The sequence below is a fragment of the Nansenia antarctica genome (assembly GCF_963989245.1).
Source record: "Nansenia antarctica genome assembly, chromosome: 2".
Lineage (NCBI taxonomy): Eukaryota > Metazoa > Chordata > Actinopteri > Argentiniformes > Microstomatidae > Nansenia > Nansenia antarctica.
This window is the reverse complement of record NC_137675.1, coordinates 60,212,464-60,356,642: the sequence shown is the minus strand read 5'-3', so window position 1 is coordinate 60,356,642 and position 144,179 is coordinate 60,212,464. Positions and strand designations below refer to the sequence as shown.

Genomic DNA, 144,179 nt, shown 5'->3' with positions numbered 1-144,179 from the left:
GCTCGATACTCCCAAATGTTCCAAATCAAACAGTTACGATGAGGTTAAAGTGTCAATTCTCAGCTTTTTATTTTGAAGGTATTTGTGTTAGTATTGGTTTCACTGTTTAGTAATGACAACACTTTTTAAAACATAGTCCCTCCATAGCAGGGCTCCAAAAGTATTGGGACAGATTCATATAATGTTCAAATGAAGCAATCACGTTTAGTGTTTCGTCCAAAAGATCCTTCGGATGCAAGAACTGTCCGAAGGCTGTGGCTCATTGACTGGTGATGTTCTACCAGGCCTGGGGGGTATTCCATTAACGTCACTAAAGGAAAATCCAGGCTTTTTTCTTTTCTTTTCGCGAGACTTATCAAAATAAGACTAGATTTTCCTTTAGCGACGTTGATGGAATACCCCCCCCCCCCAGACTACAGTCATATTCAGTTGTTTGTTTTGAGGTCTTTTTTCCCTTAGTCTCATCCTCAGCAACCCGTAGAATCTCCCCCAATGTGCTGCATTCCTCACTGGAGACACACAAACAAGTGCATAGCGCTGTAACACCGACCTGATAATCAGGGCTGCCAAGTTTCACCAAAAGTTTGGAGTGAGATTTTTTGGTGGTGGAGCGACCCAAAACTGTGCACGTTTTGGCGGCAGCGGCCCCTCTCTCCCACCCAATTATTTGTGCTAGTTTCCTGCAATTTTACATGTTGTTCATAATAAACCAGCACAAGAAATGAAAATAATTAACATTTTATAAAACAAGACAAAAATTCAGACAATATATCATATTTATGAAATCTTAATGAACAAATACAGTAGCCTACAGACTCTAAAAGAAAATTGGGCCCCATCAACAGGACTCAGCCCCTTGGTCAGCAGCAGAAAGACCTGTGGTCATCATCTTATATACAGTGCATTGCTCATAGATGTCTATCATGTTATACAGTAGGCTACATACCAGGGTTTTTCCTGGGTCAGAATGAGGCCTTGGTGGTTGATCTTGTGCGCGCGTAGCGCGGCCAACATTTTTTTTAGGGACCCCCAATTGTTGTATTTGTATTGTAAATTGCAATTACTATTTATTATTACTATTGTAGGAGCCAGATATGGTCCTGTGATACGTGTTGTAATTCACTGTGTGGGCATGGGGTGGCGCTGTCACAATACCTGAGGCAGGTGTATATCAGGTAGCACATTTGTTGTTGTTGTCGTCAGGTGTTGACCCCGGAAGGGCAAATAGGTTTGACCGCAAGGGCGCTAAGTTTGTTATTGTTTGTACCAGTGATTAAGCCATTGATGGCACATAGTAACACAATAAATGTTTATTATGCAGCAAACCAACGACTACGGATCTTATATAACCAACAGCAACACATCAAATTTAGGACGCACGGCGCGTCAACCGGACAATCCGTCGGGTTAGCATCTCAGTAGCAAGTAGTAGACTATGCTCCTTTAACAATTATTATTAATGTACCTGGTTATGTTACAGTAGAGAAACAAAAAACAGTTACCAAAACTGAGTATTTACTAGCTAAGATTGGCAAAAGATTGGCGTGGTGCAACCGAAATTAGTAAACAACTAGTTTGAAACTAGCTAGTAACAACTAGGGGTTTAGTAACTACTGCATGTAGTAATGACTTACGCCAAATTGGTGCAACCCAGTCCAGTAGGCTACCAGATACGATGTTGTAATGTATGCACATATTTTGCTACCACGGTTGCCAGATGGAATTGACAATGTCCAGCCCAACCAGTCTAAAAGCTGCCGAATCCACCCGTCCAGTGTGACCAAAAGTAGCCCTGGCAACACTGCTTGCTACGTTCTTGCAGCTCGCGTGAACACAGGTTCTTCCATCAGCGCTCGCCTGCCGCTTCGATTGCAGACTCAAGTTAACGCGCGTGCAGAAAGATGCCACGAAACTCAAGTCCCGTAAAACAAATTGTTATTTCTCGCCGTGAGAAATAGAGATGCGGCGTGAGAGCGTGAGAACTGGTTGAAATGCGTGAGTCTCACGGTGATTGCGTGAGACTTGGCAGCTCTGCTAGCTAATAAGCTAACACTTGTTTGGCTAGTGTAGTAAACACACACACACACACACACACACACACACACACACACAGACACACACAATAACTTGTGAACAACACAACAAACAAAACCACGCTAAGTCAGCTAACAAAAACAAACAAGCTTCTAATAAAGCTAGCTAGTTAACAAGCTAACACCTGTGTGGCCTAGTAAACACTCACTAATACAGTGAGTAAATAACGCATTACAACTCGCTACATATGGCAGACCTTAGTATCATACTATAGTCTATTATATCCTCGGCCACTGGCTGGTTTTGTGGCGCTGTTCCGACTTTCAGTACTTCAGCAAACGAACTAGTCTCCGAAGACTAGAAGAAGTCTGGCAAACGCATTGCTTTCAGACAGTTTTCACCGATCACTGTTTATTTTAATTCTCGAATTGCTATGAGAGAATAATAGTATACTTTTATACTTCAGCTCCTACATGAACTAAAAAGGACACGTAACCTAGATGAACACTAACACTATGCTCTAGTAGTCTACCATCTGAACCACAAAAACGTTGTCAGAAGTGGGGTTTGAACCCACACCTCCAGTCTCAAGGAGTCTCAACTCTTGAGACTGGCGCCTTAGACCTCTCGGCCATCCCGACAATTGTAAATCAATTAAAGAACTGAGCTGAATAAGACATTAAACCTTTACTGTCACACCAGACAGACACGATAATACAACAGAACAGCTGTATACACTTGCTATACGTGTAATTACCTGAATATATCTGGCAAATGATATGTTTTATAATATGACAAGCACACATGCCATTGAGTAGACTATGAACCGAAGGAATGTACAGCTGAATGAGCATATGAATGTGCAATAACACTATGTGCAATATGACAACCCTCGGGTACATAAGGTTCAGAGATAGGAAATGTTAGGATATGTATAGCATAGCATAGAGTACAGCACAGTGTTTTATTTGTATAGTATAGTGGATAGTGTATATAGCCTTTATTTATGTAAACCAGCTCTTTTCCCTTCTTGTTTTTAGTTTTTTTTTCCTAGCACCAGGGGAGCCCCCCCTCCCAAATTTCGTTGTATGGTACCTGTACTATATAAATGACAATAAAGACCATTCATTCATTCATTCATTCATATGGATAGGCTATAGACAGTTCCAGTTGTAATCAAAGTCATGGTGATTAGCATTGTTAGCAGCATGCCCTTCTAACTGAGCTACATCGAGCCACTGACTATGCTGTATGTTCTTGTTAATAATAATAATAAATTATATTTATATAGCGCTTGTTAGAGACCATGCAGTGTTATGGTACCTTGAGGTTGAACTCGATGTTATAATAATGTATCTTACAGAACATTGAATGAGTCAACATTGCTAACACCTGCCATGCTCTACTTAAAATGTGTCAGCAGTGGGGTTCGAACCCACGCCTCCATTCGGAGACCAGAATACTCCTTTATCAGGAAGGACTTTCACCTTGAGTCTGGCGCCTTAGACCGCTCGGCCATACTGACATCGTGCAATGGACCAGAATTGAGCTGAGCAAGACATTAAACCTTTATCCAGTTTACTGTTACACCAGACAGACGCTTGAACACAGAAGAGGAACCATACATAGAGAATGTTGCGTTGTTAATGATAGTAGCCTACATGGTTTTAAAGGAACACGTTGACGCTCTGAGAAGGAGGAATCACACTATCATAACTTATTATTCTATGGAACCCAAATATACAATAAATGTAGGCTATACACACGCAGACTTCTAAGACTTATTGATAATGCTGCCAAACTTGCCCTCACCATAATAGAATGGACTAGTTTTCCGTCGCGCCTCCTAGTTGTGTGATTTGCTCCGATTTTGAATTGATTATTTAGGATACCCAGTAAATTACCAGACTCTATGCACTCGCTATTCAAGCCTGGGCAGGGTGAAGCTAAACAGGTACTAGCTATTCAACAGATACGTAGTAAAAAAGGACTTGGGTGAGGTTACAGAACGGCAAATGCTGCATGCAAGGCAAGCTTTTCAATACGTAGTTTTTGCCCGCGTCACACGATGTCGTGGCTGACGGCTGACTTCACCATGCTGTTGTTGTCTCCTCTGTCTCAGTGCACAGACTCTGACGGCTGTGCTGTGGACAGGGCCAGGTCATTGTGCGAGTTGACTGATACCATCTATCACAGGTTTGTCTTTGATCTCACAACTCTTTACCTATACGCGAACCGACTACAAAACGTTATGGACATTGCAACGAAGCAGTTCTCTGTTGTCTAGTAAGCTCATTCTCCCCCCCGCCCCTCCCTCTTCTGCCTCATGTTGTCAAAATGTCCTTCCACCCTCTCCCCGTCTTTCTCCTCCCTCGAATGTCTCTCTGTCCCCCCATTATCTTCCCTCCCTCCCTCCCTCCGTCTCTCCTGCCCTCGAACCCCCAGGTTGAGCCCCCAGCTCTCACAAGAGGTGATGCTGGACGAGGTGAGGGACTCCGTCCTGGTGGACATGCTGTGGGAGACCCAGATGTACCTGTACGAACAGCGGGAGAGCGTCCAGATACTGGCACAGCAACTACTGACCGGCTGAGGGAGAGAGGAAGGTCGGGGAAAGGTTGGAGGAGAGGGGGAGGGGGTGAGAGGGAGAGAGAAGGGGTGGGGAAAGGTTGTAAGAGAGGGGAGGGATTAAAGGAGAAAGGAGGTCTCAAATACAGAAGGACAAGGTGTGTGTGTGTGTGTGTGTGTGTGAGAAAAGAAAAAAAAGAATAAGAAAAAAGACATGTATTATCTCTTTCATGTGCATTTGACCCAATACTGACCCAATACTGACCCAATACTGTACTATTGTGAGTTTGTGATTGAGTTTTACTATGGAAATGAAAATCCAGATTTGCACAAAGGACTAGGGACTAGGACTGAGAGACTGAATAACTCAGAGAGACATAATTAAAACACATTACCTCATCTTCAACAGCTCATACAGCTATGGTAAAAGTCCTGTGTTTGTGAATGCACTGATTAAAGATGACAATGAAGTCCCCACCCCTTTCATTATGTAGGGCCAAGAGTTTTTCCTAACCACATGAACCTTACCAGAAAAAGGGCCGAAGTTATACCCCATAGAGACCCGTGCTTAGTATCCAAAAAGCTTTGTAACTAAAGTTGTACTTTATTTCTCTCAGAAACCCAGCCACAGTGCAGAGGAAGCAACGATTGTAAAATGTGTGCTGGGAGGTCAGTCCTCTGGCTCTGTTGGGAGAAATAAACTGTCACGTTAGCTAGGAAACTTTTGGGAGACTGGGCACTGAGTTTTTTCCTGGACAGATCACAGGTCACGTAAAACTGAGGGCCCCACTGATGAAGGGCACACTGGAATCTCGAAAGGTCAAACGTGATGACGATTATTATAAACTGTTGCTGCAAGGGATGGGAATGGAGAACCGGTTCCAGTTAAGAAAAGGTCCAAAGCATGGCAAGGAAAAATTACTAACATGGCTATTTGTAACATCTGTAAAATGTTAATGGTGGAAACACCAGCAATATGTTGAAACATCTTTCGACGCAACATGGGCTTAAATGACAGGAAGGCCATGTGTTTGACACTCCACACACTATGCACGAGTGCCACTGCCTCCCAAGTGAGCAACGTGTCCGTCTCTGAGGGTAAATATCCTATGCTAATAACATTAGTGCCACGCAGGCAGGCTTAGCAGATCTTTTCTTTGACGAAGAAACCCTAAATGAAAACGAACGCTGTACAAATATTCTCCCATTTCATCCATTTCTGATGATGACAGACGGTTGCTACAGACCCTCCCAGAGAAAGCAGACATGAGACATTGTTGAGTTTATCAGTTTTATATTTGTTTTCAAAGTTATATCCTTTTGAGAAAAGGACCATTTCATTTATTTTCCATTCTTTTATTTAGTTTTGGATATTTGTACACTGTGTTCAGAGACTCGATAATAAAACCTGTGTAGGCCTACTTTTTTCCACACAGAAAATGGATAGGGAATCAATAGAAGAATCGAACCGATAAGCAGAATCGATAATGGAATCGGTATCAATAACATCTGATCAATTCCCATGCCTAGTGATGACGATTATTATAAGCTGTTGCTGTCTTAGGAGTCCTTTGTAGCAGCTGTCAGTGATTTTGTTACGTCCTAAAAAAATACTCCTAGATTATGATTAATATTACTCCTAAATACATTAATCGCGTTGCACCACAAACAAGGGGTTAAACTCGTTTGCAAACTATGCAGTAAAAATGTGGAACGCCCTTCCTATAATCTTAAAGGAGTGCAAAACACTGCCCACCTTCAAAACCACTCTCAAAAAACATTTACAGGAGGCTGCAATCCGTAACTGGACCCTCTAAATCAAAAATCAGATTAAAAGACCCGAATTACCCACTGTACATACTTTGTGTTTTGTCCCCCGCCCCCACCTGTGGTGTATGTCCCCACCTGTCCTACCCGCTGTACATACCTGATGTTTTGTTGTATTGTTCTTCCCATGATGGATGTATTTTTATCTTGTAGATAGTAATAGTTATTTGTCTGTATTATCTTGTAGATAGTACTAGTTTGTTTTGTCGGTCTTACATGTAACGATGAATTGAGAATCAAGGACCCCAATTGAAATAAGCCAGTGGCTTTCTTGGGTTTTTATCCTGTTAGTTGACCTTGTATGTAATATGTACTGTCATGTACCTACTTCTGCAAATCTTCTAATAAAGTTTTCAATCAATCAATCAATCAATGTAGAACAAGCTTTGTACCTCTTCATAACCAAAGAAGGACCTATTGCTGTATTGTTTGTTTTTGTTTAGAATTTGTAAACACATGATGTGGTATAGCTTCAAATCACGTTTTGAAAAAGTAATGCACAAAAGTTAGGTCATAGAAATCTAAAACTATTTGCAGAAATCACTGATAGCTACTTTAAGACTAATCATATTACATGTATTTAATTAGTTTTTTAGTCATTATCTACAGTATATTAAGATCAGCATTCCTCTATCCTGGGGAGTATTCCATCAACATTGCTAAAGGAAAATCCAATCTCGCAAGACTTATCAAAATAAGCCTGGATTTTCGTTTAGCAGCGTTGTTTTAGCATCCTGTGAGATCCCTGGGGCCTCATTTATAAAGCTTTGCGTAGGATTGGTGTAAAAAGCTTGCATACATAGACAAGCAAGAACGTTAACGCGCACCAATATTCAGATTTGTAAAACGGTGCGCACGCAAGTCCCACGCCTGTTTCCCTTTAGAAATCACAATCGGGTCATTTTTTGTATACGGTGCCTTTTCCGTCCCCAGTACAAATCATGTTGTATTTTGTCTAAATTTGGACAAATACTAATTCCATTAGGTTTTTCATGTATAGTCAATTGTTATTTATTATGAATACAATGATATGGGCTTCTAAGTTGTTGTTTTCTACATTTTAAAAGCTTTGGTTAAAGATGTAAATGGGATTTTGCATGGGATTTGGGATGTCCCCAGTGTTGTTCATTCAACTTCAATCCAAAAAATAACTATTAAAAACATATACATTTCCAAATATGTTATTATTATTTCATTTTCCTGATCAATATCTATTGAAATCAAATATAGTTTTATAGTTGTTGTTTTTTTTACAAAAAATTACGGTTGTATGCTTGTCCCTGCGATCACTGTCCACCCTGTTATGCTGTGTTAATGTCCCTTTTAAAAGAAAACCATATTTCTCAATCACATCACTCTCATGAGGTGACATCACATCAGTGGAGGGGATTTCAAATGTTGTAAGCTGTGTGATCTTTTACCATCTGATTTTTATGTTTTTATCCAGTGAGTTTAATGTGGTTGACCATAACGTGTCCACCCTGTTATGCCTAAATATTGAGGAGATCAATCAAATTGAATAATTTCAAAAAGTATTTAGTGCAAATTAGATTCCTCATCAAGTATTCATGGTCATTCTAGGCATTATGCTAACACAGCACAGGCAGGCTAAAGGCTAACTTAAACTCAAAATGTCCACCCTGTTAGTGTCCACCCTGTTATGTGTCCACTCTGTTCTGGAGACACTCGCCCTATTCAACTACAGAGGTTATTCTAAATAAAATACAATGTAGGTGCCTGAGCTCGACCACTATGTTTTTCAGCAAGCTAGATATGTCCTTTATATAATAGAACATTAAAATATAGATAAATCAACAATTTATTTTTCACAAGTTAGGAAGTCCAAATGGCACCGTATTAAAAAAATGACCCACCCAACTAAAACTTTTGCGCACGTGAACAAGCATCTTGTCCCACCCTTTTAATGCCCATAGTTGCCTATAAATGTTCAGTGAAACGCCCCAAATTAATATTAATCTATACTGACTGCATGAGGACAATGACGGCAAATCCCCATAGAAAAGAAATGTCACCCAGTGAAACAGTTCTGCGCAACGAGCACATCATAACAATATGGAACTGCACTCATATCTCGAAAACAGCATCAGTTTAAACGTCATTTGTCCTACTGTTCTTATTATTTATGAGAATACACTTCATAACATGCAAGTATTGTTTAATAATTACACATCCAATCAAATATGATTCCAGATTAAACTGTACAAATTTGAGGGATTGTTTTACAAAAAACAATATCTCTGTTTGTATTTATTATTCTTAATCATGTTTTTATGTGTGCACTGCAGGGAACTCTTCAATAGATTAGATTAGATTAGATTAAACTTTATTACAGAAGCAACGAAACGCAGTTCGGCATCTAACCAGATGCAAATAGTGCCGTGCAAAAGGCATGAATGTATGGACAGTGCATGGTGTACGCCGCGGTATTACAGTATATATATATATATAATATATATATATATATATATATATATATATATATATATATATTATAGTGTATATATACTAAGATATAGCATAAAGTATAAGTAGGTTAGTATAAAGTCAGTACACGCAGGGCCGCTTGGGAGATATGCGAGGCCCTGTGCGAAGTCAGATTTGCGAGGCCTTTTATAATGATGTAGGCTACTGTTATAAAAAAATAAAAAAAATAAAAAAAATAATAAATACTTACTTATAACCGCGTGACACGCACGCACCGATATATTGCAAGAAATGCGCTCACATGCTGTGCTGATAGACAATAGCATATCTACTTATTTAGATAGTTTACAACCATGTTTGTTTCATTTCAAACCTTTTATACTCGTAAAGGATTAGGATTTAGGATAAAGCAGTCATCATACCCAACATTAAATACGCACAAGCCATTATTGACATGAATAGAGATGTTACTCACCACCATGTAGGCCTATCCTTTATGTTGAAAAGCTTACAGCAAAAGCAAAAAGACATGTCCCGTTTTTGAGAGTACACAAGCCACTTTCTTTCTATTTTTTCCCCATTTGGTAGTTTTCGGAGAAATAAAGTTTCACTAAAGTTCCTGTTCTCATTATTTTTAGGATAACTAAATCCAGGTTTCATCTTTGGGGGACCTCTTCTAATGATCACTTCTGTAACTGTAGAGTCCATATGTACCGGCCAATTTACCAGGATCATCATACATGACATATCTAACACCGTAGGCTCGTCTTGCGTTCCATCACTCTCAGCCCTGCTGCTGCTCTGAGTAGCTCCATCTTCCGCCTCCGTATCCTCTACTTCACCACTCCTTACCATCATCACCTGGGGCTGGGCAGCCCCACTGCTGCCGGTGTAGCAGTTGTCCTCCTCCACCTCAGAGACATCATCTTTGCCTCTCAGGGGGGGCTGTGCCGTGCTACTACTAGCATTGCTAGTGCTAGCAGTAACGTTAGCTTCTTCGGTGCTAACGGGAGCCTCACTTGTTTTTAGAAATGTTTCGAACGAACCTCTAAGCGAGGCCCTGAAGCCTTCCTTTCTTTTATTTGTATTTCTTTTTTCAGCACCCGATTAACATTTTCTTCCTCGGTCTCGTTCCCTCTGCATTTTGTCCTTTGCACTAAGCAGTCACTATGCACAACAAGTGTCAACGCGCGCCCAAAAATTCTTTTCACGTTTCACGTAAGGTGTCATAGGGGGAAATTACTTTTTTCTGTTGCTAAGAATCTCCCTGTCCTACAGGTATGCTAGATTTTAGATGTATGATTGACTGATGATTATCACATGTGTGAACATTTAGAAATGTATTAAAGGCAAAAATAATAATATGGTCCCTTGCCTGGCGCTTTGGAGGGCCTCGCCAGCCAGGGTACCAAAAAAAAAGTTTATTTTTTTATTTTTTTTTACCCTGCCTCACGCGAGGCCCTCCAAAGCGCGAGGCCCTGTGCCACCGCCCCAGCTAGCCCCCCCTTAAAGCGGCCCTGAGTACACGTGCAATGAACATGAATATAAAAAGCGCATTATGAAAAAGAGTGCAAGTTTATTATGGGTGAATATTTCTTGCAATTCTTATTTGACTATAGCCTATATATATTATATAGCCTATATATACTATATACTGTATATATATATATATATATATATATATATATATATATATATATATCTCACAGGATGAATAAGATCTTATATGACTGACCATCTGACCTTTTACCACTTTTATGTTGTTTTGTGTCTGCTTTCTGTCTTCGTAGCCACACAACCATGTGTCGTAACTGTAATACCATGTATATTGAAGTAATGTTCTCATCAAGCACAGGTACTTATCTGCACTATTATGGAAACTGAAGTTGCATATGCAGTAGCATCCTTTCGTTAACAATAGTTTGTTTTGAAGTCATATCCAATGTACCGTTTTATATTGGCTTTATTATGATAATGTGGATGTGAAGATATTAATAAAACGCTGACCTGTGGAAAGATGCATGTCTCTGCGTTGTGTTATCAGACTCGATTAAATGACGTGGTCTTTCCCAAACGTGGATCGGTAAAACATTTAAAAACAATTGGTTGTTTAAATTATTTTGGCAACCCACCGATTCACAAATAACTCTTTTGTTAAATTACTTTTTATTTATTTATTTATTTGACCTTTATTTAACCAGATAAAATCAGTTGAGAACAAATTCGAATTTTCAATGATTATCTGGCCAAGAGGCCCCCGGCAAGAATAAAACTAACATATAAACAGAAATACCCAGGGTCAACATAACATACATACAATACATGAGAACGGCTAAGACAGTGAAGATAAATAAATAAAAACAAAGTCAACAAAGTCATCTGTCTGCTACCAATTGGTACAGATATTGTCTCACTAAAGCAAACAGAAAGGGTGTGATGTTGTCTCAAATACAAGGAGTGAACAGTTCCAATTTACCTCACCTCTCGGTTAGTTGTAACACTGCGTAAGGTGATTGTGATTGTGAAAGAGAATGCAGGTAGCAGACAGCTACAAAACACACAACACCTCTTGGACATATGGGAGCTCAAGCTCTTGGACATATGGGACATATGGGCATATGGGCGTCCGACTAAAACCACAGCTCGAGAAAACATCAAAATGCTGATACATTCAACATGTTCAGTCACAAGTTGCGCGACCTGGGATTTTATTGAACCGGTGTGCAGTGCCATTTAAATATGAAAATGTTTATATTGTATGAAGTGGAGGGCCGGTCATTACTAATATCTCACTAGCCAATGTCCCTGTGATGTTGGTTCTTGTTTGATTCTAACTGTATTATATCTGTGACATGCCAACTTCAAACATGTGTGATGCATGTAATGAGATAGGTTAGATAGGAAAAGGTTACAAATAGAATTTGATAAAATAAAAAAAGGTTCTATAAATTACTTTGTTGCACCTCAATGTAGCCTTAAAGTATTCTGAAGAACCTTTTATGGCCTTGTGTGAACTCGCAAACTTTGCTCAATGCAACAATGCCTGCCAGCACTTAGCGTGCCACAGAGAGATATACTGCAACACTGATTATCGTTGTTGTGTTGTTTATTTCAGCCCACTCGATTAAAAATGTTTTTCTCTGTTTGTTCTAGGGTGCCGCGGATGCTAAACATGCAACAAATTGGACGCCATTACTACGACCCAAATGAACCACTCAATATCCCACAGCACAGGTCTGTGCCTTACCTGTCTCGGCAGTGGTTTTACCCATAAAGACAAAAGAGACAGAATAAAGATGTTGTTGTGTCCTTCATTGTGTGGCATGTTGTATGCATGTGCTCTTCAGACTGACCATCTGGCCTGGCTTCACCACCACCATCCTGCAGTATGAGTCGAGCATCATGCTGAGTATGGATGTGAGCCACAAGGTGCTGCGCAGTGAAACAGTGCTCACTTTCATGGGCAATCTCAAGCAGCAGTGTGGGGACCAGCGCTTCATGGAGGCCTGCACCAAGGAGCTGGTGGGCCAAATTGTCCTCACCAAGTAAGACCCACCACTAGATGAACGCAGAGATACAACTGTTGTTTCTCTACGGTAACGCTTTACAGTAATGCAGAGTAGGTACTAAGCACTAAGCTCTACTTTGATTTGTGCATATTCATATTTATTTTAAAAAATTATAACCAAATGTTTATTCAACCTTATAATAACCACTTTTACATTGTTGCAAAGAAACATTCACATTTATAACAACCAACTGTCTATGGGAATTTTTTCTCTCAGGTACAATAACAAGACCTAAAGGATTGATGATATCGCATGGGACCACACTCCTACTAACACATTCAAGAGAGGGAACTCTGACATCTCCTTCAAAGAATACTACAAAACTGTAGGTGTTGTCTCATAAACTTAAACTATCAGACCATATCACTGACCATGTGTCACAGCAACCACTGAACTCATTATGATTTAACACTTTCATTCAGCAATATAGTCTGGACATCACCGACAACCGGCAGGCCCTTCTGGTAAGCCATGTGAAGAAGATGGGCCCTTCTGGGGGGCCGCCCACTGGCCCAGCCATGCTCATCCCAGAGTTCTGCTACCTTACAGGTACCACTGACTTGACACTAGAGAAACCTCACAAACACTACTTATGGACAGTATTTATTTTAGTATTATATACACTGCTACTTTTTTTTTTTTTTAATAGGCCTGACGGACAAGATGCGCAGTGACTTCAACATCATGAAGGACCTGGCCACCCACACCAGACTGAACCCAGAGCAGAGGGAGCAGCGTCTCAATCGCTTTGTCAATAACATCCACAAGTACGTCACACTCTATATGGTTTGACTATGAGCAGCCTTGCACTGATGTAATGTTGACTCTACACCCCAGCTTTAAGTGGTTACAATATTGATATCACAACGTTGATTGCAAAACTGACCACCTTGCAGGAACCCTGAGGCTGAGGCTGAAATTAATACCTGGGGGCTCAACTTTGACAACAAACTCCTGAACCTCACAGGCAGAGTCCTCCCTGCTGAGAGGATTATCCAAGGATCCAGATCGGTATTGAATACATCAGAAATGATGTCCCCAGTGTGGCTTATTACAGTACTTGTTACCTGCAGTTTGAAGCTCTTGCTAAACATTTCTGTTTTACTGCAACATGTACTGATCTAGCTCCAAACAAGAATGTTTGCTGGTCATGTATTTGCATGTATATGTCAATGTCATAATCTGTGATTGCAACAAACTTTTTGTCTCCCAGTACGAGTACAACGCTTGGGCAGCAGACTGGTCCAAAGAAATGGGGGGGATCCCCCTGATCAGCAGCCGGCCACTGGACAACTGGATCATGTTCCTTACCCACCGCAACGCTGACGTAGCCCACGCCCTCCTGGACGGCTTAAACAAGGTGTCCCCACCCATGGGCATCCGCATGCAGAGGCCTGTTATGTGAGTTCTCACTCTGGGTTGGAGGAGACTGTGGAAGAAGGCACAAACCCACCCACACACACACACACACAGTACTAAGGCACCACCTAGTGGCAGGGAGCAACATATGATACCTAAGTTAATTACAACGGTGAGTCCAGCTGTGAATGGGCACAGCTAGAATTAAGGTTCCAAGCTTGAGTACTTTAAGCTGCAGTATTGTACCACAGGTGTTTTACAAAGCCTTGAGTATTCTTTGCCAATCATACTTGGGTGTTATCTCAAAATGAACATGGTATCATCAGTGGAAGTCCCATTGGTTAGATGTCCCAGTGCTTTGACAGTTTTGGTCTGTGTACAGGGTGGAGTACGAGGACCGCCAGGAGTCTCTGCTCAGGGCTCTGCAGCACAACATTACAGAGACCACCCAGATGGTTAGTCTCTGAGCATAACATGTCTAGCAATCGTCTTAATCTGTGTCCAGGTAACCACCTCTTGGTGTTGAATGAGGACTAAAGCATGTGTGTTACCTCCTCAGGTGGTGGTGATCCTCCCCAGCAACAGGAAGGATAAGTATGACAGTGTGAAAAAGTACCTGTGTGTGGACTGTCCCACCCCCAGCCAGTGTGTGTTGGCTCGCACCCTTTCCCGCCAACAGGTCGTCATGACTGTGGCCACCAAGATTGCCCTGCAGATGAACTGCAAGATGGGAGGAGAGCTCTGGAGTGTGGAGATCCCAGTAAGTCGCACAGTGAATTGAAATAAACCCAAAGTCACAAATGTTGTTGGGGCCCAATATATTAAAAAACGGCTGTGCACATACAGACCAAAGCTCATGATAAGTTTAAAGTGGAATTTTATTATTTGTTGTTTTCATTATTCAATAGACACATTTAAAAAAGATGAAGATATATATATAAATGGTCAAGATATCTCGCTTTGAATGCCGTCATCAGTCCTGATGTTCCAAATTGCCCAAGATTCCCTATTCCAGATTATATTAACTCTGGGGCTTTTTTAGGAAGTAAACATAGACTTTGAGTTTTGATAGCTATGATACGTTTTGAAATTATGATAGTTTGAGATGGTATGCATTATGGATTGACCAGAAATACACATGAACATGAATTTTGGGTAAACTTCCCCTTTTTAATGTGGATAACATTTATCTGACTGACTACCTCACACGGGTGCAGGTACAATTTCTACAGCGTGTTCTATTTCTACAACCACACATTTCACACCTATGTGATCTCCATCCACAATCTTATGTTCCACCCCATGTATCTCAATAGAAGCATGTGCTAAACCAAACTTTGTAAGGTGTAACTTCACCTGCCTCTGTTTCACAGCTCCAGCAGCTGATGATCGTGGGCATTGACTGCTACCACGACATAGCTGCAGGGAAGAGGTCCATTTGGCCAGTCTCAATAAGGGCATGTCCAGGTATGTGGATGAGCATGGAGAAGTATGGCCTTGGGTTATGAATGTGCTCTTTACCACCAATGTTGGTAGCCAGTACCAACTGATTCCTCTTGTTTTCCAGGTGGTTCTCCAAGTGTGTGGTTCAGAGCCGTGGTCAGGAGATCATGGATGGCTTGAAAGTGGCTCTGCAAGGCAAGTTCAGTGAAACAACAAAGCATTTCAAATAAGATACCATATCAAATTTGACCACTGACTGCCACATTGTAACAATCTCTTCCAAGTCTTCTTTTCAACATAATCCCTCAGAGAAGCATGAGAATGATCCCTAGTATCCTAAGTGCAGGCTCTCTTTCCCAGGTGCACTGAAGGCCTGGCTGAAGCACAACCAGTGCCTGCCCTCACGCATCATTATCTACAGAGACGGAGTGGGGGACGGGATGCTGCAGAGTGTGGTCAACTACGAAGTGCCACAGATCATGGACTCAATCAGCACCATGAGAAAGGACTACACGTAAGAGGACCTTAAGGACCTACACCTTAATTGAGGATTTCTAACATAATAATTGTTCATGTCTTTCTACCAACATATTTTAGTACGAGATGGCAATTAGAGCGTATTAAGGCCTACATGTCTTCAGTGTTTCCTCTAGGATGTTTCACATTAGTGGCGGAGTGGTAAAAACATTTTAATTGCACGCGCATGAAACGCGCACTGGCGCTCAAAACAAAGACGTAATTTCACCAAAAACTAAAGGGTGGCAAAATAAAATTTAAAAAAATGTGGATAAGCCATTAAAGCCGAACCGGTGATTTTTATATAGAAGGTGATCAAATACCAAGATATCCTACAGCTGCAGCAGAACATGCGGAACGCGCATACAGCACTGAACATATACATGTGACTGACAGATACGCCCAAGACACACACACACACACAGAAAGATCATCAGCTCATTGAATATGAAGTACACAGGGAACCGGGAGCGCGCATACAGCACTGAAAAACATCCGTAGAAGATAAACTTGCGACTGACAGTCACAATGAAAGATCATCAGCTCATCAATACAAAGTATTGCAAGCCTACATGAGAGTACACACACAAAACCGTCTAACGTTACTCATTAATTGTTTACACAAGTAAAATCACAGTGTGACAATCAGATGGAGCATTCGGTAAACAACCAACAGCAAGGTAATGCTATCAGCTGAGTTAAAGAAAACCAACTTTTACCTTTGATGACACCGATATGAGCCCTGCTTACCCGTACCTCTGCCGTTCTGTTCGTGGTGATTTTAGAGGCTATAGATAATTTTTGCCCCGCGCATATTGCCCTGTAATTAGACCATGCGACCACACCTTGTGTCTCTTATTGTCCAAATGTTCCCTGAATTTTAGCTGCATGTTTTTCCAGCATCCCCTGCCAATACTGTGTCGTTTATGACATTTACCAACGTTTATGCTATGAATAGTTCGAAGCTAGCGTTAGGTGCGAGGCTGCTGGGTTAACCCATTTGCGGGAACATTATTTGTTTCACAAAATAGCCTGATTTAGTTGACCATGAACATCAGAGACTACATTACGAATGTTCATTTAACAACCTGCTGCTGAACCAGTCAAAGACCCAGGAAATCATCGTGGACTTCAGGAGGAAAAAATCTGAGGTCCAGCCCCTGCTCATCGACGGAGGGAGCGTGGAGAGAGTCTCAACCCTCCGATTCCTGGGGGTGCACATACAGGATGACCTGTCCTGGAAGAACAACACAGCAGCCATCATCAAGAAGGCACAACAGCGGCTCTTCTTCCTGAGAGTCCTCAGGAAGGACCACACCAGACAGGAGATACTGGTGGCCTTCTACCGCTGCGCAGTGGAGAGCATCCTCACCTACTGCATCTGCAACTGGTTCTCCAGCTGCACAGCCGCAGAGAGGAATGCGCTACAGAGAGTCGTGAGAACGGCCCAGAAGATCATCGGCGCCCCCCTCCCCTCTCTGGAAGAGCTGTACAACACACGCTGCCTCAGGAAGGCCTCCAAGATCTCCAGAGACCCATCCCACCCTGGGTACGAACACTTTGCTCGGCTGCCCTCGAACAGGCGGTACAGGACCATGTTCGCAAGGACAAACAGACTGAAGCTCAGCTTCTACCCCAGGGCCATCCAGGCCCTGAACACAGCAAAGACCTAGGTTCTGGGCCCTGGACAGTCTGGACGGATTGATGGCAGCTGCTGGATTGAAAAATCAGGTGTAGTGCTGAGGCACAAATGTGTACATTTCAAGCCTGCAAACTGCGACACTTTAAATGAATGTGCAATAACACTATGTGCAATATGACAACCCTAGGGTACATAAGGTTGCAGAGAAATAGGAAATGTTAGAATAGGTATAGCATAGCATAGAGTACAGCACAGTGTTTTATCTGTACAGTATAGTATAGTGGATAGTGTACATAGCCTTTATTTATGTAAACCAGCTCCTTTCCCTTCTTGTCTTTTTAGTTTTTTTTTCTTTCCTAGCACCAGGGGAGCCACCCCTCCCAAATTTCGTTGTTTGGTACCTGTACTATAGCAATGACAATAAAGACCATTCATTCATTCATTCATTCATTCACCATAACGTTATGCTCTGTATATATATATATATATATATATATATATGGGTATAGTACACTTACACACAGGACAAAGTGGCCTGGAACCCACAGTGGAAGGATAAGGGCATCCTTCTGATCAGCATGTTCCTGTTCAAAACCATATACTGCATGTATCATTGTTATCCAACACTTAACTGGGGTGTGCATGATTGTGAATTACATGATTACATAAATTTGATGAAGTCCTTTCTCATACATGTAGTGTTTTTTTGGGCTTAGTGTTAGGAAACCATTTAATTTACCTTGATGAAATCAAGTAAAAAAAAAAAGAAGGTATTTAGGACCAACACAGCTAATGTGCTGATGTCCCATGAAGGGCATGCCATGTATAATGCTTGATTGATTGAAAACTTTATTAGAAGATTTGCAGAAGTAGGTACATGAAAGTACATATTACATACAAGGTCAACTAACAGGATAAAAACCCAAGAAAGCCACTGGCTTATTTCAATTGGGGTCCTTGATTCTCAATTCATCGTTACATGTAAGACAGACAAAAAAACTAGTACTATCTACAAGATAATACAGACAAATAACTATTACTATCTACAAGATAAACATACATCCATCATGGGAAGAACAATACAACAAAACATAAGGTATGTACAGCGGGTAGGACAGGTGGGGACATACACCACAGGTGGGGGCGGGGGACAAAACACAAAGTATGTAAGTATGCTGGATACAATGTTGTCTACATAGCTGTTTATCTTATTCAAATACCGGCTCAATCATTTGACTTACTGGGAAATGGCTCATGGGATCACAGTTGTGGGGCTGGACCCACGTTGCGGTTACATGAAGGTCAGCAATGAAAACCTCCTTTCCCTGTAGAATTCAAGTGCATCTAAAATTAGTCAATGCTAGAAAATGGTACGTAAAACATATGGCTGAGTTCCAGCTATCTATTAAAATCACAACAAGGCATATAAGCCACAACATTACCTTTTCATCCAGTCACTTCAACAATCAACTATCCTTAGTATAAACATTTCTTGCATTAATGATTTGAAAAAAACATACCGTCGTAAGGCGATGACGTAGTCTATGCGAATATGCAGGTGCAATATGCAAATATGCAGGCGCGGTATGATGACGCGCTCCAACCATTCCAACCAAATATGGTCCATCAAGCTTCCGGGTGATAGGCGTGATGTCCGCAGCTGGATATACTTGGAGAGTGTTTGTAAGGCTGGCGGCCATCTTAGGTGAGTCTGGTTGTGTTGTAAGGCTGGCGGCCATCTTAGGTGAGTCTGGGTGTGTTGTAAGGCTGGCGGCCATCTTAGGTGAGTCTGGTTGTGTTGTTAGGCTGGTGGCCATCTTAGGTGAGTCTGGTTGTGTTGTAAGGCTGGCGACCATCTTAGGTGAGTCTGGGTGTGTTGTAGGCTGGCGGCCATCTTAGGTGAGTCTGGTTGTGTTGTAAGGCTGGCGGCCATCTTAGGTGAGTCTGGTTGTGTTGGTAGGCTGGCGGCCATCTTGGGTGAATCTGCAGGGCTGCCAAGTTTCACCAAAAGTTTGGAGTGAGATTTTTTGGCGGTGGAGCGACCCAAAACTGTTTCAGTATGACTTTTATTAAACTGCGGTTCCTCCCGCGCACGCCCACATACAACATCCGGGTCTTAATAATTACGGGTCTTACATGCAACATTATGAATGAATGAATGAATGAATGAATGAATGGTCTTTATTGTCATTGCTATAGTACAGGTACCAAACAACGAAATTTAGGAGGGGTGGCTAGGTGTCCCTGTAACACAGGCTACATGCCTATATGTAACATCTCCTTTCCTTTAGCTGTTTGCAAATGACATGCTTGCATCTCCGTCTGCAATTCCATTGACAATAACAATCCCAAACATTAACAATAGCATTACAACATTGCATTATTTCCTTTTTTTTTTTTTTTTTTTTCTGAACAAAAAACAACAGTCCAGTACAGCCGTCTGAGGCAAAGTCAAAACAGTCCGAGAAGAGCTGTCCCTTTACTCACCCCTTCCTTTTTTTTTCATTTTTTTTTTCAAAGTCATAAGTCCAGTCGTTGTGGCGGCCGTGACAGGCGACCACTCCGTGAGTAGACACCCTGGCCTGCCGTGGCAGGACCCCCCGGCATCGCCGGTGCCCTTGGTGTACGAGGATGTACCTCGCCGCCTGTCTCCCCCCGACTTGAGACAATCCGTGTCTCGGCTGAGGCAGTCTCCCCAGCGACCTGGGTCTGGTCAGGACTGCTCCGCTCAGGCCGTAGAATGTCTGTCTGTTGCGCTTGAGCTGAGCGCTCTGCAACACGCAGACCCACTCGGTTGCGTCTGTACAGTGTGCCGTCCACATCCACCACGAACGAGCGGGGAGCGACTCTCTGGAGGCACTGGCCTCGTCGCCACCGCCCTGTGCGATCACCTGGCAGAGGCCTCATCCTAATGTGATCTCCAACATCCAGCTCTGGAAGGTCTCTGGCAGACGTGTCATAGAATGACTTGGCGACCCGCCGTTTCCACCGCAGCTTCTCTGCCACTCCGTCCAACACACGTGGTAGAAGCAGGCTGTCCGCGACGGGCAGTGAAGTTTTGAGCCTGCGTGCCATTAAGCGCTGGGCCGGGCTGCTGTCCAACCCCTCTGTGGGTGTGTTGCGCCAGTGAAGGATGGCCATCCACGCATCCGTGCCATCCAATTTCGCCCGCTTGCAGAGTGACTTGACAATCTTAACGGCCGACTCAGCCTTGCCGTTGGATCGAGGATGTCGGGGTGAGGATGTGACATGGGCAAAACCCCAGCTCGCTGCAAACTTCCTGAACCGTTCGCATGCAAACTGTGGGCCGTTGTCCGAGACCACCCTCTCTGACTGCCCATAACGTGCAAACTGAGCTTTGCAGCGCGTGATGAGCGTGTCAGCAGACAGATCTGGCAGCTGGTCGATTTCCCAGAAATCCGAATACTGGTCCACAATGACGAGAAAGTCCTTGCCCGCATATGAGTAGACGTCCATACTCACTGCCTGCCACGGGCGCACCGGTATGTCATGCGACATCATCGGTTCCTTCTGCTGGACCCGTGCGTACTCATTGCATGCGGAGCAGTTCGCCACAAAGTCCTTTATCTCCGCTCTCATGTTCGGCCAGAAGAGCGTATCCCTGGCCCGTCTGTAACACGCCTCCCCACCAATGTGGCTAGCGTGTATGCGTTTGAGCAGCTCAGATCTCATGGCTTTTGGTATGACGACACACTGTCCCCTGTACAACGCTCCGTCTTGAACATTCAGCTTGTCTCTGAAGGGCCAGTATTCCCGCACTGCCAGCGGAGTGTCCTCTTTAAAGTCTGGCCAGCCACTGAGGATCACAGATGCCAGCTCCTGAAGCACATCATCCGTCTCTGTGTGCTGCACAATCTGGTGGAATCTGAAAGCCGTAACGTCCAGGTGCTGCGCCTGGTCCAGCTGTGAATACCCGGCCTGGGTGCTGTTCACGGCGCACACAGCATGCTGCACGTACGGGGTGTCAGACCCACGGCACGGGGGCGTGGCCCTGCTCAGAGTGTCGCTGACATACATCTCGGGGCCCGGCTTGTACACAACATCCAGATTGTAGCTTTGCAGCTGCAGCAACATGCCTTGGAGACGTTTCGGTGCGCTCAGGAGGGGCTTCTTGAATATTGTGATAAGCGGCTTGTGGTCTGTTTCTGCAGTGATAGCCTCCCTGCCATACAGATACTGGTGGAATCTCTGGCAGGCAAAGACTATGCTCAAACACTCCTTCTCAATCTGAGCGTAGTTTTGCTCTGTCTGCGTTAGTGCCCTCGATGCAAAAGCCACCGGCTGTCCCCCTTGTAACAAACAGCCCCCCAGCCCGGTCATGCTGGCGTCGCTCTGGACCGTGACAGGCTTTGTGATATCATAGTACTTGAGGACGGGCGTGCAGGTGACCATACGCTTCACTCCGCACACTGCATCTTCGTGTTTGGGCAACCAGTGCCACATGACGTCCTTATCCAAGAGCCTGCGGAGCGGCTCACAGACCTCCAAGAGCTTTGGCAGAAACTTTGCAAGGTACGTCACGAACCCAATAAAGCGCTGCACTGCTTTCACGCCGGTGGGTGTCGGCATTTCCAGCACGGCCCGTGTCTTCTCTGGGTCGATTTTCAGTCCCTCCGAGGACAGAATGTGGCCGTGGAAGTGTACGGCTTTGAGCTTGAACTGTAGCTTGCGTTCACTCAGCCTGAGTCCCACTGCTCTGCATCGTTCCATGAGAGCACTCAAGTTTCTGTCATGGTCCAGTTCGGCCTCGGCATCCGTATCGCCACACCCGACCACCAGGATGTCATCCGCGATCGGTTCGATGCCGGCCAGGCCCGATAGCAGCTCGTGTTGCTTGCGCTGGTAGATCTCAGGCGCTACTGAGACTCCGAAAGGGAGCTTGAGCCATCTCATCCGACCCCACGGTGTCCAGAAGGTCGTCAGACGGCTGCTCGCGTCGTCAAGCTTGCACTGTAAAAAGGCAACACGAGCGTCTGCCAACGTGAAGAGGCGAGCCTTGGGCAACTTGTACAACACATCTTCCAGCGTAGGCATATGGTAGTGAGACCTCAGCAGCGCTCGGTTGAGAGGCTTTGGATCGATACAGATTCTTATTTTCTCTGGCTTTGCGACAGTCACCATGTTACTTATCCATGCTGTCGGCTCAGTCACCGGCGCAATGTTGCCGACCTTGACATGTCTGTCAAGTTCCTCCTTGACTCTCGCCTTCAGAGCCACTGGAACATTCCTCGGCGCGCACTGCACCGGCGTCACATCAGGATCCAGCTCGAAGTGTATCTCGCCCGGGACTGACTCGATTGGGTCATTGAAGACGTCATGATAGTCTCTCAGCAGCTGATCTTTGGTGAGGGGCACAGATTGGCTTGCATCAACTGTGTGGAGTTCATCTGGAACGGTGAAGGATACGAGGCCCAGACGTTCGCATGTGCCCCCCCCCCGAGAAGAGGCTTTTGCTCTGTGTCGACTATTTCAAATGTGAGGTTGTGCTTTTCTCCCCGGATGACACATTCAGTGTGGAATTTCCCCAGTGATGGCATGATTTCCCCAGAGTATAACTTTAACTTGGCTGCGCTCGGGCCTAGCGCCGCTCTGGGTGACAGCTTCTCTTTAATCTTGCGGCCCATGACATTGCAGGTGGAGCCTGTATCCAGCTGACACTGTTGCCTTTTCTCATTCAGGCATAGATTCACAAACCACTTGCGCCCCTGCTGGGCCTTTGCAGTATTGACACATTCAGTTACTAGAAACAGTCTATCATCAGTATCTGAGTCATCTTCTCTTTGCTCATCATTTTCAAGCACATTCACTTTTTTTATTTTGTCAGCCTTGCTGCCAGCCTGGCATACCTTGGCAAAGTGATTTGCTATGCCACATATCCGGCATGTCTTACCGTAGGCTGGGCACTGCTCCCTGCCCCGTTTGTGGCTGCCTCCACAGTATTTGCAGCTCCACTGTGGCTCTCTCTCCGCTCGCGCTGTTTTCCTTTGATGTGCGCGCCTCTCACTCTGCCTGTCCGCGGCATTCACATTGTCCGTCTGTGCTAGCGGGGCCATCACTCTCATGTGTCTCTCGGTTAGCTCAGCGAGCCTACAGATTTCAGTTGCTGTGTGTAACGTCAACTCACGTTCGCGTAGCAGACGCCTCCTGGTGCCCTCACTCGCAACACCCAGCACGAGCCTGTCACGAACCAGCTCGTCCTTCAGCGCACGGTATTCGCATGACGATGCTCTCTCCTTAAGCTTTGTCAGGAAACTGTCTATTGGCTCATCAGCCTCTTGTTTGCAGCTTCCAAACATGTACCTCTCATAAATGACGTTTCTCGCCGGTTTGAAGTAAACCCCCAAAGCGTCCATAATCGCTTTTGGGTCCTTCTGTTCATCCTCCGTCAACGTGAGGCTATGTGTGTACACATGACGGCACTCACTTCCCATCAGCCGTCTCAGCGTGGCTGCCTTGATCAGCTTCGACTTCTCGCTCGGTAGCGAGCAAAAAGTCCTCAAACTCTGCACGGAAAACTTCCCAGTTTTTCGCCAGATCACCAGTCATGCGCATACCATCGGGCGCGGGGATGCTGTTGCTTGCCATGGCGTTTCATTTCTTTAAGCGTCTTTATTTAATTTTTATTTTTACTTAGATCCCGCTTCTGACTCCATGTTCCAGTATGACTTTTATTAAACTGCGGTTCCTCCCGCGCACGCCCACATACAACATCCGGGTCTTACATGCAACATTATCAGGTCACCCCTAGGTGTCCCTGTAACACAGGCTACTAACATATGCCTATATGTACCAAAAACTGTGCACGTTTTGGCAGCGGCGGCCCCTCTCTCCCACCCAATTATTTGTGCTAGTTTCCTGCAATTTTACATGTTGTTCATAATAAACCAGCACAAGAAATGAAAATAATAAATAATAAATAATAACATTTTATAAAACAAGAAAAAAATTCAGACAATATATCATATTTATGAAATCTTAATAAACAAATACAGTAGCCTACAGACTCTAAAAGAAAAATGGGCCCCATCAACAGGACTCAGCCCCTTGGTCAGCAGCAGGAAGACCCGTGGTCATCATCTTATATACAGTGTATTGCTCATAGATGGCTATCATGTTATAGTACAGTACATACCAGGGTTTTTCCTGGGTCTGAATGAGGGCTTGGTGGGTGATTTTGTGCGCGCACAGCGCGCCCATATTTTTTTTGAGGGACCCCCAATTGTTGTATTTGTATTGTAAATTGTAATTATTAATTATTATTATTATTATTAATGTACCTGTTTATGTTACAGTAGAGAAACAAAAAACAGTTACCAAAACTGAGTAGCTAAGATTGGCAAAAGATTGGCGTGGTGCAACCGAAATTAGTAAACAACTAGTTTGAAACTAACTAGTAACAACTAGGGGTTTAGTAACTACTAAATGCCTGCATTTAGTAATGACTTAGGCCATATTGGTGCAACCCAGTCCAGTAGGCTACCAGATACGATGTTGTAATGTATGCACATATTTTGCTACCACGGTTGCCAGACGGAATTGACAATGTCCAGCCCAACCGGTCTAAAAGCTGCTGAATCCACCCGTCCAGTGTGACCAAAAGTAGCCCAATCTGGTGTGGCGGGTGGCGCCAATAGGAAAAGGGGAGGTGCCCAAAGGAAAGCACTTAGGGCTCACCTTAGGGGGAACGCCAGAGCGCAGCCGTGTGATCAGGTCGGAGGTAAGGTAGTTGCACACCTTACTCCATGCTGACAGGCAGAGATCAAGAGGTAGGCCGCAGCCTATGGCTATTTTCTGTGCGTAGCGTTTTATATTATTTCTTTGATTGTATGTAATATTGATGGTGTGATGTATTACAGGTCACCTACTTCCCTGCTGGGTTGAAGGCGGCTGGTAGTCGCTGGTAGGACGCTGCCATCGACGTACCAGGTATTTTAATGTATTCGTCATGTAAATTGAATCATTATGTATTTTAATATGTCGGTAATAGTGTTTTAAGATTGTTCATTTGTGTTTCCTCCAGAGCATCAGTGCGGCCAGCTGCTCTTGCCGTGAGACGTTTTGTTTGGTTAAAGTTTATGTTCTTATCTAGTCCGCCTGGGCAAGTGTGCCGGTAGCGGGGCGGACTAGTTTTTCTTTTTGTTTGTTTGTTTGTTTGTTTGTTTATTTGTTATTTAAATCCGCTTTTCCCCCACCATAGACACTTCACCGGGTTAATCCCAGTTCGACCATCAGGGCAGGTTTGAGTGTGCTATATTTATAGATGATTGCAGTGAACAACCCTTTTCTACAGTGTGTAGCCTATGGTGTGCAGTGAACAACTCTTTTCTACAGTGTGTAGCCTATGGTGTGCAGTGAATATAACACCTGCCCTGGTAACAATAACTGAGGTTCTTTGGAGAGAGGTCAATGTGGGCCTGGATTGTGAACTAATGTAATAAAACTATTTTCTATTTAAAGTACATTCTCAACTGTCATTCTTATGCTAGGGACCTATATGGTGGGTGTAACACTGGCAACACTGCTTGCTACGTTCTTGCAGCTCGCGTGAACACAGGTTCTTCCATCAGCGCTCGCCTGCCGCTTCGATTGCAGACTCAAGTTAACGCGCGTGCAGAAAGATGCCACGAAACTCATGTCCGGTAGCTTTCTTTCAAGGAATTTCAAAAATAAAAGTCCCATAAAACAATTGTTATTTCTCGCCGTGAGAAATAGAGATGTGGCGTGAGAGCGTGAGAACTGGTTGAAATGCGTGAGTCTCACGCCGATTGCGTGAGACTTGGCAGCTCTGTGTTTGTTATCGCATAACCAGTCGTTCAGAATGCTCTCAGTATTTCCCCTACAGTTGCCTTGGGGTGGGCGGGCCAGACCTCCACACACAGCTTCGTGCCGCGCTGGAGAATGGTTTTGGTTTTGTTTTGACCGAGAGAGTTTTTGCAGGGTGAAAGCTCTGCAGAAGAAAGTAAGCAAGTTGAAACGTTAGCAAATATAATTACTGTGTTCTGACAGAGAAAGTTGGTTCAAATTAGTCGTTATTATTGTGACTAGAAAGTGTCTGATTATAGTTTCATGATGTGAATAATAGTGTCAAAGAACTAGCAAGCTAGCTAGCGTGCTCAGAGGTGATTAGATGAGCTAGTCTGCTGCACACATGCCAGCTAAAGAGCTAACTGGATGCACTTTATTATTTTACTTAAAGTAGATATACAATCTTTCTTATTCTGCTAGAATTGGGCTTCATGGTAATACCATAATGGTATATTTACAGTACATGGACAGTGGATTGAAGCATTGGAACAAACCCTCACTCATTGGAAATGTCTGTTTTTTGTAGTTGGACATACGATTTTCTTACAGGTGAGAGAGTAAGTAAAGACAGTATCTGACTGCCTTGCCCACAGCAACCCAATATTCAATTAGAATGATGTTATGATTTGATATGAATTCAATGTATACCTCTTATTAAATTATAAATACTCTGGTTGTTATATTTGCCTTTTGGTTGACAGCAAAAGAGGTAGAGAGGAGGATAGAGAGGGAGAGAATGAGAGAGAGCAGGATGGTGTCGGCACACCAGAGAGACAGCAAGAACCAGGTGAGAAAGTGGACATGTAGTCAAGACCACATAAGTAGCCTTGAGAACCGATGGTTCTCGAGCCTAACGGCCCTTAAGGGGCAGGAGCCTATCTCCTGTTTCTGTAGCGTGAGGCAGCTTGATGTACAAGTACAGTCCATGCCACCCCCCCCCCCCCCCCCCCCCCAAGGCAGCAAACACCGTTGTAGATGCATACTGTATGCATAAGTGAGTGTGGTGGTGCTTATGGGGTGTCGCTACGGGACAGGTGTCGCTCTGACTGGGAGGGCAAAATCACAGTTTACCCACTAGAAAAAACTAGACTACACCACTGTGTATCATTCATAACTGTACATAGGCTACACATATCATAATATCTTATCACTATTGCATGGAACTTGGGTAAACCCGCTGTGAAAAAAAATAACTCAGCTCCAACAAATCTGAAGGGATTGGGAGACATACTGTACAGTTGATCATTTTCATAACTGTCTGTACATATACATATCTTATGTATCACTATTGCTATATATAGCCTATATATAAACACATTATGTTACAAATATCAGTCTTATCCACTGTATCTAATTCAGCACTGAAGCCTGAAGGTTGAGCACAGTGTGTGCCCCCTTGCTACCTCTGCTGATATAAAAGAGAATTGCAGCCTTGGAGAAAAAGATGGCAGCCGAATCCCAAGGCAAATACACAGGCACACACAGAAATACTGCAAAATCGCTTTATACTAACTCGATTTTGAAAATGTAAAGATTCTGGGTGGTAGAACGCACATATCTAGGAAAAGTCATGAAAGGAGGGTCCTGACCAGTGGCGTGCAGTCAGGTGAGGCAGGGTAGGCAGTGCCTCACCCAGGCATTTAAGAAAGAAAAAGAATATCAGTCTTTTTAAAATAGTTTTTTATAATTTTTTTATCTAAAAAAAAATTATATTTTTTATTTATTTTACTAATTATTCTTAACTTTAATGTGTTAAAATGTTGTTAAAATAAAAATAAATGATGTAAAATGTGTTGTTTTAAAAATATAATGCATGCCCTGGCACCAGGAGAGTTTGCTCCCAAGGCTAGCTGATTGCTGATTGCTGGCGAGAGGCACCTGTGTGTGCGAGAGGCAGACTGTGCTTGTGCTTCTGTGCTATGCGAAGTGATAGACCAACGGTTTCGTAGGTTTGCGCATGCGTAGTCTGTTCTCACATTGTCTTCATTGATGGACGTTGAGGCACCGTGCCACGCTGCTTCTGACAGCATGATTGACAGTTTGCGTTTGGCTTGTTTGGCTTGCCGTAGCGGCATTCCTCTGCTGTTTGCGCCACGGTTCTAGTCTACATTTCCCCAGCTAACTTGCGATCTCGGCATCATGGATATCCAACAGCTAAAAAGATTTTCAACCTTCAGTTTTGAGCAAAAAACGAAATGTGATTGAAAATGGGACGGCAACACCTGACCTATCTCAATTAACCCAAAGGAAGGGACAGAAGATTGTACGAACATTTCAAACGGAATGGTACAAAAAAAGGACTGGCTGTGTGGATCCTGTGTCCTGTGTTGTTGATGCAGGTGAATTTATATTGTCATTGAGCTGTTTTGCGTGCTGCTGTAAATCCTGTTGAGATGCAGGTGAATGTAGGCAATGCCATACAGGCTGTTGCGCTACGCTATGTGTAGTTATGAGATAACAATACATGACATTTTTGACCAGCTATTTGATAGTATAGTATATATGGGCTATGTGATTGACTTTATGGTATAGTATATTAGCCTACATTACATTACAGTCATTTAGCCGACGCTTTTATTCAAAGCGACTTACAATAATTGCATTTAATGTAGGAGTGTACTGCTTTTTTAAGGCAAAATGAAGAATAGCAAACTAAAAATACAGTATAGCAATATAGCAATAGCAATAGCATAGAGAAGAATAGCAAACTAACAATACAATAGGTGCTTAACAGGGAGGTAATTATGCGTTAATCGCATGATTTTTTTTAAAATAGCTCACTGCCTACCCAGCCAATGACCTCACTGCACGTTACTGGTCCTGACATTTGATCAAGTGCAAAGGTAGACTTTTTTTTGTACTCACTGGTGCCCGATGACACCTCACGGCTTTCCTAGTGTTAAAGTGTTGCACACTGCTGGCAGTGTTCAGCTTTCCTGCCCGCAGGACAAAGCAGCTCCCTGTTTTATTGGCCTTCTAACAGGATCAGCTGAATCCAGGCCCTTTATTGTGTAGTCTGGCGTTAGCGAGAGAGGGGAAGAAAAGCCCTGGTGCGACTGCACAACTTGACTTCCTAAATTCCACACTAGGGTCCTTTAGAGGGGAAGGGAAGCATGAAGAAGGCCCTCTTTTGGATGCATGCACGGAGCACTCCTCTCTTTCGGATCCCGTCCCAACAGTTCAACTGCGGCCTCTCCTCAGGAGGCTGTAGAGGTGTATCAATATAACATGACTGCCTGGGGCTTATTTATTTTAGATACAAGAGGAGTCAGAGGGCAGTGTTGTGTGATTGTGTGTATCTGACATGAAATATATTATGGTGAACCAAGAAAATATTTGCTAAACTGTTCTCACGTAAATTACTTTTTCCTTGTAAAGGAAATATATGTATTGTGTTGTTCAATGAAAAGTCTAAGCAATAAACTTTATTTCACACAATTTAAAGACCGCTCTTATCAGTTTGAATAGTTTTATATTTAAGTTGTGAAATGTCATGGGCTGCAAACTACCTGCCGTTCAGGACATTTACTCGAGGTGCAAGAGGAAGGTGGTAAGATCATCAGAGACCCCAGCCACTCCCTGTTCTCTGTTGCCTTCTGGCGAAAGGTACCGGAGCATCCAGACCCGGTCCAACAGGCTCCGGAACAGTTTCTATGCGCAGGCCATTAGAAATCGCAACTGATTCACCTCAACCGCCACTACCTCAACAATTATCTTTCCTGGCAGCGTCTTGCAAAACAAGATATGCTCATTTATGTCCGACTCTTCTACGAGTGTTTGGAAGAGGCCATGGACAGTCAGAATGTAAAAAGGCAGAGTAGATGGAGAAACCCTCTAATTCCACGGTTGGACCACGGATGACGCCTCAATTGGACGCCCACTTTTCTGCTTGGGAATACTCTGGGATTGACAATTCTTCAGCAACTATTCTCTGGTATTATCAAGATATGTAAATATACTGTACAACTCATCACTCCAACTAATTTCAAGTTATAAGATGGATAGTCATTGTTTCAAGGGGGATGTTGCCAGTGATGTAGATCCTCAAGTGCCTACCGGTAAATTCAAAATACACAAACAAATACAAACTTTAATGGAATAGGGCAGCTAGGTCCAATTGATAAATAAAGCAGTGCAAACACAAGATCTGCAGTATGTGCTCTTGGAGAGAGATTTTTATTGGTTCTGACAGGTACTTCATACTTTCTCTCCCAACAACGTCCTCCCTGACAGCATTTCACTGGAACTCCGCGGGCGGTATGCAGGATTCTTCTTACGCAGTGCCTTGTATATCATGTACACTCATTCCTTTTCATATTTTTGGGTTTCTTCTTATGATCATCTGCAACATTATATATAATGGAGTGGCTGTATATTTTATAAACCTTTGCCTTCTTTTTCACAGAACTATGACCACCAGCATACAGTATATTTACAAAATAACCGTGGTTATTTTTGTTTCAAAGCTCACAGTGAATGTAACATCACAGATATACTGTACAAAACTAGCCTTGATGTACTGTATTTTTTCATTTGTATTAGCTGTGTAATGTATTAAAATGATGTTTCTAACAATAAATACATGTATACATATTTAATCAAGAGTCTGTGTGAGTTATTTACAGCAGGAAATCCTTCCTTATTAACCCTGGCAATGAATGACCATTCCAAGTTTGTTAGAAAAATAGTTGTGATCTGTTCACCCTTTTAGTGAGAGAGAAAACAAATATTTGAATAAAAAGTATCTTGGGTTCATTGTGTCAGAAGAATTTGAACTTTTTTATCGATTTTTTAATTGTGTATTTTGCCATGTATCTTTGACAACGTTCCAGAGATTCGGCCAAATGGTCAATCAGTTCTTTACAATAGTAATTGGAATGTATAAATGGTTTTGCACCGCTATCTCCGGATCCAGCTGAATACCTGTGGAAAACACTGTTTATGAATAGAATACTATTGTTGTTATTAACTTGCTAGAACAACCCCATTGCCCTTTGATGCATTGTGATTTGGGCAATTAGAATCATCATAATTAGGAGAGATACTTTCGACACTGTGGTATTCTGTAGTAAGAAAGTAGTTAGGAAAGAATGAGACCGGGAGACACGCAGCTGCTGTTCACTTCCACGTTTATTCAACTCTTCTTCACATCCGTAAGTGCATACATCACTTCCGTCACTGCATACATCACTAGCATACTAGCGCCCACTGGCGGTATAAACAGGACACAACATTTCCCCCTTTCTTAAAGGAATTACAGTACTCAAAGAATGCAATATTCTGTAGACTGGTGTCAGTACAATTGAAATAAAATGAAAACTAAGGAAATGAAAATGAATGAATCAGCAGAATGAATAACAACAATAAACAGTTTATGACAGTGAAACATGAAATGAACATTCACTTTTGTCATTGCATTGTAGGACCTTTTTGTACTAAGTTAGAACCGTGTTCTATCCTACCCTTTTAGTACGTTCTCTACGGCACAAAGTCTACCAGCCACCTAGGTGGGTTTCTGACTCTAAGGTTCCTTCTTGGACCTGGTTCATTAAACACATTCTCTGTCTCGGGCACCATGAACTCCTCTAGCTCAATCTCCTTTTCACCACTGGTGCCAGACAGAGCATCCTTGGGGAAGCGTGTAAGCTTGGATGCATTCCATTTTCGACCATCACTGAGCAGGTATGTATTCTGTCCTGCTTTACTAACTACTGTCAGCGGTTCTGTGAATCTTGATGATCCCTTTTTTACATGCTCCGGTCTGCGGACACGTACGGTGTCATTCACTTGGAACATGGGCACTTTCGCTCCCCTCATTCTGTCTGTGTACTCCTTACTCTCCTGTTGCTTGCGTCTCACTGTCTCCTGCACTTTCTCATGTGACTTAATTTGTTGTGAGACAGGGAGGACATTTAGTTTTGTACGCATCTTTCTGTTCCTCAGCAACTCAAAGGGAGTAGCTCCTGTAGTAGCATGCGGCGTAGCTACTGTAAGAACTCTGTTACTGCATGTTTCCATGGCTTGTGCATTCTCTCAGCCGTCTGAATACACTCTTTGAGAACTCGATTAAATCTCTCAATAGCCCCGTTGGCTCTTGGATAATAAACACTGGAACGCAGGTGCTTTATCTCTCTCTCTCCCAGAAAGCTTGCAAAAGCATGGGAAGTAAACTGACATCCGTTGTCAGAGACCAGGAAGGAAGGGTTACCTTCACGACTAAACACTGTAGTCAAGAAGCTAATAACCGCCTCTGTAGTTACAGTAGAGACAAACGCCACCTCTGGCCACTTACTGTAATAGTCTGTGAGTGTAATAGCATAACGGCAGTCCCATGTCGCACAGTCAAAGGGACCAACAATGTCAATGGCCACCTTCTCCCATGGTCCACCTGGCAGTTCCACTGGGGTAAGTGGTGCAGGCGCAGTTTTGGCTGATTTGTCATTGTATTGACAGGGTACACATGAGCCTACTAATGTCTGGACACATCTGTCCATTTGCGGCCACCAATATAGCTCTCGTAGTCTCTGTTTAGTACGCACTATTCCCTGATGCGCTTCATGAGCTAAATTTACAACTTTAGACCGTAGTGTAGTAGGAACCACCACACGGTCGGGGCCTCTCATGACAAGTAGTTCATCCACAGCCAGTTCATCTCTCACTCTAAAATATGGAGCAAGTTCCTTTATCACATTCTTACTGCATTTTGGCCAACCTTTCTGTATCTGCTGTCTCAGTTGAGTCAGTTCAGGACAGGCCTCACAGGCAGCAGTGAACTCGGTCACAGATATGGCATGTGAGGAACCTGTGAACACAGTAGCCACCATGTCTGGCTCCTCCTCCACCTCTCCTGTCGAAGGCAGAGGGAGTCTGGACAAGCAGTCAGCAGTCACATTACGTTTCCCTGGATGGTAAGTGACATCATAAGTAAAGCATAGTAGACCTGCAGACCATCTCGCTATTCTCAGACCTGCGCGACCCGTACCCCTGGAAGTGAGTAGGGTTGTCAACGCTTGGTGGTCTGTGCGTAGGACAAAACGATGTCCCCACAGGTAGGTTCTCCACCTTTCCACCGCCCAAACGCATGCCAGCGCCTCACGCTCGACGGTAGAGTACTTTCTCTCTGCAGGAGAAAGTGTCCTGGACGCAAAAGCTATGGTTCTCTCTGTATTGTCTGGGTGAATCTGGCTCATTACAGCCCCCAATCCATAGTTAGAAGCATCGGTAGTGACATAAGTAGGTAACTCAGGATCATATAATGCTAAGGTAGGACTCTCAGTAATCAGTCTCTTAACCTCAGTAAAACTGGACTCTGCATCCGCTGTCCATTCAAACTTAGTGTCAGTAGATTCCCTGAGTGTAGCACGTAGCGGTTCCACCACAGTAGAGAAGTCAGGTATGAATTTACTATACCACGATGCAAGTCCTAGGAAGGACCGCAGGGAGGATGTGTCGTGCGGGGCAGGCGCGTTCGCCACAGCACTGACCCCGTCTTGGTCAGGATGAAGACCATCTTTGGACACATAATCTTAAAGGAGTGCAAAACACTGCCCACCTTCAAAACCACTCTCAAAAAACATTTACAGGAGGCTGCAATCCGTAACTGGACCCTCTAAATCAAAAATCAGATTAAAAGACCCGAACTACCCACTGTACATACTTTGTGTTTTGTCCCCCGCCCCCACCTGTGGTGTATGTCCCCACCTGTCCTACCCGCTGTACATACCTTATGTTTTGTTGTATTGTTCTTCCCATGATGAATGTGTGTTTATCTTGTAGATAGTAATAGTTATTTGTCTGTATTATCTTGTAGATAGTACTAGCTTTTTTGTCTGTCTTACATGTAACGATGAATTGAGAATCAAGGACCCCAATTGAAATAAGCCAGTGGCTTTCTTGGGTTTTTATCCTGTTAGTTGACCTTGTATGTAATATGTACTTTCATGTACCTACTTCTGCAAATCTTCTAATAAAGTTTTCAATCAATCAAAAACACAGTGTGGCCCAGGAAGCGCAGAGCTTTCTGGTTGAACTTACACTTGTGCATGTTCAGTTTAAGTCCCACTTCATTTAGAGCATGTAGCACTCTCCGTAGGCTGACATCGTGATCCTGCTGTGTGATGCCGTAGCAAATCACATCATCCAGGTAGGCCTGTACGCCTGGCAGGCCTGTCAGTACAGTCGACATCATTTTCTGAAAAGCTGAAGGAGCAGAAGCGAGGCCAAATGGCACTCGGCAGAAACGAAAGAGACCCTCATGCGTGATAAACGCAGTTAAATCACGGCTATCTGGATGCAATGGCAACTGGTGATAAGCAGAGGCTAAGTCTATAGTAGAAAAGACTGTGGCTCCACGGAGCTCAGCGAACAGTTCATCCATGTGCGGTAAGGGATGACAGTCACTGATGATTGCCTTATTAGGTTCTCTGAGGTCAACACACAGGCGAGGCTTTCCTCCCCCCTTTCTCTGGGTCACAACTATAGGGGAAACCCATGGAGATGCGTCTATACGTTCTATAACGCCTTTTTCCTGTAGCTCTGCGAGCTCATCGGTCACAGCCTGCCTCACTGAGAACGGAAGCCTCCTCAGTTTCTGCTGTACTGGCACAGCATCTGGTTTAACCTGTATTTTGTGCATAAAACCTTTTGCACACCCTAACTCCTGTACTAGAACCTCTGGTTCGGTCTGTGGAGTGGTACTCTGTACAGTAGGTGCTCGGAGCACAGTAGGAGAGCTAGCAGAGCTAACAGTAATAATTTTGTTACCCTCAATGCACATCTGCAATGCTACAAATAAATCTAGTCCCAGCAATGCATTTCCTGATTCAACCACTATCAATGAACCTGTAACTGAATGTCCATTATGAACAACTGTAGCATGCATGCAACCTTTAACAGGAATTTTCTCTCTGGAGTATGTAAGCAGATTCACTGTAGGCTCAGCAAGGACACATGTATGGAAAAGTGTCTGGTAAGTACTCTCTGGAATAATAGAAACAGATGAGCCTGTATCCACTATCAGCTCAACATCATGGGAATGATAATTTGCATCAACTCGTACAGTACACATAATTTTATCATTCACGACGGCCCCCTGCATGTAAAGCACAGTAACGTCATTCACCACTACCTCACGCACCTCTTTTTGAGCCGATCTACACACCTTGGAAAAATGTCCAACTTTTCCGCATGTATTGCAAGTCACCTTAACCGCCGGGCATGTAGGCTTGTTAGCTAAGTGTCCTGTGGATCCGCATCGGAAGCAGGCGCGCTGATTCCCAGTTGTAGCTGGCTGGCTGTAGACCGTGGCAGGTGCAGTCGTCGTCTGAGCTTTCTTCTTGCCCTTGTCGAACCTCCTCCTCGTCGGCTGTTTCTCGATGGCTCTCACCGAAGCTGTAGCTCCAGAGAGAACGTTGGAGTTCCGTAGTCCAGCCTCGATTTGTAAGGCCATTGAAGTAGCTTTGTCCAGAGACAAGTCCGATTCAAGCAAAAGTCTGTCTCGTATGCGTGTATTAGCAACACGCTCAATCAGTTGATCACGAATCATTTGTTCCTCCGTGGCACCAAATTCACAAGCTGCAGCTAGCTCGCGTAATGAAGCAAGGAACTGATTAACCGTCTCGTCAGGACCCTGAGCTCTCTGTCGAAATTTGTGACGTTCAGCAATCACATTCACCTTAGGAACAAAGTACTTTTTCAGTCCATCCACGGCAGAAGTGTAGGTAACACCCGTATCCTTTAGAGTGTAGAACAGTCTTTGTCCTTCGGTCCCAAGTGCATGGAGAAGAACCGCGCGCTTTCTTTCCTCCGGCCATTTTTCTCCGGTAGCATCAATTACGAGCATGTAATTTTCAAACATTCTCAACCAAGTAGGAAAAGAAATAGCAGGTTCGCCTGGCACAGGCATGAACGGTGTAGGTAAGGGTACGGAAATAGCCATCCTCGTCGCCAAAAATGTGGTATTCTGTAGTAAGAAAGTAGTTAGGAAAGAATGAGACCGGGAGACACGCAGCTGCTGTTCACTTCCACGTTTATTCAACTCTTCTTCACATCCGTAAGTGCATACATCACTTCCGTCACTGCATACATCACTAGCATACTAGCGCCCACTGGCGGTATAAACAGGACACAACAGACACATAAGTCATCTGAAAAAACAAGGACATCCCATGATATATTGTTATTTTTTAAGAAATAAGAAATATGGACATATCAATGCACAGCCTGTTTCAAATCACCCCATGGAATCTCAATAGGATTAAGATCCGGGTTTTGACTGGGCCATTCCAGAATTCTAAATATTTTCTTTTTGAGTCATTCCTTCGTGGATTTACTGTAATGTTTATTTCGCGATCCATTTTTCTGCAACGTTTTTGTATCGCGATATATCGCCATTCGCCATACGATATTTCGTCCCATCCCTATCGTTTATTCTATTGGCGTCAGATCAAACTTGTTCACTGACTATTCTACATTCCCTTGGTTCTAATATCTTATATATTTGAGACCTCTCACTTCATATATTACTCAGAGAATGACATCAAACAAACCTCCCAATACAAACAACATTTTATGCATTAGATACATACATTGTACATTCCACAGAAATACCATTGGTGGGTCATACAGCATCCTGTTGGGGGGGAAAAGGAAAGAAGTCACATTCAAGTCATCTTCATACGCTTCACAATGTCACACATGTAATTTAATTGCCATGAGTCATTAAGGCACCCAGTATCAGGAACCAATAAAACAGGATCAAAACCATGCATGGGCAAAGCCCCTCCCAGAGCCCTGCCACAAGACCTGATTGAAGCTCATCACGCTGGAGAGAGGGGGGGTAAACACCTTCATCAGTCACACAGACGTTGCGTGGACGACTACCTCTCCTGAGCCGCTGTTCTGGCTGAGGCTGTCTCGGGTGGCCAGATAGGGGGGACAGCAGATGGACAAGGGGCGGAAGCAGAGACAGGACCAGGGCTGGAGGGATCCCTGTTGGGTGGGAAGTAAGGGGCCCGCAGCTGCCTTGTCATAGTTCTGGACTTCCCAGTGGAGGTTAACGGCCCGCCAACGCATGAAGACATTGTGCACCGCTGGCACTTCATGGACAACCAGGCCTGTGAGCAGAACAACTAGTTTAGGTTTGGGGAAAAAATGCCTCTCTTCTTAAACTAACACTTCACCTTTGCAATCATTTTACATTTCCTTGGGCCTGATCTTTTTTCTTTTTTTTTTGCATATCATATACACTTTATAGCCTTTATTTGCTACCAGACAATCACAAGTATGTGTGTTTATCCATAGTTCTATACCACAAGGACCGAATGCAATGGAGAGAGCTCGTTGAAGCCTTATGTCCCATAGGGGGAAGAAGAGGAGTAAGTGAGTAAGTCTGTACTACTTTACAGGCAATGGAACGGTGCAATACTGATTGATCATTTTGGTAACCTGATGTGACCCGATACATTTGGGCCCTAGACAGGACCGTAAGAGAGATGTGGCTGCTACAAGAACCTCACCCCAGTGCAGTAAGGCCCCAGTCTCACCTATACAGACAAGGATCATGAAGCCGTACATGGCGTAGCAGACCTGGAACAGGAGTTGAGTTCCAGGTCTGCTGAGGCCCGACCACAGGAGGCCCGACCACCGGAGGCCCGACCACAGGAGCCAAGAGATGCTGGCCACCAGGAAGAGAGAGCCCAGGAACACAGCGATGATCTGGTCCTTCTCCACCAGAGTAACGGTGATGGCCTGCCACTGTGGTAAATAGGATTTGAAACGTCATGGCCAGTCATGGTAATATACAGATGCAAAATACATAATAAATACTTTTTATACTTAGTCTCCCTATTTCAGGGCACCAAAGTAATGGGAGAGATTCATATAAAGTCCAAATTAAGCACTGATGATTATTAGTATTTGGTCGACAATCCTTTGCATGCAATAACAATATCTGCGACCCAGTAACCCCCCCAGGTATCTTCTCTGGTGAAGTTCTGTCAGGCCTGTACTGCAGACATCTTCAGTTGTTGATTGTTTTTAAGGTTGTTTTCCCTAAAATCTTGTCAGGAAATGCCTTGGCCAGTCAAGAACCTTCAACTTTTTTGACTTGAAAAACTACTGCTATGGCAGTATGTTTTGAGCCATTGTCTTGCTGTGTAATGAAGCACCATCCAATGAATTTGGAGGCATTTGCTCCCTGTACTCGAGCAGACACTTCAGAATACATTCTGCTGCTGCCGTCCAAAGTGCAAAAGCAGATATTTGATGTGTGGAGAATAATGGAATTACAGTGATTGTACTAATTTGGTGCATGGTGCATGGTGTCATCAGTGCATCCAATGAGAACAGCAAACACCATAAAAGGTGAAGCGGTTTAATCTAAATAAATTCCCATACATTTCGCCCCATCTGGATTTCTTTGGTAATAATAATAAACCCAAATTTGCAGACACTCCATTCCAATTTCTATCCCTCTCTGAAGACTGTTTGCATTATTTTTAAGTATGGGTTAGGTGTTGTTTCTGGACAAAGAAGCCTTAGATTCAGCATAACAAAAGCCCTTAAGGCCCACTCCTTACCTGCCCGGGTCTCTTGTGAATGGACATGACGTGGAAGCGGTAGCGGCACAGCTCACAGGTCCAGGAGCCCCTCTCGCTGACCCACTTGAGCAAGCAGTGCTGGTGCACGTGGCGGACTGAGCCAAGCAGTGCTGGTGCACGTGGCGGACTGAGCCGTCACATCGGCACGGGTTCAGCAGGTTGCCCTATGGGAGAGCAAAATAAGTTGAAAGTTCAAAATTCAAAATTGATACAGATCCATGCCAGTAGTGCAACAATAGAGTAGTCAACCCTGGTGCTTGCCTACAGGGCATTCAAGGGAACAGTCCCTCCCTATCTGCAAGCAATGGTCAGCCCCCACACCCCACCATAGATTTCCCATTGTCTGTTGCCGAGTTTTTTTTTGTACGTTGAGTTTGCCTTTGATAATGGCAGTCAATAATATAATGTTTCATTTCAGTTCATTATGAATTGTTCTGGGTTCAGTCTCTGCTGTCATCCATCCTTAACGAGCGATTAGAAAAGTCAAACGGTTATAACCAGATCGCGCCACAGACAGGGAGACACAGAGAGAAGCAAAGAGAAAGGGTGTGTGTGTGTGTGTGTGTGTGTGTGTGTGTGTGTGTGTGTGTGTGTGTGTGTGTGTGTGTGTGTGTGTGTGTGTGTGTGTGTGTGAGCGAGAGAACGAGAGAAAGAGTAGTAGACAAATCATTCGGAGCATGAGCATTTCCACGGGAATGTTATTGGTTTTAATATTTCGCAATTGTGCCAACGTCAATGCAGGGCTCGACATTAATAAGTGCCATAGCTCTATAGTGTCATATGCCAGGGGGAGAAATGCAACATGAAACAGGTAAAAATATGTTAGTAACATGTACAAATCAGCCTAATGTTAGATAGATAACTTTACATTAAATATGTCTAACATCCGCTGTCAAACGCCACATCGTGAGCTTAGAATTATAAGGTTCTATCTCCGTTTAGGGCAGTTCAGAGATATTGAGCGTCAAAGTTTTTACATTCCATTATGTTCTGTGAGATGGAACCTTTGTATTTTATGAATTACTAACTCAAAAATGTCAACATTTAAAAAATAACACCACACAGGCATTAATAAACACCTAATGGATCAGATTATGTAAAAAAACTCAATTTTGACAAAAATGGAGATAGAACCTTATCATTCTAACGTCACGAACTGTCAAAAAGCCTTGCGAACATACATAACAGCTCTATGCTGTCGGCGAGGGGGGTGTAGTGTGTTTCTCTGATCGCACTTGTCTTATTCAGGTCTCCACTATCTGTGTGTGCAGCCAGCGGAACATTAGCCTTACCTGCTTAGCACCTTGGAAACAAATCCGACAGCTGGGAGTGTGGATGCAGCTCTCCTCGCTGCTGAAGGTCCAATAACTTTCCCCGATCGTCCCGTCTTCACTTGACATGCAACACGCCTCACCATTATTATTATCCACATTGCATTCACTGCTTGCTGCTCCGAACTGTTCTGTAACCAAAGGCCACAGGTGGTGGTGAGGCTGGTCGTGGTGTCCTCCTCTCTCTCCACAGCAGCTGGTCTCCTCCGCCCCTGGGTGGTGCTGAGGCTGCTGTCCTTCCTCCAGTGGGTCTGGATGCTGATGTGGTTGGTCATCTTCATCCCAGGTGTGGGGGGGTATGGTTATGGTAGCGCCTCCCAGTGGCTCCGCTTCTGTCTCTGTCTCACCCCCGCAAACTACTAGACCCCCCGCCCCTCCCTCCTCTGGCTCTGCGCTCATCATAATAAAATAATGAAAGAAAAGTCCAACAAAATTGGTATTGATTGATCACGAACCAAAAAAGAGAGGCATCTCCACCACCACCGTATGAATCATTTCCAAAAAACAACAATCGAATCGAGTGAATGCAGCTTAGCAACCGAATCCCCAACGGTAAGATATTAGTTTGATGAAGTTGTTGGATATAACGGACGTGATGCTGCGTTCGGAAAGGTTCGGAAAGGTTCGTATCCAAACAGACTCTGAGAATCTACTGTGTCCCCGCACCTATGTCGCGTTTCCTAGGAAACGTATTTAATTTCATCCAAGAAGACACCGTGAGTTTAGAATGATATGGTTCTATCTCCGTTTAGAATGATAAGGTTCTATCTCCGCTTAGAATGATAAGGTTCTATCTCCGTTTAGAATGATAAGGTTCTATCTCCGTTTAGAATGATAAGGTTCTATCTCCGTTTAGAATGATAAGGTTCTATCTCCGTTTAGAATGATACGGTTCTATCTCCGTTTAGAATGATAATTCTATCTCCGTTTAGGGCAGTTCAGAGATATTGAGCGTCAAAGTTTTTACATTCCATTATGTTCTGTGAGATGGAACCTTTGTATTTTATTAATTACTAACTCAAAAATGTCAACATTTTTAAAATAACACCACACAGGCATTAATAAACACCTAATGGATCAGATTATGTAAAAAGAAACTCAATTTTGACCAAAAATGGAGATAGAACCTTATAATTCTAACGTCACGATACACTTTCCAGAACCATGTTACCGAGCCTCTGGTGAAACCTTGGGGGGCTATTAGAAGAAGGGTGGCACTCACACTGGTGTAGGGTAATAATGTGGGGGTTTTGCAAGTGCTCTGTGTGCGTGCAAGTGGGAATATTGATGAGAAATTACACCGATGTGTCATTTTCCTGCTGTATAGCAGGCCACTGGTTAATATGACAGAGGTTATTAACTCAATAAATCGTTCATTTTTTATATGTAATAAAGTGTAACCAAGTGTAACCACGAGGTGATGGGTCTATGTGTGTCTGTGTCAGCAAATATGTTCAAGTCAAGACTAAAAACCCATCTTTTTAATATTGCCTTTAAATGACTAAATAATTAAATTAAGATTATAAAAACCCATCCTTTTAATATTGCATTTAAGTTACAAAATAATTAAATTAAGATAATATAATATAATGATTAAAGCACTTTGAGCTGCAACGTTTGCAGGAAAAGCGCTATACAAATAAAGTTATTATTATTATTATATTATCATTTAACCACTCAGCAAGGCGACAGTGGCCTTCCAAGCGCTGTAACGGTTTATCGAACTTGTGGCAACTTTTCTCATGTTTTTATCATTTGCATCAGCTAAATAAAGAGGCAATTTTCCATTCTCGCTAAATTCTCCATTCTCCTGCTTGCTTCATTTTATCCACCACTTGTCCGACAATATTTATGGATGATCAATCCGACGGGAGACGGTATTGTTTGATAATGGTACCAACTTGAGCGCGTCAGCTGCTTTCTTGTCCAGCATAGTTTTAGCCAAAATCATAGCGGCAGGCAAAATCAGATCTTCGGCGATTGAATGTTTTTTTTTTTACTTAGTCACCAGTAATGAAACAGCATAGGACGCCTCCAGTGCTTTGCTTGACACACTTGCCGCTTCCTTCAGTGTAGCCTGACTTGACTTGAACTCTGACAGTTTTCGCTTGAAAAAGTCGTCAGTTTGACCAACAGTTGCTAGGTGTTTGGTGCTCTGGTGTCGCTGTAAATGGGCTGGCTTCATTGAATTATTAGCCAGGACTTCGCCACAGAAAAAGCACTGTGGCTGTGGTGGATCAGCTGATGTACATGTAAATCCCCACAAAACATATGTTTCCAAATAATAGCGGGGTCCTTTTTTTTTTCTTTCTCTCTGATCTGACCTTCTGATGTGCCTCTGATCTGACCGTTACTGTAGCTGGTCGTTTTAGCCATCTGTCCATCTTTGCGGTATACTGACAGGCCTAGCTGACTTGCGGGCGAAAATGATCATGAAAGTGATTTAAATGTGACGTGACTACCACTTGTGTTACAGTCATCACCTGTCGGGGAGGAACTTAAGTTGCAGCGTACCATTTTAACAACAGGTTTATGAAACAACTATATGTAATTATTTTTTTGGAAAGGGAAATAAATTATAATTCAAAATCTTTCCACGTACCCCCTGCAATCCCCTCACGTACCCCCAGGGGTCCGCGTACCCCCGGTTGGGAACCACTGGACTCTTGGTGATACGCAGGACTATGCCGTATAGTATACCCACTAGGAAAGGCCAAGGATTTCCGTATACCCACTTAAAAATGTGTGAGGATACGTAACGGCGTTTTGTGACAGAACTTTCACTTTCATTCATAACATTCACCCCGTCTGTGTTACGAAGCGCTTGACTTTTGGACCATTGGGACTGACTAAAGCGTCATATACCATCAACGGGCGGAAACATGAAATATGTCAAAATGCAGCACTATCATGCGCAGATCAGCCTTATAACATGTAATGTATATATATATATAACAGCACAGATATATTTTTATGGCGTTACGAAATCCGATGTAACAGGAACACTGGAGAAACAGCCGCTGTCCACTGCATTAGTTAATAAAGGTTAAAAAAAACAGTTTAGTTTTTTCCCCCCTATGAAAGCATTTATAGACATGCTTTTATGTCATGTATGCGTTATTATGCTTTGGACCTCCGCGTTAGCGAGGAGAGGCGCGTGCAGCGGCCGGGGAGAGTGCACTCTTTCCGGATAGACATGTATGCATGCTCTCGGGGTTCGAAACATAACTTCCCGGGTTTGCCAGCGGGGTGGTTGACGGCTTAAAATGACCGTATAGCGATGGTGAAGTTAGCAAAGCAGTATTTTGTTTTTACCACCTTCCTAGCGGTGTTATTAATGGACAAAGACGGTGCCCGGGGCACACTCTTTGCGGGTTAATAACGTCGCTTTACCGGGGCTTACGGTGAAAATTCAAATGTGTCCGGACAGGGGAGAGGACAGGGAATCTGAAACCATTTGAATGGTGTCGATACGACATTCCTATCACAATCGACACAGCTAGGAGCAACTGCCCTCCATCAAAAATGGCACATATACTAGTACATAATAACAACTGCTCGGATAGGATTGCGGGTTGTTTTGGTTTAATACGTGCCATAGCTGTAAATAAAACATGGACATAGGTCATGCGCGTCTATCATGCACACATCAGCCTAACGTTAGATAGATAACTTAACATTAAATATGTCTATCATCATCTGCTGTCAAACGCCACAGGTAATCTTTTATTTCTAAACAGGAATGTACATCTCGATGTGAATCGCGCTCCTTATGGGATGGCTGTGCTTGACACTTCCATGGGGCGCTGCATAGGCACAATATCGGCATAATAGCGATCTTTCTTTGTTATGCTTGTTGTAAAGAAAAGGTCTATAATCAGGGGTGCACATAACTGGTGCGCCAGTGCGCATGCGTCGCCAAAATGCATCCTGCGCGGCAGATCAGCCGCATGAACGCGCTCTTGCGCACCAACAGCTGGAAGCGCTGGGAGAGGAATTTACTTCCTCAAAATCCAACTGCTGACTGCTGCATCACTAAGTAACTATTTGCCGTCCCCGACGAGTAATCCATCGCAACAGTCGACCGACGACGACCACGGCGACTCCCCTCACGAAAACATTCGGAAAGTATCGTAAATCGTACTTTCATTCCGCGTATCGCGTATCGTGTATCGCACGGTTATCTCGCCGCCACGTGAAAATTCAGTCCCGAACGACTCGGCGCTAAAAGGAAAAACAACACCAAGGGACTTCACGTTTCTTTTCTCTGAAGCTTTCAAACGTTCAGACGTTTGTTTTACAGCTTCATTATCGCACCTAGACCCCTGACCCAGGGAATATGGTTGGGAATTCTATTAGGAAAAAAAAATAAAAAAACTTCGTTGCACAATCAAAATAATGAGCTATTTAAAGTGATAGCCTAACATCCTCTACCATGGTTGAAATTGAGGACAGTGATAACAGCAGTCAAGAGAGCAGTGATGATGATGATTAAGCTTGTAGCATAAATAAATGCTTAGGCTGTAACTTTTTGTTGAAAAGTTGATTTCAGTGTTTACAGAACAGAGCAGTGCTTAAAGAGATGTCAGTTGATTTCATTGTGTTTAAAGAACAGACATTCAGTTAGTGCTTAAAGAGATGTCAGTTGATTTCATTGTGTTTAAAGGAGTCTGACAGACTTTCATGCTTAAAGAGCAGTCATTTGATTTTGCATTTGTTTATTTTGTTTTGCACACAATCATTTGTTCGTTCATCTTTATTTATGAATAAATGTCGTTTTGCTACTATAAGTTATCCATGTATCCCTTTTTTATCCATCCTGTGGGACGGGTCGTGACTCGCGAGCTCGGGGAGCACCAAGCAGCATCCCTAGGTGCTCCTCTGAGCACTGGCCCCAAAAAGTTATGTGCACCCCTGTCTATAATGCATTGAAATGACATTAGTACATCAGACATTTGACATCAGACATGGAAATATGTCAATGCGCGGCTGTCATGCACAAATCAGCTTGTAACGTTAGACACACAGCACATCGGCTGATATAAGGAGATCTTTCTTGGTCACGTGGCCGGAAATTATATATTGATGACTCAGAGAGAAGGTTGAATCGTAATCATTGTATTAGGCAGATCTGGGTTGCATTCCCATGTACAGATGTTTCCAAGGCAGCATGCTCTGTTAAGTCCAAGCTTCAAGCATGGCTACGACATGGCTGGTGCCGAGCCTGGCTGTGGCATAAAGAGATGCCAAGCAAAGTACTGATGTTTGTTACAGCTTATATACAGTTCTCAGAGAGGGAATAGCTTTACCTCGTAAATTACAATACTGACATTAGTTCCCATACATGGCTATACTGTGTTCATGCTGTTCTGTCTCTGCAGCTGACCACTGGGCTAAGGCTCCTATGTCCTTAGAGTTAAACTGGTCTCACTGTTACTTGATATGGTATGTGCCTGCTCCTAAATATGTTGTTTACTACTGAGAGTGGGCACATATAACATATGTTTAAGGTTAAACAATGAGTATTGCAATATTTGATAGGCACACAACATTTGCATATAGTCACACAAAAACGCATCATATCAGCTCACTCTTTTTTTTCCCCATGATGTAAGATTAATTTGACTGGTAAATTATTTCTATTGAAAAACATGTGGAGTTCTTAACAAAGTCAATGAATGACCACATCAGAAATAAATTAGGCATCGGTTCCATCATACAAAGTACATTATATGTCAATATAACAATGTCTGGAAGTAGATCTTCAATTAAAGGAACGGCCTTGTGTTTCTGGTAACAAGGAGTGCTATTTGATTCTTTGATGGTCATCAGTCTTGCACGTGTTCTTGCCTCTGTTCACAGCGTTAATAGGTTTTATTAACTTAAGACAATTTAAGCATTATCATTACACTACACCCCTCCTTTTCTTGACTCAAGTCTATAAAATCTTAGGCTCTCCATCAATGGATTGTGGAATTAACCTGCTCAGAAACAGTTGGAAACAAAAATACAGATGTTAAGCATAAGTTTGTTAATTGGGTTATCTGGACTGTTGTTCCCGTCCCTTAGAATTCCTAGAAGAAAGTTTGTAAGTTCGTGCCATGAGTAGTGTGTGCATGGTATTGCAAACTTGCAAGTGTTTGTTCTCTCTTAAGAGTATACCAATTTTGTATGTTGAATTCAGCTGTTTACTGCTGATGACACTGTTAGTTGCGTGCGTCAGTACAATTGAACAATTACGACTACATAAAAGTATGTGTAAGTCTCTCTTGTCATCATCATGTCTCTGTCTTAAATCATAAGAATTAACATTTCCATTGTTTGTCACATTGAAATGTCATTAGTTTGTCTCATTTCTCTTGTTTCATCCGGCAATAGCTTCCTTCAGCATCTGCAACATTCTCTCCCCACTTCTGCAATGGTTAACTTAGACCAGATCTTAACAGCATCTCGGTCTCTGAGTCCTTCGCTCAATGTCTCTTGATTTCCTTGATTCTGTCAGGAAATAGAATTGACAGGCATTGTCAGAATACATTCCAGGTCTTTCTTGCTGAATTGTGTTTTCTCCATCAGAAATGTCCTCCTTTGATGTTTCACAGTCTTAGAGTCTTAATGTGTATTTCTCTGTTCACTAAATCAATCAAAATGTTATAATCTGCTGAATCAACACAGATTTGCATGATAATTTCAATATGAGACAAATTTGTCTATTTGTTGTATGTTGTAGCTCGATGTGTGTGTGTGTGTGTGTGTGTGTGTGTGTGTGTGTGTGTGTGTGTGTGTGTGTGTTTGGTTACAGGAGCAGTCTCCGTTCTATTAATAGCCTAGGGTCAGAGTTTTAACACTCTCGCCCTGTTGTGAAGCTTGGTTCAGAAATATGGTTGTTATTCATTTCATTCTTAATGATAACATTCTGCATGCCATTCATACTAGTTTGCTTCCCATGATGTTAATAGACATGCGGTTTTAGTAATCAATTATGTTGATTGAAACTTCTCTTATAATCTTTTAAATATTATGGCCAAATCTTTTCAAACTTAGTTTTCCTCAAAGTGCTGTGCTTTCAATCACGTATTTAAGGTCTTGTCCCTAACTTAATACACAATAAATATATTTCTGTACCTTACAGATAAACATGATAGACTTCTGCTTTGTTCCTTACAAAGTTCAGAATCTCAATAAATCCTAACTCTCAGTGTTTTGACCACCGTCTTTGACTATACAGCGCCTTCTATTCAAACTATAATTATTTTAATTTAGTACTTTCCAATATCAATACATCTCCTTTTTGAAAAAAAAATAGATTCGTTCTAGAACAGCAATTCAGGTTAAAGCAAATAATCACATTGTGTTATAATGCCTTACCTGTTTCGCTGAATCTAGCATCCTGTTCGTTAGAAGCCATTTGATATAAGGAGATCTTTCTTGGTCACGTGGCCGGAAATTATATATTGATGACTCAGAGAGAAGGTTGAATCGTAATCATTGTATTAGGCAGATCTGGGTTGCATTCCCATGTACAGATGTTTCCAAGGCAGCATGCTCTGTTAAGTCCAAGCTTCAAGCATGGCTACGACATGGCTGGTGCCGAGCCTGGCTGTGGCATAAAGAGATGCCAAGCAAAGTACTGATGTTTGTTACAGCTTATATACAGTTCTCAGAGAGGGAATAGCTTTACCTCGTAAATTACAATACTGACATTAGTTCCCATACATGGCTATACTGTGTTCATGCTGTTCTGTCTCTGCAGCTGACCACTGGGCTAAGGCTCCTATGTCCTTAGAGTTAAACTGGTCTCACTGTTACTTGATATGGTATGTGCCTGCTCCTAAATATGTTGTTTACTACTGAGAGTGGGCACATATAAAATATGTTTAAGGTTAAACAATGAGTATTGCAATATTTGATAGGCACACAACATTTGCATATAGTCACACAAAAACGCATCATATCATCGGCATAATAACGTTTTGTTTTTGTTGTGCTTGTTATAAAGAAAAGGTCTATAATGCATTTAAATGAATTCTGATACAACCCATTAATAACATTACCTAATAACAACTGCTCGGATTAGATTGCGGGTGGAAATAGGTCAAAATGCGCATCATGTACAAGTCAGACGAACGTTTGATAGATAACTTTACATACTGTATGTGTACCATCATCCGCTGTCAAACGGCACAGGTAATAATTGATTTATGATTGTACATCTCTGAAATGCTCGACTGTCATGCAGCGTTGCGTTACTGTAATGTTAGACACAGCACCGACATAAAAGCGATATTTTGGTTATGCTTGTTATAAATAAAAGGTCTATAATGCATTGTAATGACATTGAACTAAGATAATATGATGGTTATCATAATTTTTCAAGTCTTTAATTACAAGTAATTCCAGAAAAAGTAAATGACATTTCAGGCTCGCTTCCGTATTACGAGAGCGAAAAGAACATTTCTGTAGATGTTTCGCAATGCATGCCGGAAGGGAGTCTCATGGCTCCGAATCGAACGAGGGTCAAGATTTTCTCCGAATGAATGAATGAATGAATGAATGAATGAATGAATGAATGAATGAATGAATGGACTTTATTGTCATTGCTACAGTACAGGTACCAAACAACGAAATTTAGGAGGGGTGGCTCCCCTGGTGTTAGGAAAAAAAAAAAAAACTTTTAGAAAAAAAAATCACAAGAAGGCAAGGAGCTGGTTTACATAAATAAAGGCTATGTACACAATCCACTGTACTATACTGTACAGATAGTCAACTAGGGTTGTCATATTGCACAATAGTATTTTTTCACGTTATTTAAAGTGTCACAGTTTGCAGGCTTGAAATGTACATGTTTGTGCCTCAGCACTACACCTGATTTTTTCAGTCCAGCAGCTGCCATACAATCCGTCCAGACTGTCCAGGGCCCAGAACTTAGGTCTTTGCTGTGTTCAGGGCCTGGACGGCCCTGTGGTAGAAGCAGTTCTTCAGTCTGTTTGTCTTAGCGGCCAGGGTCCTGAACCTCCTTTTCGAGGGCAGCCTGGTAAAGTGTACGTGCCCAGGGTGGGTCGGGTCCCTGGAGATCTTTGAGGCCTTCCTGAGACAGCGTGTGTTGTACAGCTCTTCCAGAGAGGGGAGGGGGGCGCCGGTGATCTTCTGTGCTGTTCTCACTACTCTCTGTAGCGCATTTCTCTCCGCTGTTGTGCAGCTGGAGAACCAGTTGCAGATGCCGTAGGTGAGGATGCTCTCCACTGCGCCGCGGTAGAAGGCCACCAGTATCTCCTGCTTGTTGTGTTCCTTCCTGAGGCATCTCAGGGTGTATAGCCGCTGTTGTGCCCTCATGATGGTGCCTTTTGTGTTGTCCTTCCAGGTCAGGTCATCCCGCATGTGATGTCCCAGGAATCGGAGGGTTGAGACTCTCTCCACGCTCTCTCCGTCGATGAGCAGGGGCTGGATCTCGGACTTTTTCCTCCTGAAGTCTACGATGAATGGAGCCAACCCTAACCCTAACCCTAACCCTAAATGAGTAATGAATTGGGACGCCACTACGGCTACACGTGAACGCGCAAAACAGAGATTAGGGGTGAAAACGGAGCCAGAGTGGTGAATTGGGATTCACCCATAGTCTCTGATAACATTGTCTCTGCTGCCCGCCTGTGGACGTTAGATGATGTACTTTAAGGGCTCAAAAACAAAAGTGTCGGTTGTTGATACTGAAATCATGTTTGTAGTCTTTAGTCAGATACAACACTATCATGTCATGAACAAAGAAAAAATAGGGATGAAATCACATTTTGCCATACACTGTACAATGTGTGTGCTACAAATATTATATCACCAACTTCAATGATCCTTCTTTGCAAGTGTGATTTAGACCTGGGCTTTATCTGTGTCAGTGTGACATGTATGATGTTTGAAATTAGCAGTTATGGCTCTGTGATAACCCTGCTCTGTGATAACCTTGGCCTGTGATAACCCTGGCCCTGTGATAACCCTGCCCTGTGGCAGGGTTTCCGTTAGAAAAAATTTGTGCCGGTCAACGTGTCCGGGAAGATTTCAATGTACCGGACAAACGTGAGAAATTCCGGTCATCATATTAAAATATAATATAGCTGTTTGTCGCGGTGATTACTGTTGTGTAGCCTATACAGTATATGCCGTTTAATGTCTATTTCTCATCCGATACGATTAGATGCGAGCTATATAATATAGGCTTTCATGATTTGCATGCGCTATGCCATAATATTATGTCCAGCGCTGAACGCGCCACACTGGGAACTGAACAGACTGCATCGATCAATGAACGGACTCCACATTACGTTAACTGAAGTCTGTTAAATTGTTTGGGATTAATGTGAGTTTTCTATTTTCTCTTTCCAGTTTTACCCTTTTTTATCAATAAAACAACGTCATTTCTATATCTTAATCGGACTCGCGAGTATGACAATGAGGAGAACATAACTGTTTATTGAGAAACGATTGATAGGCAGGCTGGGATACGTATATAAAGAAATACCACAATGTCTAGATTTATAACATTTTATTGAAAAGTGCAAGAAGTTACATGTAGGCTTCTGGCGTGACACATAGGCTAGCCTAATTTCCGTTCATATGCCTTTTATCAGATAAAATAAAATAGAATAAAACTCTTTGAAAATAAATAGGCTTTAAATGAACTTAACTGCTTTCAGTAGCTCAGTCAGTCCCACATACTGATGACATGCGATGCCATTTTTTGCCATGTGAAATGCAACTTGTAGCTGAGAGTGCAGCTTATTGTTAGTGTAAGGTGATCAACTTCTCCAGAATTGATTTAATTGAGTCGTCACTTACAAGCGAGTCCGTTTAATCTCAACGAGACGTCCTTGATATAACTTCTAAGATAAAATGATCCAATCAAATATTCGGCACCACTACTGAACTGTTCTTTAAGAGAATATTTATTCGAGCACATCGGCAAACAATAATATCAGCATACAATAGCATTTCATTCCATGGAAAGGGGTCTTATCTAGCTTCACCTCCGCAGACCAGGATCAGCTGGTTAACTGCAGAAGTTTCACCGGACAAGAGCCCCCCTTCGCCTGGGACCACAGTCTTTATCTATTTTTCTTAACATTTTGGGATGGGCTGTCCCTCTCTGGTAGGTTTTATGGTAAACGTCTGTTTTATATCGGAATGTGGCTTTCGACTCCTTTCAGTGTCCGTGCGAGTGTGTTATCTTCTTCTTCTGACCCCCCGGTCGTTTGTCATGGTGGGAGTGTTTGGACACTCTGTCTGCAACGGTATCCTGAACAGCCTAGCACGACGTTAGACACACACACATTCAGGTCTGTAAGTTCTATGTCCTTATCAGGATCGCTTGTGTAAACATCACTGTTGCCAGGCCCACAGACTCCCATGACTTGGGATTCGATTAACAAGTTTAAAATACAATATTGAAGAATAGACTTATCATTAATCATTAGTTATGATAGTATAAAATGAGTATAGGAAAATAGAATATCATAACAGCAGGTACAAAATGGTTGTTAGTACATAGGTAAAAATAAGCAATCTACAGGCTGTTTGAACCACAACACTTTCTCCCAGTCAGGAGCCCCTTCCCCCCCACGTCGCTCAAAAGCAGAACCTCTCTTTTATGGTTCTGTGAGCCTTCAACTGATCTCAGTCACATATTATTTAAATGAACACACAGTATTTAATACAAATCCCTAACATTAGCCGTTTCATTAGCCTGCTCACAGTGGCCTTGCATAGCGGTTTGCTGTTGCCTCAAACTGACCGCCGATATGTGGTCACTGCACCGACTGTGATCAGTGAGACATTCTCATATTCGTTGCTCCTCTCGTGAATCCGTTATTCCTCCCCGATGTTTTGCACGGTGAGCAGAACATTTTTCCTTCCCCATCTAAACGCAGCCAGGGGAAATGTTCTTTCCATTCAACTCGGAACCCTCCAGTTGGCTGGAGGAGCCACTACCTCCATCTCTTTAGAGCCAGACTTCTCCTCAGACTCATTGTAGCTTGGTTTCATGAAGTCATTGTTAAGCTTACTTTGTCTTGCCATGTTTACCTCTCGCTCGCTATGTGCACTTTGAGCTGCAACGTTTGCAGGTTAAAAGCAGGGTTGCCAGATGGGCCGGGTTATCGCCGAATGGGCTACTGGGTTTAGCGGTAATAGACTGGTTAGGCTGTAAACTTCATCTGGCAACCCTGCCACCGCTGTTTCGCGGAGTCACCTTCATGCCGGCGTCAAATCATATAATAATAAAATAAATATAGCCTATATATTTGTCTTTTTTAATATAGAAGGAATCAGAATGTGACAATTCAACTTTAGCGAATTGTATTCAAATTGTGGTTAGAGGGAATTATTTTCACCGGACATTATGACCGAAGAGATTTCAATTTGTCGGACTTCAATAGATTTTACCGGACAAAGACCGGTAATTACCGGTTAACGGAAACCCTGCCCTGTGATAACCCTGCTCTGTCTCTATGATAACCCTGCCCTGTGATAACCCTGCTCTGTCTCTGTGATAACCCTGCCCTGTGATAACCCTGCTCTGTGGTAACCCTGGCCCTGTGATAACCCTGCTCTGTGGTAACCCTGCTCTGTCTCTGTGATAACCCTGCTCTGTCTCTGTGATAACCCTGCTCTGTCTCTGTGATAACCCTGCTCTGTCTCTGTGGTAACCCTGGCCCTGTGATAACCCTGCTCTGTGATAACCCTGCCCTGTGAAACCAAAACAATAATGTTTTGACCCTCTAATATACTATACAAGTAACATAGTCTCTGATAACATTGTCTCTGCTGCCCCCCTGTGGACGTTAGATGATGTACTTTAAGGGCTCAAAAACAAAAGTGTAGGTTGTCGATACTGAAATCATGTTTGTAGTCTTTAGTCAGATACAACACTATCATGCTTATAATGATGAAAAATGCGTATGGATCTTCCACCTGCTACTGAGGCTCCTGACGGTGTATTAAATGAATAAAGTGTCAAATTGACCATATATCTTGTTTGTTCCTTGTACTGAGAGAGAGTTCAATCATCCAATCCACCAAACAACTCAAAACAAGAGTCAATACCAACAGGAGAATACACTGTTTAGCATTGGCAGAGGATTTTGGCCATCCCACAAATGCATGATCCTTACAAGTTGGACATCATTGTAAAGGTAAATAAACAGGCTTTCCAACGTTATAAAATACAATGCCAATTAGCATTGTAACAACAGAGAATTTAGTTTATCTTGGTATTCTAATAAGGTAAGACCCTTTAAGCTAAAGATATGCAGACCAAAGCATTAGAACGTAACACAATTTCCCTTATTTAGAAATCCCAATGTTGACAGGTATGGTACAGTAACAATGGGCATTGTTCTACTTCTCTCAATAGTGCAGAGCACCCATGTCTCTCTCTCTCTCGCTGGCTGGCTACCTCTTTTCCCTTCTCTGTCTGAGTTACTATTCCTCCATCCTCTCTCTCTCTCTCTCTCTCTCTCTCGTCTGTCAGATGCTAGCCCTGGCAGTACTGGACAGGATCCAGTCATCCTTGACTCCACCCTCTCCTTCCCATCTCACATCAAGTCCATCACCAGATCCGCCTTCTTCCACCTAAGAAACATTGCCTCTGACCATCACTCTGGACTCACCTCCCGCCTGGACTACATTAGAGGGTCCATGCACATTCATCCTACTGAAGTGTACATTGTTTGACCTGTATACGTTTACCCGACTCGGCTGTCTCCTCTTCATGTCTTCTTCTACGGTGCGTTTTGAGGAGTAGATTGCGAGAGAGGTTGCAAGGAATTGAAGAAAAAACAAGAGGCATATGAGCCCAAATCTAAAGTCTTTCCTTGACTCCTTGTCTATCTATCCTGAAATTCTCCTCCAATACATTCTGAGGTCAGGAGAGAGTACATGAGTTATCAAGGAAAGACAGACATTCGGACTAGTTACACATAGAAGGGTAACAGTTAAATTCCTGAGTTCACAGCCTGGTATATACCTTTTAGTGAGAACATGCTGGTGCAATGCACTAATACTTTCATATTGTTAATTATAGAACAAGATGGGCATATACCAGTGGCGGCTGGCCGATAGAGAACGCTGGGGCGCCGCCCACACCTTCACTTCCTAGTTGCGATTTGTAAACGTTTTTTTTTTAAATAAACATTGTTTATTCACAAAATGCGGCTGATATTCTGTCGGCGCCTATCAGCATTCATTAAAAATCCTCCAATACAATAAACATTTTATCTGTGTGTGTGTAAAATTCACTGTTAAAATACATAGGGGGAGGAGTCGGGGCGCCGGCCGAATGCAAGTCTATGTGAGCTGTAGCAGCGCTCCAATTGGCTGTCTCCTATTTCTCGGCCGGGGCGCAAAAATTGCGCCCCTGAATATCCGGTTGTTAAGTCTGACGTCAAACGTGACGTTTTGCAATTTCCGGCTCCAAACCAGAAATACAACATTGTGCGCGCGACGCGAGAGAGTTTTTGCCGGGTGAGATGTCTTCAGATAGAAAGTAAGCAAGTTGAAACGTTAGCAAATATAATTGCTGAGTGTTCTGACAGAGCAAGTTGGTTAACATTGGTCGTTATTATTGTGACTAGAAAGTGTCTGACTGACACTTGACAATGACTATAATTCCATTGTAAATAGTGTCAAAGAACTATCAAGCTAGCTAGCTCAGAGGTGATTAGATGAGCTAGTTTGCTGCACACATGCCAGCTAAAGAGCTAACTGGAGGCACTTTATTATTTTACTTAAGTTAAATTAGATATACAATCTTTCTTTTTCTGCTAGAATTGGGCTTCATAAGTAATACCATAATGGCATATTTACAGTACATGGACAGTGGATTGAAGCATTTGAAATGTCTGTTTTGTATAGTATAGTTGGACATGTTTTTTTTTCCAGGTGAGAGAGTAATGTCAAAATGACATTATCTGACTGCATTGCCCACAGCAATCCAAAATTCAATTATAATTATGTTATAAATTGATATGGATCAATTTATACCTCTTATTAGATTATAAATACTCTGGTTGTTATATTTGCCTTTTGGTTGACAGCAAAAGGGAGAGAGGAGGATAGAGAGTTAAATCCCACCCTGCCTGAAAACCTCAACTATCATCCCAGTCCCGAAGAAAAGCACGGTGAGCTGCCTAAACGACTACCGCCCGGTGGCACTCACACCAATCATCATGAAGTGCTTCGAGAAACTAGTCCGGGCCCACATACTCACACGCCTCCCGCCCAACCTGGATCCATACCAGTTCGCCTACAGAGCCCACAGGTCCACAGAGGACGCCATCGCGACGACTCTCCACGCCACTCTATCCCACCTGGAGAGGGGAAACAGCTACGCGAGACTGCTCTTCGTGGACTTCAGCTCCGCCTTCAACACCATCCTTCCAGACAGGCTAGTGACCAAACTACTAGACCTGGGTCTATCACACTCTATATGTGCGTGGATCAAGGACTTCCTGACCGACCGCCCCCAGAGGGTGCGGGTGGGCCCCCACAGCTCCACAGCCCCACAGCCCTCAGACTCAGCACTGGGTCCCCCCAGGGCTGCGTGCTAAGCCCCATCCTCTACAACCTCTACACCTACGACTTCACCCCCGTCCACCCCAGCAACTCCATCGTAAAGTTTGCAGACGACACCACCGTGGTGGGATGCATCTCGGGGGGGGACGAGGCGGCGTACAGGGATGAGGTAGAGCAACTGAGCAAGCTGTGCAAGGTTAACAACCTGCTGCTGAACAAGTCAAAGACCCAGGAAATCATCGTAGACTTCAGGAGGAAAAAGTCAGAGATCCAGCCCCTGCTCATCGACGTAGAGAGCGTGGAGAGAGTCTCAACCCTCCGATTCCTGGGGATGCACATGCGGGATGACCTGACCTGGAAGGACAACACAAAAGGCACCATCAAGAGGGCACAACAGCGGCTATACACCCTGAGAGTCCTCAGGAAGGAACACAGCAAGCAGGAGATACTGGTGACCTTCTACCGCGGCGCAGTGGAGAGCATCCTCACCTACGGCATCTGCAACTGGTTCTCCAGCTGCACAACAGCGGAGAAAAATGCGCTACAGAGAGTCGTGAGAACAGCACAGAAGATCACCGGCGCCCCCCTCCCCTCTCTGGAAGAGCTGTACAACACACGCTGTCTCAGGAAGGCCTCCAAGATCTCCAGGGACCCGACCCACCCTGGGTACGAACACTTTACCAGGCTGCCCTCGAAAAGGCGGTTCAGGACCCTGGCCGCAAGGACAAACAGACTGAAGAACAGCTTCTACCACAGGGCCGTCCAGGCCCTGAACACAGCAAAGACCTAAGTTCTGGGCCCTGGACAGTCTGGACGGATTGATGGCAGCTGCTGGACTGAAAAAATCAGGTGTAGTGCTGAGGCACAAACATGTACATTTCAAGCCTGCAAACTGTGACACTTTAAATAAATGTGAAATAATACTATTGTGCAATATGACAACCCTAGTCGTCTATCTGTACAGTATAGTACAGTGGATAGTGTACATAGCCTTTATTTATGTAAACCAGCTCCTTCCCTTCTTGTGATTTTTTATAAAAGTTTTTTTTTTCTCCCTTTCCTAACACCAGGGGAGCCACCCCTCCTTAATTTCGTTGTTTGGTACCTGTACTGTAGCAATGACAATAAAGTCCATTCATTCATTCATTCATAAATGTTTAGCACCAGCCGCCACTGGCATATACAGTTAAAGCTGTATGTCAGTGAAAAGCTTTACCCAAGGCTAGACTAGGGCATGTTCAATTGTCTTCCACTGCCTTCTGCTGAAAAGTCTGAGATTGGCATTCCTTTTCCATGCATGTTGAAAATGTATTCAGAACCTGGCCCAGTTAAATTGAGCAACTCCTTGGTGGGGTTCAGAGGGACTGAATATGATACAGATTTCTATAGACAATTACAAACAGTAAACAAGTGCAGTGTTTCCTCCAGGAATTTTTACAATGGTGGCGGGTAGCGTTGCGCACGCGCGCTCAAAACAACGACGTAATTTCAGCCAAAACTCGAGGATGGCCAAAAAAAATAAAATGTTCTCCCGTGTGTCTCTTATTGTCTGTGTCTGCATGTTTTTCCAGCATGTAATTCCGTTGTCAATAAAAAATTCGTCTCCCCTTCTTTTCATTATCATTATGGAGGCTTTATGGTTGTTGTAACTATTATGGGAAGCGGTTGACACAGTAGCCGCTTTTCGTGTACGCTGCAGTGGATCCCTTCACAACGCAGAAGAAAGAGGAGAGAGAAAACATTGTCAATGTGCAGGGAAGAATCATGTATCAGCAGGGTTCAACAGTAACGCTTGCCTGGGGCAAGTAAAAAAATTCGCCGGGTTTGTTTGCGCGAGCCCGAAGACGCTGCTGGATCCTGGATCTGTTTACCTGTGTGCAGGAAGAAAAACAGACGGAGCAGGCGCCAGACCAGACTAGATGATTGTGGAGTGAAGAGATTATTAAAGCGTACGCGATGCGACGGGTGATCGACAAGCACGTACACTTTCATAATATCTTCACTCCACGATCATCTAGTCTGGTCTGGCGCCTGCTCTGTGTTCTTCCTGCACACCGATGCACAGATCCAGGATCCAGCACCGTCGTCGCGCATATTGTAACATTTGAAGTAGTTTGTAGACTACACGCAGCCTAGATGTATTCGACCAATCACAAAACAGTTTTGCAAGCGCGTCGCTTCGCGCTTGTGGGTGTGTCTAGCGCTGTGAAGGTCTGAAAAGCGGCCTAAATTTTTTTTTTTTTTTTTTTGAGAAATCTGAATGGTGGCGGAGGAAATTCCATCGTGGCGGTCCGCCACGATGAAATGCATGTAGAGGAAACACTGAAGTGTAAATTAAGAAACTTTAATTTACCCTTCAAACCAAGCAGCACAATAAAAAAAAAAAAAAAAAAAACTGCTTATACAGTAGAGTAACCTCATCAAAAGTTAATACAGAAATCTGGAGGAAGATAATTGAACTGAGAACAAAAACTGATACATCTCTAAATGTATTATTTAATAATAATATATATATATTTTAAATAATTATTATAATTATTCCAACCAGCATTAAAGGGTAATTTTACTTTGTATTTTACATTTTTTAAAAAGTGGTTTCGCTTTGTCATTCTGGGGTATTGTGTGTGGATTGATGGCAAATTATTTTAATTCAATCCATTTTAAATTGAGGCTATAACACAACAAAATGTGGAAAAGGTGAAGGGGTCTGAATACTTTCCAAATGCACTGTACATTATATTACATTCACAATATTATATTCACAATGAACACTTTATTAGGAACACTATACTAATAGCCTCAATTCTTCATGGCATTGATTCCACAAGATGGAATTTCAATTGGATCTAACTCTGATGATTGACATGGCCAGTCATTTCTCACAGGATTCTGCAAAGCACCTTTCTCAGGACAATCACCTTGAACATGGCGTTTTAGTTGCATGGGCAAGTCGGTCGCCTCTCAGGAACACTCATGGATTTGTTGTGTGTGTGCACGCGTGGGGGAATTAATTCTCGTTGGCTGGGTCTTAACCAATTCAAATGCTTAAGTCTTAAAAATGTGTCTGTATTCCTCTCTCTTTATGATATGTGAGGAGAAGAAGAGTGTTTTAACATTCTGAAAATGTCCAGTTAGTCTTTTACTGTATATCTGAACCAGACTTAAACTATTTAGGATCTCTTGCGTCCTTGGCCTCCAAGGCTAAAGGAGTTTGGCAAGCTGAACAGTAAAGAGAGAGCTGGATAAAGGTTGGGGGAAACACAAAGTCCTCTGACGGTTCCAAGGCGATATTTCAGGGCAGACTGATGGGGGTTCTGGTTGAAGTACTCAGTCGCTCTCACTGAGCCAGTCAAGTGCCAGTACTCTTGTGGGCCAGGGTCTCCTCGGCAGCCTGCATCCTGTCCTCCAGAGTCACCTCAGAGCCCTCCGGCCTAACATGACACACACACACACACACACACACACACACACACACACACACACACACACTATTAATGGGGAGCCAGTGAAGTGCTCTCAGCAACTATTGGGGAACTAGGTTGAGACAAATCTCTCTATCATATAGAAACGAAATGCCACGGGTCCCCTGACGTGTTAGGAGGTCATTAGGATGTCTGGTGTGTGTGGTGCTGGAAGCCTCATCGCTCACCCCAGGCTGTGAGTGACCTCCCCAGCGCCGGCGGGCACAGCCCCCCGGCAGAGCTCCTTCAGCAGGTCTAGGTGGTGCAGGTTGCTGGTGCCCATCCCTGTGTTCAGGATCTCGGCGTGGACGTTGTACTCGTTTATGGATATCTTCAGGCCTGGCAGACGGGTGGTTCTCACCTACAGACATGCCACACAAGGGTTAGGCTAGGAGTTCAGTTGACTTTGAAATGAAGTAGAGATAACTCTGGGTTATCAAGTTGCTATAGTGCTAAGTGTAATGTAAAGCCTACCATGGGATCAACAAAGACGGTGTTTCCCAGACACAGAACGACCTTGGCTTGGTGATGCAGGCCTTTGATCTTCTGACTGATGGCTCTCGTGACCTGCTCAGAGGAGAGATGGTGAGCCCAGAGCGGGTAAGTTACACCCTTGGAATGTCATTGTATGATGTTCTTCTACAGCAGGGGTAGACAACACGGTGCCCGCGGGCACCTGGTCGCCCACAAGGCCAACGCTGGAGAATATAACGATTTTTGCGCGACTGTGCAGGCGCAATGCGAGAGAGTTTTTGCAGGGTGAGATGTCTGCAGATGAAAGTAAGCAAGTTGAAAGGTTAGCAAATATAATTGCTGAGTGTTCTGACAGAGAACGTTGGTTCAAATTGGTCGTTATTATTGTGACTAGAAAGTGTCTGATTATAGTTCCATGGTGTGAATAGTGTCAAAAAACTAGCAAGCTAGCTAGCTGGTCTGCTCATCTCCTTTGCTCATCTCTGTCTCTTTTGTACATAGATTTGCGAATCGTGATACTCGAGTCCTGTGACTGTACTGACCTTGGGGTTCCAGTCCACCTCAGCGTCGACGGGCTTGGCCCGGCACACAACCATCTCCACGGCCTGGGGAGGCAGGCTGTGGAACTGAGCAGGCAGCTGCAGCAGCTGGTGGGCCTTCGTCTCCTGCTCGCGCCCCTCGTCCAGGAACGCCACCGTCACGCTGGAGAACAGACGCCCGGCCGCCTCTGGCACCGAGGTCACCCGCACTCTGACAGAGACGAACGTCAGAGCGGGGAGACGGTTAAGTCTCTCAGAGGAGCCCAGTGTTTCCTCTACATGCATTTCATCGTGGCGGACCGCCACGATGGAATTTCCTCCGCCACCATTCAGATTTCTCAACCCCAAAAAAATAAAAAATTTAGGCCGCTTTTCAGACCTTCACAGCGCTAGACACACCCACAAGCGCTGAAACTGGACCAGTCCGTGTGTGTCGCGAGTATTGAACTTGAGGCTGCGTTCGTAAATTCGCTCTGAGAGCCCCGGAGCGCACACTGGGTTCAACGTCATAAAGGGACCAAGTCATTTGATTGGACAAGAGGCATTCCGTGAGTGCTGATCAGATTTCCAGAGCGTATTTACGAACGCGCCCTGGCTGTCACCCGAACACCGCGAGCTAGCGTAGTGTAGTGTAGTATAGGATGCGTAGTGTAGTGTAGTGTAGGATGGAGAGAGAGAGGAGAAGCCTCTCTATGTGTTACCTATGTCCAGTGTACTAGAACCACTCTAACAGGAGTGTTTGTCCGTGAATAACACCGGCTATGCCCGGGGTAGAAACACAAGACTATAGCTGGATAAGGTCTACAGGTCTACACGGTCATTTTAAGCCGTCGACCAGCCCTCTACGACCACGGGAAGTCATGTTAAAAGTGAAGATACTTCTGTTAAACTAAGCTAAGCTAAACATCGCTAATCGCTAACTCCCTCCTGGGCTTAAAGTGACAAGTAATAACGTTGTGAAAAAAAACGTCAGATCAGTGTTTTTGTTTTTATTGACAACGGAATTACATGCTGGAAAAACATGCAGACACAGACAATAAGAGACACACGGGAGAAGTACAGGAAAACATTTTATTTTTTTGGGCCATCCTCGAGTTTTGGCTGAAATTACGTCGTTGTTTTGAGCGCGCGTGCGCGTTTCATGCGCGTGCACGCGAAAAAAACAAAAATCGCGAGCGCGCTGCGCGCGCGCGGTCAGCACTACCCGCCACCATTGTAAAAAATCCTGGAGGAAACACTGGGAGCCGCCTCTTTGTTGTCTAAGCACAGAAACACACTCAAACGGGACTTCTCTCTGAGTCACCCGATTGTTGACATTGAGAACATCGTTTCATAGCTGAAATTTGTTCATTTGTATTCATGTTGTGTTTGGTGGGGGGGGGGGGGGGGGGGTTCTGACCTATGATAGGCTTCTTCTTCTTGTACTCCATAGAGGCCTCCCTCTAGCACCTCCCTGACATACAGCTTCTCCTTGGCATAGTGAGAGACCATCTCTGCAGCCAGGCTCTCATAACAGTCGTCTTTGTTGCTCACAATGCGGCCATAATAGAGGGAAGCGGTCTTGATGTGCAAGGGCAAAACCTTGGATGACAAATAGGTAAAAAAGGGAAATATTGTGAGTGTACATACACAGATAAGCATGTTACAGTTAGAGGTTCATCTCATTGTGGAAGATAGACAAGCACCCACTACCACCCATATAATATACTCTGAATGACATTTGGACCATAGTCAAAAATGTGGTGAATCATAAACTATGATTCACCACTATAGTTCCTGAGTCTTGATGAAGTGGGCGGTCCTGTTTGGGGCTGATGCTGTGTCGATAAGGACAAACACTACTGTCCCTGCAACAGAAAGAAAGTCATTAAGCATTACAGAATTCAGTTCCACTTCACCTTTCTTCAGACGCATACCTACGAGCAAAATAGCCAAATCCAGGGTTCAGCTAATTACTGTTGCATGTTAGCAGATTATTAATGTCAAATCAAGTACATTTTAGGTCAATCCATCCATATTCTAAACACTGACTTGCAGAAGCCGAAGCTCTTAAGGTAGCTGCAGAAGGGCCTGTTAGTCTTCTGCTCCTCCTTGGCCTGCAGGACCCCCTGGGCGAAGTGGAGCAGCTCGGGGGGCAGCGATGCCTCGGTGCGCTTCAGGTAGCGCAGGACCCCGATGACGTGACAGGCGTTCCTCTCAGACAGCAGCAGGACTGACTTCAGGGGGTGGGATGCACCCTTCTTGTCCTGTTGAAGAAAAGCCTTTGGTGAGTCCAGACAGCAATCTTGAGGTTGAGAAAGCATACCCAATACAATCATGGTGCTGGGAAATGGGGCACATTTCTCAGACGTTTGCAAAGCAACAGGTATAATACGCAAATTAAAAGACCTGTGAACTGGGGGGGCGCTAGTGAGTAGTGGATGGAGTAGACGTGCTTTCGAGAGCTCCTCTCCGTTCTGCCCTTATCTATGATGGGCCGTATCAACACGATCAAGATGGTATCGCCCCCTAGATTTTTTTCTATTTATTTCAGAATCTCCCAATCTTCCTCACTTCAGCATTTTTTAAGAAGTTGGACTCCATTATCTTTCCATTTGTTTGGGGATATAAAGCTCATCGCATATCGAAAGCACATCTGCAAAAGTCCAAAACTGAGGGAGGATTAGGCCTTCCTGTATTTCGTAACTATTTCTGGGCAGCCAACGCTAGGGCTTTGTCTTACTGGCAATGGGGTTTCCCAGGTGAGGCCCATCTGTATCCACTCACTGACCATCTGAGGGAAGCCTGGTCCTTAATATCGAGGTGACTGACGACAAACAAGGTTTAGCTAGAATCCAATCTTGATCAATTAATGTCAGGTACAAATTGATCCAATTCAATGTCATCCATAGACTCCACTATTCAAAGACATTACACCGAATTTATCCATCGGTTTCTCCACTGTGTGACAGATGCAAAAATGCAGATGGGTCTCTAGCGCATCTTTTCTGTCTCGGTCCTCATTTGCAAAAATTCTGGTGGTTTTCCAGGGTCTATGGAAGGGACATTCCCCCTGATCCTGAACTGGCACTCTTTGGATGTTCAGAGACTGCTTCCAACTATACGCCTGAGGAACGGTCGGAATGAATGACTGGTATTGTTGCTGCTAAGAAAATTATTCTATTGGATTGGAAATCACCTCCACCTCCCTGCTTCCAGAAATGGCTCTACGGATTAATCAGTATCATGCAGATGGAGAGAATACGCTTCTACAACTCTAAAGTTCCCAATAGATATTTGAACATATGGGGTCCAATTATTGCAGTGTTTCCTCTATATGCATTTATTGGTGGCGGGCCGCCACGAATGAATTTCCTCCGCCACTAATTGATTCAGTCCACTAAGTGCACGATTTCTCCCAAAATAATAATAATTTTAAAAAAATCCACCTCTGAACATTTTAGCTGATTAAAATATATCTGATCCTAGATCAGCGCTATAATGGATGTTGACTAGAAGTGCACCTAAATCCACGCCCATCTCTCTCTAACCGCTGATCCAAAATCAGATTAATGACATTAAACATTCAGTTGACGACGTGACACAAGGGCTACTCCTGATTGGTCTAAATGTGAACCATCTAAAAGATACAAAAAGCTCATCTAGCTAGCTAGGTGCACAAATAAGATATCACGTTAAATAACTTAAAATAAATTAAACGAAAACAGCGACAGATGGATGGATTTTTCAAGAAAAAAGATGTCCCAGACACTTCAAACATTGCTGAAGCTAGCAGTGGCTATGAGCGATCCGAAACTGAGTTACCGAACGGCGGAGGTACGGGTAAACACGGCTCATGTTGGTGTCCTCAAAGGTAAAAGTTGGTTTCATCATTGATAGCATTACCTTGCTGTTGTTGTTTACCGAATGCTCCATCTGACTGTCACACTGTGATTTTACTTGTGTAAACAGTTAATGAGTAACGTTAGCCGGTTTTGTGCGTGTACTCTCATGTCGGCCTACTTCGTATTGATCTTTCTGTGTGTGTGTGTAATGCGCGTTCCGCATGTTCCGCTGCAGCTGTAGGATATGTTGGTATTTGATCACCTTCTATATAAAATCACCTGCTTGGCTTTAATGACTTAACCGATATTTAAGAAATTATAATTGTTGCCACCCTCTAGTCAGTGGTGTAGTCTAGTGTTTTCTAGTGGGTATACTGTGATTCTTCCCTCCCAGCCTCATATCGTTCATTTCGGAACCCCATAAAAATAAATCTGCGCTCCTTTCTATATATATCTAAATTACATGTTATAAGGCTGATCTGGGCATGATAGTGCTGCATTTTGACATATTTCATGTCACATCTCCCCCTTTGATGGTATATGACGCTATAGTCAGTCCCAATGGTCCAAAAGTCAAGTGCTTCGTAACACAGACGGGGTGAATTTTATGAATGAAAGTGAAAGTTCTGTCACAAAACGCCGTTACGTATCCTCACACATTTTTAAGTGGGTGTATGGAAATCCTTGGCCTTTCCTAGTGGGTATACGGCGTAGTCCTGCGTATCACCTAGACTACACCACTGCCTCTAGTTTTTGGTGAAACTACGTCTTTGTTTTGAGCGCCAGTGCGCGTTTTATGCGCGTGCACACGGGAAAAAAATCCTGGAGGAAACACTGTATTGACTATCTCAAAGTGTATTCAAATGTTTGATTATATCCTGTAGTGATGCAAGCCTGTACACTTTTTTTTTTTTACTTTTTTTTTTTTAATTTTACTCTTTACTTGTACCCTTGTAATACCTGACGATGTTGCATTTTGGGAATTGCTTTGAACCAAATCATACTAGACATGTATGCCTGGCAGTTTGTTGTTTGTTAGTTCGTTTGTTTGTTTGTCTTGTGTATAAAAGAATAAAATAAAATAAAAAAAAGACCTGTGAAGTTCTCAGTATGCTTGTGAAAGGAGTGGAGGGTAGCTGGTCTGTCCTACCTTGTCAGAGATGTTCTGGAAGTTGTCAGACATGCAGAACAGACGGCTGCCAAACAGTTTAGGGGAGCTTGGGAAGCCGTAATGCACGACACACGTAGCATCCCTGATGCCCAGGGCCTTCAGACACTCATTGGTGGTGACTGGAATACAGGGGAAATACAGGGAGACATTTGTTGAAAGTTATCAATAATATGAAATTGACAAGATTTAAATGTCAAATAATTAATTGATTTAATTTACCCAGAATGACATGAGTGCCAAGTCCAATGTCCTTCCTCCACTGCTCAATCACAAAGTCAAACTGGTATGTTAAACCCTCATGAGCTTTCAGGGAGAATGCAGATGTGCTGGTCACACCCTGAATGACAGATACAAGGAGGGAAGATCAAATAGATGTAGTTAAAAACATGTATTAATGTTTGGTGACAGTGTTATGTAGGAGAAATTGTCCAATAGAGTTATTCTGTGATATTGTTATCAATACAGTTGTATGAGTCGAGAAATGTGTTGACCAAATGTGACAATATGAAAAATCCAATAAAATACAGATTATATATATTATTATTTTTTTAAAACATGTATTAATTAATGACCAATAGGGTTGGGTATCGTTTGGGTTTTATCCGGTACCGGTACCTAACCGATACTTTAAAAACGGTACCGGTACCGAAACGGTACTTAATTCGGTACTTTTGATTTTTAAAAATGACATATATACTGTATATATATATATATGGGTTGCATATATGGGTTGCATATATATATATAATAATAACACGGTCGACAATATTAAACAGCTTTTCACTTTTTTATTGCTGAGGCACAATATATATTGTTAAATATACACTCAAATTAAAATAAATGAAAATAAAACTCCTGCTGACTGAGGCACAATATACATATATATAATATTACAGTTAAATATACACTCAAATAAAAATAAATAAAAATAAAACTCCTACCTCAGCAATTCTTTTGCAAAAAGATCAGCATATTTGCCTTCTCTGGCAAAATACGACACCTCTCTTGACTAATTGCATGACCTGCACATGAGAAAACCCTCTCAGATGGTGTGGATGAGGCTTGTAATATACATGTATTTATCTGAAAGCTTAGACAGTATGGGGAGGCTGTCCCGCTTACCCCACCACCAGGCTACAGGGTCTTGACCTGATGGGATTGAAGACAAACTTGTGTACAGTTACATTTCTTTCTGGACCACTTCAGTGATGGGGAGGGCACTATTACTGGTCCCTGTTTCCTGAAGAAGCTCTAGGTCCTCATCCTCAAACAGCTCCTCTAGGGCTGACTTTTTGGCACGCGTCTTGTGCTGAAAAATACATAAAAGTAGTGTTTAGACAAACATACTTTAAAAATTGCATTCGTTCATTTGAGGTATTCCATGATTATTTATGAACTTACATGTTCCTCTGCCTTGTCCTCATCTGAATCTTCTTCCCCTGGCCCTGTGCCCGCCATTGGAAGCTGTAGGCACAATTTTGCACATAAATAGCAATACTTCATCATAGAAACGGTATTATAGGACACATAGTAAACAAGGATGAGGATAAAATACCTGTTCTGTTGCACTGGCACTGGCAACTGCTGCTTTCTTCAACCTCTCCCAGGCATCAGCATATTTAAATCTGCTTTTGAAGCGAGGGTCCATCGAAGTGGCCTCCTGGAGAAAGTTCTGAATATCTGGATTCTGTAAATGAACATGACAAACTGTTTAGTGTCTAACAGTGAAATTATGTGGTTTGCCCTCTTGTAAGCATAGGCTATGCTTGGAAATGGAAAATACCTGGTATCGCTTTTTCAGATCTCCCCAGACCGCCTCTTTCACAGCACGGGTGAACTGAGTGTCGTCTCCTTCAATCACCCTGAAATGCTTCTCCAGCTTGATCAGGATGGGGAGAATTTCGCCACATGTGGGGGACCTCTCACTGGATACGCAGAGGGTTGAGGTGTACAGCAACTTCATGACGTTCACAAACTCCTCTGCTTTCTGGAAGTCATTGTCTGTGAGCCTTTCCAGCCTGGGTGAAAAAATAAGATAAAATAAAGAATAAAGAATATCAACAAAGTTGTTTAACAACTGATCTTTTCAAGGTCCACTTCTCCATACTCCATCACACAGGTATAATGTGCAGTGAAATGTTATTGCTAGCTCATAAAGTGTGCTTAAGTAAAATACACCCATCTTGTCCATCCCCTGTCTTTCTCCATTGGCTTTCTGAGTCGCTGGTCCAGTGAAGCTGCCTGGATGGCTGGGTACTGCTCCAGAAACCGCTCTACCATCAGGAACAGGGAGTTCCACCGTGTTCTGACATCCAGAATCATGTTGTGTTCTGGCAGGTCTGAAACACATTTTGAATTACAATCTACATTGCTGAAGATGTTTGAAACAAACATAACCTTTTGAGATTTATAGGCGCTACTTACTCAGAAGTCGCTGCTTCTCCCGCAGGACATGTTTGGACAGGGTGGACCGCTTCAGCCACACCACAACTGTGCGCAGTCTGGCACACCACCGTGTAACTGCACTGATGGAGTAAACCTTCTGGGCTGCAAGGTTTAGGGTATGGGCGAAGCACCCCACTTTTAATAAGGGCAGATTTTTCAATGCAACATCCATGTTGCTGGCATTGTCTACTGTGGCGGCTACAGCTTTTTTGTTTAACTTAAATTCATCCAGAATGCCATGTATTTCTTCTGCCACCACCAGGCCTGTCTGTGACTCATACACAGCTTTGGTGTTAAGCACCTTCTGCTTAATGTGGCCATGAATCGAGTAGTGCACAGTAACCGTTAAATAGTGGTCCTGTGCCACACTCGTCCACCCATCACAGGTAATAGCAACCACATTTATGTGTGCTAATTCCTTAATGAGGTTTTCTTTTTCTACGGAGTACCATGCAGGAATAAGGGTATTGGACAGAGCATCCCTGGATGGCGGTTTGTAGCGAGGATTGAGGGCGGTGGTCATCTCTCTGTAAACATATTTTAGGATATTTATTATTAGTCATTTTGACTTTTGTTTTGTTTTGACATAATTGTCTAATGGCACAGATTTATAAACATAAAGTAAACAAATATTGTTTTCACGTCACTTTACCTGAAACAGGGAGATTCCACAGTGGAAAAGGAATGCAGTCCCTTGACCACAAACCTGGTAACAGCCCTGTGAATTTCCTCCACCTTGTCATTGGTCAAAGTTCCCTTCTTTGCCAAGGTGAATGGAGTCTCTGATGCTGTAGCTGGAGAGCCAACAATATAAACATAGGTTAAATAATGTTACTGTAGCTAAATATTTGCTGCTGCCTGTCTTGGATAGGACCCTCTTGAATGCTGTACCACATAACGACACCTGGGGTCGCTTGGGTGCGGATCAGACGGTCTGCCTGCCTGACCTCCACACACCCCTCACCCTACTCCCCCAGTCCAGCTAACACCATCCATCCTGGGCCTACCTACCTGCATGTTTAATCTCTCAATCCCCCCCCCCCTTTCCTGGTTAAATAAAACAAAACAAGAAATCATTTAATAGAGGGCGAATGTCAGGTCATTTGGTCAGTTGATTTGAAAATTGATTTCACAGAAAAAGAATGGGACAAAATATGTGAGAACATTAAGAGAGTATCGAGAGACATTAAAATTAGATTGATCCAGTTCAAGGTTCTTAACCGGTTCTACTGGACCCCCTCCAGGATGTTCAGGCTGAAGCTCAAGGACAATGCTGATTGCTGGAAATGTTGCAGGCCGGAAGGGACCCTGGTTCACTTACTTTGGGAATGTCCTATGATTCAAAATTACTGGCGAAAGATCCACGAATGGGTGCAAAACATTACCCAGGACAACTTTGAGTTTTGTCCGAGACTGTATGTTCTCAGTGATCCACAAATGACATCTCTATGTGGAGCTGCAGAATTTATTCAGACCAGTATAATGGTTGGAAAACAAATCATTATGAGACACTGGAGGAACGCAGGGGAGCCGTCTTTCCAGGAATGGCTTATGGAGTTGGCAAAGGTGGCAGCATACGAACAAATGTCCTTCAGGACTATGGACAGAAATGAACAATACACAGCAAAATGGGGAGGCTACTTGAGATATATTGCTAGTCGGTTGTAAGACTTAAGTTGAAAAATTGGATGAGTGATGAATGTAATCTAGGGGTGCTTTTTTATTTATTTTTATTTTTATTTTATATTTTGTTTTTTTCTCTGTATTATTTCTGTTTGATGACAGCAAGACTTATTCTGTGATATTGATACCATTTTATACAAAAGTTGTATAAGTCAAGAAATGTGTTAATTGAAAAATTCAATAAAATACTGATTACAAAAATAGAGGGCGAATGTCCACTGTCCCCCTCTTTAAATAAATAAACGGAAACATTACTAACCTGAGGAAATGCTGCTGTCATCATCATCCTCAATGGGAATGGCGGTCTCCCCCTCCCCCTCTCCGGAGGTGCTTGCTGCTGCTGAGGTGCTTGCCGCCGAAGGGCGGGTGAACTTGCGCAAGCTGTCAAACACGGTGCAGCCTTCTACCCTTAAATGTATCCCGTGCGTTGCCAGGTGTTTCATCAAGTTCAATGTGTTGCCTGCTTTACACGCGAATGATTTTAAACATTTTGAGCACTTCGCGTTGTTTTCATCGAGTCGGGTGAAATGCAGCCACACTTTAGAACGCTTCATTGCGGCCTTCGGCATTCTCGGTGACCTCGTAGCTAGGCTACATAGTGAAATTCGATAATATGATTATGATTATGATTAAGTGTAACGTTAGCCGGTTTTGTGCGTGTACTCTCATGTCGGCCTACTTCGTATTGATCTTTCTGTGTGTGTGTGTAATGCGCGTTCCGCATGTTCCGCTGCAGCTGTAGGATATGTTGGTATTTGATCACCTTCTATATAAAATCACCTGCTTGGCTTTAATGACTTAACCGATATTTAAGAAATTATAATTGTTGCCACCCTCTAGTCAGTGGTGTAGTCTAGTGTTTTCTAGTGGGTATACTGTGATTCTTCCCTCCCAGCCTCATATCGTTCATTTCGGAACCCCATAAAAATAAATCTGCGCTCCTTTCTATATATATCTAAATTACATGTTATAAGGCTGATCTGGGCATGATAGTGCTGCATTTTGACATATTTCATGTCACATCTCCCCCTTTGATGGTATATGACGCTATAGTCAGTCCCAATGGTCCAAAAGTCAAGTGCTTCGTAACACAGACGGGGTGAATTTTATGAATGAAAGTGAAAGTTCTGTCACAAAACGCCGTTACGTATCCTCACACATTTTTAAGTGGGTGTATGGAAATCCTTGGCCTTTCCTAGTGGGTATACGGCGTAGTCCTGCGTATCACCTAGACTACACCACTGCCTCTAGTTTTTGGTGAAACTACGTCTTTGTTTTGAGCGCCAGTGCGCGTTTTATGCGCGTGCACACGGGAAAAAAATCCTGGAGGAAACACTGTATTGACTATCTCAAAGTGTATTCAAATGTTTGATTATATCCTGTAGTGATGCAAGCCTGTACACTTTTTTTTTTTTACTTTTTTTTTTTTAATTTTACTCTTTACTTGTACCCTTGTAATACCTGACGATGTTGCATTTTGGGAATTGCTTTGAACCAAATCATACTAGACATGTATGCCTGGCAGTTTGTTGTTTGTTAGTTCGTTTGTTTGTTTGTCTTGTGTATAAAAGAATAAAATAAAATAAAAAAAAGACCTGTGAAGTTCTCAGTATGCTTGTGAAAGGAGTGGAGGGTAGCTGGTCTGTCCTACCTTGTCAGAGAGGTTCTGGAAGTTGTCAGACATGCAGAACAGACGGCTGCCAAACAGTTTAGGGGAGCTTGGGAAGCCGTAATGCACGACACACGTAGCATCCCTGATGCCCAGGGCCTTCAGACACTCATTGGTGGTGACTGGAATACAGGGGAAATACAGGGAGACATTTGTTGAAAGTTATCAATAATATGAAATTGACAAGATTTAAATGTCAAATAATTAATTGATTTAATTTACCCAGAATGACATGAGTGCCAAGTCCAATGTCCTTCCTCCACTGCTCAATCACAAAGTCAAACTGGTATGTTAAACCCTCATGAGCTTTCAGGGAGAATGCAGATGTGCTGGTCACACCCTGAATGACAGATACAAGGAGGGAAGATCAAATAGATGTAGTTAAAAACATGTATTAATGTTTGGTGACAGTGTTATGTAGGAGAAATTGTCCAATAGAGTTATTCTGTGATATTGTTATCAATACAGTTGTATGAGTCGAGAAATGTGTTGACCAAATGTGACAATATGAAAAATCCAATAAAATACAGATTATATATATTATTATTTTTTTAAAACATGTATTAATTAATGACCAATAGGGTTGGGTATCGTTTGGGTTTTATCCGGTACCGGTACCTAACCGATACTTTAAAAACGGTACCGGTACCGAAACGGTACTTAATTCGGTACTTTTGATTTTAAAAAATGACATATATACTGTATATATATATATATATGGGTTGCATATATGGGTTGCATATATATATATATAATAATAACACGGTCGACAATATTAAACAGCTTTTCACTTTTTTATTGCTGAGGCACAATATATATTGTTAAATATACACTCAAATTAAAATAAATGAAAATAAAACTCCTGCTGACTGAGGCACAATATACATATATATAATATTACAGTTAAATATACACTCAAATAAAAATAAATAAAAATAAAACTCCTACCTCAGCAATTCTTTTGCAAAAAGATCAGCATATTTGCCTTCTCTGGCAAAATACGACACCTCTCTTGACTAATTGCATGACCTGCACATGAGAAAACCCTCTCAGATGGTGTGGATGAGGCTTGTAATATACATGTATTTATCTGAAAGCTTAGACAGTATGGGGAGGCTGTCCCGCTTACCCCACCACCAGGCTACAGGGTCTTGACCTGATGGGATTGAAGACAAACTTGTGTACAGTTACATTTCTTTCTGGACCACTTCAGTGATGGGGAGGGCACTATTACTGGTCCCTGTTTCCTGAAGAAGCTCTAGGTCCTCATCCTCAAACAGCTCCTCTAGGGCTGACTTTTTGGCACGCGTCTTGTGCTGAAAAATACATAAAAGTAGTGTTTAGACAAACATACTTTAAAAATTGCATTCGTTCATTTGAGGTATTCCATGATTATTTATGAACTTACATGTTCCACTGCCTTGTCCTCATCTGAATCTTCTTCCCCTGGCCCTGTGCCCGCCATTGGAAGCTGTAGGCACAATTTTGCACATAAATAGCAATACTTCATCATAGAAACGGTATTATAGGACACATAGTAAACAAGGATGAGGATAAAATACCTGTTCTGTTGCACTGGCACTGGCAACTGCTGCTTTCTTCAACCTCTCCCAGGCATCAGCATATTTAAATCTGCTTTTGAAGCGAGGGTCCATCGAAGTGGCCTCCTGGAGAAAGTTCTGAATATCTGGATTCTGTAAATGAACATGACAAACTGTTTAGTGTCTAACAGTGAAATTATGTGGTTTGCCCTCTTGTAAGCATAGGCTATGCTTGGAAATGGAAAATACCTGGTATCGCTTTTTCAGATCTCCCCAGACCGCCTCTTTCACAGCACGGGTGAACTGAGTGTCGTCTCCTTCAATCACCCTGAAATGCTTCTCCAGCTTGATCAGGATGGGGAGAATTTCGCCACATGTGGGGGACCTCTCACTGGATACGCAGAGGGTTGAGGTGTACAGCAACTTCATGACGTTCACAAACTCCTCTGCTTTCTGGAAGTCATTGTCTGTGAGCCTTTCCAGCCTGGGTGAAAAAAGAAGATAAAATAAAGAATAAAAAATATCAACAAAGTTGTTTAACAACTGATCTTTTCAAGGTCCACTTCTCCATACTCCATCACACAGGTATAATGTGCAGTGAAATGTTATTGCTAGCTCATAAAGTGTGCTAAAATACAACCATCTTGTCCATCACCTGTCTTTCTCCATTGGCTTTCTGAGTCGCTGGTCCAGTGAAGCTGCCTGGATGGCTGGGTACTGCTCCAGAAACCGCTCTACCATCAGGAACAGGGAGTTCCACCGTGTTCTGACATCCAGAATCATGTTGTGTTCTGGCAGGTCTGAAACACATTTTGAATTACAATCTACATTGCTGAAGATGTTTGAAACAAACATAACCTTTTGAGATTTATAGGCGCTACTTACTCAGAAGTCGCTGCTTCTCCCGCAGGACATGTTTGGACAGGGTGGACCGCTTCAGCCACACCACAACTGTGCGCAGTCTGGCACACCACCGTGTAACTGCACTGATGGAGTAAACCTTCTGGGCTGCAAGGTTTAGGGCAGGGTTCGAGTTATGTGGGAGCCAATGGGAGCTGAGCTCCCATAGAGATGGTCTGAGGCTCTCTGAGCTCCCATGAAGGCAGTAAAATCAAAAATCTGTGGGGGTCGCTAATAATACATTACCACAACTATTATTTGATCAAAATGTCAATGTAATGAATATTATTTAATTTATATTATAAATATTGTAAAATAAACACGTTTTTCAAAAGAACTACGCGCACCATTAATCTCCTGTGAATGACAGTATGCCTTTGACTGCCTGCACTTCACCACCAAGACACCATGGGGCGCAGTAGAATATTGTGCAACAGCAAAAGGTTGATTAATCAGCTGTGCGGTAAACCGTTGGAACACACAGTGCACAGCTGATTAATCAATTAAACCAATAGAGTGAGACACCAGTTGCCTTTCAGGAAGTAGTGAGATCGTGCACCTAGCCTATTATTGAGAAGCAAACATTCATTAATTAGCTATACAGGAGTATATACATACAGTAGCTACCATGCCGCCCAAAAAAAGGCCACTGCTGCCGACCGGGTCATCAAGCCTAGAAAATGTCGGGTTTTTATCAAAGAAACCTGCTATGACACCTAACGTTAGCCCTGCTGCTACTACTGTTACTACTACTGCTGCTACTACTGAGGACTCTGCTACCTACTGAAAACAGACCACTCAGCCTACTGAAAACAGACCACTCAGCCTACTGAAAACAGACCACTCAGCCTACTGAAAACAGACCACTCAGCCTACTGAAAACAGACCACTCAGCCTACTGAAAACAGACCACTTTGGGCTATCTTGTCTCCGTAAAGGTAAGGTGGCTTTTACTTTTTACTAACCTAGTGTACTAACCTAATGTATTTTTCGCTCCTTCTGTATAGCAAAAATAACAAAATTATTGGCCGAGATACATGTGTGACTATCGCTTTTATAGCTGTTGTTTCATGTGGGGCTGTTGATGTGGTGAAATTAGTAGCCTGCAGCTGTAGCGTCAGGATATGTTGGGATTTGAGGATGAGGATGATGTTTCTGTACCGGTACCGTTTTTAAAGTATCGATTTGTCACCGGTATCGAATAAAACCCAAACTGTACCCAACCCTAACTATATGTTTACATGCCAACTAATTAGCTAATTCATTTCTTTCATTTAGAGCTGAGGGGAGCAACAGAGAGACGGACAACAGGACAGCAACAGAGAGACAGACAACAGGACAGCAACAGAGAGACAGACAACAGGACAGTAACAGAGAGACAACGGGAGAGGAGAGCAATAGAGACAGAACTGAATGCACTGAACCTTTTTTTTATTCTTTGCATTATTAACACTGTTGTGTTATTGTGTTATTAAAGTGTTTAAGTGTTTTATGGTAAAGCATTATGAGTGGTGTGTGTGTGCAGGGTGCTCGTGAGTTGTATATTTTGGGGAGGGGGGAGGCTTGTGTATGGGGGCGGGGGGTCCTCACACAAAGGAGTAGCCTAGGGCCACTGACCACCTTAATCCGCTACTGCCTATAGCTAATTAAAACTTGTAAGTCCCATCGCTGTGTGGGCATGATTCGCGCGTGCATGAGAACATTTCGCACTGTTATTTTGGAGACCCCCACAGAGTTCAGCTTATAACTCGAACCCTGGTTTAGGGTATGGGCGAAGCACCCCACTTTTAATAAGGGCAGATTTTTCAATGCAACATCCATGTTGCTGGCATTGTCTACTGTGGCGGCTACAGCTTTTTTGTTTAACTTAAATTCATCCAGAATGCCATGTATTTCTTCTGCCACCACCAGGCCTGTCTGTGACTCATACACAGCTTTGGTGTTAAGCACCTTCTGCTTAATGTGGCCATGAATCGAGTAGTGCACAGTAACCGTTAAATAGTGGTCCTGTGCCACACTCGTCCACCCATCACAGGTAATAGCAACCACATTTATGTGTGCTAATTCCTTAATGAGGTTTTCTTTTTCTACGGAGTACCATGCAGGAATAAGGGTATTGGACAGAGCATCCCTGGATGGCGGTTTGTAGCGAGGATTGAGGGCGGTGGTCATCTCTCTGTAAACATATTTTAGGATATTTATTATTAGTCATTTTGACTTTTGTTTTGTTTTGACATAATTGTCTAATGGCACAGATTTATAAACATAAAGTAAACAAATATTGTTTTCACGTCACTTTACCTGAAACAGGGAGATTCCACAGTGGAAAAGGAATGCAGTCCCTTGACCACAAACCTGGTAACAGCCCTGTGAATTTCCTCCACCTTGTCATTGGTCAAAGTTCCCTTCTTTGCCAAGGTGAATGGAGTCTCTGATGCTGTAGCTGGAGAGCCAACAATATAAACATAGGTTAAATAATGTTACTGTAGCTAAATATTTGCTGCTGCCTGTCTTGGATAGGACCCTCTTGAATGCTGTACCACATAACGACACCTGGGGTCGCTTGGGTGCGGATCAGACGGTCTGCCTGCCTGACCTCCACACACCCCTCACCCTACTCCCCCAGTCCAGCTAACACCATCCATCCTGGGCCTACCTACCTGCATGTTTAATCTCTCAATCCCCCCCCCCTTTCCTGGTTAAATAAAACAAAACAAGAAATCATTTAATAGAGGGCGAATGTCAGGTCATTTGGTCAGTTGATTTGAAAATTGATTTCACAGAAAAAGAATGGGACAAAATATGTGAGAACATTAAGAGAGTATCGAGAGACATTAAAATTAGATTGATCCAGTTCAAGGTTCTTAACCGGTTCTACTGGACCCCCTCCAGGATGTTCAGGCTGAAGCTCAAGGACAATGCTGATTGCTGGAAATGTTGCAGGCCGGAAGGGACCCTGGTTCACTTACTTTGGGAATGTCCTATGATTCAAAATTACTGGCGAAAGATCCACGAATGGGTGCAAAACATTACCCAGGACAACTTTGAGTTTTGTCCGAGACTGTATGTTCTCAGTGATCCACAAATGACATCTCTATGTGGAGCTGCAGAATTTATTCAGACCAGTATAATGGTTGGAAAACAAATCATTATGAGACACTGGAGGAACGCAGGGGAGCCGTCTTTCCAGGAATGGCTTATGGAGTTGGCAAAGGTGGCAGCATACGAACAAATGTCCTTCAGGACTATGGACAGAAATGAACAATACACAGCAAAATGGGGAGGCTACTTGAGATATATTGCTAGTCGGTTGTAAGACTTAAGTTGAAAAATTGGATGAGTGATGAATGTAATCTAGGGGTGCTTTTTTATTTATTTTTATTTTTATTTTATATTTTGTTTTTTTCTCTGTATTATTTCTGTTTGATGACAGCAAGACTTATTCTGTGATATTGATACCATTTTATACAAAAGTTGTATAAGTCAAGAAATGTGTTAATTGAAAAATTCAATAAAATACTGATTACAAAAATAGAGGGCGAATGTCCACTGTCCCCCTCTTTAAATAAATAAACGGAAACATTACTAACCTGAGGAAATGCTGCTGTCATCATCATCCTCAATGGGAATGGCGGTCTCCCCCTCCCCCTCTCCGGAGGTGCTTGCTGCTGCTGAGGTGCTTGCCGCCGAAGGGCGGGTGAACTTGCGCAAGCTGTCAAACACGGTGCAGCCTTCTACCCTTAAATGTATCCCGTGCGTTGCCAGGTGTTTCATCAAGTTCGATGTGTTGCCTGCTTTACACGCGAATGATTTTAAACATTTTGAGCACTTCGCGTTGTTTTCATCGAGTCGGGTGAAATGCAGCCACACTTTAGAACGCTTCATTGCGGCCTTCGGCATTCTCGGTGACCTCGTAGCTAGGCTACATAGCGAAATTCGATAATATGATTATGATTATGATGATAATAATAATAATAATAATAGTAATAATACAATAATACAATCACTAACTATATTACTACACTTACTATAAACTCACTCTTCTTAAGTTCTCGTAACACAACTGCTCAGCTCACTACCATGACACGCACTGATTGGAAATTTAACAGGCGATGTCACGTCACGACTCAGTCACGTGTGGTTGACTGTTGCATGACACCGGACACCAGGGGAAAAAAAAAAAGAAAGTAGAAAAGTACCGAAATGAGGTACCGAAATCTCCTTTGCGATTCGGTACGGTAAATACCGAATGTAAAGTAACCGGTACCGATTTTCGGTACCCAACCCTAATGACCAATTATTATTTATTTATTTATTATACTTCTACAGTACTTTTTCTCCAAGATAGTGATTTATATTTTGCATGACAAGATACACGTTTACAAAGGTAAATGCTAAACTAAAATGGCACAAACTAATTGTTACAATATTCAGGAGACGTGTAGACATCGGCACAGTGAGCAGACATACGAAATGGCATAACAATCACTGGTCAAATGGCTGAAAAAAATGCCTTTTCAATGGTAGGCATAACAAAGCCATAACTAGGCAACTGGTGATACATCAATAACAACAATGGTCTTTTGGTTCTTCCACTACCCCTGCAATAGACAGTCTCCCAATATAAGGTTGCAAAAATGAAAAAAACCCTCTTCACACAGGAGAGTGTTGTACCTTAAAGACATGCTCGACCTCCTCTGCAGAGTTAGCGATAATGAGGGTCTTCTGGACCACCTCAGGGTTGAAGTCTAACGAACCAAGCAGCACTGAGATCTTTGTGCATTCCAGACACAACAGGATCATCTGTGGGGAGAAAGATGAGAGGGAAACATAATCTCAAGTGATTGAAGACTGTAAGATTTAACCAGGAATAGCAGATGTTGGGGGGGATCTGTACACCAATTGATTATGCCAAATAAAGTCTGTTTATGACAACACTAGGACACATGGGGTTTGATAGTTGTACCCAACTGTCTTGTGGAGACCCTCCACCCCCATAACCCTTTGATACCAGGACCCAGTTTGCCTTGCATGAAATGAAACTGTGATTAGGACTTCCCAAGGGATAACATGTCTGTCTTTTTTGTACAGATATAGGCAGTTAATACCCACATGTGTTTTAATTCAGCCTTTGAGCCACAAAAATATTATTTTACATGAAAGCCTAAGCATAAATGTGTGATTTATAGTCCTTAACACCCGATGTTGCGCATAGGCAACATTAGCATTTCAAGTGGTTATACCTTTGACAAAACATTTAAATAATAAAAAATGTATACGGGCATGAGCATTTTGCATCCATTGAATTTCAGAAACGCACTCTTTTGTGTTTACAGACTTGCGATGTCCACAATTTTTCAGAGAAAACTTGATGTAATCATAACAATCGGCCACAAAAAGGTGGTAGAACATTTTATTAGGATCTCTTGCTCAAGAAAATAATTTACTTTTGTGAATTGATCATGTACAGACATGTCATCAAGTGTTTAAAGTAGGGCTGTCAATGTTAACGTGTTAACACTCCCGATTATCCGTAAACTTTAGAAAAATGTAACGCAAATTAATCATACTTCATATTACCAAATTCTACTAAGATGCGTAGCATCGATCCCGCTACCTCGCGCATGCTAAGCGAGCGCTCTGACTACCATTCCTCTCACAAGGGGGCCAAAGTGATCTCAAGAGCAAAAGGTATACTTTAACCTGTGTCCTTCTTAGTTTATGTAGGCGCTATAAAAGTATACTGTATTCTGTGATAGCAATTCGAGAATGAAAATAACAGTGATGGGTTTGAAGAAAAAAACTGTCTGAAAGCAAGACATTTGTCAGACTTCTTCTAGTCTTCGGAGACTACTTCTCCGCTTGCTGAAGTACTAAAAGTCGGAACAGCGCCACAAAACGAACTAGTGGTCGAAGACATAAGAGTTTCAGAGTAACTCTTCCCGACTCCGGAGGTCCCTGGTTCGAGACCGGGCGGGAAAAACGTTTTTTCCTTTCACCTTTGAGGCGGAGCAGTTACTTACGATAGGGCTTGAGTCAACCGACTAGAATTCAGGCGAGAACAGACGGGTGCAGTCTGAGGTTTGGCAGTTAAGTGCAATTCTGACTGCATAGCTTGAGACTCTTTTACTCTGCAAATTTAAGAGATTCTAATCTTATTTAGAAATCATCAAAACTAAGAAATTTTATAATAAAGTAAAACAAATAACAGATTCCTCTAACCAGTATGCCATGCAGTTGTTTTTGTTTTATGCTTGATCTCCCCCCCAAAATACAAGTAAATACTAGTATTTTAAACATGTGATTAGTCACAGCCTATTATTGTGATTAACTTGATTAAAATGTTTAATCGATTGACAGCATTAGTTTAAAGACATGGTTGCCTAGTATATGCAACCTCAAAGGTTAAGCTGACCTGGTGCACGTTGCCGTAAAGTGCTGCCTCCTTGGTCACTGTGATGATGATGCAGGGGTTGATCATGTGGTCTGCCAGGAGCCCCACCATCTGGCTGCTCCAGCGTTTGCCCACGGCGATGATCTGCCTGGGGCAGGAAGCCCGCTCGCTTCTGTCGGTCACCTTCTGGAAGTGCTGCAGAATGGTGGCCATCTGAGAAGGAACAATGCAGTCAAAGAACACTCATGGGGAGATGGTGTTGGCAAGGCTAGTTTACTTGTACAGCACATTTCAACAGGGGCAATTCAAAGAACTTTTCATATAGCATAAAAAAATACAGAACAAGGAGGAAAATAAATAGATACACATTTAACAATGAATAAAAAGATATAGATAAAAGTGTTATTACTGCAACTGTAATCAAGCACTGCTTTTTGGTTATCTGGTATTGCCTTCAGACATTTTGAACCTGCTGGTTATTTTAGGCTTCAGTCATAAGCATAAAATGCCCTTCAAAAGGTACATAGAACATAATTTAATTAATTATTATGTTAATTGGAGTTATTGATCAATAGGAAAAATATATCATATATAATGATAACGTTTTTTGGGCATATCGCCCAGCCCTAGTTGACAGACAGTCCTCCACTGCATCAGGCGGTTGTTCCTCTTTAACTTAGTGAACTCCATTCTAAACATCATAAAATCATGTCTCTCTCTCTCTCTCTCTCTCTCTCTCTGACCTCGTCTGGGGCCTGTGAGTAGAGCAGATCCACCTCGTCCAGCACCAAGTGACACAGCCGCAGGAACATAAAGCAGTTGAAGGCCATCAGACGCACCAGGCTGAAGGGAGTGGTCACAACCATCTGGCCTGGAGACAGAAGGGTTAGGGAATGAGGGAATGACATATTCAAATATCCAACAATATACTATACAGTCAATTGTTGGAATTAGGTATTTTTGCTCTAGACCCAGGGTGCCCAATCTTTTTTGAACCAAGATCTACTTTTCAAGTAGCCACACACACATACACACACACACACACACACACACACACGCACACACACACACACACACACACACACACACACACACACACACACACACTTCCCAGCCTGCATAGTAAACGCACAGGGGTTAATTGCCTTGCCACATGCAAGCGCCCTCCTGACCTTCCTATTGCAAGCCGGCCTCTCTAACCTCTAGGCTACCTCTCTAACCTCTAGGCTACCGGCCTCTCTAACCTCTAGGCTACAGTCACCCCCACCGCCGCCCCCCCAAATGTTGTAATTCAACCCCCCCCCAAAACAATTTCTTTGACTTCAACTAGAGCAAGTCTAATAGAGCTCCCGAGACAGTAGGCTTACAGTTCTTCTGGATCTTGATCGTCTTGGCTTCGTCCTTCCCTAGTCCCACCAGTGCAATCATGGGGTGAAGGGACTGGGCAGTCTGGCATTCCTCCAGCCGGTCAAACACAGTCTGGGCCTTCTCCCACCCCGGGCACAGGATCACTGCTATGGGCTGGGGGGGGGGGGGGACACCAGACGACAACAACAACAACAACACATGGGTATCTTCACTCAACACTTGATCGTTTTACTATGGATTTGTAGTAGTCCAGAAAACCACATCTAAAAATCAGCCTTCTGATAGCATGGAAAGTACTGGAGTTGGAACAATATTGTTCTATTGTACATAGCTAGTTTTAGGCTAGTCTGTTAACACAGACACTCCTACATTGACACTATGGAGACAGGCTTGAGCTTCCATCCTCCAGTCTGGTGTGTGTGTGTGTGTGTGTGTGCGTGTGTGTGTGCTGGGCTCACCCCGGTGTGTGAGGAGAGGGTGCTGTAGCCTGAGGACAGCTGCATGTGAGCCAGTAACGGGGGGAGGTAGGTGAGGGGCTCGTCTGCGCTGCGGGAGATGAGGACCGTGTCACAGCCCCGGGCGACTGCTGGCCAGCAATAGCTTTCAGCCACCGGCGGCCTAGTGAACTTCTGTCTCACTAGGATCTGGAGAGAACACATATGACACATTCTAATGCTTTGGTCCTCATGTCGGGATCCAATGTAATGATCAGACTTTTCTTTCGAAAAATGTGAATACATTTCCGCGTTGTTGAAAATCAATGACACACACGTCGCTAGTCAACTAACACAGCTTGTTTTGTGAGCCTGCTAACAATGTAAAGTAGTGTTATAGTTAACTAGATAGCAGTGGAAATTACTCACCGGCAATCCATTGCCTTGCAGTATTTTGGCTTGACTAGCGAGTTTGTGTTGTGATTCTCAACAACGTTGAAACGTAGTGTTTCAAAAGAAAAGTCCGAACACTTTGATTGGTTGCCGACATGCGGACCAAATGATCAGACTGTGCAGGGCTTGACATTAAGCTTTTTCAGGTACTTGTCCTTCGGACAAGTGAACTTATCTTTTACTTGTCCTAGAGCTCAAGTTACTTGTCCAAATCCAAAGATTTTGAAAAAGCAATATAAATAATTACAAAATATTGTTTAATGAATACATTTGAAAATTAAGGATACATCATTATCAAATCAATAGTAGTCAAATGTGTTATTTGCATACACATACACTCACTGGCCACTTCATTAGGGGTTGGACCCCCTCTTTTGCCTTCAGAACTGCCTTAATTCTTCGTGGCATACCTAATGAAGTGGCCGGTGAGAGTATAATATATTATTATTCGAGATGGAATTAAGAATAGAAACAGGTCGGTAGTTGCCTGGGTCTAATTTGCTTCCTTTTTTATACAGTGGGGTTACCCTTGCTATTTTAAAGTCAAGGGGGACGTGTCCCTGTTTGATGGAGAGGTTTATTATGTGGGTGATGATTGGGGTAATGGAGGCAGCTGAGTCTTTTAGAAATCTGGCTGGAATATTTTCATGGCCCGTGGCCTTTTCTGAGTGTAGAGCGCCTAGCTTTTTAAACACCTCATCGTTTGACACCATGGAGAGTTTAAAATCATCATTGCGTACACCCAGTTTGTTGTAGAACGCACGGATGTGCTCTACACCATAACGCCCTGAGTGGGGTGGTAGATTGTTAACTAATTTAGTGGCTATGGTTGTAAAGAAAGTGTTTAAGCACTTAGCCACATCCAGCTTGTCTGTAAGGAGAGAATCACCAGATTTTATGCTGATGTTTGTAGACCTGGTTTTGAGTTTTTGACTGCAACCTAGTTGGCTATTAAGTAGCTTCCAAAGGTCACGTGGTTTGTTTAAGTTTTCTTCGATTTTGTTATCGAGGTATTCTTTCTTAGCAGATTTGGTCATGGTAATTACCTGATTGCATAGTTTTTTTTTTTTTTTTTTAATTCTTAATTAAATTTCTTAATTCCATCTCGAAACTTATGGAAAAAATAGTTTATGAACAGGTCGATAGGTACCTTACCGAAAAAAAGCTGATGTATGAATTTTGTGAGCTGGATGCAATCCTACTTAGAGGGGAGGGAACAGGTGGTTAGTGTGAACGGAACACTGTCCCCCCCCCTCCCAGTGACCTGCGGCGTTCCACAAGGAAGCATATTGGGACCTTTACTGTTCCTAATATATGTGAATGACATGTCATCAGCATGTAATTGCAATTTGTTCCTGTTCGCGGATGACTCGGCTCTGCTGGTCTCTGACAGGGACATATTGCAGGTGGAAGCACTGAACTAAGTAGAATCTGCATCTGGCTAGCTGACAATAAACTATCAATACACCTAGGTAAAACTGAAACCATCCTATACGGATCCCCATCTAAACTCAGAAAGGCTGAAAATTTTAAAATAAAAGTGGGTAACATTAATATCACAAGAAAAGAGGATATTACCAGGGGTGCACATAACTGGTGCGCCAGTGCGCATGCGTCGCCAAAATGCGTGCTGCGCGGCAGATCAGCCGCATGAAGGCGCTTTTGCGCACCAACAGCTGGGTCCAAGAAGCAAGCCCCACCAAGTAAGTAACTATTTGCCGTCCCCTCAGCCGAAGGCCCGACGAGTATCCATCACGACGACCACGGAGACTCCCCTCACGAAAACATTCGGAAAGTATCGTAACTCGTACTTTCATTCCGCGTATCGCGTATCGCACGGTTATCACGGTTATCACGCCGACACGTGAAAATTCAGTCCCGAACGACTCGTCGCTAAAAGGAAAAACAACACCAAGGGACTTCACGTTTCTTTTCTCTGAAGCTTTCAAACGTTCAGACGTTTGTTTTACAGCTTCATTATCGCACCTAGACCCCTGACCCAGGGAATATGGTTGGGAATTCTATTAGAAAAAAAAAAAAAAAAAAGACTTTGTTGCACAATCAAAATAACGAGCTATTTCAAGTGATGGCCTGCCCTACAACATCCTCTACCATGGTTGAAATTGAGGACAGTGATAACTTACAGCAGTCAAGAGAGCAGTGATGATGATTAAGCATAAGTAAATGCTTAGGCTGTAACTTTTTGTTGAAAAGTTGATTTCAGTGTTTACAGAACAGAGCAGTGCTTAAAGAGATGTCAGTTGATTTCATTGTGTTTAAAGAACAGACATTCAGTTAGTGCTTAAAGAGATGTCAGTTGATTTCATTATGTTTAAAGAACAGACATTCAGTTAGTGCTTAAAGAGATGTCAGTTGATTTCAGTGTGTTTAAAGGAGTCTGACATACTTTCATGCTTAAAGAGCAGTCATTTGATTTTGCATTTGTTTATTTTGTTTTGCACACAATCATTTGTTCGTTCATCTTTATTTATGAATAAATGTCGTTTTGCTAATATAAGTTATCCATGTATCCCTTTTTCATCCATCCTGTGGGACGGGTCGTGACTCGCGAGCTCGGGGAGCACCAAGCAGCATCCCTAGGTGCTCCTCTGAGCACTGGCCCCAAAAAGTTATGTGCACCCCTGGATATTACATACCTGGGCTCCATCTTAGAGGCAAATCTTTCCGGAGATAAAATGGCAGCAAAAGTAATAAAAAAAGTGAACCATAAAACTAGATTCTTGTACAGGATATCCTCACTTGTCAGTAAAAACACACTGAGGACCCTATCAGGAGCTCTCATTCAATGTCACTTCGACTATGCCGTAACATCATGGTACTATAGAACCACAAAGGCCCATAAAACAAGACTCCAGACAGCCCAAAATAAACTGGTTAGGCTTCTGCTAGGCCTCAACCCTAGGACACATCTAACCGCTGCTCATTTTTTGAGCCTTGATTGGCTACGAGTAGTTGACAGAGTGCAGCAGCTTGCACTGGGCCTAGTCTTCAAGATACGCTACACCACAAAGACACCCAAGTACCTGTCAACATACTTCCAAAAAGTGAACAACGTCCACACCTACAACACCAGAGGAAGCTCCACGAACCACGTTCAACCGCGTTGCACCACAAACAAGGGTTTAAACTCGTTTGCAAACTATGCAGTAAAGATGTGGAACGCCCTTCCTATAATCTTAAAGGAGTGCAAAACACTGCCCACCTTCAAAACCACTCTCAAAAAACATTTACAGGAGGCTGCAATCCGTAACTGGACCCTCTAAAACAAAAATCAGATTAAAAGACCTGAACTACCCACTGTACATACTTTGTGTTTTGTCCCCCGCCCCCACCTGTGGTGTATGTCCCCACCTGTCCTACCCGCTGTACATACCTTATGTTTTGTTGTATTGTTCTTCCCATGATGGATGTACGTTTATCTTGTAGATAGTAATAGTTATTTGTCTGTATTATCATGTAGATAGTACTAGTTCTTTTCTTATGTCTGTCTTACATGTAACGATGAATTGAAAATCAAGGACCCCAATTGAAATAAGCCAGTGGCTTTCTTGGGTTTTTATCCTCTTAGTTTGACCTTGTATGTAATATGTACTTTCATGTACCTACTTCTGCAAACATTCTAATAAAGTTTTCAATCAATCAATCAAAACATAAAATGTACTTGTCCCGGACAAGCGGACAAGCCTTAATGTCGAGCCCTGCTGGGGGGCGAAAAAGGTAAGAGAGATATTTTCAAGGTTATAACAGGCACATAGACAAAATGGAAAGTTACAAATTGGATGTTGAAATTGAGTGGGGAGGGGATAGCCAAAGTTGGGCTTGAACCAGCAAATCATCAACACTGAATACCTCCTTTTCCATAAAGACCTGTAGTGGAGGCTAACCCCAAGTAACCTCAGTTTAGCCAACTTGTTTATTTTGGTGAATAGGGTTGCATTAGGGATTACCCGCCTATTCAATCCATTGTGTTCAGGGTTTAGCCAGCACGCCTACATCTCTGAGTAAAACGGGAAGCTCCCATTAATTAAATTTGTATTTGTCCACTCAATCCAGCAATTTAAAAGAAGACCCCACTCATCCACTACACTGACAGAAACGTCAAAACATTTTCTTCTTTTAACCACAAGATGGCGCTGTAATAAATACTCCTTACGCGCCTACTTCCTCCTACTTCCTCTCTCTGCACCTGCGCACTTCGTGTTAAGGAAGTAGTGCGTGGTTTGTCTTCTGTTGTCGAAATGGCTGAAGGAGATATCCAAGAGTTCATTGAACAGAACAGGCATTTAGCCGATATTGTAGATGCATATCGGGGCGTTTCGGAGAGTGAGAAACACTGGACGGCCAGGAGGGAGTTCCTGTTCCGGAACATAAACGACTATGAGGACCCGCACATAGACAAACTCCTGGCCTTATCCATGGTGTGGGCCAACAACGTGTTCATGGGCTGCCGGTGAGGAAACAATAACACACGTGTTGACTGTCTGTGACTCACTCAACTGTTTACATGGCTTGACGTTTAGGAGGCTAGTTCGTATGGAATGAAAATAATGGTCTCTCCCTCTTCTTTCTCTACCTTTCTCCCCCTCCCCTCTCTCTCTCTCTCTCTCCCTCTCTCTCTCTCTCCCCCCCTCTCTCTCCCCCCCCCCTCTCTCTCTCTCCCCCCCCCTCTCTCTCTCTCCCCCCCCCTCTCTCTCTCTCCCCCCCCCTCTCTCTCTCTCCCCCCCTCTCTCTCTCTCCCCCCCCTCTCTCTCTCTCCCCCCCCCTCTCTCTCTCTCTCTCTCTCCCCCCTCTCTCTCTCTCTCTCCCTCCCCATCTCTCTCCCTCCCTCCCCATCTCTCTCTCCCCCCCTCCCCATCTCTCTCTCCCCCCCTCCCCATCTCTCTCTCCCCCCCCCTCCCCATCTCTCTCTCCCCCCCCTCTCTCTCTCCCTCCCTCCCCATCTCTCTCTCCCTCCCTCCCCATCTCTCTCCCTCCCTCCCTCCCCATCTCTCTCCCTCCCTCCCTCCCCATCTCTCTCTCCCTCCCTCCCCATCTCTCTCTCTCCTTCCCTCCCTCCCCATCTCTCTCTCTCCCTCCCCATCTCTCTCTCCCTCCCTCCCCATCTCTCTCTCCCTCCCTCCCCATCTCTCTCTCTCCCTCCCTCCCCATCTCTCCCTCCCTCCCCATCTCTCTCTCCCTCCCCATCTCTCTCCCTCCCTCCCTCCCCATCTCTCCCTCCCCATCTCTCTCTCCCTCCCTCCCCATCTCTCTCTCTCCCTCCCTCCCCATCTCTCTCTCTCTCCCTCTCTTTCTCTCTCCCTCTCTTTCTCCATCCCCCTCTTTCTCCCTCCCCCTCTTTCTCCCTCCCCCTCTTTCTCCCTCCCCATCTTTCTCCCTCCCCATCTCTCCCTCCCCCTCTTTCTCCCTCCCCATCTCTCTCTCCCCCTCCTTCCCTCAGATACAAGGAAGACCTCCTAGAGAGAGTGAGGGAGATGGCTGATGGAATAGTGGTGGAGGATGCCCCCATTTTTAAAACCAGGGGTGAGATCATGAAAAAACAGAAGGTACGTTTTTTACTCTCTACAACTTTTAAAGCAATGGATGTACCAGTAGCTACGATTTTCAAAATATGTTGTCCTCTTCATCCCTTTCCATTTCACTAACCTCCGTAGTTTCTGAGGAAAGGAGGCTAGTGAACAGAATGAACAGAGACATTGCCCTCACTTTGCGTTTTTCTCTTTCCTTTCCTCCACAGCGTTGATCGTCTCTCCCTCCTTCCCTCCCTCCCTCCCTCCTTCCTTCCCTGACAGCTTTGGGATGCCAAGCCAGTTCACAGCATGGAAGATTGGAGCTGTCATGTTATGCCCCAGCCCCCATCCTCTGACTGTCTGACTGATTATTTTAAGTTGATGATTCATTTAGCTGTTATGTCTGTGGCTTGTTTAGACGTGATGTATTTTTAACCCATGTAACATAAGTTGGAACTTTTGTAATATTTTATACATTAAAATATTTGGACTTCTATTGATTGATGTCTTCCATGTCTAAACAATGAATTGGGGGTGTCAACATTTAGAAGGAATGCACGTACAAATGGTTTTGGGCTAACTACTGTTGTTGTCTTGGGTTAACAGCAAATTATTGCCTCACATTTAGACAATAAAAAATAAATGGTTGGGGGTGTCATCAGTGGTGAACACTAAGTGAAGTCATACATGGGTCGGGCAGAATGTTGCTGTGGTCTGGTCTTCTTCCACCCTATCGTGTATATACGCCATTTAGCTGACGCTTTTATCCAAAGTGACTTGCAGTGAGTGCATATGTTTGTCAGTATATATGGTCCCCACGGGGGTCGAGGCCACAACCGAAGCATTGTTAGAATAGCACCGTGCTCTAACAACTGACCCACAGGAGCTCTGCTGCTGTAGTCACTGATGTTACGTCTCAGTCGTTAAGCAGATGCTCTTATCCAGAGAGACACACAGTACAATTACAGTACAGAATGTACAAGACGCACTTCCACCTACAGGAAGTGAAACAATTATTCATCACAATCAGAGCAAGTATGACTTAATAATAATAATAATAACAACTTTTTATTTATATAGCGCTTTTCCTGCAAAGGTTGCAGCTCAAAGTGCTCCAATCATTATATAATCATAATTTAATTATTTTTTCATTTAAAGGCAATATTAAAAAGATGGGTTTTTAGTCTTGACTTGCTGTGTACATACATCTACTGATGCCTCTGGACACATCTTCAGTGATGTTCCTGGAATCATCGGGCGTTTCGGGTCTTTCAACATCATACACCCTCCTCCAGGTGACCCAGCCGGGGCTGATCAGACCCCAGCTTGTGTCCAGATGGCTAACTAGCTACCATGACTCCATGGCTCTCCTCTTTTGAGCCACAGCCATCTAGAGGCTCTCTCTGCCGCATTGGTGGTACTGCGGATGGCTCTCCTCTTTCTCTCTCCCTCGATGCCCAAACTGCTGACGGCTCTGGCCAAGGAACGGGCTACAAATCCTCTGCAACCAACCTCTACTGGGAAACACCTCGCTCTCCAACCAGCCTGCTGGCAGTCACTGACCAGTCCCGCGTACTTGGAGAGCTTCCTCTCAAAGGCTTCTTCCAAGCGGTCTTCCCACGGGACTGTCAGTTCCAGGAGCACTGCTTGCCTGGTGGACTCAGACAAGAGAACAATGTCTGGTCGCAGGGTGGTGACTACAATGTGGCTGGGGAACTTCAGCTGATGTTCAAGGTCAACCAACAGCTGCCAGTCTCTTGCAGAGGTCAAGATGCCTGCAGATGTTTTCCTGGCTTGACATATTTGCTGAGGTTGCATCCCTAATGTAAACTGGCAGTGCATTCCACAATCTGGGTGCATAAAATGAGAATGCAGCCTCACCAAATCTCTTCTTTTGTACATGTGGTACACAGAGCTCTATTGGGCTGATATGCTAGCAAAAGCTCTTTCAGATATTCTGGTGCTGTGCCAGTGAGAGCTTTATAAACAAGCAGAAGGATTTTGAAATCTATTCTGAACTGAACAGGAAGCCAGTGTAGAGTCTCTAATGGCCACAAGCAAGTCACAGTGCTAGAGAAAGAGAAGAAAACAATTATTCTGGGTTTTGTGTGTGTGTGTGTGCGCAAAACTTCAGGGTCAGCACAAGTGTGTATGTTGGCAAGTGCTAAGACGGGGAGAGGTCAGAGGAGGAGCCCAGGTGTATTCTGGTCTGGCTGAAACCCTGAAGAAGGCAGCTTGCTGCTGAAACCTTAAATACATAATTGGCCAGTTTCACAGACAAGTCTAGCCTAAACCTAGAGTAAAAGGCGTCTTCGATGGAGGTTTTAGATTGAAGGTGTGATTTAGTCCAGGACTAGGCTAAAGCCTTGTCTGTGAAACCGGCCCATTAAGCATTAGCCGGCAAGAGTGTGCCGCTCTCTTTCTCTTCTCTTTGTAGTCTGTTCCTCTCCCATCTCACCCTCTCATGTCAGCTCACTCACTCATCCATGGACTCACACTGCTGCTCGTGTCAGACCGCAGAGAGATGCTTTAACAGACTCCTGCTGCCCCGTCACACTGGAGGTCCATGTCTGTCTGTCTGCACGTCTGGCTGCACTCTGCTGGTACCACAGAGAGGGGCGTGTGTGTGAGTGTGTGAGTGTGTGTGTGTGTGTATGTATGTGTGTGTGTGTGTCTGTGTGTGTGTGTGTCTGTCTGTCTCTCTGCTGTGTGTGTGTGTCTGTCTCTCTCTCTCTGCTGTGAGTGTGTGTGTGAGTGTGTGTGTTTGTATGTGTGTGTCTGTCTCTCTCTCTGCCGTGTGTGTGTGTGTGTGCGTGTGTGTGTCTGTCTCTCTCTCTGCTGTGTGTGTGTGTGTGCGTGACTCTGCTGTGTGTGTGTGTTTGTGTGTGTGTGTGTGTCTGTCTCTCTCAGCTGTGTGAGTGTGTGTGTGCCTCTGTCTACTGTAGGAGGTGACACGTACTGGGCAGGGTAGTGAGCTGCTGCCCCCTGCCTGCAGGGGTTGGTGAGTACAGACCCCCTCTGCTGCGTTATCCCTGCCTGACTGCCCTAGACTGTCCCCTTCTTGTCCCTGTGAGAGTAGGACTGTTGCTGTCTGCGATGATCCCAGCCACACCTCTCTCTGATGTGTCACCCTCCACCACCTCTGCTGGCCCGACTGGCCCCACCACCTCTGCTGACCGACTGGCCCCACCACCTCTGCTGGCCGACTGGCCCCACCACCTCTGCTGGCCGACTGGCCCCACCACCTCTGCTGGCCGACTGGCCCCACCACCTCTGCTGGCCGACTGGCCCCACCACCTCAGCTGGCCCGACTGGCCCCACCACCTCTGCTGGCCGACTGGCCCCACCACCTCTGCTGGCTGACTGGCCCCACCACGCCGATGTGGCAGTCACACTGGCTCCTCGCTGGTGGAACGAGCTTCCAACGGCTGTCAGAAGTGCAGAATCACTCCCCATCTTCCGCCGGAGACTGAAGACCCATCTCTTTAGGCTACACCTTAACTGTCCCTCCTGAGACATCTACTACCCCCTGTACTGTCCCTCCTGAGACATCTACTACCCCCCTGTACTGTCCCTCCAGAGACATCTACTACCCCCCTGTACTGTCCCTCCTGAGACATCTACTACCCCCCTGTACTGTTTCACCTGAGACATCTACTACCCCCCTGTACTGTTTCTCCTGAGACATGTACTACATGAACTTGTATGTAGAGTTACATATGTGACACGGTCTAGTGTTTTGGTCCGCATGTCGGCAACCAATCAAAATGTTCAGACCTTTATTTTTGAAACATGGAAATAATTTCGAAGTTGTTGAAAATCACAACACAAACTCACTAGTCAAGCCAAAATACAGCAATGCAATGGATTCGGTGAGTAATCCCCACTGCTACCTAGTTAACTATAACACTACTTTACATTGTTAGCAGGCACACAAAACAAGCTGTGTTAGTTGACTAGCGAGTGTGTCATTGATTTTCAACAACGCTGAAATGTATTCTTCGAAAGAAAAGTCTGAACATTAAAACATGAATGCCGACTTGCGGATCAATTGAGACAATTGTCACAGACTGTGTCACATATGTACACTCATGTACACAGTACGTACTGGTATTGTCAATGTAGGGGCAAGTGACCTGAGATCCCTGTATCTACACTATTCCTCTGCCTACTGCTTTGTTAGGTGACTCACTAGTCACTAGGTTCATCCCGACACATGACTGCCATCTAAGGGGCTTCACACACTGCGGGGCCGAGCCAAACCATACTGTGCTGGCTCAGATACTTTCCTTTCACATTGTTCTTTCTAGCACTCTCAGCAACTAGGGTGGAGGCAGAACCAGGCCAGCCCAGTACAGCTCAGCTTGCTTCGGCCCTGTAGTGTGAATCAGGGTTATACAGTAGGTATGTCAGACTATCAGACAATGCTGAGGTTGCAATGACTCATGAGTACATGTCTATTGGCCCTTGTTAGGGTTAGGGTTAATAGGGTCAGTTAGGGTATATATATATAGTTAGGGTTAATAGGGTTAGTTAGGGTATATATATATATAGATAGGGTTAGGGTTAATAGGGTTAGAAATACTACTGGACTAGCAAGAAGTAATAACTTGCACCGCAGTTGTACCACCTTCACATTAAATGGGAAATTAGCTGAAATAAAGTTCATCTCAAAGTCTGAAAAATGTTTTATTATGTTTATACAGCATATAAGTATACATTGTTGGTTTTTTTGAGTAAATTCACAGAACTTCATAACATATCTCTTCTCCATAGTGAAATAAACCACTAGCCACAATATGACCCTTACTGTCTTTTCAGCCCCCAAAAAAAAAAAAAAAGGATTTCATGAAAAATGACTCCCATAATAATTTTGTATATATGGACAGTGTACTTGTTATTATACTCATCTCAAGTTACCGTTAATTGGGGTGCCACACATACACATAGGAAACAAATTCAGGCATGAAACAAACTGGGTTTCGAGGGGAAACAGATATGTTGTCCAATACGGTTCGGAGTAGCCACATAGTGTGGTACTGCTGGAGTCACTTCTTCACTGGGCTCTTCTCTCAGCCTCCCACTGCTCCTTGTGTAGTTGCAGTCGGACTGGGCTGTTCCTTCCACCTCCCACTGCTCCTCTTCATCCCAAGACAAGCCAACTTCCTTTTACCAAAGTGCCACTTTTCACTTTTACTTGATCCTTGACCCTTCCCACTTTACTTCATTGTTATTGTGATCAATAGAGCTGACTCGCTTTAATTACAAAGTGTACTCTGGTCTTATTTGGGTGTCGTGTTGTGTTGTTTGTCACAGGGGTCTCTACTTAACGGCTTATCTCAGATGATTTCATCAAGTCTTCTCTGTGCTGTGTCACATATATTATACACATTCGTCACCACAACATCTGACTTAGACAACTGACAATCAATGAATGTGATTTCACATCTTCCAGATCACATGTAGAAACCCTCATTCAATATTTTTATTAATATCAAATTGTTACAGCCGTAGTGTGTTGTGTGTTTTCTGTGTTTCTCCCAGGTGATTGCCCTTCCTCCCTGCCTATCGCCATGGTGACGGCCTGAGTGAGCCGAGTTTTGTGTGTGTGTGTGTGTGTGTGTGTGTGTGTGTGTGTGTGTGTGTGTGTTTAAAGTGTTAGCTACATCTATTGTGTGCTGCTACAGGTTGTAGTGTGTACCGGTGTGGGTAACTTTGACTTTGAGAGTGCGTGTTAGTTTTGTGTTTGGCCATACTTTAAGTTACTTTCTACATTTAACCATGTCTTTTCTACAGTTAACTGCTAACTATATAATTTACTTGTTACATTGCTTATAAATATTCATTTGCTTTCTCCTTTTTTAATAGAATGTAGTTTTTAGTTAGGAGTTTCACGGAAACCTGTTTATTTGACAAATTATACAATAAATCTTGGTTTATTTGTATTCTCCTGTCCGCCTCTTGGTCTCGTCTCCCGGTTCTATTCTATTGTTACTCCCCTCATCCCCTGGATACTATTTGGGGACATAACAAAATGTAATATACATTTAACTGACTTCATCTGTATTCCAGGTGCAATTGAGTAATATAATGTTATTTGAACAGTAGATTCAGTCAGGACTATCAGTGCCTGACAGAGAGCAGAACGTACCCTGCGGAAGGTGTCAGTGATGGGAGCGTTGGCCAGACTGGTGAACGGGTCCAGACTGAAGGCAGAGTGCACCACAACGGCGCTCCTGCTGGGATCACTATGGATGACCTGACACGGACAACACGGTCAGTCAATGACGCTTAGACGTAATGGTGCCAAGAAGATGTATTAGGTTATTGCTACCCACACAGCCAGTTGCATGCATTCACACATTCCTAAGATGCTGATCCAAAGTGCTTACGGTGACATCTGATGAATCGACGTCTGGGTTCAGAGGGTCCGGGTTCAGAGGGTCCGGGTTCAGCAACTGCAACAACCTGCAGAGACACAGCGGCAGCTCGGGTCACTGGTATGATTCTCAACGCACTGAAACTCCCACCATAGCCCAATGCCACGGTTATGAATTGTCAGCACATGTGTATTTCAATTTCTAGTGAGCGCAGCATTAAAAGACTCCAAAGAGAGCAGCACAGGGCAGGATGACCATACCGTGCACAGGCTAGCTCGTCCTCAATGGTTGGCTGCTCAGCAAAAGCCTCCTGTGTAAGAGCTCCAGGTGGGTCACTGGGAGTACTGTCATTAGAGAGGCACAACACAGTATAGGAGCCTTTACACAGGTACAACACAGTATAGGAGCCTTTCAAACCAATGACCAACTGAACGACATTGTTAACCTCACAGAGAATGTACAAATCACTTTCCTTGGCGTTTGATATGATAAAGTACGATCAAATGTTTAAAATTGTATTTTTTCAAACAGTAACATGGACTTCACGGTGAAGACAGACATGAAGTAGAACATCAGACAGAGAAGGACTGGCACACCTTGGTTCAGTGCCCTGCTGTTCAATAGGATCATCAGTTTCACATCCACCGTTACTGCAAGAACATAGAGATCTGGACTATTACAACAGGTCATGATCACGTCAATAGAATACAGTGTCATTTTAAAATTATTATTAAGTATTGGAAAGAGGAAGTATTTTGTCTTCTTTTAGCTCTATACTTCTAGCTATATACTCCAACAATTTGGAATTTAAAATCTAACAATTACTTAGGGGTGGTAGTAGTAGCAGTTGTGTAACGTGCATTCATACCATCCTGCTGTTTCATCTACGGTCTGCTGGGTTGCACCAACCAGCTCCTCTTCATCTTTAGCCCCAGAGATCCCATGAACATCATCTTCTTCATTCTCTTCCTCAAGATCAGTCTAAACATCAAAACATCCACAGTACTTAAAGGGACGGTTCGGCCTATTTTCATGCTCAGGTGAAATATCATCTTGTTGTCCTCAAAAGCCAGTAGTGAAAGATTCTACTTTGCTACCGCAGCACAGGCTAACAGTTACACTAGGGCCACACTGGCTACCTCTACCTCAGCAGGGCTACCTCTACCTCAGCAGCTCTACCTCTACCTCAGCAGCGCTACCTCTACCTCAGCAGCGCTACCTCTACCTCAGCAGGGCTACCTCTACCTCAGCAGGGCTACCTCTACCTCAGCAGGGCTACCTCTACCTCAGCAGGACTACCTCTACCTCAGCAGGACTACCTCTACCTCAGCAGGGCTACCTCTACCTCAGCAGGGCTACCTCTACCTCAGCAGGGCTACCTCTACCTCTACCTCAGCAGCGCTACCTTACCTCAGCAGGGCTACCTCTACCTCAGCAGGACTACCTCTACCTCAGCAGGACTACCTCTACCTCTACCTCAGCAGGGCTACCTCTACCTCAGCAGGGCTACCTCTACCTCAGCAGGGCTACCTCTACCTCAGCAGGACTACCTCTACCTCTACCTCAGCAGGGCTACCTCTACCTCAGCAGCGCTACCTCTACCTCAGCAGGGCTACCTCTACCTCAGCAGGACTACCTCTACCTCAGCAGGGCTACCTCTACCTCAGCAGGGCTACCTCTACCTCAGCAGGGCTACCTCTACCTCAGCAGGGCTACCTCTACCTCAGCAGGGCTACCTCTACCTCAGCAGCGCTACCTCTACCTCAGCAGGGCTACCTCTACCTCAGCAGTGCTACCTCTACCTCAGCAGGACTACCTCTACCTCAGCAGGACTACCTCTACCTCTACCTCAGCAGGGCTACCTCTACCTCAGCAGCGCTACCTCTACCTCAGCAGGACTACCTCTACCTCTACCTCAGCAGGGCTACCTCTACCTCAGCAGGGCTACCTCTACCTCAGCAGGGCTACCTCTACCTCAGCAGGGCTACCTCTACCTCAGCAGGGCTACCTCTACCTCAGCAGGGCTACCTCTACCTCAGCAGCGCTACCTCTACCTCAGCAGGACTACCTCTACCTCTACCTCAGCAGGACTACCTCTACCTCAGCAGGACTACCTCTACCTCTACCTCAGCAGGGCTACCTCTACCTCAGCAGCGCTACCTCTACCTCAGCAGCGCTACCTCTACCTCAGCAGGGCTACCTCTACCTCAGCAGGGCTACCTCTACCTCTACCTCAGCAGGGCTACTTCTACCTCAGCAGGGCTACCTCTACCTCAGCAGGGCTACCTCTACCTCTACCTCTACCTCAGCAGGGCTAACTCTACCTCAGCAGGGCTACCTGTACCTCAGCAGGGCTACCTCTACCTCAGCAGGGCTACCTCTACCTCAGCAGGGCTACCTGTACCTCAGCAGGGCTACCTCTACCTCAGCAGGGCTACCTCTACCTCAGCAGGGCTACCTGTACCTCAGCAGGGCTACCTCTACCTCAGCAGGGCTACCTCTACCTCAGCAGGGCTACCTCTACCTCAGCAGGGCTACCTCTACCTCAGCAGGGCTACCTGTACCTCAGCAGGGCTACCTCTACCTCAGCAGGGCTACCTTTACCTCAGCAGGGCTACCTGTACCTCAGCAGGGCTACCTCTACCTCAGCAGGGCTACCTCTACCTCTACCTCAGCAGGGCTACCTCTACCTCAGCAGCGCGTGTGTCACGGAGCTGCTGCGGCTCTCACTCGTGCGGTATCTTTCTACATTGAGTTTGCCTTTCTGAAAAGTGAAGACAGTCATCTATGAGCAATATCTGCCGATACTAGGGATGCACCGAAGGTTCGGCCACCGAATGTATTCGGCCGAATAATAGCAATAACAATGCTTCATTATCAGACCATGACAGAATAACGGTGCTCTAACCTGTATGCAACCTGTGCTCGTACCCTGCCAGTCTGCACTGATATAGGACAACAGTGCAACAACTTCGCGGCTGAACTTCTTGTTGTGACATTTTTGTTTATCCCGCCCCTTTGTCACTTTGGTTTCTTGGAAACAAAACATGCCCCCCACCCCCAAACCCTACTGTTAGCAGATAGAAAAACAAGCTCACTTTGCTGACAAATTAAGCGTATTTAGTGATCGTAAAACAGTTGCTTGTTATATCGCGTGGGTACTTCAAGTTGCGTATTATGAAAAACTAAAATCACATTTTGTTCAAAAGAAAGCTATGTTTAGGATTCACAAGGTTTCACAGTTGACAACTGGTTGCACCTTTCATCAGCTGCCATCACATATGGACCTAACTGTATACTTCCTGGATTTGGATGATGAATCACCAATATGTAGGAATGAGACATTAGGGGATGTGAAATATACTGCAAGTTTAGAAAACTAAAAACAGCCACACTCACATTAGGAACCGGCCTTTGAGCACTCGAAGCAGGATTCAGAAACGTCAGGAATCTGTTAAGAAAAAGTAGGAATTAACTTGACTCTCTTTGGAGCTATTACAAAACTAAAAGTCAATATCTTACCTGACCCGATTCAGATTTTTTAACAAGTCTGCCACCAGAGACATTTCTGTGTCCTGTGTGTCCTCTCTCAACCCATGGTGCCTAAACCCACACATGTTTAAACAATTCAGATCTAATTACATCATGCTGCATATAATGCAGCCATTATGTCTGAGTTTATTCTCAAAACGATGTAAAAACATTTGTACCCCTCGTCACTGTCAAGCTCTGGATGGTGCGCCTCCTTTTGGTTAATTCCGCCTCCCTCAGAGAGCGTTCTGACCTTTCCTTGGCCCTTAAATAAAACCACAAAGAACATTTAAATTAATTGGGGAAATTCAATTGCAAATCACAGTAATCTCTCCTAGACGTTGATATGGGCAGTGACACTGACCTGTGATGCTCCATTGGAAGTCTGCAATGCCACTTGCCCTGATGTTATTACCGGTCTCTGATTGGTCACTGAAGAAATCAATATAGAGGGCTTTTTTTATAAGTGGTACCATCAAAATCTACCCCTTTCAAAATACATGCATTAGCATTGTGGAAAAGGGGAAAATAATAATAATAATAATAATAATAATAATAATAATAATAATAATAATAATAATAGTGCATTCACCTTTCGTGACAGCAGGGTGCCTGGGTGAGACCAGGGGTGACAGTGATCGTATGGTGCAGCCATTTGTGACCAGGAAACTCTCCGTGTCAGAGTAGATGTCACAAGTCAGGATGGCAGGGGATCGATCCACAACACCATTCTGTGCAGGGGAATGACTCTTCCCGCTTGGGAAACATGCAAACCTCTTGGTGACTAGATCGTCATTTACACAGATCTGGGAGAGAGAGTGGGAGAATTAGCTTCTATGACTAACGTTAAACAAATGTACGTTAGAAATTCTGCACACTTCACTACTTTTTTCTTTTTGCAAATCCACATTTCCGCACCATCGCACCTTCATGTTTCTTATGGTCAGGTAGAGCTCAATGAAAGTGGAATCAGCTTGTGTTTCACGCAACACTGCCTCCATCTGGTTGGATGCTTCAGGTAAACAATTGAACAGACAATATAGTTATTTTTATGAGTGGGGCAGTCCCACTCATAGTTTTCATTTTATTGGACAGATATGAAGACAGACAGAAAAGTAGGAGAAGAAGGGTGAGAGGGCATGTCAGCAGGGCATGGGCCGGATTCGAACCCATGCCGACATGGGCATATTGTGCACTGTAGACCGTGGTGCTAGACCACTGGACCACCCCAGGCCACACAGACAATATAGTTAGTGCTGATTTGGGGCTGATATAAGAATCTCAACACTGAAGTTGTACAAGACTATCTATCAACAAAGATGTTAAAATCACACTTCTCATCTTACAATGACACAGAATTATCTTTACAATGCTACAGAATTATCTTGCAATGGACACAACATTAGTTTACCTTGTAAGAGGTTGTGCAGATAGCGAGTAGCAGAGCTGTCCCATTGACGGTCTAGAATGAAAACGTAAGCTCTCAAGGATCCGTAATAACCACACAATTCAAATCTAATAGCACAATTGCAATTACAGTGATTTAAGACCAATATCAACCCTTACACTAGTCCAGTAGTTAGTCAAACCTTACACTAGTTCAGTAGTTAGTCAAACCTTACACTAGTTCAGTAGTTAGTCAACCCTTACACTAGTTCAGTAGTTAGTCAACTCTTACACTAGTTCAGTAGTTAGTCAACTCTTACACTAGTTCAGTAGTTAGTCAACCCTTACACTAGTTCAGTAGTTAGTCAAACCTTACACTAGTTCAGTAGTTAGTCAAACCTTACACTAGTTCAGTAGTTAGTCAGCCCTTACACTAGTTCAGTAGTTAGTCAAACCTTACACTAGTTCAGTAGTTAGTCAAACCTTACACTAGTTCAGTAGTTAGTCAACTCTTACACTAGTTCAGTAGTTAGTCAACCCTTACACTAGTTCAGTAGTTAGTCAACCCTTACACTAGTTCAGTAGTTAGTCAACCCTTACACTAGTTCAGTAGTTAGTCAACCCTTACACTAGTTCAGTAGTTAGTCAACCCATACACTAGTTCAGTAGTTAGTCAACCCTTACACTAGTTCAGTAGTTAGTCAACCCTTACACTAGTTCAGTAGTTAGTCAACCCATACACTAGTTCAGTAGTTAGTCAACCCTTACACTAGTTCAGTAGTTAGTCAACCCTTACACTAGTTCAGTAGTTAGTCAACCCATACACTAGTTCAGTAGTTAGTCAACCCTTACACTAGTTCAGTAGTTAGTCAACCCTTACACTAGTTCAGTAGTTAGTCAACTCTTACACTAGTTCAGTAGTTAGTCAACTCTTACACAAGTTCAGTAGTTAGTCAACCCTTACACTAGTTCAGTAGTTAGTCAACCCTTACACTAGTTCAGTAGTTAGTCAACCATTACACTAGTTCAGTAGTTAGTCAACCCTTACACCAGTTCAGTAGTTAGTCAACCCATACACTAGTTCAGCAGTTAGTCACCCTTACACTAGTTCAGTAGTTAGTCAACCCTTACACTAGTTCAGTAGTTAGTCAGCCCTTACACTAGTTTAATAGTTAGTCAACCCATACACTAGTTCAGTAGTTAGTCAACCCATACACTAGTTCAGTAGTTAGTCAAACCTTACACTAGTTTAATAGTTAGTCAAACCTTACACTAGTTCAGTAGTTAGTCAACCCTTACACTAGTTCAGTAGTTAGTCAACTCTTACACTAGTTCAGTAGTTAGTCAAACCTTACACTAGTTCAGTAGTTAGTCAACCCTTACACTAGTTCAGTAGTTAGTCAACCCATACACTAGTTCAGTAGTTAGTCAAGCCTTACACTAGTTCAGTAGTTAGTCAACCCTTACACTAGTTCAGTAGTTAGTCAAACCTTACACTAGTTCAGTAGTTAGTCAAACCTTACACTAGTTCAGTAGTTAGTCAACTCTTACACTAGTTCAGTAGTTAGTCAAATATTACACTAGTTCAGTAGTTAGTCAACCCTTACACTAGTTCAGTAGTTAGTCAGCCCTTACACTAGTTCAGTAGTTAGTCAAACCTTACACTAGTTCAGTAGTTAGTCAACCCTTACACTAGTTCAGTAGTTAGTCAACCCTTACACTAGTTCAGTAGTTAGTCAACCCATACACTAGTTCAGTAGTTAGTCAAACCTTACACTAGTTCAGTAGTCAGTCAACCCTTACACTAGTTCAGTAGTTAGTCAACCCTTACACTAGTTCAGTAGTTAGTCAACCCTTACACTAGTTCAGTAGTTAGTCAACCCTTACACTAGTTCAGTAGTTAGTCAACCCATACACTAGTTCAGTAGTTAGTCAACTCTTACACTAGTTCAGTAGTTAGTCAACCCTTACACTAGTTCAGTAGTTAGTCAACCCTTACACTAGTTCAGTAGTTAGTCAACCCTTACACTAGTTCAGTAGTTAGTCAACCCTTACACTAGTTCAGTATTTAGTCAACCCATACACTAGTTCAGCAGTTAGTCACCCTTGCACTAGTTCAGTAGTCAGTCAACCCTTACACTAGTTCAGTAGTTAGTCAACCCATACACTAGTTCAGCAGTTAGTCAACCCTTACACTAGTTCAGTAGTTAGTCAACCCTTACACTAGTTCAGTAGTTAGTCAACCCTTACACTAGTTCAGTAGTCAGTCAACCCTTACACTAGTTCAGTAGTTAGTCAACCCTTACACTAGTTCAGTAGTTAGTCAACCCTTACACTAGTTCAGTAGTTAGTCAACTCTTACACAAGTTCAGTAGTTAGTCAACCCTTACACTTGTTCAGTAGTTAGTCAACCCTTACACTAGTTCAGTAGTTAGTCAACTCTTACACTAGTTCAGTAGTTAGTCAACCCTTACACTAGTTCAGTAGTTAGTCAACCCTTACACTAGTTCAGTAGTTAGTCAAACCTTACACTAGTTCAGTAGTTAGTCAACTCTTACACTAGTTCAGTAGTTAGTCAACCCTTACACTAGTTCAGTAGTTAGTCAACCCTTACACTAGTTCAGTAGTTAGTCACCCTTACACTAGTTCAGTAGTTAGTCAACCCTTACACTAGTTCAGTAGTTAGTCAACCCTTACACTAGTTCAGTAGTTAGTCACCCTTACACTAGTTCAGTAGTTAGTCAACCCTTACACTAGTTCAGTAGTTAGTCAGCCCTTACACTAGTTCAGTAGTTAGTCAACCCTTACACTAGTTCAGTAGTTAGTCAACCCTTACACTAGTTCAGTAGTTAGTCAACCCTTACACTAGTTCAGTAGTTAGTCAACCCTTACACTAGTTCAGTAGTTAGTCAACCCTTACACTAGTTCAGTAGTTAGTCAAACCTTACACTAGTTCAGTAGTTAGTCAACCCATACACTAGTTCAGCAGTTAGTCACCCTTACACTAGTTCAGTAGTCAGTCAACCCTTACACTAGTTCAGTAGTTAGTCAAGCCTTACACTAGTTCAGTAGTTAGTCAATCCTTACACTAGTGTAGTAGTTAGTCAACCCTTACACTAGTTCAGCTTTCTCTTCGTAGATGGACACCTGGAGCCTCACAGGTTGGATACCAGCCAGCTGGAACTTCCTGACCCAGAAGGGCAGCTGCAGAAACTTCTCCAACGGGGCTCGGACCCTGGAGAAAGAAATAGAAGGGTTCTTTGGAGACAATTATAATGTCATAATCATTATATATTTAGGGATGTACTGATTAATTGGGCAGCAATCGGTATTGGCCGATAATGGTTAGGAAATTGATCAGCCGAATGCTTTGAAATGGCTGATTGTTCAAACCGATATTGCGATATCTAACCTGGCATGATAATTTGATTAGGAATATTTTCTTAATGTCTGTATGTGATCAATTCACCGAAGGAAAATACTGTCTTGGACAATAGATCCTAATAAACACTGGTGGCTGATTGTTGTAACTAAAAACCAGCGTGAATTCTCTCTGAAAGGTCCGTAAACCCAGACATTCTGCTCCTCTGAATTAGGGAGGTCGACCGTAGATCAAGTCACCCTTATGACTCAAGACATCGAGGATTGCTTTTCGGCAAAAAAGAAGGCCGGGGCCGTCTTTATAGACCTGACGGCTGCCTACGATACCGTATGGCATTGCGGCCTCTCCTGCAAGCTGCTCCGCCTGCTGCCGGACAGGCACATGGTCAGAATGATCATGGAGCTCATCCGTAACCGCAGCTTTACCCTCACCACCGGTCGCGGACAGCTAAGCAGGCTTCGACGCCTTAAGAACGGCGTCCCTCAGGGATCGGTCCTGGCCCCCCTCCTCTATAATATCTATACCTATGACCTGCCCAACACACTCTCGCGGAAGTACGCCTACGCAGACGACCTCGCAGTGGTGTACTCTGCTGGAAATTGGCAGTCTGTGGAGGGGATTCTGAGCCAGGACATGCAGACACTAGTGGCATACTTCCGGAAATGGAGATTGAAGCTTAGCGAGGCAAAGACGGTGTCGGCTGCCTTCCACCTTAACAACAGGGAGGCTAAACGTGAGCTTAGAGTACACCTAGATGGAACTCCCCTGCCATGTTCCGCTGAGCCAATCTATCTCGGCGTGACATTGGACAGGACGCTCACGTTTCGCCGACACCTCGAGTCACTGCGCAAGAAGTTAACAGCTCGTGTGGCGTTGATGAGGCGACTGGTTGGCTCGGGCTGGGGCGCCGGCGCAAGGACCTTGCGCACGGCAGCCCTAGCCCTCGTTTATTCAACTAGTGAATACTGCGCCCCAGTATGGTGTCGCAGTGCCCACACCCGCCTCATCGACTCGCCTATAAACGAAGCCTTGCGCATTGTGACAGGATGCCTGCGTCCTACCCCCGTGGACAACCTTCCCATCCTAGCAGGCATCCAGCCCGCAGGCCTCCGCCGCATGGGAGCCACAGCACGTCTCGCCTGCCGGGCCGCGGAGCTTAATAACCATCTGCTCCATGATAGGCTCACTATAACAGCGGAGCCCTCCCGGCGTCTCAAGTCGAGACACCCATTTGTGCCTGCCGCACAGGATCTCAGGCAGCAATGCAGAGATCTCAACATCAGTGCGGCAGGATGGGCGGATTATATGTGGCGCGCGGAGTGGGAGGCTAACACCTCCAAACTCCGCGACCACATCCCAGTCGCCGGCGCTGAGCCCCTCGGGATGGACTTGCCAAGGCTATCCTGGGTGAGGCTCAATCGTCTCCGGACCGGCGTCGGGCGTTTCCGCTCATCAATGCACAGATGGGGCTTGGCCCCAAATGCGTCGTGCGAGTGTGGCGCAGAGGACCAAACCGCAGACCATATTATCCTGGATTGCCCGGTGTACCACCCACCCAACGGGATGCATGGTCTGTCGGTATTAGATGACGAGACGATGACGTGGCTTCTGGAGGGGTGTCCAGAAATATAGCCCGGGTGAGCCCCTCAACCAGGTCTCGGGGTGGTAAAAGGGTAGCCCCTCGGCCCCGAGCCTGGTGGAGTGGAGAGGAAAAACAACTACCCATACGCCGAAGAAGAAGAATGGAGGACCAAGTCTGCCAAAATTCACAATAAATATATAGACACATAAATGAATGTATGAACAAATACACATACAAATACACACAGTATACCGCAATACATTTCTATATGTATTTATTCTTTTCCACATTTATTCTTTCTTTTCCACATTCATTCTTTCTTTTCCACATTGTTTTCCACATTCATTCTTTCTTTTCCACATTGTTTTCCACATTCATTCTTTCTTTTCAACATTGTTTTCCACATTCATTCTTTCTTTTCCACATTCATGCTTTCATTCTTTCCCCGATTATCAGTAATGTATGCAAATATAGGGGCGTGTCTTGCATGTTGTCCTCGCCCCACGCATTTTCATTGGTTGATGCCCCACGCATTTTCATTGGTTGATACCGCGCGTGACGTGGTAAAAGCGACAAAGTTTACATTTTTTCATTGTTAACATACTGTGTTCAAAACGGTGAAGAACACGTTCAAAACAAAATGATTTGGTGCATTTTTGCAGTAATCATATTCCTATCATATATGACAGAAAGCTCACAATAAAAAGTTTTTTTGCACAGTGTTTGAGTGACTGTTATTTTGCACTCTATTGACACTCTTCAGTTCCAGCACCTCAGCAAAGTCTGATAATGGATGAGCGGTGGTATTTTCACTATTTGCAGTAATCATATTGACATGTCTAGAAAATATTAGCAGAATATATACAATGAAATGAAATAGACTAGATGCATTGCCAGGGAAGACATTAGATGTGACCATTTCTTAATGTTCTTGCTCTGTACAGAAAGTATGCAGCAACTTCAAAAAGTACATTTGAGGTACACACACTGTCACATTCTGTGCTTCATGTGTTGTGTAGACAGGCATAACCATGCACACACAATTGTAGCCAGTGTTATTTCAGAATTATTTGAGATTTTTCAGACATAATACTGTATTTCGACAGTGACAGTGAACACAAATAGTGTACATTCCGTCCGTGTTTTGTGATTCAGCATTTGCAGACATTTTTAAGAGATGTATTTCATAGCTATTGGCGAAAACAATCTTAGTTTGGTTCTTTCATTTCTATTATTGTTCATCACCTGTATTTTCTTTACAGCTTTGATTATACAGTTTTTCTCAATTGCTAAAACACATTTCACAAAACTTCCCTCCATTTTCCCAAAACTCTAAACACAACACACTTTTCTAAAGCTACATAAGCAAAACCACACCTTCTGTCTTCAAAACTCAAACTTTCACACCAAAACAGCTGCTCAAAGCCTGCAAAAATGTAAACCCTACCCCTAATCCTAACCCTAACCTTAACCCTAGCACCCTAGCACCTAACCCTAACCCTAGTTTTCCCACATGTACTGTATTCCCACATGTACCGTAACATGTACACTACTGTACTGTATCACAACTCAATGCAAACACTACAGAGGATCCATTACACACAACAATACTCACTGAAAACAATGTTCAGGGTGTGATGTTTTTTTTATTTATTTATGGAACTATACCACCCACACACACACACACACACACACACACACACACACACACACACACACACACACACACACACACACACACACCAATCATTTGCAACAAGTGTCTTACATTTTGAGTCGTTATGTTTAATGAATGAAGCTAGGTGTGTTCATTGTGTTCAAATTTTGCTGACTGTGGCAAGCATTTTGCATCACATGAGCTTTAATTTGAGAATTTGAGCAGAGTTTTTTGCAACTTGTGTTTTAGCAAGACAAAATGTGTTTAGACTTATGAGAAAAGGAGGGTTGTGTTTTGTGAATTGTGTCTTCATGTGAAATGTGTTTATGGTTTTGGCAAATGGGAGCTAGTTTTATTAAATGTGTTTAGAGAACTGGTCATTTGGTTTAGAGAATTGGCTTTTGTGTTTTAGCAATTGGGAAAAACTGTAATTAGATCAATGTGAAAGTCAATTGAGAATATAAGTTCAAAATAAATGTAATAAGGATGCTTAGTAACTAGCTAGATAAACATTACCACTAACTCTAAACTAGCTTTCTAGCTAAAGTTACCTGAGGTAACTTACCTCTAAATATGGATCTGACTGGGGCTAAGTTAATTTATTTGAGGGGGTAAACACACACTTTATTTGTTTTTTTGCTTTGAACAAATTACTTACCAACAAGGCATCTGCCTATGGTCCTAGCGGTCACCAGCAACTAGACACACTCACTGAACATGTAACTACAGAGATGTGTGAAACCTGGACATAAACAAAACCTTCCAAAAGGGTTTAGGCAAGGCAAGTTTATTTGTATAGCACATTTCATACGACAAGGGCAATTCAAAGTGCATTATATGCACACATTATTTAAAGACAATAGCCTACAGTAAGAGGAGTAAGTAAGATTTGTATGTATTGTATGTGTTATTATCCATATTCTAAAGGCTTGCTTAGATTAGTTTTAGATTAGTTTTTACTGATTAGATTTTTATTCTGGAAAAGTCTGTATATTTTACAGATTACAATACAAATTATATATATAATGTATAATTTGTATATTTAAACATAAAAATTCTGAAAACAATAAATGTACCCCATCCATGGGTTTGACCTTTCATCTGCCTCGGCCTCAGTGTCCTGCATTCAGGTCCACAAAAAAAAGATGAAAGGTCAAACCCATGGATGGGTACATTTATTGTTTTCAGAATTTTTAAGTTTAAATATACAAATTATACATTATCTACTTAAAATAGGCATTTTCCCAGACTTTTCTAGGGATGTATAGGAATAAAAAAATCACATCTAGAATTTGCCCACCCAGATGGTAATGAAATGTTCAGGTACTCTTTTGAAACACACTTCTCCCTTCATCCAGGACACCTTGTGCATATTCTACCCACAAATAGAGTGCTTTATCCCGCATATTTAATAAAGTTACATCAACAAGAATGCTCCAGGCTGGGTCTTATGGATGCTTTGCTGTGCTGGGCTGTCACTACCATTTTCACCCACAAGAGTGCAGCGTCTACCCATTTATGGAGGCCTCCATCGAATGAGAGCAGTTCCAATTCACTTTTTACCCCCATATAGAGTGCCATATGCCCCCAATAAAGTTAGAATTCATTGAAACACACTTCTCCCTTCATCCAGGACACCTTGTGCATATTCTACCCACAAATAGAGTGCTTTATCCCGCATATTTAATAAAGTTACATCAACAACAATGCTCCAGGCTGGGTCTTATGGATGCTTTGGGTCATGGTACTGTTGCTCACGGCCATACTAGCCTGAATACGCCCGATCTCGTCCGACCTCGGAAGCTAAGCAGGGTTGGGCCGTGTTGGTACCTGGATCTTGGCTGAGTGCTTTACCACGTCACGCGCAGTATCAACCAATGAAAATGCGTAGAGTGCGTCCAAGATACGCCCCTATATTGGCATACACATCTGACAATGACAAAGACAAACTATTCTATGTGAATAGCTAGGTGAAAACAACATTGTCTTTCGCTTTATCAGTAATGTATGCTTTATCAGTAATGTATGCTTTATCAGTAATGTATGCAGCATGTTGTCCACGCCCCTGCGCATTTTCATTGGTTGATATTGGGCGAGACGTGATGAAGCCCTCAGCCGAGAGCAGACACTCTAATTTCCAATCATAGCATGTTTTTAAAATTAAAAAAAGGGTTAGGGCATATGAATCATAGTGGAGGTATGATATATCGCATATATATGGCATATATTATTTTTTTTGGGTGGAAAGCCATTTTTAGTCACCACAAGTCTGTTCAAACCCAGGCAGCGAGACCAGCAGGAAAACACAACTAGATCTTCTATAATTCTAACTGGATAGTACTTCGTTTCCAGTCATAGTAGCTAGATAACTTACTTAGCTAGCTTACTTTTACTTATCAAATTTACATTTTGTGATATAAACGCAGTGGAGACACTCTCAGCTGTCTTGCATCGCGCATAGCCCAGAGCGTATATGTCTAATTGAGTCAACTGGTATTGTGGTTATCACCAAGTTCTCCCATACAGTGCTGATGGACTAGTATAGACCATTGCCGACATGTGTGAAAGGGGACAACACGGGAATAGCTTGGGATGTCATAGACATAGTTTGGGATTCCATGGAAATTATAGGGAGAAAGAGGCTGTGGTAATAACAGCGTCGCTGCTTTCATACGTCACGCGCGGTATCAACCAATGAAAATGCGTAGGGGCGTGGACAACATGCAAGATACGCCCCCAGATATTTGCATACATTACTGATAACGTGGAAAAGAAAGAATAAATGTGGAAAAGAAAGAATGAATGTGGAAAAGAAAGAATGAAAGAATGAATGTGGAAAAGAAAGAATGAATGTGGAAAAGAAAGAATGAATGTGGAAAACAATGTGGAAAAGAAAGAATGAATGTGGAAAACAATGTGGAAAAGAAAGAATGAATGTGGAAAAGAAAGAATAAATGTGGAAAAGAATAAATACATATAGAAATGTATTGCGTTATACTGTGTGTATTTGTATGTGTATTTGTTCATACATTCATTTATGTGTCTATATATTTATTGTTAATTTTGGCAGACTTGGTCCTCCATACTGAATGAGCCTTGTACGTGGTCAAAAGGGTGAGTTTCTGAAATTCAATGGATGCAAAATGCTCATAGGTCCAGAGATGCCAGACACACACACACACACACACACACACACACACACACACACACACACACACTACTGAAAGGCAGTAATCTGCTCCTGCTCATTAACAAACCTATTTGTCAGATCATTTGATCCGTTTTAATCTCATGTTTGTTTTTTGAGTGAGAAAGTGATTATAACAGCCAGCTGGGATGGATTGGGCAAAGCATGCTGTAAACTGAGATTATGTTAAGATTAAGACAGTGAAGGCCTATCTGAAGCCTCTCTCTCCGGAGGTCTTTCCAACTCTGATGGCCTGTCAGACCAATTTACCCATAATGACCTAAGATCAGTTTTGCCCTTTCCTACATAATGATTACGCTATGGTAAACTGACTCTAGATCAGAGCCCCGTTTCACCACCTGAACCCGAAGCGTTGCAGAGTGCAGTGTCACTTGTCTTAGGTCAATGTCAGGCGCCGGCTAAAAGCCAACAATGTAAATGTAACAAATAATCTGTATGGGTATTGGCCGATTGTGTTATGAATAATCGGTAAGGGCCCTGAATTTTCATACTAGTGCATCCCTACTTGCAGCCCACCACAGCATAGTTTGAGACAGATCTAGATGAGAATTTATATACCGTAATAGGAATGACCATGAACGGTTTTCAAATCTAACTAATTAACCGTAGCAACTAGTATGGTTGTTTTATTCCCTTCTACATGTTACCTATATTTTTTTTTTTGGGGGGGGGGGGAGAGAGAGAGAGAGAGAGAGAGAGAGAGAGAGAGAGAGAGAGAGAGAGAGAGAGAGAGGAATTCAAGCACTTTCAATGACCCATCTCAATTTTCAAATACTTTTAAGGCCTTGATTTTTTCCCCCTCAAATTCACAAACTTTCAAGGATTTCAAGGACCCGTGGGAACCCTGATTACAGCAACGCATTGTTCTTCTAGTCCTGTATTGTTTCAGTAGCAGAGTCGAGACATACTCATCTGAGCAGACGACGGTGTGTTCTCCGTGGTCGACCAGGAAGCACATGGCCTGACTGCCGACGGTACCCAGGAAGAGGGACTCCACTATGGCTCTGCACCAGTTCTTCAGGCCAGAGACGTACACCACACACACCTGGGGGAGCAACACAGTAGACCCAAGTCAGGGTATATACAGGAATCTTGAGGTTAATTTCAATACCTTTCTAAGACTTTTTAAAGACCTTGTCAATATTTTTCCAGACCTCACCGCCACTTCGAGCTGTAACCGTTTACATCAGTAACACCTTTAACTTAACTGTTTTAGTTTGAAATAGACTAGACCACTATCATACAACAGAATGTCCGGTTCATCTTCGTTTTTTAATAAAACGAATAAATTCACGAACTTTTACTTAAGGTTTTTAGGACTCAAACTCTTTGGACATAGTCTAATTCAGAAAAATACCTACAAAATTCAAGACCTCATAAAATCGTGATAAGACTTTGTAATACTTATTAAGGGTCTTAATTTTCCCAAAATTGATTTATCAACTTTTAATACTTTTCAAGACACCGCGGATACCCTGCAAGTTCTCCATCTCATGTAGGAAGAAGAGCTGTGGTCATTCATAGGGATGGGAATCGAGAACTGGAATCTGTTCTTTTGTTTTATCGACGCCGGCATATTTTTTCTGACAGTTGCGCGTTGCAAAAACCCATGCGTCAAACTCTGTGGTGTAGTATCCGGCGTAGATATAGAAACGTAGATACCTCATTGGACACGGCTGTATGTAGCCGCGATGCGTCTGACTGTCTATCGTCGTGCACGAGGCATCTACTGTGTGTAATATCTATGGTATCCGAAGTGTAACGTTTTATTTAGTCGCAAAAAAGACAGTATTCAAGCAGGGGCGGATTTAGGATCGCAGGAGATCCGGGGCTTAGCCCAGAGGGAGAATATAATGTGCGCGCGGAGCGCGCCGGAAAATTTTGCCTTCAACCTTCAACTTACCACCACCTTAAAGCGGACAAAAGGCACTGGAGAACACATATACATTCACACCCTTTAATGAAGCAAACTAATTGTGGTGGTTCTGGGCACAGAGGGAGGTCAGCACACGTAGCTCCCCCTGTCAGTCACCATCATTTATATTTGTATAGAATTACATAATTGATGGGCTGAGGCTAGTTATGTTACAGTATGTATATCAGGGCAGACTCTGTGCTCACCACTTATATTGTATTGATTGTCTTGTCCTGTGTTATATGACGATATATTACATGTATTGTTGGCCTGTGTATAGTACTGTGAAATCAAATCCCCCCTGGGACATTAAACAAACTTAGTTAGTTAGCGTTACATCTTAGGATAGATTTGAGTCATGTTCTGTATACATACATACTACCATAAGGGCATACTTAATGTGGTTTACTAGCTGTAACATTAACGTTACATCATTCTTTTTCACTTGTTACTCAGTCAACCAGAGTGCAGATATCAAAGACTATCAGCCTGTTATTCACTTTATTTGTATAAGTATTATCCTTTGTTTGATTTCTTACCATGTACCGTAACAGTACCTTGCTATGTTTCATTTTCATTATAACATAACGTTATGTTATGATAGCCAGCTAGCATTAGCAAACCGGAAAAGTAGTGTCAGTGAGTCAGTCACCTTTCTAATAAGATTCACAAACCTGAAACATCATCTATGTCATCACTGCTGGTGATGTTATTGTTGTCAGCTGCTGATACTGCTGCTGCAACAGTTCTTGGCGCTTGTTTTGTTGAAAACAACTTTGGGATATCCATCCTTACAATTTTGCAAGTCAGGCACTGAATGAGATCACTTCTTCTTCAGGGCAGGGCAGGCTACGCAGTACGCAGGCTAATGTCGCGCAGCTGCTGCCTCTCTGTTGGACTCCGGTACTGCACGTTACTCACGAGATTTTTTTTTTACATTTTTTTTTTTAAGTAAAACATTCGGGGCTTTTCAGAAAACATCCGGGGCTTGAGCCCAAGTAGCCACCCCCTAGCGCCGCCCCTGTATTCAAGCGCTCAGGCTATGCCACAATTCATTTCAATTCAACTTTATTCGCCATGTGCAGTGCACACGGTATTCTCCAAGTGGAAAAAGCTACAGTACATAAAACAACAAGCCGACAACACAACAATACTCAAGACACACAATATATACGAGTGAATAAATAACAACTTAGTGCAAAAACATGTTAAGTGCAAGGTGCAATGATCAGGAGTTTTGAGGAGGGTTATTATGGCTTTGGGGAAGAAACTGTTCAAGTGGCGTGATGTTTTTGACCTGATGGCCCTGTACCGCTGTCCAGAAGGGAGTAATTCAAACAAGCTGTGAGCTGGATGTGAGGGGTCAGCCACAATCTTGCGTGCTCTCTTCAATGATCTGGAGCTATGGAGGTCTGTGATGGGAGGCAGAGGGCAGCCGATGAGCCGCTCAGCTGTCCTTACGACTCTTTGTAGCTTGGCCTTGGCTCGGGCAGACGCAGTGTCGTACCAGACAGTGATGGAAGATGTTAGGATGCCTTCTATGACGGCCCTGTAGAACTGGACCAGGATGTGACGACTGATGTGAAGTCTCTTCAGCTGACGCCTGACGGAGGAAGAACAAACGCTGCTGGCCTTTTTTCACTAAATGGGTGATGTTGTTATCCCATTTTAGTTTGTTGGAGATGGTAGTGCCCAGAAACTTGAATTCATCCACTATCGTGACAGGGGAGTTATTGATGACCAGTGGAGAGTGAGTTGGAGCCTTTTTCCAGAAGTCCATAATCTCCTCCACTGTCTTGGTCCTCTACGAGGACACTGAATAATAATGCACCCATTGATACTTTGCACTCTGTGCCAGATAGTGCTACTAATGTGTTAATGTTTCTTTGTCTGGGACAAAATATCGATACAGCAATTATTGTGTCACGGCCTCTTGTGATACAATTATCAGTTCACGTCGCCAAATATCGATGTTTGAAAAAAGAAATTGAGGGGAGAAACAAGCTGCGGGCTACGACTATTCTATCGCTGGGTTTATCATGCAAGGACCTTCGCCCGTGCAGTGTAGTTGAAAATAAAGGTTTCCGCAGAATGACGCAAAATAAAATGCATAGTTTAATATTATCAGTATGTATTTGTGTGATGTGACTTAGTTTGCTTTTGAATTATATCTTTTATGCAGCAGTGGTGTGCAGCTTGCTACCTTTTGCCTATTTTTGCTGTTTATTTGAGTTACAGAGATGCATCTCTTTATTGTGTGTTTTGTTGTGATTACGTTAGTGTGTTTTCTTGTTATGATTTGATTATCGTTGACAGCTGTGCTCCTTCAACCCCATGGAATCAGAGGCTCGTTGAGCACAGACCAGAAAGGTGCCGGTGTTGGTAGTGAAAACTCAGCCATCCTCTTCGCCAATGTTATATTTCAGAGGCATGAAAGAATTGAGGTCCACACCGTTCCGTGGTGTGTTTGTAGTTTTAGTGACGTCGCAAACACCAAAACACAGTGTCCTACATAACAGTCGCATGCTCAATAACCTAAATGAGCCACTCTCCATGGAAAACAAGCTTTGATTGAATTCATATTATTTATTTATTTTGTTTGCAATAATGCAAAGCGGTTCCAAGACATAATAAGGTCATTTTTGTTTCTTTTTTTCCAGCCTAGTAATAAATAAATAATGTGTTATTTAATTCACTATTTGTATTCTTGAATCCATATTTCTTTAGACTACACCAGATTAATGTTAATTATGTGTTAATTAAAAACACAAATCTTCATTATTATTATTATTTTATTTTTTTTATTTATATTTTTTTAATATCGGTATTGGCAGTATATCGGCAGATATTGCTCATAGATGATCGGTGGCAAAAAAAAACGGTATCGGGGCATCCCTAGTATCAATAACATCTTATCAATCACCATCCCTATTCACCTCCACATTCAAGTCATGCATGGGCTAAACCAGTGGTTCTCAAACCTCTCCTCGGGCCCCCCAGCCGCTCCACATATTTGATCCGTTCCACCACCAGCACACCTGATTCAACTAATCAAGTACAAAGCGATTATGATTTGTACTTGATTAGTGGAATCAGGTGTGCTGGTGGTGGAACAGACCAAATATGTGGAGTGGCTGGGGGCCCCGAGGAGAGGTTTGAGAACCACTGAGCTAAGCCATGTAGAAATGCAGGCATACGTTTACTAGAAACTACAAAAATGTGTTTCTTATACCATGAAAATGTCTCCAGAACAGGTAGATGGAGAATGTGTGCAACAGTTCACAGTCATTACCTGCCCTTCGTGTATAGATGAAGGCTTTATCTTCTGCACATCCTGGTTGACCTCATGATAGAAGAGGTTCATCTTCACCTGCAGGTCTTCATAAGCTTTTGGACTCTCTGGTTCGATCCCTGGTCCCTTCACGATCCGGCCCCAGAGACAGAACGGATTCTCAGCCTTCGATAGAGAGCATGTCAAGTCAACTATACAGGTTAGGTCTCAAAGATGCAAGGTAACAATATGGTATGGGGAAGGCGGTAGCCTAGTGGTTAGAGAGGCCGGCTATCAATCGGAAGGTCACTGGTTCGATCCCCGCCTCATGAGGGAGCTGCATGTGCTCTTGAGCAAGGCACTTAACCCCTAATTGCTCCAGGGGAGCCGACTATTGCTGACCCTGTGCCTAGAGCAAAAAATACCAAATTCCAACAATTGATTGACAAGTTGATTGCATGGCAAATAAAACATTCATTCTTCTTCTAACAAGGTCAGAACTTGAACCGACATCAGCCACTATTAACACTACACATTTATGCAATGATGAAATAATTACCTTCAAAATGGATATGTGAAGCATCGTTCAAACCTCCAACAGCTTGGCCAACTGCAAGTTAAAACAAAGAATATAGCACGTGGCTGTATTCCATATAATTGAAACTTGCTTTGAGCTTAGCTTCCACAACACAGCAACAAACTCAGCTTGGTGTGTTCTTCAAATCTATAAGCTATATAATAATGGTTAAAATAGTTAGTTATAGTCGTGCATTTTATGATTTTGCTCAATAAAATAACTAAGCATGTGCGGTTAGCCTGCTTAGCTAATAACTTCACGAGAAACGCAGTCTGGTAATAAACTAATATGGTAAACGGAGATTTTCTTGGCTAATTATAATTTCAGCTAGCAGATAATTCGCTTGCACATGCCTTTTTGAATCGTGATAGCTTAGCAATTTCACTAGTTTTGTACCTTCTTAAAGTTCGCTGAGCAAGAAGTCCAACGCACCGAACACAGACCTGACTGGATCACCTGCAATGTGATTGGTCAATCACAGCGAGCTGCTACTTGCTGTAGCTAACCCGTTGCCACTGCTTCCCTGTATGAATCCTATGAATCCTGTATGAATCCTGTATGAATCCTTGTATGAATTTCGTACCTGTTTTAGTTGAAGTGTAAGTATAAGTGTATATGGATTAGTTTTTGTTTTTTGTGTGTTTGTCGTCCAGGTAGAATCAACCAACGGAATTAGCTAACCGGCGTCATCCACATCAGCAACGTGGTTATCGAAGTGATCGGGTAGGTAACTGCTCCACTGCAGATCTGCCTAAATGACACCCCATGGCAGGAATATGAGCATGAGGACCTGGAACAGTACACGTCGTCGGTTCTGAACCACATAGTGAACTGCACCAACTCAGTCACCGTGGACAAACGGGTCCGGGTCTACCCCAACACGAAGCCATAGATGACTGGGAAGGTCCAAAAACTGATCAACGAGAGGGACAACGCCTTCTTCGCAGGGAAGAGCACACCGCTGTACAGCACCACCAGGGCTAACCTAAAGCGCGGAATCAAAGCGGCAAAGGCAGACCACAGAGAGAAGATTGAGGAATGCCTCCTGAGCAACGACTCCAGGCGGATGTGGCAGGGGGTTCAGCAGATGACAAACTTCAGAGCCAACAGGCTCACAGCCGCAGAGGACGACCCCCTGTTGGCGGGAAAGCTGAACACCTTCTACGCCCGGTTCGACGAGGGGCGAACGGAGGTAACCACAACACAAACACCACTCTCTCCAGCTCTCAGCAGCCTCACCCTCACAGAGCATGAAGTGAGACGCGTGCTGAAGGCGGTGGACCCCAGGAAAGCCTCGGTGCCGGATGGCGTCCTGGGACGGGTGCTGAGGGACTGCGCCGACCAGCTGGCCGGGGTTTTCACCAACATCTTCAACCAGTCCCTGTCCCAGGCCACCATCCCACCCTGCCTGAAAACCTCAACTATCATCCCAGTCCCGAAGAAAAGCACGGTGAGCTGCCTAAACGACTACCGCCCGGTGGCACTCACACCAATCATCATGAAGTGCTTCGAGAAACTAGTCCGGGCCCACATACTCACACGCCTCCCGCCCAACCTGGATCCATACCAGTTCGCCTACAGAGCCCACAGGTCCACAGAGGACGCCATCGCGACGACTCTCCACGCCACTCTATCCCACCTGGAGAGGGGAAACAGCTACGCGAGACTGCTCTTTGTGGACTTCAGCTCCGCCTTCAACACCATCCTTCCAGACAGGCTAGTGACCAAACTACTAGACCTGGGTCTATCACACTCTATATGTGCATGGATCAAGGACTTCCTGACCGACCGCCCCCAGAGGGTGCGGGTGGGCCCCCACACCTCCACAGCCCTCAGACTCAGCACTGGGTCCCCCCAGGGCTGCGTGCTAAGCCCCATCCTCTACAACCTCTACACCTACGACTTCACCCCCGTCCACCCCAGCAACTCCATCGTAAAGTTTGCAGACGACACCACCGTGGTGGGATGCATCTCGGGGGGGGACGAGGCGGCGTACAGGGATGAGGTAGAGCAACTGAGCAAGCTGTGCAAGGTTAACAACCTGCTGCTGAACAAGTCAAAGACCCAGGAAATCATCGTAGACTTCAGGAGGAAAAAGTCCGAGATCCAGCCCCTGCTCATCGACGGAGAGAGCGTGGAGAGAGTCTCAACCCTCCGATTCCTGGGGATGCACATGCGGGATGACCTGACCTGGAAGGACAACACAAAAGCCACCATCAAGAAGGCACAACAGCGGCTATACACCCTGAGAGTCCTCAGGAAGGAACACAGCAAGCAGGAGATACTGGTGACCTTCTACCGCGGCGCAGTGGAGAGCATCCTCACCTACGGCATCTGCAACTGGTTCTCCAGCTGCACAACAGCGGAGAGAAATGCGCTACAGAGAGTCGTGAGAACAGCACAGAAGATCACCGGCGCCCCCCTCCCCTCTCTGGAAGAGCTGTACAACACACGCTGTCTCAGGAAGGCCTCCAAGATCTCCAGGGACCCGACCCACCGTGGGTACGAACACTTTACCAGGCTGCCCTCGAAAAGGCGGTTCAGGACCTTGGCCGCAAGGACAAACAGACTGAAGAACAGCTTCTACCACAGGGCCGTCCAGGCCCTGAACACAGCAAAGACCTAGGTTCTGGGCCCTGGACAGTCTGGACGGATTGATGGCAGCTGCTGGACTGAAAAAATCAGGTGTAGTGCTGAGGCACAAACATGTACATTTCAAGCCTGCAAACTGCGACACTTTAAATAAATGTGAAATAACACTATTGTGCAATATGACAACCCTAGTCGTCTATCTGTACAGTATAGTATAGTGGATAGTGTACCTTTATTTATGTAAACCAGCTCCTTCCCTTCTTGTGATTTTTTTTTTTAAAGTGTTTTTTTTTCCCCTTTCCTAACACCAGGGGAGCCACCCCTCCTAAATTTCGTTGTTTGGTACCTGTACTGTAGCAATGACAATAAAGACCATTCATTCATTCATTCATTCATAAATGTGTAATGTTCTCTACTGCCACCAGGTGGCGGTGTAAGATGTATTCACTCCGCTGCCCACCAGATGGCGGTATAGATGTATTCCCTCCGCTGCCCACCAGATGGCGGTATAGATGTATTCCCTCCGCTGCCCACCAGATGGCGGTATAGATGTATTCACGTCCGTCAGAAACTTCACTTTCAGTCCCTGCCGTTTTTCACCAAATGAATTAGGATATTAGAAATAGAATTACAAACCCTTAAAAGCAATAATTGAGATGTTTATTTCCATAGATAAGTTAAATATAAATGTGTCGTTCCTTTATCCATATTAACTATTTCTATACTAAAATGCTAAAAACAAGTTTAACGTTGGCGCTTTTATTTTGAAGCGAGGAGGGAGGTGGACGGGCAGAGTCGGACTGTCTGTTGTCCTTCACGGAACACAGATGCAATTCTGGAGGCAAACTAATCCCAGGAAACTCGTCCTCGTTCGTAATTCCAAATGGAGACAAAAAGGGCAGTGCTTGTAAATGCTGTCCCCCCCTTATGGACACATCATTGCCAATGAGAAGTGGAGGGGCTCAGTACTCGTGCAAAGTTTGAAGGGGAAGTTAAACTCGCTAAGCAACCTAGTCAAAACAAACAGCCACGTGATACGACTGCATGGTAACTTGCCTTCTCAACTCACCCATCAACTTTGAACTTTTGATGTTCAATCAAAAGGCTAGGTGCACGATCTCCACTACTTCCTGAAAGGCACCTGGCATGAACATATCCTGTCTCACTCTATTGGTTTAATTGATTAATCAGCTGTGCGGTAAACTGTTGGAACACACAGTGCACAGCTGATTAATCAATTAAACCAATAGAGTGAGACAGGATATGTTCATGCCAGGTGCCTTTCAGGAAGTAGTGGAGATCGTGCACCTAGCCTATTGATTCTCAATTGACATCTGGTTAAATAAAATAAATACAACCCCCAGCAGTTCGGAGTAACGCAGGACCAACCAATCAAGGTGATGAAAAACAGTAACACCTCAAATGATCATGTCCTTTTGATCAAAGTTAAACTGATGAGTGAGTTGGGAAGGTTGTCTGACTCGGTGGTAAAGTGCCATGGAGTCAGATAAGACAACAACTGTCTGATCTGTGGGTAGACAACACTACTCATTTGTTGAAGCACTTTTTTTAGCCTTTACATTTTTGGGGGGGGGAGGACACAAATGACCCTGACAACACAAACGATAGAATAAGCCTTTATGGTGTAGCATGTATTGCAGGCTAAACTTCTTCCTATAGAATTGTACCTTTCATTTACTTTTTTGACTCTAGGAAGTGTGAAAATCATCTTCGAGAATGAGCTTGGCGTGGTTGACTTTCATCTGTCCAATAAAAGCTGTATCCTGTACGTCTCTGAGTGTGACATTGTGGCTGGAAATAACTACAAAAGAAAACTTGTTCGGTTTAGAAATGTAAGTTTAAATTCAATGTTGTGTTGTTTACTACTACTACTACTACTGTATTTTAAAGGTTTGTTTACACTCAGACTGCTTTTCATTAGGGGTGTTCTTTTTTTTTTTTTTTTTAACTGTTTTTATTTGGGGTTTTCAATTTTATATAGAGGGCACAAACAAAACAATACAACGACAAGGACAATATTAAACATACACAGCAAGAACCCCAGAGCTGGTTGAAACCCCAACAGAACCCAGACAGGACCACTGGAACTGTGAAGACTCCGGGGCAGCCCAATCAACTCATATATGGCTCTTCCGGTGACGGCATATGGCTCCCAGACAATTGGGTTGAAAAGTAAAAAAATAAAAATAAATAAAAGTTGAAAAAATAAAATCAGTTTGGAACTGATTTTAAAATACTTGTGATATTGCGTAATAATACTGTGTCATTTTAAAGTAAACAGAAATTCGTTTTGAAGTTAAATTTCACGGGACTCTTCACGGGACCCATGACCCGGATCGGGAACCAATGTCTCGCGAGAGTGTTAGAGGTCGTTGTAAAGGTGAATAAATAAAAAACTATTTGATCAGATAGTGAACTAGCTTATACGCTTCAACCCTTGTAACGAGAAAGATGGCAAAAAGAAAAAAAGACGATGATTACCGTGCATTCCAGGCTGCGTGGACAGAGGAATTTGCATTTGTGGAGATCGCAGGATCTGCGGTATGTCTAATATGCAATGATAAAATTGCATCGATGAAACGGTCAAATATAAAGCGGCACTTCGATACGCATCATGCTTCATTTGCATCGAAATATCCAGCGGGGGACAGCAGGAAAAAGGCATGCGAGGAGCTACAGCGGAGAGTGCAGATGAGTCAACAGTAACTGCGTGGGTGGACCAAGCAAGGTGACGGGAATTCCGCTAGCTTTGCGGGTGCTTTGGCAATAGTCAGGAATGGAAAGCCATTCACAGATGGCGAGTATGCCAAAACATTCATGCTTGATGTGGCCAATGAACTGTTTGATGACTTCCCAAATAAAGACAAGATAATCAAACGAATAAAAGACATGCCTCTGTCAGCAAGAACTGTTCACGATCGTAGCATCATGATGGCAAATCAAGTTGAGGAAACACAAATTAAGGACAAACGCCGGGACATACTTTTCTCTCGCGTTAGATGAGTCAACAGATGTTAGCCATCTATCTCAGTTCAGTATATTTGCCAGGTATGCTGCAGGTGACACACTGCGTGAGGAAAGCTTGGCTGTTTTGCCAATGAAAGGGACAACCAGGAGAGGATTTATTCACGTCTTTCATGGAGTTTGCTAAAGAAAAAAAACTGCCGATGGATAAACGTATTTCTGTCTGTACTGATGGTGCACCCTGTATGTTGGGGAAGAACAAAGGATTTGTAGCGCTTCTCCGTGAACATGAAAAGAGAGCCATCCTAAGTTTTCATTGCATCCTGCACCAGGAGGCGCTTTGCGCTCAGACGTGTGGCCAGGAGCTAGGTGAGGTGATGTCGCTGGTCATTCGAGTGGTCAACTTCATTGTTGCCCGAGCTTTAAATGATCGCCAGTTTAAAGCTCTGTTAGAAGAAGTTGGGAATCATTATCCCAGTCTGCTTTTACACAGCAACGTGCGTTGGTTGTCAAGGGGAAAGGTGCTCAGCCGTTTTGCAGCTTGCCTGAGTGAAATCCGGACTTTTCTTCAAATGAAAGGCGTCAAGCATCCTGAGCTAGACAACACTGACTGGCTCCTGCAGTTTCACTATCTCGTGGACATAACAGGCCATCTGAACCAGCTCAATGTGAAAATGCAAGGTATTGGAAATACAATCTCATCCCTTCAACAAGCAGTGTTTGCATTTGAAAGCAAGCTGGAAGTCTTTCTCAGGGACATTGAAACAGGTCGTCTTCTGCACTTTGTAACACTGCAACAATTTAGAGATGCATGCTTAGCAAGTGACTCCACTCAACATCTGGATCTCCAGCAGCTAGCTGGCTTTACGTCCAATCTCCTGCAGTCATTCAAAGCACGTTTTGGAGAATTTCGTGCGCGCACTGGTCTTTTCAAGTTCATCACTCATCCACATGAGTGTGCAGTGGACAAAATCGACCTGACATGCATCCCTGGGGTCTCTATGGGAGACTTTGAGCTGGAAGTTGCTGACCTGAAGGCATCAGACATGTGGATGAGTAAGTTCAAGACACTTAATGGAGAGTTGGAAAGTCTTGCGCGACAGCGAGCAGAGCTGGCGAGGGAACACAAGTGGACAGAAATGAAAAAACTTCAACCTGAAGACCAGCTGATTCTGAAAACTTGGAACGAGCTTCCTGTGACATACCACACAATGCAGCGTGTTAGTATTGCCGTATTGACCATGTTTGGCTCTACATATGTATGTGAGCAGTCATTCTCGCATATGAGGAACATTAAGACCAACCTACGCTCACGTTTAACTGATGGAAGCCTCAACGCCTGCATGAAGCTCAACCTCACCACGTATGAACCAGACTACAAGGACATCAGCAAAACCATGCAGCACCAGAAATCGCATTAAAAGTAAGACATATTTAATTTATTATATGTTAAAAATACTATATGGCTCTCAATGAAATACATTTAGAAATATTTGGCTTTTATGGCTCTCCCAGTCAAAAAGGTTCCCGACCCCTGCACTAGGGGTTTGGAGAAAATAAAAATAAATAAAAGCAATAATAAATAAAAAACAAACAAAACATGTCGCTCAGATATATTTATAATAGAATTAAGGTATGGACGTAGATATCATTACATTACATTACATTATTGTCGTCTAGCATAGGCCTTCATCCAAAGCGACCCACCCAAAACCCCACCAAACGAGTACCCTGGAGTCAGATAGTGCATACATTTGCCAAGCAAGAATCCTTAGGGGAAACCTTGCAGCAAGGAAGATGACAAGGCAGGTCCAATATATTTTAAGTAGGGGTCCCAAGTTTTGTAGAAACTGTCCGTCTTGGAGTGTAACATGCAAGTGATATATTCATTGGGAATGCAGTCCATTATGATATTATGCCAAGATTTTTTGGAGGGGGGAGCTTCCTTTATCCAGTATAGCAGAATGTTTTTCCTTGCGGAAAATGTTAAGAGGTTGAACAACCTTTGGTGTTTGGCATTCGAGATCTGGCGATCCGGAGTGCCAAGAATGAGACACCTAGGGTCCAATCCCACCGAGACATTGAACATAATTGAGAGTTCATTAACAACATTAGTCCAGTAGCTTTGGATTTTTGGACAAGACCAGAAATAATGAAATATATTACCAACATTGGATTTACATTTGCAGCAGAGTGATGAGGAGTTGCTGTCCATTTTATTTTTGAGTGCAGGGGCCTCATTTATAGAACGTGCTTAGATCAAATTTTGATCTTACCCGTGTCGTACGTAGAAAACCACGTCACTGTAGTGATTTATACAATTTCAACGTGAGTCAATTTGATTGTGGAAACGATCGTAGCTCGACGTCGAGTATTCAACTTGCTTACGCACATTACCTACTGGTTATGCGGAGTTATTACAGCCATGTGAGCCGCACTGCTAGTGTAATTCATGCAAGTGGCTCGTAATAAAATTAACGATGTTGTTATCAGCCGAGAAAATGAGTTTAATTCAAGATTTAAAAGGAACTGATGTTTATGATTGTATTTCAGTCTTTCTTTATATCCCTCCGTAGCTGTCTATCTCCCCTTCAACATGCCTAGTGCGTTCCACAACGGACCTTGCCCGGCCACGCGCTAAATTATACTAGATTTTCTCCGGTGTCAGGGAGTGAGCAGCCATATAAGAATAAGACCACCTGATAAGAATAAGACCATTATATTATTACAGTATAAGCAGCACTCGAGTTGAGGGGGGATGGCATCCCCCCTGAAATAAAAACAGTCAAAATCGCCCCCCTCTTTCCATACTTTGTCATTTTATCAATGAACGTGGTATTACTGCTATTTCAAGGTGCGAGGGGGCACGCACACATGCAATGACATTTTTACCAAGTTACTGACACTGAAGTCACTGACGAGGGGATGCTAAAATTGTCCTCTTAAGATAAAATCCACCACCTCCCCTGATTTTCTTTTACAACTTGAGTAGAGTATAAGCATGTGCCTGGTTAGTTGTCATGATCAAACGTTACAAATATAAGCCCCTTTTCCATTACAGGGCCAGCCCGGGGTCGACCCGGACTGGCCTGCTTCTTTGGCGCTTTTCCATTTGTCGGCCCGGGTCGCCTCGGCTCGGTTTGGGTCGCTTCTTTAGCTACCCTTCTTAACCAGGAACCAAATTTAGACCCGGAACCTTTTTGCCAGGCTGCGTGTGACGTGTGACGCTGCACACCGTTGATTGGTCAATGGAAATCGTCATCCCATGTTCATAGATTTCTTCGCTAACCGCCATCTTGAAATACCACATTCGCTCTTGGAAAATGTCACTACAGTTTCTGTAATAGCTTATTAATAAAGATTCGAAAAATTATGCTGACCATCGTATTATCTTAGTTTAATGTCATTTCAATGCATCATAGAACATTTATTTACAACAAGCATAACACAAAAATCGCTATTATGCACCGTCTTTGCCCGTGAATAACACCGGCTGTGAATGTGGTAGAAACACAATACTCCTTTGCTAACTTCACCATCGGTATATGGTCATTTTGAGCCCTTAACCACCGCGCTGACACCCCGAGAAGTTATGCTTTTAACCGTAAACTCAATGAACCGGGAGTTCACCCGCTGCTGCTCGCAGCACCGCGCCTGCTGGTTGAAACTCCCGTTGACAGCGGGGGCAGAGAACAGTTTTACCAGGGAATTCGCTCCGCGCTGTCGACCGTGATAGGAGTGTAGGATCGACACCATTCAAATGGTTTTGGATTCCCTGTCCTCTCCCCTATCCGGACACGTTTGAATTGTTATCCTAACCCACGGTGAACCAAAGTTATTAACCCGCAAAGCACCGCTTGCTGCTGGATGAAACTCCTGTTGACAGCGGGGGCAGAGAAAAGTTTTACCAGGGAATTCGCTCCGCGCTGTCGACCATGATAGGGGTGTAGGATCGACACCATTCAAATGGTTTTGGATTCCCTGTCCTCTCCCCTATCCGGACACGTTGGAATTGTTATCCTAACCCACGGTAAACCAAAGTTATTAACCCGCAAAGGGTGCCTCCGGGCACCGTGTTTGTCCGTGAATAACACGGCACACAATGATACTACAGTTCATAAAGCAGACAAGTGAAGGCAGTGGTTTTAAGGGTTCAAAAAACATGACTTTATTATGTGTACATATAGTCAGGTTCACTATGTTTCAATTTAAACTTTCGTGTTTAAAGTAATAGAAAAACGACAATTTCTTAAAGTATAAGTTACACATTTTTATGTGATGATATAAAAAAAAAATATATATAAATTTGCTTTGTAACTACAACCATTGGATTCCTTGACCCTGAAAATGTAGGTTTAGCAGTTAAAATGTTCTAGCTTATTTAGAAGCCAAGATATTACAAAACGTGTGTATTATGGCGGCCATTTCTTAAATGCCAAGATGGCCGCCTTTCAGACATCTGTGCAAATGGAAACATATATTTTCTGATTCCTCATACAATGCCCTTTCCAAAAATGTATAGATTAGCAAATCCCCAAAAAATTCCCACGAAATTATATAACAAACCTGACTAATAGCTTCCTCTCTCTCTTTCTCTTTCTCTCCCCAAAAAATCACGGTTAGTAATATACCACATGCCGAGGAAAAAGTATACGATAGCTTCAAGTTCCTCCATGTCGCTATTGTTGTGGCTGTGTTGTGTCTCGTGAAAATATACGTCACCACCATGGCGATGAATGTAAGGGGTATCCTATGGTTGTCTAGTGGTGATGTTAGGACTGACTGTGTGTACCCTTGTCTAAATGTAAGGGGTCTACTATGGTTGTCTAGTGATGATGTTATGATTGACTGTGTGTACAGTCTAAATGTAAGGGGTATCCTATGGTTGTCTAGTGGTGATGACTGACTGTGTGTACCCTTGTCTAAATGTAAGGGGTATCCTATGGTTGTCTAGTGGTGATGTTAGGATTGACTGTGTGTAGTACCCTTGTCTAAATGTAAGGGGTCTACTATGGTTGTCTAGTGATGATGTTAGGATTGACTGTGTGTACAGTCTAAATGTAAGGGGTCTACTAAGGTTGTCTTGTGATGATGTTAGGATTGACTGTGTGTACAGTCTAAAATAAGGGGTATCCTATGGTTGTCTAGTGGTGATGTTAGGATTGACTGTGTGTACGTACAGTCTAAATGTAAGGGGTATCCTATGGTTGTCTAGTGGTGATGTTAGGACTGACTGTGTGTACAGTCTAAATCAGGGGTGCTCACACTTTTTGGAACCAAGATCTACTTTTCAAGTAGCCAGTCTGCCAAGATCTACCAGTCTAGTTTCAACATCGCAAACGTACATGCACGTACTACAAACACACACACACACACACACACACACACACACACACACACACACACACACACACAGTTCCCAGCCTGCATAGTAAACTCACAATACACTTTCCCTCTCTCTGTCACACAGCCACAGGAGAAGACCATCACAAACCCTCCCTCTTTGCTATTCTCGCTCACACACATTCACACACACACACACACACACACACACACACACACACGCACACACGCACACACACACACACACACACACACATTTGCCAGTCTGCATAGGGAGCCATAGCACAAACCCTCCCTCTCTCTCCCCCTCTCTCTCCCTCTCTCTCTCTCTCACTCTCTTACACACACACACACACACACACACACACACACACACACACACACACACACACACACACACACACACACACACACACACACTCACTCACACACTGACAGCCAGTCTGCAGTACCATAGCCAACTACTGATCCAACAAACAGAAAAGTAAACCAGATACAAAACAGGTAGTTCCCTAGTTTGAAAGGAGGAAATAAATGCATTTCTCTACCTTAGTGGGAGACCTGGCACTGGGAGGAGGCAGCTAGTTTCTAGTAGTCAGGGCTGTAGGAGCTGGTTGCAAGGTGTCATCAGCCACTGTGGATCTGTCATCGAAAAGGCAATCTGCAGCCTCGAGAAACTTTTTTCACAATTTCGCCGTCTTTGAATGACTTCTTGTGTTTAACAAGAACGTGACTGACGCGATAAGAAGCTATCGTTGCAGCCGTACGTTTTCGCTCTTTTGCCACATTTCCCTTCTTCGAAATAGCCATCGTAGGTTTGCAGATCAGACAGACGCATTTCCAATATCACATCGTGTAAAAAAGTCCTCCTCCCATTCTGGATGGAAGTTATACGTTATTGGTTTCTTACTTGGTCCAGCTTCCCCACTCATTTGTATAGCCTTTATTTAGTATTATATAGTAAATAGTAGAAATTGGAAGGCTAACTAGGTAATTAGTCTCGCCGGTATTTTGTATTTTGTAGTTGGTGCTGTTGACTGCGCATGCGTGGTGAACCGCGTGTTAGGTGTAGGTGAAAAGATCAGATCTCAGACTGGCTTACCTGTACGTCAATCAAGTGGCAAAAGCCATAGTGAGGATGGATGATAGGCGAACTTTTTTTTTTTTTCTCGTTTTGTTCAATGCCATGCGATCTACCCATACTACCTTTGCGATCGACCGGTCGATCGCGATCGACGTATTGGGCACCCCTGGTCTAAATGTAAGGGGTATCCTATGGTTGTCTAGTGGTGATGTTAGGACTGACTGTGTGTACCCTTGTCTAAATGTAAGGGGTATGGTTTGTGGATGGTGGGGGGGGGGGGGAGAGGATGACCCAGGGGTGAGCAGGGGGGGATATCCCTTATTTTCTGGAAAATATCCCTTATTTTCAAATCCCAATGTTGACAGGTATGGATCAGATTGATCAAGCGTCAGATGGCAGGTTGCGGGGCCTTTTATGCAGGTCTCTCCTCCTGAGATTGTAAACACCTGCTGGAGCCGGCGCAGCTGTCTCCGATTGAGCCTGATTGGTCTCAACGAGCGGTGCCGAGGTGGAAGCGAGTGGAGCCGAAGCGGGATCCACAACATTACTAAAGCTTCCAACTGGTAGTCGATGCCAATTTAAAGCCAGGGACACAGTTTGCTCGAACTCACTGGATATGGTTTGAAGGACTCTGCTCAATGTATCCCACCCCACTTGAGTCGAAACGCATTCTATTTGCCCCAGGGTTCGAGTTATAAGCTGAGCTTTGTGGGGGTCTCCAAAATAACAGTGCGAAATGTTCTCATTTACGCGCGCGAATCATGCCCACACAGCGATGGGACTTACAAGTTTTAATCAGCCATAGGCTACTCATTTCACCACATCAACAGCCAGGGGCGCCGCTGGGGGGGGTAAGTTAGGACGATTCTAAGGGCCCAGCACTGACAGGGGCCCAAGAGAATCTTTTTTTATATATTATATTTATAATAATATTATTATTGACACCTGAGGGTCACAGACCGGGTCGGAGGCATCACTGGTCAGAGCAGGTTTACAATTCTTGTTGATGGTGGAGTTGGTGTAGTAGCCGTAAAACATCACACTGTCAGAGAGGAAACCCTGAGAGGGAGCAGAGGTGGGAGTGTTGAGTGTTGAGAAAGCAACATGAAACAACTTAAACAATGCATTACTGTATATTCATGTGAAATTGTGTTGTGCAGACTTTAACTCCCTTCTTACCGTCCCAGTGAGCAGCTCCAGCCCAGTGAAAGTGCTGTCACTGGGAACACGGTCAGGAGGGTTGACGGCCTGGGGGATGACCACCAACAAACCATTGATGAGGAAGAGGAGGATGTTCAAGAGGAGGAGGATCCTGAGGAAGAGGAAGTAGGAGAGGACCCCCGTGCCAAAACGGGCGCTCAGCCTCTTCGTCGCCACCTGCCAAAGCTGCAGGAAACTCAGGAAGAGACAGCCGAACATGCCATGGTGCAAGACCTTTGGGAAATACACAGACACCAACACACACACATCTTATCATCATGCCTTCCATCTCAGTTTGCCTGATAACGAACCAAGCCATGTGTTTCTCAACAGTCTTTCTCTGTGCCAGTATTTATTAAATTATACTCACTCTCAAAATGTAAATATGGAGGGTGCTATAGCAGGGAGCCTCACTGCTTAAGTTGGAGTCTCTGTCACTGAATACACGTTTTCTAAGGGAAGATTATAACTGCATAAGGTGGAATCTTTGAAGATCTAAACACGTTTTGTGTGTCATTCTTGATTTACAATCCATACCTCAGCTCAGTCTTCTCTGCCAGACTGAAAGGCATGGTGCGCAGCATGCACATTCGGTCAGCCACAGACAGACTGTGCAGGTTATTCACCAGCTGCTCCCTCTTGGTCTCTGTAATCCAAGCACATCAGCTAAACCATTTTCACTGCCATTTGTCTTGTTGCTTGCAGCAAATCCCACAGACACAGCCAACACTGACTCCCAGTGGAGAGACTTGGAGAGGGACAACTGTCTGTTAAACCAAATTCTAGAGAGCTGCAATCGCACCAGAGTGGCTTCCCTCCAACAGCATCACTCTCAGTAGATGCAGTAGGGTCTGGCTTTAAATGTCCCACATATGTAGAGGGCAACTCCCGGTGAAAGGACCTGTGACTAGGAGAGGATTGACAAGTGGGTTTGGGAGTGACACTCACCCTCCTCACAGACATCTTCCAAGTCTTCCTCTGTGCCATAGTCACGGTTACAAGGTCTGGAAGAGTGGGCGATGTCTCGGATAGCGGGCTGGGTCTGGCGATACATGCGCAGCTGAGTGGAACGGTTGTTGCACTGGGTGATGATTGCAACGCGACTCTGTCCTGTGTGAGGAGATATGGTACTGTAAAGTCAGAGGCTTTTATAGAGAGTGGCAAGGCCACAGACACTACTCAAGCTAGGGTTTGAAACTCCTGGCACAGTAAGATAACACATGGGAGAACTCAACAAATGTTAACAGCAGAATATGCAGTATAACCTTAACCTTAACAAGGCCATTCCTGCAACAACAACCAAAAAATCACACTATCAAAATATTCACAAATCCCCCAAAATCCTTGCCCTGGTTTGGCTAAGAGGGTGATCTTACCGGCAGTGCGACTGGGCATGGAGGAGAGAACCCTCTGGGTGGCAGCAGACCAGCGGCTCCTCATCAGAGGGCGTGCCTGAATGGGTGCATCACCTATTTCCAGCCTGCTCTCATCTGTCCTCATCCCTCCACGCTCTGTGAGGGAAAACACGGTTGAGATTAGATGAGAATTAATAAGACATACTGGTGCTGTACATTTGCCAAATGTTATGTTTGAAGAGCTATTTCATGCTCATTCGTTTCTCCGTAAACAGAGCCCACTCGAGTTACCTCTTTCTTGCCTTGTGAGGTCCTCCATTTCCAGGGCTTCAGGTTTGCCCTCAACATCCGGTCCTGGCTCCCTGAAGAGCTGACAGACCTGAGCCATGTCATCAGCTCCAAGGTTCCTGGGGAATGTTGTGCAATAGAGACACGTCATGACATCATGCTATAGATGCAGACAGAAATCAATGTTATACTTCATTGTACATATCTAAATAGAAAACAAAACCCATAGTAGTCATGAATGAAGTGTAGGCCTAGGTCTTATGGTTTCCCAGTTTTCCAGAGAATGTTCCCAAGACAACTGAAGTCACTGCTTCCAAATTAAACAGGACAGAGGACAAAGAGCAAAGCAGGCTTCAAAAACAATGTGCAAATACGGTTTAAATGACAATATCAGTCAAATAGAAGCACACAAGACATTAATATAAGATACAGCACTTCATGTACAATAATAAACATATTGTATTTTGGCCACCACAACCTTGAGCTGAAACAATGGAAACTTAAGATAGGGTAGGCTACTTAATAACAGTGTGTAATAGCATACAAGGGCAGTATGTGAATTTGCAACTAAAAAGAGAGGAAAACTAGCTGGATATACAACCATGTGTTATGCATATAGCAGAGCTGAACTGAACACAGTTGTACGGTAACCATACTGTACGTTTGGGAGCAAGTGAAAACAGTTTGAGCATAAACTGCAACAGCAGTTTGTACATAACAGGAGCCATAAAGTACACAGACAATATGATTAGCTATAAAAAATAAAATAAAAAGAGCAACTAATCACATGGGTCCACATACAAAACATTGGTCAATACAGAGAGGAGGGAAGAGCTACTTACTCATACTCAGAATCCATTTGACAAGGGTTCAGATTGAAGGTAACAGTGTGTGCCATCCTCCTGGTGGGTCCTCTGTGTCTGCTTGTCCACACACGTGTGTCTGTATCTGTCACAGGTGGTATAGCCTGGGCAGTCTAGGCGTCTCAGCCATCATGTCCCCCAGTTCATGTGAAAGAGAAAATACCAGGTGTTTTTAATGAGCGGGTTCTAACAACTCTTAATTCATGAAACATTAGATATTAAACTTCCCTGAATGTCCCCCGATCTGTCTGCGAGAAAAAGGCTACGCTTTCCTTCTAGCCTCCCACACACACAGCAATGGTGTGTAGCTACTTCTCCCAAAGGCCCTTATCACAGGCACTGTGCCAGTTTAGATCAACAACTTCTTGGTCAACAGTCGGCGAGATCGAGACACAGCATAGTAACAGGAAATAGCCTACCAATTCCTGTGGGGAAGTTGAAATTCTGCTCTGATAAGATACAATTAGAGCACAGGTCATTACTATATTTTCATAAAAATAAATAATCATCTCGACAACTAAAATTCCGACGAGTCTCAATTGCAAGTGTACGATAGATTGCTTCATTGTAAATCCTTGCAAAAATCAATTACCATGTAGCCCTATGATTGAAGCTTGATATGTCTATCACTTGCTTAAAATAAAGCCTATATCAAGTCAGTCACTGAGCGTATTCTTTCAATTGAAACGCACTCCTTAGTTGGGACAAATCAATTGTTTTGTTTTTCCATTTTGGCATGTGTGTTTTCATTCAGTGCACACATGTGTGACACTGCTGCCATCTAGTGGGGTTTGGAGAGATGATGGATAGTGACACACGCACGCACGCACGCACAGAGACGGTCCTCGAGTATGAATGAATGGTCTTTACAGGTAGCCTGTTACCCAAGAGGTCGTTATTTATAGGAGATATCAATCAAAAAGCAATAATGAATAATCATAGCATATGTGAATTTCTGCATTTCTAAAAAAATAAAAAATAATCGCAAACTGCCTAAATTGGATTTAGCCAATTGGATTAGATTGGATGTTAGATGGTTTGAATTAGCCAATTTCTTCGCCCGAGCCGCGAAAATTAGTGGTGGTCTAGTGGATAGTGAGTTGGACTTGTGATCGGAAGGTTGGGAGTTCAAATCCCGCCTGAAGCCACACCACTACTAGTGTTTAGCCCTTGAGTAAGGCACTTTGCCCTCAGTTACTCCAGGGGGAACGTCCCTGTAATTCGTAATTGTAAATCGCTTTGGATTAAAAGCGTCTGCTAAATGGCAAAATTATTATTATTATTAAAATTAAATTATTATTATTATTATTAATTATTATTATTGGTCAAGGTGGTGGTCAAGGTGATGGTCTCGAGCTCAGAACTCTGGAATTCAAACTCCAACGGTAGAACTCTGTCAACGGTTCTGACTCTGAGAGAACACGACACGGAGCCCCGGTCAGAGAATAACGGTATGGCGTATCGAAATTGTTAATTGTAATTAATATGAATACAAACACGGCAATACAATACAGATATTGTCGTCTAAATCGGCTGGTTACAGTTAGTTTGTTTCCTCACGATAAGTTCGCCAGAACCTCTTGACCACTCGAGTGATAAACTGTTAGCTACGGTTAGCTAGTCGCTAGCGGACTTGTTGTGCTGGTCCAAATAGTACGTTTTCTCCCCGGCCGGAGTGAAACACTTTCAAATGAAACTACATAAGGTTAACATTGGTTAATGTCCAACATTTCCAGAATACACGTCATTACATTAGGCATTCTGATCTCATGTGTTATAGTGAACTTCTGTCCACTATTTTTGTGTTTCTCAACAGATTATATGAGAATATATAAAATATGAACCAACACTATTTTATGGGGACCATCCCCATAAACCCCAACAACTTCCCCGCGAAGATGTGGAGTCTGGTCATCAACCCCAAGAACCCGTCTATCCGCTGGGACGCCTCTGGGGAAGGTGTGATCATAGACCAGCAGCTGTTTGAGGCTGAGCTGCTGTCCCCCCAGATGCAGCCGTTTGATGGACGTGTTCAACACGTGGACGTGTTCAAAACGTTTAACTTCACCAGCTTCGTCCGCCAGCTGAACCTGTACGGGTTCAAGAAGGTCGTGGTCGACCCAGACAAACATGGTGCCACTGGCAGGTCTCCCACCGGCGGGATCCTCCATCACTTCCACAACCCACACTTCAGACAGGACCGTCCTGAACTCCTGGTCAATCTGAAGAGGCTGACCAGCAGTAACAAGGCCAAGATGAAAGCTGGGTTAGAGGTGAACTGTCGGCCACCTAATCGCTTTCCCCGACTGCCGACCGCAAATGGTGGTAGGCCTAAAGTAGAGAAAAGAGGTACATTTTTTTTTGGGGTGGTTCATATTTTTGTTATTGAATTTCACAGAGACATGTACACAACAGGGCATAACAACCACAACTAGTATCCGTGGGGGAGGTTATGTCCCATGTAATAGTAGAAAACTAAACAATAACAGAAGAGGTACATTGTTAATCATACCAGTTCCCAAGTATGTAATAAACAATTATTCAAGTAAATCAATAGCTGTCTTACACTACAAAGAACATTCTTAGTGTGAACCAGAACCACCCAGTTTGTATGTTTAATGCAAAAATAAATAAATACTGTTGATCTCTCAATGTTTCTACAGGTTCCGTGTATATTGGAGAAGGACATCGAGCATCTCCTTACCGATATCACCAGAACGTATCACAGTCTGTGAAGGAGTATGTTGGGACCCCAATCCCACCTCGTGGCTGGGTCTTGGGTCATGGTGATGCCCCCACACCTACAATATTCTACACAGACATGGGAATCCCAATATCGGTCTTCCACGGGTTTCCTGCAGACGCTTCCTGTCCGCAGTCAAGCCCAACCACTGTGCATATTCAGCAGGGTTCACAAGGCCTTGCAATCCCTGGGCCGAAGTTCAATGGTTTTATCCCCCAGCATGCACAATACCGACCTGGATTCTCTTCCCCAGGCAATTATGTGAACACTCATCAGTTATATGTACAGAAAGACTGTCCTGTGGGCTTTCTGTCTCCTGGAAACCAAAACCAGGACTGGCAGAGCAGTGAAAATCAAGAAAGCAAGAAAAGTGATGTCATTGTCAACCTAGACACAGTCTTCCAGTTAGTTGGTGAACTGCAAGCTTCCCCCAAGATACGCATGGTAAAAGTGGGGACCCCAGATAAGCATTTCCTGGCCACCCCTAAATCTGGTCCTCAGCCCACCACCACCATCCACAGCTCCTCTCACCCAGTCTCTTCACAGCCAGACTCTTCTGCCAACTCCAGCTCCGTGCCTGTTTTCATGGATGCCAACCCAGTGACTCCTTGCGGGCCCATTATTATTGCAGTCCCAGGGAAAGTTCCTCAGGGAATAGCCATCACAATCGGTGGTCCTGCGGGTGAGCCAGTGAAAATGGAGGAGCAGGAACCTGGCTCTCTAGATGTTGAGACTAACCCTATCAATGCCTCTCAGAAGGTTAGTGCTGTGAAACCTGTCATGTCTAGTTAGCAAAGAATACACTGTAGTTCTTAATGGGAATGGTCAAGTTAAAAAGAATTCAGCTACAGTTCACAAGAAAGCAAATATAATCTATATACTTGTCATGTACAGTATGATTACCAGTTGTCTTCATGAACTCTGTGGTTGAAATTAACAAGATTGGATTATGTAATTTTTTCATAAATTCAGCAGCACCAAGGTGAAGGACGCAGAGGCCGCATGATGTCAGTTTGTCCCAGGAGACCAAAAGCAGCAGACAGCAACCTAAATCTCCAGGTAAGACAATCCATCCACAATACATTGTGAATTAAGCCAACCTATAACATTTGATTAAAGATATGGCAACAATTCTGAAATCCTAATCCTGTCATTTTATCTTTTAGATCTGAACTTGTTGGTCGAAGCGGCATGTAAGCAACCATCTTGACCATAATTAAACAGGATGGCTAAAGTTCTCCGTTTTGCTTCTCAGACTCAAGAGATTCTCTGAATAAGCCAGTTTGCTGTTGCTACTTTTTAAAGACATGTTTACAATGCCAATTGTATGTCATTTAAATAATATCTTAGATACTGTATCCATTTATTCTATTTATTTGATAACTTTTACATCAGATCCTTTTTGTTCTGAATCATTAATCTTGTAATTAATAATAATAATAATAACTTTATTTATATAGCACTTTACGTCAAAGTGCTTTACAAGTACAATAGGTAAAAAACAACACATTTTAAACAATATAAAAACAGCTATTTCAATTTTAAAAACACACAATTTCGCACCACAAATATAATAGGTAAAAACAAACATTTTAAACAAAATTTAAAAACAACTATTTCAGTTTAAAAACACAAAAAAATAAAATAAAATAAAGAGTACCAGGACATAATTTGTCTTTTTAACTGGACTGGCAGCTACTTTTTATCTCATTTTTATCACTCACTTGTTTTAATGTGATACCAAAACCGACCTTTTTAAAATCTGTTTTAACCTCAGTCAATTTTCAATAATTTTAACAACTTTTGTCATTTGAAACAATGTTTAAGCTATGATTAAACTTTGACATTATTCAGATGTGGTTTGTGGTAGTTCTTGCATCCTGTTTTTATTATGTTTTCATTGCCCAAACTAGGGAGGCCCCATTGAAAAGACATATTGTCATTGATATAGTACAGGTACCATACAACGAAATTTGGGAGGGGGGGCTCCCCTGGTGCTAGGAAAAAAAAAACTAAAAACAAGAAGGGAAAAGAGCTGGTTTACATAAATAAAGGCTATGTACACTATCCACTATACTATACTATACAAATAAAACACTGTGCTGTACTCTATGCTATGCTATACCTATTCTAACATTTCCTATCTCTGAACCTTATGTACCCGAGGGTTGTCATATTGCACATAGTGTTATTGCACATTCATTTAAAGTGTCGCAGTTTGCAGGTTTGAAATGTTCACAGTTGTGTTTCAGTATTACACTTGATTTCAATCTGTAATTGTATGGAAGGCCATCAACGAGGTGATGCTGGTTCATCTCGTGACGGTGAGGTTGATTGAGCGCTTGCACTTGGCGAAATTCGCATGTTATGTGTTCCTGTGAACATGTGTGCCTGTTGGCGGTAGGGTTCAGTCTATTTAGAAGAATCCTTAGAAATGTTGCCCTGTATTCAGTGAAATATACCTACATAACTCTTATGACTGACTCGTACTGCATGATTGATGGATGAATGGATGGATAGATAGCATTAGCCACACTAATGCCAGTCGTCATTACAGAGCCAAGAAAACAATATGACTAATAGCCTACAACAAGACACTACAATTGGCTATGATTGATTTGGGTGGGAGTTAGAGCCAGCAGCGCTCTGACACCTCTCTTTAGCATAGGCCTACCCAACAGTTGATGTTGTTACTGTGGTTCTTGTCTTTTATTGTATTAGGCTACTCTGCTGATTCTTTCTACCCCACTTGAATATGATGTTTTAATGTGCAATTTATTGTATTGTAGACCTATTTATAGCAGTAATGTAGGCTACCTCTGCATATGCTTCAAGTGTAGGCATGACCCTGGTTGTGTGCAAGGGCCTACAGTATGTCTGCCACTGGCTCCAGGCCTCCTCCTGTTATCATGAGGACCGATCAAGATATTTACATTTTATAAAATGATATGATCATCGTTTATATCGATATCTCGTACATTAGTTTGATATTGAGTCCAGTTCTTAACATTGAGACATGTCTTCGATATCAAATTAAAATGTATGAGATTTTAATAACTTTGATATCAAACTTTTAACTTTTAAATCTCACTTATAAAACGTGATATTAAAACAAATATACGTGATATCAAAACACATGTAATATCAAAAGCTAATAGGGCTGATACCAAACTCAAAATTCTTGAATATTGAACACTATAACTTTACATTGAAGTGGCTTATTTAGATTCTCATGATCCAAAAAAACATCTCCTTACTCCAAGCTGGAATGTTTCTGATGTTTCCATGGTGTGCTCAGAAGAGTTGAAATGCATATTGACACAGAGAATAGATAGTTTTCACAATAATGTCAATGTGAAAACGAGAAAAAGGCTACGCTTTCCTTCTAGCCTCCCACACACACAGCAATGGTGTGTAGTCTACTTCTCCCAAAGGCCCTTATCACAGGCACTGTGCCAGTTTAGATCAACAACTTCTTGGTCAACAGTCGGCGAGATCGAGACACAGCATAGTAACAGGAAATAGCCTACCAATTCCTGTGGGGAAGTTGAAATTCTGCTCTGATAAGATACAATTAGAGCACAGGTCATTACTATATTTTCATTAAAATAAATAATCATCTCGACAACTAAAATTCCGACGAGTCTCAATTGCAAGTGTACGATAGATTGCTTCATTGTAAATCCTTGCAAAAATCAATTACCATGTAGCCCTATGATTGAAGCTTGATATGTCTATCACTTGCTTAAAATAAAGCCTATATCAAGTCAGTCACTGAGCGTATTCTTTCAATTGAAACGCACTCCTTAGTTGGGACAAATCAATTGTTTTGTTTTTCCATTTTGGCATGTGTGTTTTCATTCAGTGCACACATGTGTGACACTGCTGCCATCTAGTGGGGTTTGGAGAGATGATGGATAGTGACACACGCACGCACGCACGCACAGAGACGGTCCTCGAGTATGAATGAATGGTCTTTACAGGTAGCCTGTTACCCAAGAGGTCGTTATTTATAGGAGATATCAATCAAAAAGCAATAATGAATAATCATAGCATATGTGAATTTCTGCATTTCTAAAAAAAATAAAAAATAATCGCAAACTGCCTAAATTGGATTTAGCCAATTGGATTAGATTGGATGTTAGATGGTTTGAATTAGCCAATTTCTTCGCCCGAGCCGCGAAAATTAGTGGTGGTCTAGTGGATAGTGAGTTGGACTTGTGATCGGAAGGTTGGGAGTTCAAATCCCGCCTGAAGCCACACCACTACTAGTGTTTAGCCCTTGAGTAAGGCACTTTGCCCTCAGTTACTCCAGGGGGAACGTCCCTGTAATTCGTAATTGTAAATCGCTTTGGATTAAAAGCGTCTGCTAAATGGCAAAATTATTATTATTATTAAAATTAAATTATTATTATTATTATTAATTATTATTATTGGTCAAGGTGGTGGTCAAGGTGATGGTCTCGAGCTCAGAACTCTGGAATTCAAACTCCAACGGTAGAACTCTGTCAACGGTTCTGACTCTGAGAGAACCCGACACGGAGCCCCGGTCAGAGAATAACGGTATGGCGTATCGAAATTGTTAATTGTAATTAATATGAATACAAACACGGCAATACAATACAGATATTGTCGTCTAAATCGGCTGGTTACAGTTAGTTTGTTTCCTCACGATAAGTTCGCCAGAACCTCTTGACCACTCGAGTGATAAACTGTTAGCTACGGTTAGCTAGTCGCTAGCGGACTTGTTGTGCTGGTCCAAATAGTACGTTTTCTCCCCGGCCGGAGTGAAACACTTTCAAATGAAACTACATAAGGTTAACATTGGTTAATGTCCAACATTTCCAGAATACACGTCATTACATTAGGCATTCTGATCTCATGTGTTATAGTGAACTTCTGTCCACTATTTTTGTGTTTCTCAACAGATTATATGAGAATATATAAAATATGAACCAACACTATTTTATGGGGACCATCCCCATAAACCCCAACAACTTCCCCGCGAAGATGTGGAGTCTGGTCATCAACCCCAAGAACCCGTCTATCCGCTGGGACGCCTCTGGGGAAGGTGTGATCATAGACCAGCAGCTGTTTGAGGCTGAGCTGCTGTCCCCCCAGATGCAGCCGTTTGATGGACGTGTTCAACACGTGGACGTGTTCAAAACGTTTAACTTCACCAGCTTCGTCCGCCAGCTGAACCTGTACGGGTTCAAGAAGGTCGTGGTCGACCCAGACAAACATGGTGCCACTGGCAGGTCTCCCACCGGCGGGATCCTCCATCACTTCCACAACCCACACTTCAGACAGGACCGTCCTGAACTCCTGGTCAATCTGAAGAGGCTGACCAGCAGTAACAAGGCCAAGATGAAAGCTGGGTTAGAGGTGAACTGTCGGCCACCTAATCGCTTTCCCCGACTGCCGACCGCAAATGGTGGTAGGCCTAAAGTAGAGAAAAGAGGTACATTTTTTTTTGGGGTGGTTCATATTTTTGTTATTGAATTTCACAGAGACATGTACACAACAGGGCATAACAACCACAACTAGTATCCGTGGGGGAGGTTATGTCCCATGTAATAGTAGAAAACTAAACAATAACAGAAGAGGTACATTGTTAATCATACCAGTTCCCAAGTATGTAATAAACAATTATTCAAGTAAATCAATAGCTGTCTTACACTACAAAGAACATTCTTAGTGTGAACCAGAACCACCCAGTTTGTATGTTTAATGCAAAAATAAATAAATACTGTTGATCTCTCAATGTTTCTACAGGTTCCGTGTATATTGGAGAAGGACATCGAGCATCTCCTTACCGATATCACCAGAACGTATCACAGTCTGTGAAGGAGTATGTTGGGACCCCAATCCCACCTCGTGGCTGGGTCTTGGGTCATGGTGATGCCCCCACACCTACAATATTCTACACAGACATGGGAATCCCAATATCGGTCTTCCACGGGTTTCCTGCAGACGCTTCCTGTCCGCAGTCAAGCCCAACCACTGTGCATATTCAGCAGGGTTCACAAGGCCTTGCAATCCCTGGGCCGAAGTTCAATGGTTTTATCCCCCAGCATGCACAATACCGACCTGGATTCTCTTCCCCAGGCAATTATGTGAACACTCATCAGTTATATGTACAGAAAGACTGTCCTGTGGGCTTTCTGTCTCCTGGAAACCAAAACCAGGACTGGCAGAGCAGTGAAAATCAGGAAAGCAAGAAAAGTGATGTCATTGTCAACCTAGACACAGTCTTCCAGTTAGTTGGTGAACTGCAAGCTTCCCCCAAGATACGCATGGTAAAAGTGGGGACCCCAGATAAGCATTTCCTGGCCACCCCTAAATCTGGTCCTCAGCCCACCACCACCATCCACAGCTCCTCTCACCCAGTCTCTTCACAGCCAGACTCTTCTGCCAACTCCAGCTCCGTGCCTGTTTTCATGGATGCCAACCCAGTGACTCCTTGCGGGCCCATTATTATTGCAGTCCCAGGGAAAGTTCCTCAGGGAATAGCCATCACAATCGGTGGTCCTGCGGGTGAGCCAGTGAAAATGGAGGAGCAGGAACCTGGCTCTCTAGATGTTGAGACTAACCCTATCAATGCCTCTCAGAAGGTTAGTGCTGTGAAACCTGTCATGTCTAGTTAGCAAAGAATACACTGTAGTTCTTAATGGGAATGGTCAAGTTAAAAAGAATTCAGCTACAGTTCACAAAGAAAGCAAATATAATCTATATACTTGTCATGTACAGTATGATTACCAGTTGTCTTCATGAACTCTGTGGTTGAAATTAACAAGATTGGATTATGTAATTTTTTCATAAATTCAGCAGCACCAAGGTGAAGGACGCAGAGGCCGCATGATGTCAGTTTGTCCCAGGAGACCAAAAGCAGCAGACAGCAACCTAAATCTCCAGGTAAGACAATCCATCCACAATACATTGTGAATTAAGCCAACCTATAACATTTGATTAAAGATATGGCAACAATTCTGAAATCCTAATCCTGTCATTTTATCTTTTAGATCTGAACTTGTTGGTCGAAGCGGCATGTAAGCAACCATCTTGACCATAATTAAACAGGATGGCTAAAGTTCTCCGTTTTGCTTCTCAGACTCAAGAGATTCTCTGAATAAGCCAGTTTGCTGTTGCTACTTTTTAAAGACATGTTTACAATGCCAATTGTATGTCATTTAAATAATATCTTAGATACTGTATCCATTTATTCTATTTATTTGATAACTTTTACATCAGATCCTTTTTGTTCTGAATCATTAATCTTGTAATTAATAATAATAATAATAATAACTTTATTTATATAGCACTTTACGTCAAAGTGCTTTACAAGTACAATAGGTAAAAAACAACACATTTTAAACAATATAAAAACAGCTATTTCAATTTAAAAAACACACAATTTCGCACCACAAATATAATAGGTAAAAACAAACATTTTAAACAAAATTTAAAAACAACTATTTCAGTTTAAAAACACAAAAAAATAAAATAAAATAAAGAGTACCAGGACATAATTTGTCTTTTTAACTGGACTGGCAGCTACTTTTTATCTCATTTTTATCACTCACTTGTTTTAATGTGATACCAAAACCGACCTTTTTAAAATCTGTTTTAACCTCAGTCAATTTTCAATAATTTTAACAACTTTTGTCATTTGAAACAATGTTTAAGCTATGATTAAACTTTGACATTATTCAGATGTGGTTTGTGGTAGTTCTTGCATCCTGTTTTTATTATGTTTTCATTGCCCAAACTAGGGAGGCCCCATTGAAAAGACATATTGTCATTGATATAGTACAGGTACCATACAACGAAATTTGGGAGGGGGGGCTCCCCTGGTGCTAGGAAAAAAAAAACTAAAAACAAGAAGGGAAAAGAGCTGGTTTACATAAATAAAGGCTATGTACACTATCCACTATACTATACTATACAAATAAAACACTGTGCTGTACTCTATGCTATGCTATACCTATTCTAACATTTCCTATCTCTGAACCTTATGTACCCGAGGGTTGTCATATTGCACATAGTGTTATTGCACATTCATTTAAAGTGTCGCAGTTTGCAGGTTTGAAATGTTCACAGTTGTGTTTCAGTATTACACTTGATTTCAATCTGTAATTGTATGGAAGGCCATCAACGAGGTGATGCTGGTTCATCTCGTGACGGTGAGGTTGATTGAGCGCTTGCACTTGGCGAAATTCGCATGTTATGTGTTCCTGTGAACATGTGTGCCTGTTGGCGGTAGGGTTCAGTCTATTTAGAAGAATCCTTAGAAATGTTGCCCTGTATTCAGTGAAATATACCTACATAACTCTTATGACTGACTCGTACTGCATGATTGATGGATGAATGGATGGATAGATAGCATTAGCCACACTAATGCCAGTCGTCATTACAGAGCCAAGAAAACAATATGACTAATAGCCTACAACAAGACACTACAATTGGCTATGATTGATTTGGGTGGGAGTTAGAGCCAGCAGCGCTCTGACACCTCTCTTTAGCATAGGCCTACCCAACAGTTGATGTTGTTACTGTGGTTCTTGTCTTTTATTGTATTAGGCTACTCTGCTGATTCTTTCTACCCCACTTGAATATGATGTTTTAATGTGCAATTTATTGTACTGTAGACCTATTTATAGCAGTAATGTAGGCTACCTCTGCATATGCTTCAAGTGTAGGCATGACCCTGGTTGTGTGCAAGGGCCTACAGTATGTCTGCCACTGGCTCCAGGCCTCCTCCTGTTATCATGAGGACCGATCAAGATATTTACATTTTATAAAATGATATGATCATCGTTTATATCGATATCTCGTACATTAGTTTGATATTGAGTCCAGTTCTTAACATTGAGACATGTCTTCGATATCAAATTAAAATGTATGAGATTTTAATAACTTTGATATCAAACTTTTAACTTTTAAATCTCACTTATAAAACGTGATATTAAAACAAATATACGTGATATCAAAACACATGTAATATCAAAAGCTAATAGGGCTGATACCAAACTCAAAATTCTTGAATATTGAACACTATAACTTTCCATTGAAGTGGCTTATTTAGATTCTCATGATCCAAAAAAACATCTCCTTACTCCAAACTGGAATGTTTCTGATGTTTCCATGGTGTGCTCAGAAGAGTTGAAATGCATATTGACACAGAGAATAGATAGTTTTCACAATAATGTCAATGTCCCATGGGAGGGGTTAGGCCAAATTAAACTCCTCGCAACATTCTAACGAAACTTGCCAACATACAAACATATCAATACCTGCTTAACGGCAATGCCAGCGAATCCTAATTAAGTCAGTCAATTACACCAGTATAATTAAGTATATGTTTTATAGACAAATAGCTTAAAACATCTTCTTAGTTTAGCATTTTTTACCGTATGTTTCTTTTCTTCTACCGCTTTAAGTGTATGTTCGTGAGTTCACCACTTGAGGACGTTATTGGAGCACGCAACGACATGTTTTTGGAGCAAATGGGACTGGACCATAAACATTTAGGATCGGACAGTGTTCGCGCTGTTACTACTGAGGGTGGTGCTATTGCGTCGCACAACCCCTAATCTAGTGGAAACCCTGCTTGTGGTGTAATTGAATCCTTATTCCCCAACCGGTTGTTATGGATGAAGGTCGGGAGAGGGGTTAGCGCGTGTTGGTCTTTAGTGCAGGATGTTGCACGGGGGGTCTTTATCAGCCTGATCAGTCCTCAGGACGGTCACCTGGACAGACTGAAGACCCACCGTCGCCACGGCTCATTGATCAATTATTTGGGGGAGACCATACGACAGAAGAGCGCTTGGCCACCACCAAGCAACACTATCGCATGGGTTTCTTCATTTCACAAGGGTTGCCTTATTCCACATAGTTCTGTGATGGAATTTCGTTTGAAACGGGGTATGTCATGTGGAGTAGTGTTTTTTTTTTGTGAACAGGCTATTTTGGAAAGCTGCTTTTGTTTTGGAACAAAGTAGCCTAACGCATCCGAAGAGAGGATGGGGCTTAATAACCATAGCGTCAAAAGTTTAGTCTGCGTTCGTGTTTTTGTGTGACAAGCATTTTCTTATTTTTTTTTATTTTTTGGGAATAACAGGGTATTATATTTGATAAAACTGTTTTAAAGTTAAGGACTGCTGGAGAAATGGCCAGCGATTTGAAACCGCGGCTTTGTCTCATGGTAAAGGGGGAGAATGGCTATGGGTTTCACTTGCACGGGGAGAAGGGAAAGAGCGGACAGTACATTCGCAAAGTGGAGCCGGCGTCCCCCGCCGAAGCGTCGGCGTTGCGCGCTGGTGACCGGGTCATTGAGGTGAACGGCGCAAATGTGGAGAAAGAAACGCACCACCAAGTGAGTAAAAGCGCATCATCATTACACTGTCACTGGACAACATGATCTTGTTTTTCATGAGCAGGTGTCGAGGCCACTCGACGTTTAATATACACTTAGTAAGTAAGTAAGTAAGTAAGTAAGTAAGTAAGTAAGTAAAGCTTTATTTATATAGCACCTTTCATACAAGAAATGCAGCTCAAAGTGCTTTACAACAGGAATAAGAACATAAAGTGAATATAAAAACATATATAAAAACATATACATGCATAGAATGAATATAAAAGCAGGGGAAAACACTAAAAAGAAAAGGTAAAGATCTAACTTTCATATCCCTTTCATCTCTCTACCTTACACAGTCTTTCTGTACTTCCCACGTAAGAGTACTAATTAGCCTACACACGTACCTGTTTTTATGACACATAATTACTTTGGACTTAAGTAACAACAATTCAAATCATCACTGATATAACATATTGTAATCCATGTATCCATGTAACATATCCATGTAACTTATCTACCCCACCACGTCCACTTTGTATGCAAGCTTAGTCTAAATGCATTAGAGATAGCCTAATAGCCTGGTTATAAACCAGCATGTTAACATTATACTGTTCTGTAGGCCTACCGTAACTTGTGTAGTCTGCTTGCCTAAAGTTCTAGAATGATCTGTAAGAATAAGCAGAATTGGTAGTGCCTCTCAGCACAAGATAGAAGTATTGCAACAGGTTACTGGAAAACGTCAGACCTCTACTCCCTATCATAGCTGACTCTTGAGCATTCCTCTCTAATAACCATAAACACCTAAAGGTTTACCTCATCGATTCCATTATGAGCATACATGATGACAATACATCATTTCATAAACAAACTGTATCCATCATACCCCCT

The 144,179-nt window shown here is 43.3% G+C and overlaps 5 protein-coding genes across 5 annotated transcripts in view; 4 read left to right on the top strand and 1 right to left on the bottom strand.

The window, feature by feature from the left end:
• Window positions 1-59,353: 59,353 nt before the first annotated feature.
• On the bottom strand, window positions 59,354-129,428 carry LOC308150379 (putative ATP-dependent RNA helicase TDRD12; the record flags this gene model as incomplete). Its single annotated transcript, XM_080523219.1, has 25 exons — window positions 59,354-59,530; window positions 59,644-59,736; window positions 60,186-60,393; window positions 61,582-61,763; window positions 61,948-62,029; window positions 62,214-62,428; window positions 70,957-71,096; window positions 71,197-71,314; window positions 78,090-78,218; window positions 79,831-80,022; window positions 80,553-80,680; window positions 81,177-81,330; window positions 81,636-81,821; window positions 93,744-93,851; window positions 93,985-94,060; window positions 94,233-94,316; window positions 102,005-102,124; window positions 109,627-109,763; window positions 113,926-114,090; window positions 127,431-127,544; window positions 127,665-127,704; window positions 128,223-128,331; window positions 128,634-128,795; window positions 129,062-129,196; window positions 129,332-129,428. The coding sequence occupies 25 exons, from the start codon at window positions 129,426-129,428 to the stop codon at window positions 59,354-59,356; spliced, it is 3,351 nt and encodes a 1,116-aa protein (XP_080379345.1).
• Window positions 86,300-88,048, top strand: LOC308151916 (CDKN2AIP N-terminal-like protein). Its single transcript, XM_080524812.1, has 3 exons — window positions 86,300-86,535; window positions 87,523-87,628; window positions 87,820-88,048. Exons 1-3 carry the CDS (start codon window positions 86,324-86,326, stop codon window positions 87,823-87,825), a joined length of 324 nt encoding a protein of 107 aa, XP_080380938.1. The 5' UTR covers window positions 86,300-86,323; the 3' UTR covers window positions 87,826-88,048.
• A 2,619-nt stretch (window positions 129,429-132,047) lies between the features above and the next one.
• LOC308150378 (heat shock factor protein 5-like) lies at window positions 132,048-137,871 on the top strand (the record flags this gene model as incomplete). The annotated part of the gene is made up of 4 exons (XM_080523218.1): window positions 132,048-132,540; window positions 132,855-133,693; window positions 133,907-133,993; window positions 137,863-137,871. 4 exons carry the CDS (start codon window positions 132,048-132,050, stop codon window positions 137,869-137,871), a joined length of 1,428 nt encoding a protein of 475 aa, XP_080379344.1.
• Window positions 137,872-137,902: 31 nt separating this feature from the next.
• Window positions 137,903-139,962, top strand: LOC308150377 (heat shock factor protein 5-like; the record flags this gene model as incomplete). Its single annotated transcript, XM_080523217.1, has 4 exons — window positions 137,903-138,395; window positions 138,710-139,548; window positions 139,763-139,849; window positions 139,957-139,962. The coding sequence occupies 4 exons, from the start codon at window positions 137,903-137,905 to the stop codon at window positions 139,960-139,962; spliced, it is 1,425 nt and encodes a 474-aa protein (XP_080379343.1).
• Window positions 139,963-143,096: 3,134 nt separating this feature from the next.
• Window positions 143,097-144,179, top strand: part of LOC308151402 (Na(+)/H(+) exchange regulatory cofactor NHE-RF2) — a 31,953-nt gene continuing 30,870 nt past the window's right edge. Inside the window, exon 1 of the mRNA XM_080524265.1 lies at window positions 143,097-143,309. Coding sequence (XP_080380391.1) covers window positions 143,103-143,309 — 207 coding nt within the window. The 5' untranslated portion in view covers window positions 143,097-143,102. The remainder of the gene's footprint in view (window positions 143,310-144,179) is intronic.

What these genes read in the sequence shown, in the direction of transcription:
- LOC308151916 (XM_080524812.1), top strand. Translation starts at nt 86,324, where the DNA reads ATGGCTGAAGGAGATATCCAAGAGTTCATTGAACAGAACAGGCATTTA. An exon ending in AACGTGTTCATGGGCTGCCG is followed by an intron (nt 86,536 to 87,522) that starts GTGAGGAAACAA and finishes TCCTTCCCTCAG; the next exon opens with ATACAAGGAAGACCTCCTAG.